Raw genomic sequence first — 119,341 nt, 5'->3', positions numbered from 1 at the left:
TGGGAGTATTATGGAAAAGTGCAAACATACCTATACAAGTTCTTTTATTCACAGTTTTATTGTTTTGTAAAAACTTACTGCAGAATCATAGAAATAAAGTCCCTTAATGTTATAATTTGTACGATGAAACCCTCTATTATTTTCTGTCATTAAACAGCACTTTGAAATTAAGCTGCAGTTTTAATGAGTTGATTAATAGGGATTTTGTGCGTATGTTGGTGTGAGAGTGAGTCATACAATCCTCAGTGGTCAAAGGTGGAGAGCTGGCAAGGAGCCGATGTGACCAAGCGTGATGTGGGACAGAGGCCCCAGCTGGGGGTGTCCCTGTATGAGCGGGAGAGAAGGGGGGAGTTGGCAAAGAGGTGAGGAAACAGGTGATGAAGGAAAGGTGTGAAGTGGATGAGATGTGTGTGAACACATCCTGTAAGGTGACCTCGGGCTCTGGCAGGGCCAGGTGGACAGGAATGTGCTGTTGTGTGAGGATGGGATCCTCCCTTGAGCGCCCCAGCCTGCCCACCATCACCCCACACTAGTGGGCTATTTATATTGCACTGTGGGAAAATAACGGCCCCGGGCAGTGTCATCTGGGTTCTGCAAGGTTTGTACTCCTCACCCACACAGACATGCACACTCCACCATACTTCCCTACTCCCTCAGTCACAACCACTCCACAACAAATAGAGCATAAAGCTTGCTTTGAATATTAGCCTTGCATATGGGCATTATCACCCATAATGAGTGACTGAGATTTGACCACAGAGCTAATCGCTAATGCAGAAACTCGCTACAGTTTGTAATGCCCTCAAGTTACTCTAGAGACTGACTAGGACAGTGATTTTGAATATGTTGACGGGATTTTAAATACGCAGAATAAACATGCACAACCACACACATTACAGAAGCATTCAAGCATGCACAAGTTTCATTTGCAGAGTGCAAACATTCCTCATTCCTCTAAAACTGTGCCTTAGGGATGGATAAAGTTTAACTGTCTGTTACAGGAGGTAAAAATGAAGCTCTGAAGAGACTCACAAACAATCTTGACACACTACAACTCTTCTTGTCTTGGAAAAATGATTTTTAAAAATATATTTTCTTAAAAGGAGAAGATGATTGAGGAAATGATGAATAGTATGGTAAATGGAATATAGTATACTGACCAAAGTATGGTCTCTTCACTGTGACCATAATTAGACTGTATGATTCATATGCAACGTAAACCAAGAACTGTTTCAAAAAACACTCATCTCCTGAAGTAAGAGATAGACCAATGACTATTTGTTTTTGCATTAGGGGAACATACTGCACACTGCACACTTCTGGTTATTATTATCTGCTTCAAAGGTAAATGTATGTTTAGACAATGGGAGTCTGTGGGACTGCTTTAATTAAAGAAGTTTTAGTAGAGGACCATAACACTTCAACTCTCTGCTTACTCACACAAGAATTAAACTCAATTTTCAATACATGACGGGATTTTAAGTGCAAGCAACAGCGGTAAAACACTAACATGCTCATTTTGCTCCCTCTGTCATCAGGCCCTGGTCCCTGAGGCCCATGGGTGCATTAGGTCAAACTAATCTGCCACAGTCCATGGTATTTAGTCAAAGGATAGCATGACAAGACCAATACAGATGTGACATGATATTTGAAGACAAACAGGATTAAAAAGCATTATATGAACTCAAATGTTATGCTTAATTGGTTTGTTGTTTTCTATCACAGAGAGAACTTGAACAACAGTGGGTCTTGCCGAGTAATTTGATTTGAGAAGAGTCAGTCTGTAAACACTGATAATGCAGTGCCTGTAAAATGTATTCACCCACTTGGAGGTTTTACCCTTTTATTGATTTTATAAACCAATCATGATCAAAACTGCTCAAGCTCTGTCTTGTCTCATGGGGATTGGCCATGGACAGCCCATTTCAAATCCAGCCACAAATTCTCAATTGGATTGAAGTCTGGGCTTTGACTCAGCCACTCCAGAACATTCACCTTGTTGTCTTTTCCCATTTCTGTGTAGCTTTCGCTGTATGCTTCAGATCATTGTCTTGCTGGAAAGGAAAACTTTCCCCTGAATAAGACTGTCCTCCAGGATTGTTGTATGTTTTGCTGCATTCATTTTACTCTCTACCTTTACAAGTCTTCCAGTGCCAGCTGTTGAGAGGCATCCCCACAGCATGATGCTGCCACCAGCGTGCTTAACAATAGGGATGGTGTTTTTGTGGTGATGTGTAGTGTTTGGTGTCTGCCACACATAGTGTCTTGTCTTATGGCCCAAAAGCAACATTTTGGTCTCGTCAGACCAAAGAACTTTCCTCAACATGACCACAGAGTCTCTGACATGCCTTGTGGCAAGCTGGTTGAGGTTTAATATGAATATTCTTCAATAGTAGCTTTCTCTTTGCCAATCCCCCACAAAGCTTTGGGTGGTGAAGAACCTGGGCCGCAGCTGTTGTATACAGAGTCTCTCTCATCTCAGCTGTGAAGGTTGTAACTCCTTCAGAGTAGTCACAGGCATCTTGGTGTCCTCTCTCTCTTTCTTGCATGGTCACTAAGTTTGAGTGGATGTCCTAATCTAGGCAGATTCATATATGTGCCATTCAGCACAGTTATAGTTTAGTCTGGATTATCTTGGTTTCATAATCATAGGAAGCTAAAATTGTAACAGAAAATTGATATTTGATTAAATGCACTGCATTAGTTCAAACAGCCTCATTTTCTATTAAAAAGGCTTGGTTATGGTTGTAAAATGTAAGAAATGTGGGTCACAGGAGGTGGTAGTGGGTCAGGGAGGTGGTGGTGGGTCCTGTCCTGGACCAGTTGAGAACCACTGCTCTAGATTGTTAATTTACTAGCAAACGCTGAATCCGCTGGCTTTTCTTGCATGATGAGTGGCAACCAGTTTTTCTAGATTTGCCAGCAGGAAGCAAAAAAGGACTTCAAACCAAGGGTTGTTTTAGTGAATTCCACAGAATGATTTGGGTGTCAAGAAATTAAAGTAAAGTGGTTTATTCATTACACTTGTTTTGCATGTATCATACAGTTAACTGTTCAGATGAAAGTTTTCCCCTCTCTTACAGGATTCAGGGCTTTGGTTCCAAGTAGGGATGTACAGATGTGCCAGTTTGACATCAGTATCGACTGATATCAGCCTTGTTTACTATCATGTGGAATGAACAGATGGTAGTTTCCAGTGTAAATCTGTTGTGTCCAGTCAATTTTATACTGTCATATCTAGCTGCTGAATCAAATAAGACATTCTGGTTAAACTCTGATCTGATTTGGTCAAATTTTTTTTTTTTTCCATTATAGAAGAGTCACCATAAGATACGAATGAAAAAAACAACAACAAACATTGGTATTGGCCCTTATTTTCACAGTCAGTGGATCTCTGGTTTCTAGCCACTTGGTTTTCAACTCTAAGGGTTTAACTTGATGTTATTGTTGCTGTTATTGATTATATGTGTCGGTTCATCTTTCTAGTTTTTATTTACTTTTAATCTTAATGGTGTTGGAAATGGGGGACTAGATGTCCTTCTGAGATTAAATAAAAGTTTGGAATGAAACATTAACTTAAAGCTAAATTACCATCAGATGGCAGCTGATAAATTCTGGGATTGCTAGTGGACAATACTAATTAAACAGCAGACAGAAAACAGAATTCTCTGCAGAAGTCAGTTTATTAGTTGCACACATGGTTAAAGCCAGTGATGTATTAAGTATGTGCTGGGCCCCCATGCAAACAACTTACGGGCCCCTCTGTTTGCACATCTGTCAAACACCCTGTGATGGACAGATGTGTATGCTCAAAGCAGCTTCTGATCAGCACCACAGTCAGCAGCTGGGGTGGCACATTATCCACGCTGATCTAATGATATGCCTCAAACCTTCTCAGCCTGCCTTAAATAAACTAGCTGAAATTTCTTTGATAGGCAGCTTAAAATGTGTCTTACAAGAATCACAGCTGACAGTGCACATCAGACAAAAACCAAGACATGAGGACACAGGAACTGCCTGCAGAAGTCAGACAGGATTTTTGCAAGGCACAGACTTGGGGAAGGCTGTCAAAAGATTCTGCTCCCAAAGAGCCCATGGAGCCTCTGTAATTCTCAAATGGAAGAAGTTTGGCACAACCAGGACTCTTCACAGAGCTGGTCACCATTGCCAAACTGAGCAATCGGGGAAGAGGGGCCTTAGCAATAGAGGTGACCAAGAACCTGATGGTCACCCTGAGCTTCAGAGATCCTACGGAGATGGGACAAAGTTTCACCCTGAATGGAGTTCACGAAAAAGCACCTGATTGACTCTCAGATTGTGAGAAACAAGATGCTCTGGCCTAAAGCATGGTGGTGGCAGAATTGTGCTGTGGGGGTGTTTTTCAGCAGACTGGTCAGCGTTGAGGGACAGGCCACACTTTAACATGTAGTTTTTTGAAAACTCTAAGCAGGCTTTCATGTGGTGGCCTTCCACTGAGAGGTAGGTGCCTTTCCAAATTATATCCAATCAGGTTATTTTACCAAAGGTGGACTCCAATCAACGTGTACATCATTAACATCAACATCAACATCTCAGCAAAGATCAAGAGAAATTGGAGACATCTGAGCTACATTTTAAGTGTTTATGCTGCTTGGTGAACTTTTCTATAAAATCAATATTGTACAAGAAGTACAACAGCACTCCCTGTTGCTTGATGTTGCTGAATCAAAGTCCTTTAAATATTACGAGTCCTCATTAAAGATTGCATTTCTAATAGGAATTAGATATATTCACTCATGTTTACCTTCATGAAAAGTTTTTTGTCTGCTGTTTAGCAAATGTTTTGTTGTCAAACATCCTGTTTTACTGGATTTGGATAACAAAACTACCTGGTTTAGCCAGTTTCACTAATATTTTGCATTCTCTTCACACTCAGTTCACAACTTGTGTACAGAGTTTTTTTAGTTTTTGCATATTTGTGTGTTTAGCTGACATGCTGACAGTTATGCAGAGAGTGAGTGTGCTCAGCATATCTTCCAGGGTTAATTGTATCATAAATTCACAAGCTGCTAAAAGACAGGCATGGCTGGAATTCACACTTGAGCCTTCACTTTCTCACAGGCACAACTCTGCATTGTGTGCATGTCAGATAAGTCACTATTAATACACCATGAGGGTTATCTGTCTGGAGAAATGAAGAGATATAAAGAGTGGGGAAGTGAGAGGAAAATATTTAGGCTGTACTTGAAACTGACTGGGTATTAATCAGCAACACTGATGTTGCTTTTTAATCCTAAAAGCACTATATGGCATGATTGTATATACATAGTGATGGGAAAAAGGAGTTTATTACATCAGTTTTATTACAGAGTCAAAGGTCAGCTCTTTTTTAAATACACTCATGCAGTATTATGACAGAAAGGTGTAAAGGGTTCGTCATTGGTCTGTGATGGGACGATAAAGAGTACACAGAGTGAAGGGCATGTCCAGGCCCGTGGAAAACACTCCACACGTTTACCCCCGTGAGAAGTTCTCCGTTCCCAGGACCCGGTGTGTACGTTTGGGGGGCAATAACTCACTAGGTCCCTTGACTTCCTCTTTCGGCCTTCTGCGTTTTATGACCCTCTCGTCTGCCGTACAGCTGCTGTCTCCTCCGCAGCTTCCCTATGCTCTGATTGGACCAAACAGGAAGAAGATGAAGGAGATGGGACAGGGAAGCAGCTGGGATGAGGTGGGAAACTTATTTGATATGGGATGGAGGGTTTTCTTTTTTTTATCGTGGCTATTACAGATGACTAGATGAGCATGTTTCCTAATCTCACTGTGCCTTCCCACCAACAGAAAACAGGTTGAGTGGGAAACAAGAAGTCTGCTAATCTAATTTTGTTTACATATGCAGTGCATTCAGAAAGTGTTCAGACCCCCTTCACTGTTTTTCACGTTTGTTGTGTTGCAGCCTGATTATACAATAACTGTATTTAAATTCATTTTTTCTCCCATTAATCTACACTCAGTACCCCAGCATGACAAAGTGAGAACAGGATTCAAAGTTTAGTTGAAGCACCTTTGGTAGTAATTACAGCCTTGAGTCTTTTTGAATGTTAGACAACAAGCTGTTCACATCTGGATTGGGGGATTTTCTGCCATTCTTCTTTGCAAATCCTCTCAAGCTCAGTAAGGGTGGATGGGGACCGTCAGTGAATGGGAAATTTTCAGGTCCCTCAAGAGACGTTTGTTTCCAGGGCTGTCCATGTGTTGTCATTGTTGTGTGCTTAGGGTCACTGTCATGTTGAAAGGTGAACCTTCGGGACAGTCTGAGGTCCTGAGCACTGCTGAACAGGCTTTTTTTTTTTTAAATCAAGGATATCTCTGTACTTCGCTCTATTCAGCTTTCCCTCAACCCTGACCATTCTCCTGCTGAAAAACACCCCCACAGCATGATGCTGCCACCACCCTGCTTCACTGTTGGGATGGTATTGGGCAGGTGATCAGCAGTGCCTGGTTTCCTCCAGACATAACATTTAGAGTTGAGGTAAACCAGTTCAGTTTTGGTTTCATCAGACCAGATCACAGTCTGAGAGTCCTTCAGGTGCTTTTTGCAAACCCCATGCAGGGTTTTATGTGTTTTATACTGAGGAGAGGCTTCTATCTCACTGCTCTGCCATACAGCCCAGATCGATTGAGGGCCGCAGTGATGGTTGTCATCACCCTTCATGAACTTTGTCCCCTCTCCACTCCGGATATCTGGAGCTCAGTCAGAGGGACCTTCAGGTTCTTGGTCACCTCTCTTACTGAGGCCCTTCCCCCCCGATTGCTCAGTTTGGTCGAGTGACCAGCTTTTAGGGGAGTCCTATGTGTGATGTGTGTGTGAAGATGTGACAAACTTCTTCCATTTGAGAACTATGAAGGCCACTATGCTCTTGGGGGCCTGCAGTGCAACATAATCTTTTTGTAGCCTTTCCCAGATCTGTGGCTTTCGACAATCCTGTATCTGAGTTTCTTTGATGGCATGGCATGGGATTTGCTCTGATATGCACTGTCAGCTGTGGTGCCTTCTATAGAGGGATGTGTGCCTTTCCAAATCATGTTCAATCAATTAAATGTACCACAGGTGGACTCCAATCAAGGCGTAGAAGTATCTCAGCAAAGATCAAGAGGAATGGGAGGCAGCTGAGCTACATTTCAAGTGTTTTGCAAAGGGTCTGAAAACTCATGTCAATGTGATATTTCAGGGTTTTTATCAATGAATTTGCACAAAAAATCTAAAACTCTGTCTCCACTTTTCATTATGATTACAGATGAGTCTTTAAAGAGGAGAAATCTTTAGACAATGTCTTTTGATCATTTGATCTGCTATACCGCTAATTCCTGGGTAAAACTGCAGTGAACCAACATGGCACAGCTTTAATCTCAGTGATTTTTTTTGTGTGTTGCTTCCATTCATGTCTGAGTTTCTTACTATTTGTCACATCCTGTCTGAGACCAAGGTACAGAGTCAACAGAGTAGAGAGGGACAGACCCTTTTTAACATGACCTCCCTTTAATCAGATTATATCAGCACACAGGGTGAACATCAATGAAACTACATGTGAGCATGCTGTTACCTCCACGATGACGTAACTTTTCCACCATCATGGCGGTAACTCTCTGTCCCTGAATTTGCAAGCTTGACTGTTTCAGTGACTTTGAGTCTGAGTGTCTTGAGGTGAAGGTCAAGATCACGTCTTTTTTGTCATGTTTCTTTAAGATTGCTCAGTAGACATGTGGGTGGATGATCCTGTGGTTGTCTGTCTTTGACAGGAAATGTGATCAAGATATGGTAACATGAGTTGGCAACGGCGCACACAGCAGGTTTTGTTCTCAAAAACTGATAAATGCCTACAAGCCACTGAAACCTTTCTTTCACCCAGTCATGGTTTTGGACTGAATTTGTCTGTGTTAAAATCAGGCTATGTGTGTTTAGTACATGCGCCGTATTCCTGACCCCTGATCACACAAAGTATTTTAATCCAATCAGCTTCGTTTTCACATGACTGTCACACACTCACTGCTGCTATGGTAACCTGCAGAGGAAGGAGAGAGAGAGGTCTGGAGTGAGAGAGAGGAGGGGGTATGCTGTCCTATCTTTAATCACTATGACATTTACACACACATTATCACACACAGGGATTCTGTTCTTTACTGTTACTCAAGTTTCTCTTCTTCTTTCTGACAAAATGTTAATTTTTACTGTAACTAACTTAACTTGGATGGAAATGTCATGATTTCAGGTTCAGACAGATGGCCAAAGACATGCTAATTTCCCCATATAGTGACTAATTTATTTGAGAAGTTGGGACTTTTCTGTCTCCTACACCTGAAACGTACAGGAAATACATACAAAAGATAAGGCTGACACAACACACGCAATTCTAGCATAATCAAAAGAGTAAAAGGCATCTTAAAAAGTTGGCAAAGGCATCATCTACTCGATAATGACAATATAAGTGGCACAAGAGATAACTTTCATCACAACTGAGGCCTAACTCAAAAATACCCACTTCCCCTGAGAGGTGAAAAGGTTAGCCAGTGCCCTGTGGTTTTGTTTTTTGGCACGCTACCCTCTGCTGCTTCTCATTTTTTGCTGACATTTCCTGTTCTACTTCAAGTTACAGAATCACACTGCTGCACTGTTCATTTGAAGAGGTTAGAAGTTGCTGCATCAAAAGGGCCTGTTTTCTTTCTTTAAAATTTCTCCCATCCTGCCAAATGCAGTCTATATTTTCCTATCTTAAAGACAAACCTATGATTTGGAGTTCAGCTAAAAGGAGCACACACTCAGCTGTAGAAATTGCAAGTCAGGGGGATTTTGCAGCCATGTTTAACAGTGCTTCATCCGTGCAATAGTGGATTAAACACTCCACCTGTTGGACAAGAGAGGTACAACTACACCTCAGTGCCAGAGTTATGCAGTTGTCTGCACTTTTTATACTATTGTTACATTTCTTATGACTGGTAACTTATGTTTACACTATGATTTACCTATTATGTCACATAGTAATAATACAAGCATGTATGATTCTAATGTAAATCTAATCTAAAAGAAGAAAAAGGTGAAACAAGTATTTCTCAGGTTTGTATATACAAGTATTTCTGAACAATTGGTGCCCTAACACCCAAAAAAAAAACCTTAATTTCAAAATGAAACAGATGTATACAGAGTTATGTCAATTAAATAAAAATGTATGATGTAAAATGAATGACTGCATAAATATTCACCCCCTTTAAAGTGACTGACATACTTCTAGCCGATTGGATCTACTAGTATCACAGTTAGTAAGATAGGAATCACCTGATTGTAGTGAATGTGCCTCAAGTGATTGTAGTAAAAAGACACCTGCATCTGGAAGGTCCAGTCTATGGTTAATCGGTATCCCTGGCTACCATTACACAATGAAGACAAAAGAATACTCCAAGCAACTCAGAGTAAAGGTTATTGAAAAGCCACTGTTCACAAAGACTCATATTAAATCTTGACTACGATTCACCAAAAGGCATGTGGGAGGCTCCATGGTCGAGTGGAAGAAAGGTTTTTGGTCTGATGAGACCAAAATGGTGCTTTTTGGCAATCAGACGTTATGTTTGGTGGTCCATTTCTAACTATGGTAAAATCATGCAATCAAACAGGCATTTAAAGGGTTAAAATTCTGATTCTATGCTTAAATATTTGGAAGTTTTGATTGGGACTGAAATTTAAGACTTTAGACCCCCACAAAGTTAATAAAGAATAAGGAAAGTAAGATTTTTTTTTTTTTTTGAAATGTTCTAAAATATGACAATTGAATGTTCAAATGATGTGTAGAGCATGACATCTCTGCATCAAAAAGAAGTAATTAAACTGATATTTTGACACATTTCAGGTTAAAGAAATACAGCCCCTCCTGGGATTTGCAAATTAATCTAAATTTCAATTAACTGCTTAGCCTTAATACATATGTAATATTTTTAGCAATGCTTTTGTAAGTTGACATTTTATTTTTAATGGTCTTTACATTAGAAGTTCAACTGATACCAGAGTGTTAATAAAGAGCTTCCAATACCACAAAATAGGATGAGATCATGATCTCATTTTATGACAATTGTGGGGCATTATAAAATGACAAGTGAAAAGTAGCCTGTTTGAATATGCTTTTTTAAAAAATGTATGTTCACTCGGCCCTGACATGTAAAAAAAAAAAAAAAAAATTACACTATCAATAAAACTAAACAAAACTAAAATAAAATTAAGCGTTTTTGCAAAATAAAAACTAAACTAACAAACCAGCAGCAAAAAGTAATAAAACTAAACTGAAATTGAACACAGAAAGTGAAAACAAAATAAAATAAAAAACTAATGAAAAATCCCAAACTATTATAACCTTGAATGCAACCCTGCAACCCCTTTCAGTACATTTATCTAATTAGAATAACATTAATTTCTTTCATGTTGTACAAAGAAAAAAAGCCACATTCATACATTATGAGAAAACTGTAAAATAGATTGACATAGACTGCCATTGTTATGCAATGCACTCTAGAAAGCGATATCAAATGGTTGTATTGTTCCTCTTCCTGCATTACTCTTGATTACACTCACCACAACATACATCACACTAACTTTTTCCTTGTTGTCCTTTTCAAAAATATTATGCTCAGGTTAAAATCAAAAGTCACTCCACTGACATAACACATTGCACAATGGCAGCATGTATATTTATTTTTTTTTCCCTCAAAATGTAGAAATATAGTGGGTATTGGAACAGCATCTAAGTCATCTCAGTACATATGTGCAGATTAATCAGAATTGTATGCCTGAATTATACGTCACATCTTGATTATCTAGAAGTTAAAGATCCTTGGTTGCACAGTTAAGATCAGTTCGATTCAAAAATATTCCCAGAGAAAACAGACTGTGAGTTGTGAGAGAAGAAGAGAGTCCTATTTCCTTTTGCACTGTATCAAATATGATGACCTAAGAGATGTATTGCTTTATGAAATGACTTCTCAAAACCCTGAAATTCTACAAAAACTGGAATGGCTGTTAAATTTTTTGTTTAAACTTGCTCATTTTGTCCCAAAAGCCTGGAAAAAAGACCAAATATTTTATTGAACTAACTCATTAATCTTTAATTTGTCTCCATTCCCCTTTTCTGATCTTTGACAATGAAAGTACTACGCACTCTGATCCTGGTTTGTTTGAATTCTTGGTGTCATATAAGCCCATGTGGGCTGGACAAACGATTGTATATATGACACAATAATAAAATCTTCAAACTTCTAAAAGAACCTTGTGCTGATCTAATAAAGCAAACATGAGTAAATGCTGAGTTTCTGTAGTGTTTTATTGCTGATAATACTAAAAGCACCTGTCTGATCTTATTCAAATGTTTAATCTTTTTTTTCCCAAAACAGCCACACTATTGAACAACTGTATTCAAAGCTTTTATCAAAATGGCCGCTTAAATCCAGCCAGATTAATTCTGAATAACAGGACCCAGATCTAATCAGATTAACTAAGGACCTCCAAGGGAAAAGAGGTGTGCTTTGTGCAAATGATTTTATTCATAGATGGCAGACAGAACAGAAATCCTTTTGAAGACATTGGCTGCTTGTAATATACATGTTACTCTCAGCCTGAATGAAAGTTTAAAGTGGGTCTACACATGTTAACTTTGTACAAAATTAAAGGATCAAACCAGACATTTTTATCTTTGCAATGATGGTAACAGGAAGGTGCTGATTCACTGAGATACAATGAAAAAGAGCAAAATAGGGAGGATACACTAGGACTGCTTGAGGATTATTGGACCTGATAGAGGAGGCGAAGCTTCAAAAAAAGCAAGGCTGTCCCATTTATCACCTTTATCTTATTTGTCTTTTCCATTAGAAAATAAACCCCTTAAAATTTCGAATTGCAAAAGTCAAAAGTGTGGTACTTTTTTTAACCAGTAGAGGGTGCTATTGGCTCTTGGCCTCTTCTGTCTGAAGTCAATAATGTCCCTTTGAAAAGGAAAAAAATGTTTTTATCAGAAATCTTTAAAAAAATGACAAGTATTGCCCACATTCATAAAGAAAAACAAGGAAAAGAGATATTAAGCATTTTTACTGTCAGCGAGCTAAATAAATCATATTATTATTATCAATAAACTGACTAAAGTATTTGTAAAATTTTGAAAACAATTAAAAAGTGATAAAATTGAATTGTGAAACCAATATTGTGAAATGTTTTATACTGAAGTCGAGTGTGCATCCCTAATAAACATAAAAATAATTGCCTCTCAATTTGAAGCATCAATTTACAAGCTCTTGAAACATGACAGGGAAACAAAACAGTGCCAGGACTTCTGCCCTCTGCAGAACAACTTTACTTTTCACTGTGCAAGCTGAAGTTGAGTTTTGTGATCACCCTTTAAAAAAAATCTTACTTAGGCATGGGCTTAAATCTACATTTTGAGTGAACTAAATGAGGATCGCCCTCCCAAGGTATCCCAAAGAAGTTTCAGAAAAAAAAAAATCCCACCCCCTTCCTCCTTCCCCACCACAGTTGAAATATCATTTTAAGGCTAACATATAACATAAAAAGATCTCTTTAACATGCCCTATTTGGTTGCCGAGTCTGTTAACCTGTACTTCTCACTCTTGTATGTACAGTTGATTTAATCCAGGCCCTCAAAGCCCTCCCTGCTGTGATGATGATGTTCATATTTGATACCTGCAGATGTGCTACGAAAAAATTAAGTTATGTTTTTGTCTCTTTCATGTATTATAAGACAAAGATGAACTCAGTCCGGTTACAGTACAGTGCAGCTTTTGAAATTCACAAAAACTGAAATTTTTCTCTTCATTTTGCCTCCAAACTTCAAAACCAAACTTCAGCGATCAACCTCACAAAGAAAAAGAAAGAAAAAAGAAAGCAATCCTCACACACACACACGCAATCTCACAAACATTTTTTCTTTATCTAACCTTTGTCCAACTATTACCGCATTTCTGTTTCATTGTTAAAAATAAAACTATGTATTATGACAAAATTTATATATAGATCACACATCCATGGACAGGCAAGGACAAAATGGGCGGTCTGCACAGTCTTGTTAAGAGCAGGGATCCTGTTTTTTTTTTTACTTGAAGGTGGCAGCTTTTTTAGTGTCTGCAGACTCCTTTTTCACTTCGATACCTCCCTCTTCCTTTTTCTTTTCTTCTTAACTTTCAGAGCCACCAGAAACGGACGTAGACAATGAGCATGATGAAAAAGACACCGCCGGCTGCCAGCTTGGCATAGGTAGAACGGGTGTTGAGATACTTGGCATCACTGCGGTACTTCTTCGACAGGCTGGACAAGTTGCTGGCCTTGGAGTCGAGCGCTGCAGTGAAGAGAAACCCAATGAAAAGGGAGAGGAGGCCAAAAAGGAAAAAAAGAGGGGTAAAAAGGGGACAGAGGTAAATAAAAGGACAAAATCAGTGAGGCTGAGGGGCATCAGTTCTCACCTTAATAATCAGGAAAACAAGATGCTCTGGAGAATGACTACAGAGCTACTAAGTGGGCCTGCATTCAAAAATCTTATTCACTTTTTTTTCCTGTGATAGCAAAATATTTTAAGGTCTTGATTTTTTTGTTGTTGCTGTCTCAGGGTTAAAGCGTGGCACTAATGCCCAAATTAAGCCTGTTTCTATGATTGTCTTGTGCTTTTGAAATTCGGAGTTGAGATAAAAAGGTCAAAATCACAATCAAACAACAGACATCACAGGCAAACAGAGTAAATATAATGTATGGATGGAAAAATGTTCACTTAGAGCTTCCGTAGATGACTTACCAGAGAGAGCCTCTCCTCTCTGCAGCACCTCCTCTATGTTTGCCACCATGATCCTCTGGACGTCCTGAAGCTCTGTGTTGATGCTACCTAGATTCCTCCTAGCTCGGCTATCGATGTATGATTTCTTGGTTTTTTGGATGTATGTGTCTGATGAAAAGAAGGACATATATAAATGTTATTAATGACCAAGCTAATAATTGGCTGACCCTGAGTAAAACATACACATGCTGAGTGAAAAACTTTTTTTTAATTATTAATTTTCTTAATACCAGGCCTTCTCTCAGATTTGGCCTGGCCCCTCACAAACCCAGAGAATGGGCCCTCCCCAGTTGTAATTGATTGATATGTCAATGTATGCGAGTTGGATCTGTAGCTTTGGTGCTAGCATCCTGGCTAAAGGTTAGCCTCACTTTGGAGCTGAAAAGTGCGTCAAGCTATTATTGGTTTCTGATGTTGAAATACTTTATTTGTGTCACTTTCTTTTACCTCTTTTTACCCATGTTTTTTTTTACCCATTTTTGCCACAATTTAACCCCTTCATCCCTTTTTTCCTGCCCATTTTTGCTACTTTTCACTAATTTTTTTTCACTAATTTTAGGATCCCATTTCACTACCTTTGCTGTCTATTATTGCCACTTTAGGTCATTCTGACACTCTCAAACCCTTTCTCACCACTATGTCTGCATGTTGCCACTTTTACCCATTTTTGCCATTTCAGCCTATTGTTGCCTTGATAAACCCAGTTTTGTCATTGTTAACCCCTTTTTCACCACTTTGTATGCCAATTTTTGCTTCTATTTTGCTACTTTACTCCTATTAACCACTTTTTGTGATTGTTTTTGCCACTTTTATCAATTTTTACCACATTTTAACCCCTTTTCATCACATTTTTCTTGTTTGCCACTTTAAACCAATTTTTCCTCCTTTTAAGCTCCCATTTCACAACTTTTCCCACCCAATTTTGTCTTTTTTAAAACAATGTTTTCACCTTTGCTGCCTATAGTTGCCACTTTCAAAACTCTTTCAACCACTTTGTCTACATGTTTCTGCCACTTTTAACCCTTGGTAAACCCATTTTTGCCACTGTTTACCCCTTTTCCCCACTTCTTCTGCTCCTGTTTCCTCAGTTTAAACCACATTTCACCGATTTTACATCCATTGTTGCCACTTTAAACACAGCCAATTTTCAATCTTATTAATTTTAATCTTATTTCACCACCTTTGCTGCCCACTGATGCGTCTTCTTAAACCGTTTCGACTATACTTCCCTTGCCAACTTTTTTCCTAAAATCTAACCCCATTTCACTACACCTGTTACGCCCATTGTTCCCGTTTTTGCCACTTTTGACGCATTATAATTCTGTTTTTAGAAAAAAAGTTTACATTTTGAAGAGGGCTATATTCTATGTTAAAGTAAATTTTAAAAAAGGTTGCTTTGACAAGTGTGGTTATTATTCAGGTAAAAAAAAATGGCGATCACAGTTTAACCTTATAATGTACCATGATTCTGCTGACCTCCTTAGGCCCCAGAAAGCTCTCCCTTCGTACCCGTTTATGTGTGGCCTTGCTTATGACTATAACAATAAAATGTATCCTATAAATTACATAAGGGATAATGCCCAACAAGGTGTCTGATTATTGCAGATTAATGGATGACGGAGGCCTGAACAGTCCAATGCGCAGCTAATTTATTATTTCATGCTTTTTGCAATCAAAATACAAAGTTTGAAAAAGCAAAAACTTAATTTCCCTGCCCTCGAGCCAATCAGAATCGAGTATTCACCAAGACCACGGTTTAAAAATAAATATTGCAACATTACAGCTGCAAGTTTCCATGAGACATCCATTGTTGACATTGTTGACCACTGTTGACCAGCAGTGCGACATACCTAAACTAGAATTTGTGCAATTATTCTTTTTCTCCTGTCTTTCTGGTTTTCTCACCAAACTCAATGAAGGAGTAAGGTCTGGACACCGTGGGGACCTTCTTTCCATGCTGCTCATGAAACTCCGCCTGCAGGTCTTCTAGGTAAGCAAAGGCAAGCTTCTTAGGAAAGCTGGCTTCACACAGCACGAGGTAGCACACTCCATTCTCTATAAAATAGCTACAAGAAGAACACAAACATTTGAGGAATTAAATACAAAAGATGGCAATGGCGAAATAAGTGTGTATGTTCAATATAGAAGCAGGTTTCTCATGACTTTTAGCTGCTTTTCTGTTGACACCAGTACAAAATTAATGGTATTGTTCTTTAGGTTATCTTTATGCAGTTTTTTTTTCTAACTCAGCTCATGCTGTTTCATACTCACTGAAATGCCATGGATCCAGCCTCTAAAGTGCAGCGTGTTGGACTCTGATCGTTAAGTTTCCTGAAGAGCTGCTTTGCTTGACTCTGATACTGCTGAAGGTCCCGACCCAACTGAAAAGGCAAAAAAGAAAAGAAAAAAAAAAAAGAAAAACTCATCAGACAAGTTTTTTTCACATCTGTCTAAAACAATGGAACTCAGGGCAAGTGACTGACGTTTGTGTGCTACATTCACAGGGAGTTCATGAGTAAATCTCACCGATAAACCACCAGGGGAGACAAAAATGACAAAAAGATGTACGGCTGTGTGTTTATGAGTTTGACAAGACAGACAAAAACAGAAACCGCCTACAGCTCAGATTTGTTAGTAATCACTTCTTGAACTGCAATGTGCTGAAAATAAATAGTCTGCATAAACACACACACACCCACCCACCCACACACACACACACTCTCAGACTACATCAGAGACTGCAGGCGGTGCTTTTCCTTTTTTCTTTTCTTTTTTGTTAAGAAAGAACAAACAAAAACTTAATTGTTTATGACAGCACTGGGCAGACGAATGGGATTTGTCTCTTGTCAGATGTTGTTGACTCTACTGAATGATTCTTCACAGCAACACCGTGGCATCACAGACATATGTGAAATGTTTGAGGCACACAACAAACACAAACCTTTTCACTTCCCTTTTTGTAAGCAAACGAGAGAGTGAAGGAAAGATGTTAGAGTCAGAGCAACGTCACATGTTAAAATGCCATCCATCTGAACATTTTTCACATGTTGAGCTTATGTTTCTGCTGTATCAATCACTTTCCTTATGTCTGAAAGTGTTTTTTTTAAAGTCAGCATTTGAGAGGACTAAGTAACATTTTTTAAGCGTTAGTTAATTCATATAAGGCCACTATTATTTCTTGCTATTCACAGTTGAGTTGTCTCAACTAAACAAATCTCATATTGAACAGCTAACAGAAACTTAACAATAAATCAGTAGTCCTGATATAGTCGAAACTAAGATTATCAAAATGTTTTACATTGCTTATACTTTTTGATATAATGAGTTTTAGAGCAATAGTCTATGTTCTCTTAATGATTGATGGTACTGAAAACTATGGAAGTTTTTAAAATGGTCTATTACGTGTCTATTTCATAAGACACGTAAGCACGAGATGAAAGAATTCATCATCAATGGCAAGCTGACATTATAATGTAGTATATATAATGTTCTCTTCAATTGCTGAGATGTTTGCACCCATGTTCTTAAATTCATGAATGCCATGCACTCGTAAGCTGGAAGCTCATGCATGTTTTACTAATTAGCAAAGAGAAACGCCCCTTTTATGCCCATACAAGGGCATGAGACGGCAGGTCTATTTGCAAACAGGAGTGGGGAGAGAAAAAACAAAAGTACTGTCAATTAGTTGTAGACCATTTATCATTCTGGCTGATCATTGATGCTGCTATTTGGCTGATTGTTGGGATATGCACTTTATTTTACCAATAATCGACCAAGATACTTCATCATGAACTTTTCTGCCTCCACTGCAAGGTGTCTTCCCTTCTGGTTTAATTTCCATTCTCCAAAGTCTCACCAAATGTCCTGTACACAACACAATCTGATTGGCTAGATGCCACATAATGAGACCTGCCAATGAACTCTTCAGACTGGGTGCCACTGACACAGTGAGCGTGAGGAATCACTTCCTATTTCCCTGCTGCTACTGTGTTGCTCTGCATCATTTCTCATGCTGGTAGAGTGGTGTTAAATTATTCCTTTTCCTTCATGTTTTCATCATGCAATTTTACTTTTTCCACATTAAGTATATTTTCTTAATCATTATGAACACATATCAGTTACAACTATTGGTTATCGGTCTAATGAATTTGTTCTTATTATTACTTTTATTATTATTGTTGTTATAATAATTATTATGACTAGTTATGCTTTTATCACTCTTAAATTTTACTCATTTTTCTGTTTTCTTTAATTCTTATAATGTTGTCTTCTGCATGTACACTGTAAAGCACTTTGGATCACCTGTCTTGTGTTTATAGTGCTATATAAGTTAAATAAATAAAGTTGATGAATCTTAAATAATCGGTCTCAGCTCTTATCCATGGACCCCTAATATCAATTAAATAATAGAAACCTTAATCATTTTAAAGCTGACTACCCATGTGTAATGGTAGCTTTTTTGTTTTAAAATTGCAATTAATAAGTGTTTGATTTAAAAAAAATCTTATTAACTTGCTAACTTTATATTTATGATCTGATGTTTTGCAGTTAAAATCAAATATTGCATGGTTGACTAAAAGTTAATCATATTTATATCATATATTTGTGCATATTTCTTAATGATGTAAAAGTTCTAAATTAATAGGAATGTAGAAAAAGATAAAGTAAAGGAAATATTCAGTTCATCTGGTGAAAGGTTGGTTGAATGAGTGAAAAAAGGGCTTATATATATATATATATATATATATATATATATATATATATATACATATAAAACTGAAAAACTTTAACTGCCCTTCAAAAAGCAATCCAAGGCATGATGTAGTTTTAAAAGCCGATACCGTGACCTACTCAGGTCTTCATCAGAGCCTTTGTCAGCGGTAGCTTGGCTTTTTTGTGTGTAAAGAGTGCTCGGGATTATTCTTAGATGCTGTTTTGAGCAGGGAATAATCACATATGAAAAAGCTGTGGTGAATGTCAGAATCTTCTTAAGAACTGAGTGAGTAGGTTTTAAGAACATTTTTTCTTAAGAATGGCTGGTGAATGAGCCCCATTGTCTATATTTATGCTATTTAGATAGCTTGGAATTTTTGGTTGTTAAATGCAAGAAAATACACGATATCAGGTGTCCAAGACTCCTACATATGTTGTCGAGGTCTTGAAACAGTTTTCAATATTTTTTTCTTTTCACTAGGATCACATCTAAGTTTAAAATTCCTTAACCGTTACAACCTTTGCCCAGACTGTATGCAATGTGAGGCCGATAAAGTGAGACTTTTTACTTTAATGGCAATCATTGGCACTCTACAGCACCTGAAATGAGTTGGCAGTTTTTTGAACAGCATGCACTCAGACACTTTGCCAGCAGGCTACATTTAAGAGTTGATAAAAAAACATAAATAAACTATCAGCAGCTAATAGTTTTTTTATTACAAATAAAAACAAATAATTAACCAACATTTCTTATAATTAGGGGTCAACCGATATTGGTGTTCATGATACCTTTAGCAGATATTTGGAACCTATATGCATTTATTTTGATGTACATTTTTCCTTATGTGGCAAAAGTCAAATTGCAAGATTGAAGTTAGTTAAACAATGCCCTTGTGCTATCAGCATGAGAAACAGGACAGGGCAACACAGTTGCAGGAAAACAGGAGGTGATGTTATATGCTCACACTGTCAGTGGCACCCTGGCTTAAGAGTTAATTTGCTAGTACTCATATCTAGCCATGTTGTATGCAGGACAATCAGTGAGACCGTGGAGAGTGAAAATTAAGACACACCTCGTAGTTGGGCAAAAAGTTGCACACTTTTTGGTTGATTGATTTGATTGTCGGTAACAGAAAATACCAATACAGATAATCAGCCAAATGCCAAATATCAGTCTCAGTAATCAACCAGGCTGATAATTGAGTAACTTCCACATGTAATATTTCCTCAATATTTGATCATTTAAACTAGGGGTTGACAGATTACTGGCCTGACTGATTTTTAAACCAATATTTTCCCAATTACTGACATTGGCATTTCATCTTACGGATACTCAATAAAATCAATTAATCAAAAAGTGGGCTACTTTGGTTCCACAGCAAAGTGTGTCATCCTCTCTGGCTTTTATTCTCACTCTCTACAGTCTCATCAAATGTCCTGTATACAACATAATCTGATTGGCTGAACAAAGGAAACAATAGAGAAACTGCTTCTAATTGAACTAAACAACACCCTTTAAATTCTTGTAGGGAACTTTCAGTTTGGGTTGATTTTGGCAGCTCCTGAGGACAAATCAGTATGTCCAATCTCTTTCCTGATTTTTCCCTGCACTATAAGCAATAAATCACTCATAAAAAATCATCATGGAAATACAGAGGAGAGTTTGGAAGAGTGCAGCTGAAAAACTTACTAACAACAAACACTGGTAGCTGTTGTTTTATAACAGTCAACATTTCAGTATTGAAATCTTGATTTTTTTCCTGTTCATTTAGGAGAGTCTGTATGAGGTCCCTGCAATTTTAATGGATTAATTCTTCTCCTAAGCACATGTCTTATAAAATAGATGCATTTAAAATAGGTTAAACATTATAGATCATTAAAACAACTGAGAATATATATGACCCACATGGTATCAAGAACATTTCTAAGTATTAAAAGTTTTGAAAACCTTAAAAACCTTACTGTGAATGTGTGGATGAGACTTAAACTCTGGAATCCAAATTGATAGAGGAAATGGTTATGATCAAGCTTTCTTAGACATGTCTAAATGTTAATAGACCTACATCAAGAGGCTTGAGAGGATACCAATTAAACAAAATGTACAGGTGAAGTGGAAATGCTCAATTTAACTGGAAGAGCCTCTGAACATGATAAAACTGGAAGTCTGTTCTGTCTCTCTGAACAATGAGTCAGTAAAGTAAATAAAAGCCGCCTCTGTGTTCATGTAGACAGGCCTTTAACAGCTAGTCATCTCTAGCTAACGTGTCAGTCTAGCATTTGTATAACTCGGAGACAGAGCTTGCAGAAGCCTACAGTGATAACAGCAAACAGAGAGCTAGCAACCACAAAGGTAAAAGAGTCTAAATGTGAACCTGCTCGTCCTCCTGCATTGAAGCAGCTAACGGCAGGCCGTCAGCCAGCCGAGCGATCATCGTCAGCAGCACCATCTCTACGCAGTGTCCGGGTGTTTCTCCGCCGCCCTCTGAACCTCACAGACAGGTACCTGGGACCAAAGTTTGACAGGCTGTAAAGTGACAACACAACAGGGATGATGCGCTGAGCTGGCCGGAAACGCTAGAGCTTTGGGTGTTACAGCTAAACAATTCCGTCCTCCCCAAGTGGTGAAAAAAGTGTTCCGCATCACCTTAAACTGCTTGTGTTCTCTGCGTTTCTATTTATTCTTAAATTAAGCCCCGATATTGGATTATTTTTTAATTTCGGATGTCCCAAAGAATTGTTACTTACCTATTACCAACCGGACATCCAAAACATAATAAAACGAAAACATTTCAGTAGCTTTCAATCCCATGTTGTCCCCCATCTCCAGCTAACTGTTAAAGAAGCCTGATAGGTGGAGAGAGAGGGAGGCTTACAGGTCTTTAGCCCCGAATGTTTTATCAGAAGACCCAAATCTTTTAATATGGTAAAAAGTAGTTCTTAGCTGAATACTACGGAAGAGTATTAGGGCCACTGAAAAAAAAAATTTGAGACAATTTTTTTTTTTCAATTGTGAGAAAAAAGTCAGAATTCTGAGATTAAAGTCAGAATTCTGAGATTAAAGTCAGAATTCTGACTTTAATCTCAGAATTCTGAAAAAAAAAAAAACATTTGAGACTTTTTTTTCATTTGAAGAATAAAGTCAGAATTCTGACTTTTTTTCTCAGAATTCTGACTTTTTTTCTCAGAATTCTGACTTTAATCTCAGAATTCTGACTTTTTTCTCAGAATTATGACCTTAATCTCAGAATTCTGACTTTAAACTCAGAATTCCGACTTTAATCTCACAATTGAAAATAAAAAAATTGTCTCAAAAATTTTTTTTCGGTGGCCCTAATACTCTTCCGTAGGAATGCTATAAAGGATAATTGAAAAAAAGAATTGGATGATAAATTAACCTTGCTTGTTACAGCATAATAATTGTATTCTTGTAGCTAAATTGACCCTTTTTTAATGAAACTCATAACACCGTATATCCACAGTGTGGGCAGAGTACTACTTAAAATGGCATCTCAGTGTTTTCACATATTTACAGCAACCAGATTCCAAAATGTCTATCATTAAGACACAAATTTTGGATTTCACTTTACAAGGTCTTCATCCTTCTTACTCATACTGCCCCCTGATGTTGATCACCAGAACTACCTCATATATAAATTCCACTGTGTTCATTGTTTTACATTAAATGACAGTACTGAAGGGTCTACATGGCTTTTCTGCTGTGCTGTAGCACACATCATGGCTTGTCAACATACAGTGGTTGCTACACCCCCATGGTTACCACACACCGCATATGCACCAGGGTGCAAGAGCCCTTCATCGCTGCTTGTGGCTTTAATTTTTTTGATCTGTCATCAATGTTCATAAATCAAATTTATGTACAAAAAATGGCCCACTCAAAATTCATATGCTACTCATTTCAAACTCAAGCTCATACATAAGTCATTTCCTTCCCCTACAATATTGGGTCAGCTTTCTGTTAGGCAGGCAACACACTCCAATGTGATGTCACACAAATGTAGTTATATTTTTTTTACTTTTATACCCCTTTTAAATTGGTTATCACTTACTGCCTTTTCTTATTGACCCCTTATTAACCACTTAACGTTTCTTGACCACTTATTTACTGCTTGGTAACAACTGGGTTACCACTAAAATAATACCACTGTAACTGATCGTTTAAATTAAGTGTGAACAACATCACAGCACATCTGACTGCTTAGTAACTTTTTTTAGACTACTCTCATGCAAGGTTGGGTATATATATTTTTTATTTTCTCATCAGTTAATGTCTTCAATTTGTGTACAAGCAAGAATGGATCCAGGATACCCAGCTTTAGCTGAGTCATTTAAAAAGTTACCTGTCTACTTCCTCTCTGCTTACAGACTATCATTCTTGCTCAAGTACTGTTTAAAGATAATCCCTGAACTATGATAACTATGATGACTCTTTACCTAATCATTAGTCACTCATTTTGTTTACTCAATTGTAAAGTGGAGCATACTGAAACTATTCAGTATGATACTTCTCTTTACTATAAGTTACACAAAAACAGTAACTAATGTTGGGGTTATAGTAAATAAATGTTCATTACTAAGTAACTACCCATTATGTTATATTATTATTATATATTATTTCTCCTATTAAGAAATAATAAGCTTCTTTAAAGAATCTGATGAGATACTACACATGATTTACCTGTAAAGTGATGGTTATTTATAGTAGTTAGTGTAGTTATTTTTTCAGCCCATTTTGTCACTTACAATTTTATACACTTTTAACCCAATGTACCTCTGTTATTGTTACCCATTTTGCACACTTGTTAACTGTGTTTCACCACTTTTTCTGCTATTTTGCCACTTTTGACCTAGTTTTGCTCCTGTTAACCGATGTATTCCACTTCCTACAATTTTTATTTGCCTCTGTCAACCCCTTTTTCTATTTATTTTTTTTTTAAATCAACTCTTTGTCCCTTTAAATCCAATTTCATCATCTGTTCTGACCATTTTGTTAATTTTGAACCATTTTGCAACTTTTTGGAACTTTTCCACCACTCTTCTGCCCATTTTGCCTTTATTAACCCATTTTTGTCACTATTAACCCATTTTCACCACTTCTATGCCAATTCTTGGTTATTTTACTGCACTTCACGCTTTGTTTTGCTGTTTTTTTGTCACTAGTGACCCCTTTTCACCACTTTTTCTGCCTGTTTTTACGATTTTTAATTTCACAAGCGTTTTCACAACTTTCCTCTTATTTTTTGTATGGTTATCATAGGCTAACTTTACAATGGTTAATGATTTTTCTAACCTCCATGGGCCCCCCATTTTTCAGTGCCCAAGAAAGCTCTCCCCTTTATCCCCCCTTATGGGCAGTCTTGCCCAATAATATGCAAAATATGTGTACCTCAATGTAGTGTTACCAGAACTTCATTTGACTCAGTAGTGTATGCATAAAACTAGTTACATTTAACACAAAGTCTGCACAAAAATATTCTTGAATATGCACGGCTGTGTGCAACAATACTTTTACCATCTCAAGGGATGGTGGGGGTCCCCAGTCTCAGGCACTGTTGTTTTGAGGGTTGAAAGGTTTTGGATCCCCCACTCTAAGGTACCCTTCCAGTGGACAAAACATGATGAAGTGTCCCGTTCAGGGTGCTCTCTCACCTCTAACAAAATGTGACCTGGACCCACCAAGCTCCTTTAAATTACTGTAAATGCCACATCACAACTGAAGCTGATCAAGACCCAGCAGATTCCTTTGAATGTTGCTATCCATTGACAGGGACATCCCAGTTGACCCAAACAAGCTCTTGATATCTTCAAGCACATGGTCAAAGGAAGAAAAATTCTGATTTCAGCACCCTAACTACCTCTACCTGACTAAGAATTGTGGTATAGAGTCCATTGTTGAGCTGTTTTCTTCTTTGGCCAGTTAACTTCAAATTGCATCTCCCTCAAAATGTCATGAGTGACAGTAATTTGGTAATTGTATCACAAGCTAGGACTTCAAAAATTTGCTGCATCAAGAGACTAAATAACAAAATAATTTGGACACCTGACCATTGCACCAACAGGAACTGTAATCATTTTATAGTCAAATACATGCACTTGAGCCTCCACTCTTCTTGGAAGGCTTTCAACAGGATTTTGGAGGAAATTTGTGCCCATTCATTCAGTAGTGCATTTAAGTGCCAACATCATTGCTTGAGGTCAGGCACTGATGTTGGATGAAAAGGCCTGACTCCCTCTTTAGTTATCATTCACACCTCCTTTTAGCATGTTCTCATGATGCCCGGGAGGACACAGGGCTACTCTATACCATCGCTCCCCTCTGCTTCCCCCCTGGGCTCTTTCTATTATCATAGCACTGCTTCTGCTCCCATGCCGTGCCATGATCTGTGACTATGAAGGTGCTGTGAATTAATGGAGGATAACTGGGTGATTTTTTTTTTTCGAACATCTACAATGGTGCATTTGTTCAGCTCTAACAGGAAGAGACAGCCTCAAATATAACAGGCCTCAAATATTGCAGGGTCAAATTTGGCTCAACTTCTTGTGGACTAAATAACAGTAAACTTCACTGTTGGTGCCCTCACTTGAACTCATTAGCTCACTCAGTGTAGCACAACCCAGATATGTTAACATGCACAGTCTTCCCAAAGGCATGCTGCTGGAGGCAAAGGCTGCATCATAACGCACTGCAACTGATTTGAATTTAGATGTTTTATTGGGAAAAATATGTACGAGCTTATGACAAAACATGGCTCTGAATTTGGGAATAAATGTCATTTATAACTGTGATTTAAAAACACTCAAGGAAAAAGACACCAACATGAACATAAAGTATTAAGAAAAATGGATGAGTAGAAGACAGAAGAAATTCAGTCATAAAACATAAAATCACAGATTTTCAAACAACAGTTCAGAGATGATCTGAATACAAACATTTCCCTTCATGTGGGACATTTAAGAAGCATACATTTAACAAAGATAATGTATTATGAGGTCTAAATCTTGCTAAACAGTGATTTATGCTGCCTTTGTAACAATATAGGTTTAATAATAATGCCCTTTTTGAGAGTCAGTAATGTTAGTCATATCAATGCCCTTCCTTACTGTGTCTCTATAACAGAGTCAGATTAAGGTCAGGATTTCCACTACTGAGATCTTCATACAAAAACATAAGCAAGTGAAAGATATTACTGTTTTTTCAGGTAGTTCACTGTGATTGTTATTCATTTCTATGGATGTCATTCCATATGACCAAGGCTTTGAGAGCTAAAATTAAGAAGATTATATTCAGTATTGTTCTTCAGACAAAACCAGTTTTTAAGATAATACTGCTTTTATGTGGAAGTGCACTATTACCCTTTGCATAGAAGCTGTAACAGTCCAACATATCCCATAACAGAAGTTTCTTTAAAATGATTTGGATATTGAAATCTGTTTTTTACATCAAAAAAAGGGAGAGGCCACCAGGGCAATCTTCAGGCACATTCGCTCGTTCATTTAAACCTGTGAAATGAACCTCACCTGTGTCAGCGTCTTGTTCACGCCCTGATGAAGATCCTGTGCGGTCGAAACGGGTCGGTTTACCTTGTAATTTTATTATTTTTATTAGATATGCCCTGAAACATTAAAGGTTTCTTACCCAAATCCTTGACTCGAGCGAGTGTGCCTGAAGATTGCCCTGGTGGCTTCTCCCTTTTCTGACTATACACGTCATTCTTCAAGAGCACCTGGCTTTAATCTGGAGTTTACCACACAACGAGAGCACACAGTACATCTCTCCCTTTTTGCTATGTTTTTTTCCATATTTGGTCCGAAAGTACACTGTGAGGTACTGATGCCTAAAAAATTATGTAGCTTTTGAATTTCCATAAAAACCTATTAGAGAAAACAAAGCAGTTCAAGGAATCATTGTGTTAAAATTATGTTTTAAAAACCCTAAACAGTTCAAGGATTCTTTAGGGGTGATTTTCACTTCATGTTCAGCTCAGATTGAACTTGTGAATGTTCAGGGAAAAGGCTGTGAAATTTCTGTGCCATGGCCAGAGAGTTTGCAGGAGGACACGGACTCAGAGGGAGACGAGGAGGTCCCAGAGACAAGCCTGACAGCTCGATCATCAGCTGCTTGTTCACCCCCACGTCAAAACCTGCCAATGACAGTTCAATGTATTCACATGGCAGCCATTTTCCTCAGACATCATACTCAGAGTAGTGGGTATAAACTTTGTTACAATTTCATACTCCTGTTTTCAAGGTTGTAAGTCCTACAAAAATAGAATCAACGTTTATTTTCTCTTTCATGGTCAAAAAGGATGAGCAAAAATTGAGAAACAGTTTCAGTTGGAGGTGAAAGTTACGCTTCGCATCAATGAAGACCAGAAGTAGAGCGCCTAGCCCAAGCTCAAAAGTCATTCAAAAGTTTCAAAAAAGGCAGCACATCTCAAAATTCAGTAAAATACAGTAAAATTTTACTAGTTTATTTGGCTCACATCACAAACAAACACTTCAGTGTTTCTGCACAAGGCCTTCATCAGAGAGTTTGACTGAATCTACAGATTCCCTTTCTTTGAGCAGAGTCACTACACAGCTGAAGGCTGTGTCTAATTTGTCTCTCGTCCTGGGCTGATAGTCTAAACTCACTAGCTTGAGTTAGATATGACAGTTTTTGTTCCTACAGTCAAGGTTGTTTCTTGACAGCTTGTGTGTCTTTGAACCTTTCATAGAGAAAGTCTGACTCAAGAGAGTCTTAACACTTGACATCAATCAGTGGAGTCTGGGTAATCACACTTTGACTAATTATTAGGGTTATGTTGATCTACATACGATGCCTATGAAAATTATTCACGCCCTTTCAATTGAAGATTTTTTTAGTCAAAAAAGCCAAACTATATTGACCATGTTTGATTTATGAAATCAATACAAGGGGGGGAATACTTTTTCATAGGCACTGTAAGTCGCAGAAATTATTATATCACAAGTGTACTCACCAAGTGTCTTGGCATATTTGAGAAGATCCATCAGCTTGAACTGTTCATGGAAATCAGACAAAGTTTTCAGTCAACAAAACTGTCAGAAAATGTCTTGGTTGGATAAATGATATATTAAAAAAAGACCTGTATTGTCCTGGCTTCCACAAGGTCTCCTCTCTCAAATGCTGCCATAAGCTTGTTGATGTGACATCCCAGGTAGTTATATGTGCTGAAATTTAAAAAATGTCAAATGTAATCATTCGTTTAGAAGGCGAAATGGAGAGAGACAAAAGATGGCACACTGACCTGCCGACTGCTCCCTGAGCTCCTATAGTGAGGGCTGGAAGTAGTTGCTGTGATAAAAAGTGAGAAAGCTCTTGAATTTGTGGTGGAGTTTCAAAACATCATTTCACAAGTAAGCACAAACACAGTGGTCCAAAGTAGATAGATAGTAGAAAATGCTGACCTCGTCCACACCGTAGAGGACTGTCCAGTTTGGCTGACTATGGCTGACACACAGACCGAAGTCCATCAGGTCAGTCCCAGTGTACTTCACTCCTCTGAAGGATGGAATGATATTCTGAATATCGTTCAGCACATCCCTCACAGGAACTAACAAAAAACAAATAAAAAACACCATCTCTAACAGGGTCAAATGATATGTTATTCATCAAAGTCCCTCTGTTTCTTCATCAGTCTGTCTTAAATGAAACCTACCGTCTACACCAGTCATACTTGGTGTGTGATAGTAATAGAAAGGCAGAGTTGGGGCAGCTGAAGCCACTTCCTGGAGGAACTTCTTCAACAAATCTTGAGGTAGGGTGAGAGGGAGAGAAGTATGTGTTGTTTTAGAATATTTATATGCTTTCACTTAACAACCAAGCAGTACAAGAACTGTATGAAATGTGTAAGTGTTGCTTTTATATGTGAATGAATTTAAATATGGTGATTATTTCACTGCATATACATCCCACATCCCACTTTAATCATCACATGCCTGCATTGGGCTTGAAGAAGAAAGGTGCCATCGCAGCAATCGAATCAGCTTCAATCTCTGCTGCATGACGAGCCTGTAGCGGAAAAGAAAATGGGGCATGTATGGTGAAAACTAAGTGTCTCTTAAGCCCATTACTTAGTGATCTATTACATTTGTTTAATCCATACTAAAGCACAAATTTGAATATTCATAATTTTAAGGGAATTTTTTAAAGACTTGAATTTGTGCATTTCCATGACAACAACAGTTGATCTCCAACACTTCCTTATTGTGGTTTGAAAGGGACCTCTTTCCACTGTGCTGAAGACCTTTTAAGACTGCATGGTGGTGCAATGGTAAGCACTGTTGCCTCACAGCAAGAAGGCTTCTGGTTTGAATCCCAGTCACAGAGGGCCTTTATGTTTGGAGTTTACTTGTTCTCCCCGTGCATGCCTGGGTTCTCCCTGGGTACTCCAGCTTCCTCCCACAGACCAAAGACATGCTTGTTAGGTTAAGTAATGACTCTAAATTGCTTGTAGGTGTGAGTGTGGCAGGTTATTTGTCTCTGCATATCAGCTTTGTGGTTGACTGGCAGCCAGTCCAGGATGTACCCTGCTGGGATTAGCTCCAGACACGGCCACCCATGACCCTCTAGGGGATAAGCAACATATGATGAATGACAGGGATAAACGATTTTGGATTTTTGCCAATATCTTATATGCTGGCATCTACAAATTCATTTTAGCCAACACTGATATCAGCACTGATACAAATTATAGTTTTTTGGAATATTTATCACACTTAAATGTTTCAGTTCATCAACCAATTTTAATATCTCACGAAGACAACCCAAGTAAATACAAAATCCAGTTTCTAAATGAATGAAAATCCAAACCTATATAGCCCGATGGGAAAAAGTAATTGCCCTCTCCTTGTTAAATCATGAGTTATCTGTGATTAACCACAGTTCTTGGAAAGTTAAGTTCAATTTCACTGGCCACATCCAGACCTGATTATCACCAGATTTGATGAATCAAGAAATCACTTAAATAGAACCTGTCAGACAAAGTGAAGTAGGATACAAGATCTCAAAAAAAAAAAAAGAAATGCATCATGCCACGATCCAGAAAATTCAAGAACAAACGAGAAACAAAGTGATTGAAATCTATTGGTCTGAAAAAGGTTACAGAGTCATTTCCAAGTTTTTGGGACTCTAGCGAACCACGGTCAGAGGGATTATCCACAAATGGAGAAAACTGGGAACAGCGGTGAACCTTCCCAGGAGTGGTCAACATTAAGAAAGACACTGGGCAAAAATGGCATCCATGGGACAGTTCCAAGGCCAAAATCACTGCTGACAAAAAAGAACACAAAAGCTCGTCTCACATTTGCCAAGAAGCATCTTAATGGTCCCCAAGACATCTGGAGAAATATTCTGTGGACTGATGAGACAAAAGTTGAACTTTTTGGAAGGTATGTGGCCTGTTACATCTGGTGTAAAAATAACACAGCATTTGATAATCATCATGCCAACAGTCAAACATGGTGGTGGCAGTGTGATGGTCTGGGCCTGCTTTACTACTTCAGGACCTGGATGACTTGTGATTGACGGAACAATGAATTCTGCTGTCTACCAGAAAACCTTGAAGAAGAACGTCGGGCCATCAGTTTGTGCCCACAAGCTCAAGCACTATTGGGTTATGCAGCAGGACAACGACCTGAAACATACCAGCAAGTCCACCTCTGAATGGCTCAAAAACAACAACAACAAAATGAAGGTTTTGGAGTGGCCAAGTAAAAGTCCGGACTTAAATCCAATTGAGATGCTGTGGTGTGACCTTAAACAGGCAGGTCATGCTTGAAAACCCTCCAATATGGTTGAGTTAAAACAATTCTGTGAAGAAGAGTGGGCCAAAATTCCTCCACAGCCATGTGAAAGACTCATCACCAGTTATTGCAAATGCTTGATTTCAGTTATTGCTGCCAAGGGTGGCACAACCAGTTATTGGGTTCAGGGGGCAATTACTTTTTCATATAGGGCCAGATAGGGTTGGATTTCCCTTTAATTAATAAAATCATCATTGAGAAACTGCATTTTGTATTTACTTGGTTTGACTTTATGAGTAATTAAAATTGGTTTGATGATCTGAAACATTTAAGTGCAACAAATATGCAAAAAAAACCCAAAACAAAACAAAACAAACAAACAAACAAAAAAAAACAGGAATAAGAAAGGGGGCAAATACTTTTTTATGGCACTAAACATATATATATATACACACACACACACACACACACACACACACACACACATACTGTACCATACTGTACGCATACACACATGCATACTAACATATATATATATATATATATATATATATATAAACCACATTAGATGATTGTGTGAGATCAGATTTCACAGAGGGCCTGTGCCACCCTTCCTGACACGCCCCCTTGGTGCCACATCATTGAAATTAGCCTATGAGTAAATCGCTCTGAAAATGAGCTATGCCTCAGGAAGTACTGTGCCACAGATTTCTGTGGTAAATATTCACTGTGAATAAGACAAAAGCAGTGACTCACCAGTTCTTGGGAATCCTTGAGACTCAAGCAGCCAACATGCACAACTACATGATCTATTCTGTGGTGACAAGCACACAAATACATTTCAGAACAATTCAGCAGTTTCCCCAAAATTACACTTAAGATCTTAACAAATCTTCTGAGAAAACATAGTGCCATGACTCACTTGCCCCTTGCTTTCTGACACCATTCCTCTGCCAGCATTTTTCTCTCTGCAACACTGAGGGACATGCTCTCTCCGGTGGTGCCATTGACTGAAAGCAAATAAAGCCTGCTTTGACTTTCAGAGGATTTTACACATCATTAAAATGACACCTTCAAAAGGAAAGGGAACAAACTAAAATGTTTCACAAAAGGTCCATCATTATAAGGGGCTGTATGTGCCAATTTCTACGGGTTACTGAGGTAATGCAAACAATGAAGGGGAGATTATAACAGGAAAGAACATAAAAAAAAACAATGAAGCCTGTCTATTAGCAGAGATATCTTCATCTTGTGTAAGAACTCACTGATTATTAAGAGAGACTAGAAATGTGTCTATCTCAGCACTGATTCTGATGATTCACTGGGTTTGAGAGAAGTGTAAAAGAAGTGGTCATCACTTTTTAAAGCTCAGGAAACACCTGGTCAGTGGATTGCAACATTGACATATTTATTCCACCTTCTCCACATTTTAAAGATGAGTTGTTTAAATGCCACAAACAGTGACAGGTACAATCCCTAATCGAAATTTTTCAAAAATGAGTCTGAGTTGAGGTGGTACTACCTTAAGTTGAAAACACCTAAAGTGATTAGCAGCATGCTGAAACAAAGTTGTCTCTTTACTTTTTTTTTTTTTTTGCGTTGACAAGATTCTCAACAAGTTATTACCATTTAGACAGCAGAATATAGATATCTTTAGTCACAAAGCATAACTCGCCAAAGTAAGAGGCATGGATTTGTAATTACATCAAAAGACAAAATAATGAAAAATTAAAAAAAAAACATTTAAACTCACCAAATATTTTATTTACACCTTGTTTCTGTACCAAGTAGTCAATATAAGGTCCAATCTGTGATAAGTCGACTTCACTGTTAAGAAAAAAAGTAACAAGACACAAACCACCAATTACACACACACACACACACACACACACACACACACACACACACACACACACACACACACATACATACATACATACATACATACATACATACATATATATATATATATATATATATATATATATATATATATATATATATATATATAGTGATGAATATAATGCCAGCATGGAAACCAGGTCAACTGGTTTGTTCTGTGTGTACCACTGTTTTTAAACAGGCTTTACTAAAGTTCATTCTTCATGTTTAGCTTTATACAAAAGGTAAATAATGTGTACACTCCCACTGCACATACATCAATCAGTGTAGGCGAGAGGAAGAAGAGGAATGGGGAACAAAACGCTTACCCTTGAGAAGTGAGAGGAGTAAATGTAGCTGCAACAAGTCCCGTGAGCTTTTTCTCTGCAACAACGGCCATGTTTGACTAAAATATACAAAAAGACATACCTGGCAAGTTAGATGGAAAATCGTTGAAGGGAAGACAGAATAAAATGTCAGAATGAAACACACATGATAACATTTTGATAACCAAATTGATATCATTTAAATTTTGAATGATGCACCCAGGGTATTCCGGTAGAGACACGTAAGCAACACAATTGCAAACATACCATTAAAAATAGTTTTGTAATTTAAGAAAAAAAATCAGCTCCGGCTTGCCTCTTTCGGCGCTGCTACGATTGTGCTTTGTAGAGAGCTATTGTCTGTTATGAGAACTTGTTTTCTTGGACACTGGATAGTGATTTGTTGTAGCCGTCATGTGAAGCCACCTAAAGCGTCAAGTGATGCCGCAAAGCTTAACGGGAGATGTAGTTTATGACTGGAAAAAACAGGAATTCGCGAGCGGAAAAAGCAGGAAATCTGGAATGAGTCATTTGAATATCAATGTGTGAATAACGACATTCCTAGCTCACACGAAAATACGTCGACTGGTTTCTGAAAACGAACTGAGCATTATTAAATATTGAACCATATGTTCAAAACTTGCCGTACGACTGTACAAGAACTGCATTAAGTAATGCAGATACCCGTGTCAACAAATAGGCTGCGCTTTTTTAATTTAACCTATATTTTAACATGCCAGTCCCACTGAGATCTGAGGTCTCTTTCTGGAAACAACGGGATACGGTACGTAAAAAGTTTCATTACTGCTTTAATGAATTCGAGTACCCTTTACCGTGCTACTTTCTCAGCTTGCAGGAAGAATTCCCAGTTCAATGTACTTGGGCTTTGTGGTAACTTTCTTCCCAAACTTGACTTTCAGGTGTCTGCTTCAGATGCTGCGCAGCTCATAAAAAGAAATTAAACGTCCGCTGATGCGTATGCATAAATTGTTTAATCATGTAAGAATGTTACTGTGATGTATGAATAGGTTGCAAGTGTCAACTTAGCTGAAATTATTTTCACTTTTAGTTCGTGGAAATCATCCTGCCTGAGACAATAACTCAGGGCAAAATAACACAATTTTCCAGGAAGCGGATGTGTTGTCGTTTTTGTTGCATTGGCATCCGGTTGTGAAGGCAGGCTAGCCCGGCGTAGCTATAGCTTACGGCGAAATTACATATTTTTTACCCTGTATGACAAAAAAGAAAGATTGATAAGGTTCACTGCTCAACAATGCAGGCGATTTTGTTTATTTGTCATGTATTTTTGGTGTGTCCATCGTCGCCAGCCGGGTTAGTTAGCAAAACAGGCTAACTGGCTAATTAAAGCCTGTCAAGTGGTCGGCTGCTTTTCGGACTAGCTGACGACACAGAGCTGTCAAGATGAGGAAATAATTAACTTATTAACGGTTTACAGGTAGCAGGGTGACAACAGGAGCTGGTGTAACCTGAGCTTTTTTCTTCGGATTTATAAACTTGAACATTTGATAGTGTGGGCTAAGTAAACGATTTGAGGAGTGGGATTATAAACAGAACCGAGGCAAGGATTGTTCAGTTGCGCTGCTTGTTTGCTTTACAGAAAGTGTCAAATATGACGACGTGGCTGGATATCTTTAAAGCTAAAAGTTTCCTTGATCGTTGTTGCTCTTTACCTTTATCTCGAACAATGTTCTTCTTTCATGTACACATTTAGATGGTATGATCCAAGGCAGACTAATATGTAATGTTAGGCTTTTGGACATCAGAGTGTCATGCGTGTGTTTAGGTCCGGGTGACAGCTTGGAAAAGTAAACAGGTGTGACAAACCAACCTTTCTGACAGGGCTTGGATTATCTTTGCACTACAGATACTGCCTGGTACACCTCTGTAAGTTCCACATTTATATCTCATTACTTGAAAAAGCTACATTCCTACAAACTATTATATTGCCTCTTGGCTACTTGACCTTTAAAGCGCACATTGAACACTATTACTCTTTAACTTACAGTTTGGCGTTAGCTGATACAAATAGATTAAAGGTAAATTACACGGACTGTAACTCAGCAGCAATCTACCTGTGATTCTTACCAGTAACAGCTGTTGATGAGGCTGTACATCTTTTGGGAAGCAGACTGTGCTTCAGTATGATCTCTGATGTACAGCCTTGATGGAAGTGTTCAGGATTGCATTCTTGGATGGTTTTTCAAATTTGAGCTGTTTGGTGAAGGTAGTAGTGATGACTTCGAGAGCCAAACTGTAGTTGTATGAATATTGTTGAGATCTCGCCCAGCTATTACAATGCCAGCTGTACTGTTAGTATTGGTGCTTCTTGGAGCATTATGCAGTCCGGGACGGGCGATGTCTCAGGATGAAAAGAGCAAATTGAGGTAAGTTTGTATAAACAAAATCTTAAGAGCTTTATGTGAGATAAGCATATTCCCTCCAGTAAGCTGACTCATGTCTTTTTTCACCCCTCAATGAAGGAACCAAGTGGTTGAGATGTTTGACCATGCATATCAGAATTATATGGTAAGTTATTCACTGAGTACTTCAGAGGACTTTAAGAGGTGTTTTGCTGCAGACTATGTATTTTGATTGGATTCATGACAATTAAGAAGCTTACCAGGAGAAAGTCTGGACTGTCATTTAAACTTTGTAACTTTTTATGATTATCTACCTCATTCTAAACTCTGTTTTTATGTTGAGTTTTATTTTTAAAAAACTTGAGGAAAAAATGTAAACAGCCAAGGTGTAATTGCACTCCTAATATCACTTTGTTAAAGTGTGTATATGCATATTTTTCAGGACCATGCTTACCCAGCAGATGAGCTGATGCCATTAACATGCAGAGGGAGAGTACGTGGGCTTGAACCCAGTCGAGGTGATGTAGACGACGCTCTGGGAAAGTGAGTCGCATGCCAATTTTATTCATTGAGATTTGACGTAATAAAGGACCATTGACAACGTTGGTTGCAGACATTCCTGTTTGAGAACTTGGCAGAGATGTATGCTGTACAAGTGAAGCACCGTAATAGTGTTGAATAACGTGTAACTTATTATTGTCATTGGCGGTCAACACCTTTAGTAAACAGTTTTTCTCTGTCTGTGGCAGGTTCTCTCTAACCCTCATCGACACGCTGGATACTCTGGTGGTGAGGACATTTTTTCAGTGTGTTTTTCTATTGTGAACATTTATTTTGTTTATTCATTTTTTATGGCATTTATTTAGCAAGGTTAATCCTACTGAGATCAGAGATCTCATTTTCAAGGGAGACTTGAATGAGAATGGCAGCAGTACACAGTTTCAACAACAAAAATGTGCGAAGTCATACAGCACACATTAAATGATAACAACAATAATAAATCATCGATAAAAACAGATGAATACAGAAAGTTTTAATTTCACTAAGGATTTGAAAACAGTTCAAGTTTTGCAGTTTAAAAACCTGAACACTGTCTTTCCCAGCTCAGACTCTGGGAACAACAAAGTGTGCAACAACAAACAAATGAAGACTGTGCATTCTGTTGGCATACTTTCTACAAGGTTAAAATATAGGAAAGATCATCCAAAATGGTTTTATAAATGAAGACATACCAGTTTGCAAGATGATGTGTATTTAAAGCAGAATATCAAGAAGAATATCAAGTAAATGATGGGTATGACAAATCTAAATTCACCATGATTCATACTGTCCAGCATATGCAGACTCTGCATTCATGCATAGAACATCACTGTAATCAATAACACATAAGAAAGTGGACTTAACAAGCCTTTAAAAGAAAAAGAAAAACAGCAAAATTTTCTCAACTGCCTTTAGTAAATATTTTCTCAGGCACATTCTTTTTTTGTGGTTTTCAAAGATGCTAAGAACGTCTAGTTTTATCTGCAGTGAGAACAAGTTAGAGCTGACAAAGCTGGTCTTGGACTGAATCAAATGCATGCTGAAGATTTGCAAACCTTGTGCAGACGTACGTGCACAGCTTTAAATAAGTGTATCATTAGCATACAGATAAAAAGAAGAGTTTGGTATATTCTGCTTAGGCAATTGATATGGATAGTAAACAAGAGTGGTCCCAAAACTGAATCTTGAGCTACTCCCTTGTGAATTTGTAATACCTCTGATGTAACAGCCTCTAACTGTGTGCAGAATATTGGATTGGTGTTTTTTATACACTGCACAAGACAAAGACCTCATCAAATTCTTGTTTGAGCCCTGAACAGATTTTTGGCAGAAATGCTTTTATCACAAATTGAAAAAAATATCACAGCTTTATAAAAAATAACATTCTTAAAAGTCTAACTTCTGATGATTTATCCTGGGCACTTAAGTTTTTTTTTAAGTAAATATTTTAACTAACTTCATGAAAAACTACCATAAGTTTAAATGAACATTTTCCTTTGGCTCGTTACTTTTTATGTCTGTCTGCTTGTTTGTTGGTTAATTTCTCCTTTATTACATAATCAAGTGAGAATTTAATCAAATCAAATAACATAAAAATGAAAAAGTTTACTTATGGTTGTGTTTCTTCTTCTTGACAGCTTTTGAACAAGACAACAGAGTTTGAGGCTGCAGTGAGGAGAGTGCTGAAGGATGTGAGACTGGACAATGACATTGTGGTGTCAGTCTTTGAAACCAATATTCGAGTCCTTGGGTGAGATTGGACTACACTATCAATATGCAACATTAAATACACTGTGTTTGTCTTAGGGCTGGCACCGTCCAGTTAGTTGGTTGATTAGTTGGTGGATGCGCTTTTGTCTGACCAAAGTGTAATTGGTCGGACAATTGAAGAGAGAGAGGGAAAGAGAGAGTGCGCAGCAGCTGATGATCAAATTAGTGACAGATACTTGGAAACACACCAACACAGACATGAAGAAGGTGTGCAGTTGTTTAAGATGTTGCAGTCACGCTGTGTCCCTATGCTCTGCCTTCCCCACAGCATATATCCCCTAGCTATCTACTTTTTCACCTTCCACTTAATGTGTTTAAGTTTCTTTGTCATCTTATTTATTTTGGAAATTTCATAGTTGATTGAAATAAGTAGGTCCGGTTAACTGTTATTGTTAAAAGTAAGACAAAAAATATCTTATTTTTTAAATAATACTGACAATATTTTGCTATTATCGTAAATAATATGAATAGAGGGAGGTGCATGCTTGGCTCTGAGTCAGTTGTTAGTTCAGAACAAAATAATATGTTTGACTAATTTGTAATGGTGCAGATATCTTATTATTTTTCCTTGAAAGTCATTTTGACTACCTGTGAGGGTGCTCTGACTTCACTGTCAATTATTGGGTTAATCTAGCCATAACATAGTTTTATTGTAACTTTTATTTTTCCCTGCAATGACCAATCAATTGATTGGTGAGTCGGTGTAGTTTTCATTGACCAAGTTTTGGTTGACCGCAAAAATATACCATATCTATTATAGCACTAAATGTTCTATCTGGCAACAAACCGTACAGATGTCCAGAAGGCTTTGCTGATACTAAAATGGTTTATTTCTGCCAAATTTAAACCCTAGTGTGATCTCTTGGGGTGTGCTTGTGTGTCCAGAGGTCTTTTGGGAGGCCACTCCATGGCTGTGATGCTGAAGGATGGAGGACAAAGCATGCAGTGGTACCAGGATGAACTCTTGCACATGGCCAAAGATATTGGTCTCCGACTGCTGCCAGCCTTCAACACCAGCAGTGGCCTGCCTTATCCCAGGGTGAGACACATGCACAGGGACAAAGCATCTCCCCTAGCTTAACATCAAAAACAAACCTAGATACACTATAGACCTAAAGGATGAGAATATTAAAATCTGTTTTAGAATCGCCGCTTTTGTATTTCAACTGACACTTAAATATTTTCCAGTTTTTAGATTTAAAGAAAAAATCTTTGTTTTAAATCATGAAAGGCAGACATCATTACACAGAATATAGTTTGAAAGGTAACCAAGTTTCCTCTTAGCCTTTTCTTTTCTATTTTTTGAGTATAAAAAAGTGTGCACACAAGGTCAGCCAAACAATTCACAGATAGACTCGAGTGGAGGAAAAGTACATCAAAATTACAAAAATAATGTTCTGCTTCACAGCTTGCAGCTGTCACATCTTCAAACATAAATATTTTCATGTCTGACTAGTTTTCATGCACCATCTTCTTACGAGCTGTATGTGTCACATGCAGACAGATTGTGTGTTTTTAATTATTTATTTTATGCTTGACAGGTGAACTTGAAATATGGTGTCAGGGGTCCTGAAACGAGAACAGGCACGGAAACAGAAACCTGTACCGCCTGTGCAGGAACCATCATCCTGGAGTTCGCTGCCTTAAGTCGCTTCACTGGTGATCCTGTCTTTGAGGTATCGCATTACTGCAGATAACAAGATCTTTCTATGCCTGCTACTTTACATAGGCTGTTTTCTATAATTTAATGCACTCCTATATTAGCAGATAAAAAACAAACTTGAAGTCTTAATTACTTTCACCACATCCTTTTGTAAGTGATACTTATAACGAAGCCACATGTTTAAGTTAACCAGCAAAAGAATAATTAAGTAATGTGCATGTGTCTCTTCTTTGTTTGTTTAAGAAATCCAGGTTAGTATTTTCTTTACATTTCTGTCTTCCTGTTTTTTTAAGATAAGAGAGCAGATACTGTTGTTTCACAAGGAAGCACCAGAGTTATTCTCCCTCATTTATCTTTTTAACTCTTGAGCTGTTCTCACATATGCATCCCTGATTTTTTATTTTTTTTTAAGATTTATTTTTGGGCTTTTTATGCCTTTATTGTCAGAGGAGTACAGTGGACAGAAAAAGGGACAAGAGAGCTGGAGAGAGACATGCGGGAAAGTGCCACAGGCCGGATTTGAACCTGGGTCAACTGTGTAAATGGGGCACACCTCAAAGCAGTAGGCCCTAAAAATTTTTAGAAAAAAAAAAAAACCCTGCACAATGGGGGGGGGGGGGGGGGGTTGCACATCAGCTCATCTTGACTTCATGCTGAAAATAAATAAGTGGACTGGCAGGAAAAAGTCTAGGTTAAAATTTAGCTGTTTGCTTTGATTCATGCAGCCCACCCGGAAATATTCAGGAAATTTTCAGTTTTGTTCATATGTGAAAGGGTATTAAATCTGCTCATATCATCACATTTGGATGAAAATTTAGGTTCAGGTGAATTACATCACAGGACAGCACAGTTTAAATAGGGATACTTAGGCTCAAACATAAAACCCTCTTTAATGTCAACATGAAAACAGATTTCTACAAAGTAATATCAACTGGAAAAAACATGTAATGTAAAATAAGTGAGTGCATAAATATTCACCCCCTTCAAGTCAGTAATTCTTAGATGCACCTTTGGCTGGGATCGCAGCACTGAGTCTGTGTTGCAGAGTTGCCAGGTTTGTGGCTTTGCACAGAGATCAGGCGTTAACAGCCCTTTTCACGTCCAGCCACAGATTCTTTATTGGATTTTAGTCTGGGCTTTGACTCGGCCACTCCAGAACATTCACCTTGCCTAGCTTTCGCTGTATGCTTCAGGTCATTTTCTTGCTGGAAAATAAATCTTCTCCCAAGCCCTAGTTCTCTTGCAGACTGATTAAGATTGTCCTCCTGGATTTTCTTTTACTTTGCCACAGTCATTTTCATTCATTTTATGGGGTATGTGGTAATGTGCAGTGTATGGTTTCCACCAAACAAAGAATCAAAGAGTGTGTTTTTACCTCAAACAAACTTTTTATTGAGTCCTAGAAGCACCCCTTCCTATGGTTTCTTAAAGAATCTTGCCTGATGGCCAAAAAGCACCATTTTGGTCCCATCAGACCAAAATGCTTTCTTCCACTTGAACATGGAGTCTCAGCAAAATTCAGCCTAGATTTAATGAGTTTCCTTAAACAGTGGCTTTCTCTTTGCCTCTCTCACATAAAGCTTTGACTGGTGAAGAACCCAGGCAACAGTTGTTGTAAGCAGTCTCTCCCATTTCAGCTGCTTAAGCCTGTAATTCCTACAGAGTAGTCATACGTGCCTTGGTGGCCTCTCACTAGTCTTCTTCTTGCCTGATCTAGGCAGATTTTACACATGTGCCATATTCATTCTGTTTCTTGATGATGGATTTAACTGAACTCTGGGGGATGTTCAGTGCCATGGAATTTTTCTGTATCCATCCCCTGACACACTTTTCAATAACCTTTTTTCTGAGTTGCTCCGAGTGTTCTTTTGTCTTCATGGTGTAATGATAGCTAGGAATACTGATAACCAGTGGCCGGACCTTCCAGAAAAAGGTGTCTTCATACTATAAACATTTGAGACACATACACTGCACTCTGGTGATTCCCATTTTACTTATTGTGAGACTATTAGCACCAATTGGCTGGACCTCTTTTGAATTGTTAGTCGAAATCTGTTTTCACTTTGACATTAACCCTCACGGGTCCGTGATCACGCCCGCGTGATCAGATCATGTGACATTTTCGAAGCCCCGTAACTAAAAAACTAAAGCACCTAGAGCGCTGCTGTCAACTTCATTTGGAATTGCAGATCTGAAACTTTCTCCCAGTTTTTGTTTGACGTTGATAGGCCATGTAGAACCGGAGATATCGCCGTTTTAATTTGATAGTACCAAGATATCTATCCGGAGGTAAAGGCGGAGAGGGGGTGGGGGGGTACGCGCTGGACAGGCCTTGCTCTTCCTTCCATATCTTCGTCATTTTTTGTCCTTTTACAAAACGGAAAAAGGCTGTCGATATATATATAGTTTGAAATATTTATATATAGTTGGATCTCATCTAAATTTGACCTGTTATGTTACATTTGCACTATTTGGAACTCTGGGAATAGCTATTGGGGACTGTGGGAATACAAAACACTGGTGTGGTTCTTTGTGTAATTTTGCAAATATTTGTTTTGAAGGGTTACAGCTAAAAAAGATAAAAAAACGCCTGTAAATATACATGTTTTAATGGGAAATATTTGGATATAGGTTTACTGTATTTCAGTTTTACCTTTATATGTTCATATTTGCAACCTGTTTTTACTTTTTCAAGTTTCAAAACAGTTCATTGAGCATGTCTGTGTTTTTATTGTAATAAATAGTATATTTTTTAAATTCGGATTTGATGACTTTTGTGTATTTTTAGGCCCAAAATGGTAATTAAGTAGGTTAAAGTGAAAAAATAATTATCAAATCATATAGAGAAAGTTGTGCTGAAAAAAAAGATACCAAACATGGGTATGTTAAAACATTTTTTGTGGGGTATATTAAGGCAAAATCAAAAGTTCTCAAAAACGGCCAAAATAGGCTCCGACCCTTAAGGTTTAAAGAGGGTTTTTTGTATTTTTTTGTCTAAAAAGCTGAACTACAGTATATTGACCATGATTGATTTATGGTATAAGTAAAAGGGTAAAACATCCAAGGGGGTTAATACTCTTATGGGCACTGTAAATTTTTGTGCATTTTCACTAGAAATGACTGTTTTTACATATATTGCTTTGCTTCTTTAATTTAGTGTCTAAGTAAGCCATTGTTGACAGTATGACAGAATGCACAATACATTAACCCTGAAATGAGGCTATTAAATCTGAAGCCAGGCATCTTGAATTGTATTAGTTATATATTTACAGTATTAGTGGATTAGTTGTGACTATGCAAGGTTAAGATAAGTAAACATTTCCAATTAATGAAATGGAAGGCATTATTCTCTTGAATATTATTGAAAGTCTGCAAGTCTTGCATTAAAAATGGTTAAGAAACTTTGTATACTGTGTATTCTTAAAGCAAACATAGTGAGAGGTAGGAACCCTGTACCCACAGTGTTATCATGAAATATTCAGTATTTGGTAAAATTTGTGGTATTTATTCTCTTGCTACAGTATGAGAGCTTGGCACTGGTTTTCTCCTTGGCAGTAGAATTCTGCTGATCGAGCACGCAGTCATTTATTTTAATCTGTCTCACAGCTGACGGCTGCATATGGATTTTTCTTTTTCTTAATCGATAATGCCACTGTTCTCTTCCTCACAGGCTCATGCCCGGAGAGCCCTGGACTTTCTGTGGGAGAAGAGACAAAGAAACAGCAACCTGGTTGGAACCACCATCAACATCCACTCTGGAGAGTGGGTCCGCAGGGGTAAGGGAAGAAGGAGGAGGAGAGGAACAAGATATGTTGAGGGAAGTGAAATATGAAGAGGGTGGATGAAGTGAGTCCAGTGGGATTTGTGGAAGACTGGTGCAGAAGACGAGGAAATGGGGAAGACAGATTTGATTACAATCTTTCTGTTTGTGTGAGAGAGGATTTGATGGAACAAAATATAGGTAGAAGGCAGAACTCTCTGTTTGATGAAGTGATGCTTGGTTGTCTTTTTTTGCAGATAGCGGAGTTGGAGCGGGGATTGACTCATACTATGAATACCTGCTGAAGGCCTATGTCCTCTTGGGGGATGATCAGTTTCTGCAGCGGTTCAATATTGTGAGGACACACACAAAAACACACTTATGTGATGAGAGTAATTTGATGCCTCACTGTCTGTGAGAGCATTCAGTCACAATGGCATCCTAAATTTAGAGCAGTGCTATACTCATAATTTATTGATGTATTATTAAGCTATTTGTATATTATTTTAAATTTACAGGGAAAAGCATAAAGAAAAACAAACAGATGCCCCACACTACAGCATGTAAAACTTAAGCATGTTTTAATACCTGTTGTTATATGGGCCTTTAAAATATGTAAAAATCAACAACCAATACAAAAGAGAAAGTAAAAAAACAAACCCAACTATAAAAAGAACAGCACAGGAAACTAATACCACATAACTAAACAGGATGCAGTAGTTCAAACATCACTACTGTGTTTTCATGATTCTCAGTATACAAGTTATCATTTAATTGTTTGCACAAGTACTTGTTTTTTTACATCCTGTATTTAAGAGCCTCTTAACCCCCAAGGCCTCTTTTTTTGCCAGTATTTATGTATTTTAGTGGTACTGTTTATCTGATAGGAATTTAGATCTTTACATTTAAGCCCAAAGTGTATGTGTGCATGGTGACTGGCCTCTTCAGGTTGAAACTTAGCTACTGCAACATCATTTTTTCTATTGGCTAATCTGGTGGCAGGTGTTGTGTCAGTATTGTCACCACAGAGCTCAACAGTGACTACCCTCTTTTTCCACGACTGTGACCTTCTGTCGTAGCAGTCAATATTTGCAGGTAACAGCAGGCTCCATAATCAGAGATGTTCCTATGACCCCCAGTAATTCATAATAATCTCTATTTAGACTTAAAAATCATTAAGGGCAAGCCCTCATTTCCAATAACGTTGAGCAGATAAAGAGTGAAATGCATGATAAACAATAAAAGACATATATATCAGAAACATATTCTAAAATATGAATGTACAGTAATAAGTAAAAAAGACAGAAAATCAGTCAGAAAGGTAAAACACGTGAAATCAGTAATAAGATATTACAAATTAATGATCTAAAATGACCCAAGGAAACAAGTTCTTTGATTCTTAAAGTTGGTTCTTTGATTTTTTTTTTTTTAAGTTGAAGATGTAGTTTTTTTTCTCTGAGATGATGAATTAACCACTTTTATGTTAAAATGAGGTTGATAACAGAAGACCTTGTCTTCTAACAGGTGCGTGTGCAGTTGTTTCACCCTGAGAGAGTTTGTAGTATGTCTACAATGGATGTTTATTATATTATGGCAAATAATGATATCAGTGTAAGTAGCATAGGCTGTGTGATGTTGTGGCTGATGAGGATAGTAGGGGGGGTGAGAGGAATTGTCTTATCTCTCCCTCCTCCCAGCCTTGTCCATGACATAATAAAGCCCGTTTCAGACTGGGAGCGTGACATGCCTGTCTCAACCGCAACACGCCTGGATTTTCAGTTTGATTGCATGTTAACAAGTCAGGGCTTTCAGACTGCCTGCATGTGTTGTTGTTGTAGCACATATGCACATAGAATATGTTTACGGTATGTTTCTTGATAACCCTGAGGAAGGCCACAAGCGTAAATGCGCCTGTTTGATAAAGTTGTTCTCTAAAGATCTACTATTAGTGGGACTTTCTGTCTCCACACTGGTTGAATATGTCACAGGAAAGTCAAACACAGTAAGTGCTTTTCTGGTTTGTGCTTTTCAAATTAAAAGCCCGGTTTAGCGTTTCTGTATTGAAAGTCCTTTCACTTGTACAGAATGCTTTTGTTTTGAATAGTTCCCGTCATACTTCCTCTATACACTGAATCAAGTATCTTGTTGGGGGGTTTGTTCAGGTAAAACTTGTGAAGGACAGGGCTTTGAGAGCAGGGAGATGCCACTGACACGCAGCAAACTCGCGCCCTGTGTGAAAGCCGCACTGGCAGGAGCTGGAGCAGACATATGTGGCACACGCAAGCAGCAAAACACACTCCCAGCTCCTGCCAGTGCGGCTTTCACACAGGGCGCGAGTTTGCTGTGTGTGAAAGCCGCACTGGCAGGAGCTGGAGTAGACATGCGTGGCACACGCAAGCAGCAAAACACACTCCCAGTCTGAAATGAGCTTTAAGGCATATTTTACATGTAGGATAGATGCATCTCAGCCAAACTTCTGCAACCTGTTGCACCATCCATATGTAAGTTATGTCTTAAGTAGTCCACATTAAACCATACGTTAAAATTTGTTAAGTTGTAACTGAAGTTGTGACACCGGGTTAGTTCGAATAGTCCTTTTTGCTTAGGAAGGTTCCTAACTGTGAAGAAACCCAGAGGTATTTTAGTGTCGGCCATAATCTGGGCTGTTCAAGTTCTCTAAACAATAAGGAAAGGAGCCTTGTTTCCTTTATTATCTCCTTTTGCATTGGAAAAACTGGACCATCCTTAACCAAAGAAGAGAAGTAAAGAAGACCCAACAATCAGTATGATTGTAATTTTTTATCCAAACATCCAATCAGATCAGTCAATAAGTCGAACTGCAGTTCCTTTACTCTTTTGAAATAGATAAAAGTAGTGTTGTAAAAGTTAATAAATCACAACCATTGAAAGGTAGGATCTTTGATCTTCTAACAATTTTAAAATTGACATATTGCCACATAATAATCACTGTGTTTGTCATAATTACAAAAGTAAGACAAAGAAAATCTGTAGTCTCTCTCACACTCACTTTTTCTTGGCCTGTGACATTTTTCATTGGGGTTAAGGAAAAGTGGATAGGAAAGGACTTATGGAATAATTTGTTGGTCTTTTTGCATGGACCCATTATAATAGAGCCAGCTATAAAGCCAGTATAAAATTTACAGCACTGACATCGAGTGGTGAAATCATCAGTAACACAAGATCATTTAACGGCAGTGAGCAGAAAGGATCTCTGCTCATTGAAATCTGTAGTATAATTGATCGCAGAGATGATACTGCTGAAACAACACAGCCAATAAAATCACCAGCCCCTCACCATCATCCAAGTCATCCCACCTTTGCAAACTACCAACAAGACAACCCTATCTCATGGAGGACTTTAGTTATAACGTAAGCCTATGTTGAACCTAACTTAGTAAAACACCGTAAATGTTAGCAGAGCATAAACTACATCTCAGTTAGGAAGTAATGTTTAAAAATTAGGCAACATTTGAACTTGCATGTAGTAGGTGCAACTCATAGCTGGGGTTTAGTTCCTCTTTAAGTCCTAAAATTGCTTAGTTCTCCTGTTCTGTTTATTTCACAAGCACCATAAGACTATTTTCATGCGTCCAATCATTCTGTTTTGTTTGTCACATTCAGCACTATGCATCTATAATGAAGTACATCAGTCAGCCTCCGCTGCTGCTGGATGTCCACATCCACAAACCTCTCCTCCCCGCTCGAACCTGGATGGATTCTCTACTCGCCTTTTTCCCTGGACTGCAGGTCAGTTTGAGTTGTAGATTGCAAATACAGTTTTTTCCTATGTAGTCTGCTGCAATTTTTAAAACGTTTAAAAAATTTTCACACTTTTATTATCTTAGGTGTTGAAAGGAGACATTCGTCCTGCCATCGAGACTCATGAGATGCTGTATCAAGTTACAAAGAAACACAACTTCCTCCCAGAGGTACTCCTTCTGTCTGCCTGTCTCCAAAGTCTTTACTGTTATCTAGTAATACCCACAGAATGACTATATATACAGTAAACATAAAACGGTTTCATTCACAGTTCAGCTACAGGCTGTTGCTAATAATGTAACATATTGAAATGTTCAAGAAATAAGAGAATGAATTAACAGAAAAATACTGCACAAAACTACCAAATTTCAAACTCAAACTTTCAAACAATATTTGAAACATATGCAAAGAGTAGAGAGCAAGGAAAAATTGGCCAGAGGTTTCCTGATTTTGATGGCAATCTTGTACAAAGATTGTAAAAGTGCTTCAGACAACTAGAAAAGTTCTATACATGCTCAAGTCCATTTACCATTTATCAAATACAAAAAATAAAGCTGGGCCACCTCCAAAGGTTAAGTCCTTTTAAGTGGGAAATACTTGTTCTCATAACTTTGACTGTTCCACAAAACAGTGGCCTTGTGTTGTTTGACCTTGGAGCTCAATTACCCTATTTTCTTATGTTACAACTAGAATTGTTTTTCCGCAGTGAACGCACTTAAGTTTCATGTGATACAGCTGTGTTTTTATCCTTGTCTGACTGTTGTAATAATAAAGCTGGGGATGGTGTGCCGCCCTTTTTGTCCTTCTCCATTTCTCCCCAGGCTTTCACTACTGATTTCAGGGTACACTGGGCCCAACATCCCCTGAGGCCAGAGTTTGCAGAGAGCACCTATTTCCTTTACAAGGTAATTTTTCAAGAGGGCTTGACACTGAACAGATGTTTTCTTTTACTCACACAAAGTAATGTGTATTTTGTCATACACCAGGATGTGATAATGTAAGGTTAGGAGCTTGAAATTGAATATTTTACATTTTGCCACAACCTAAAGGTACACCAAGACTCTTCTACAGTATTTTAGAAGCACTGTCTCCAAATCTGCAGTAATGAAGCAGCCTTCGGCATACTGAGCTCTAATTACAGCGCATAATAATCATATTATAATAACTGCCTTTGGCATTCTGGTGTCTTCTTGAACATAATATGATAAAACACTGTGATCACTTGCCTTTGAATTTCCTTTCTATCTTTGTGTCTGACTGTATTTCACTAAAGCCTCCTCCATGTACTGTTCTCTGTAATGATTATACTGTCCTGTCCTCTCAGGCCACGGGAGACCCGTATTACCTGGAAGCAGGTCGCACCATCCTGGACAACCTCAACCGCTTTGCTCGTGTGCCCTGCGGCTTCGCAGCAATGAAGGATGTACGCACGGGGAGTCATGAAGACAGGTGAGGATGAAAAGACTCAGAATCTGTGCTTTAATAGAGTTCTGAAGAGTAACATATTCTGACACATTTTGCATATTTCCATCAAATTGATATTCTATGTTATGTTATCTAAAGCTTGGTATGAGTGCAGGAAGGTAACATGAATCCAAGGTTAAATAAAGGGATAGATGAAATTAAAGTTAATAATCCTTGGACGTAAATTGCAGCTAAGGCCCCTCCTTGGTATATTTGCAATAGCTGATAATGTGACAAAATATCACCCTGCTAATAAGTCTGGTTAATAAAAAAAAAACACTAGTTAACATGATTTATTTGTTAACCTTTCTTCACTCCTGTCAGAATGGACTCGTTCTTCCTTGCTGAGATGTTTAAATACCTCTTCCTGCTGTTTGCTGATGCCGAAGACTTGCCATTTGATGTGGAGGACTATGTATTCACAACCGAGGCACACCTGCTGCCCCTGTCCCTCTCTACAGCCCCTCACTCTTCATCTATTCCCTTGAACAAAACGGTGATGGTTTAACAATACTTCAATGAGAAAAGTGACAAATACACACAATAATGTACACACTTACACTTCCTTAATAAATCTGATATGTGTTAATTTGATCATCTGTGTTTAATTCTTCAGTCAGAAGAAGAGCTCGATGACACTAACTTTGATTGGACATGCCCGAACACTCGCCTCCTGTTTCCTGACCCCGCCTTCCCTCGTAACCTGAGAGAGCCGATTCGCAGCGTTGTGGACAAGAGCTGTCCCCGTCCCGCTCCCAACCGGTGAAAAAGCATTCAGATATGATCTTCTCCCCCATAATTATTGTACTACTTCTATACTTATAAACTTCTTTTTTTCTCCCCTTGTCAGGGAGCCCGGTATGGGCCGTCCTCCTCTGAGGGCTCAGGACTTCATGGCTAACAACCCTGAACATCTGGAGCTGTTACGAAGGATGGGAGTCAGCCTAATCCACCTGAAAGATGGCAGGGTGCAGCTGGTCCAGCATGCTACACAGGTAAACAGCTAAAAAACACACAGTTTGAGGCTTTAATAAGTTAACTTCTGTATACAGTGCTACTGAACTATTAACTGTTCATGCAAAAAATGTTTGCAACTGTACTATTGTTTATACATATAAGAAGAGCACTGTGATTCTGCTGCCATTTTATCTAGATACATCTTTTAAATTATTGTCCATACTATGTTTCTTAACTTGACCCCATGATATTTTGTGTTCCTGTTGTCTATTTGAACCCCTCTGTCTCCTTTTCCCTCCCTCTGGCACACCCTTGCCCAGGCTATAAGTGCAGTTGCAGCAGAGGACGGTGTACGTTTCATGCAAGAAATGATGGAGCTGTCCAGCCAGCAGCAGAAAGAGCAGCTGCCTCCACGGGCTATTCAGATCGTCTCACATCCATTCTTTGGCAGAGTTGTGCTGACTGCTGGCCCGGCACAGTTTGGCACAGACCTGTCCAAAAGTTCCACAGGGGTGAGTGGTTTTAATGATCCCAGGTTTCAAATCAGCTCTCAACTGTCCTTTTTGATCTCCCAAGAGAGCCACTCACTTCTTTGTGGTATTTTAGAATGATTTCCTATGTGACTGAAGCATTGTATATGCCATACTTTATTGAGTTATGAATTAAGGTGGTTATTCTGGATTTAACCAGATTTTCTGACATGAAGAATGAGCCACATAAATCAAAGATTGAGGTTGTTTTCAGTCATGTGATCCAAATGATGCAGGAATGGCAGATGGAGGGCAGGAAGTGAAGGTTGGCTGGAAGGACTTAATAGAAATTGAGGAATATATGAAAGCTTTAAACTACCATGTATGATGCAGTTATCATCAGAAAATTTCTACATATGTGGTGGGACCACTTTCATAAGCCTCACCTTTTGGTAAAGATGTGCCAGTGATTGGATATGCTTAAATGGCTAGTTAATGGCTGATAGCCATTAGGCAAATAGCCAATTACTTCAAGGACTTTAGGAAGGCCAGTCTGTGTTCAGGGGAGCCCTGGTTCACCCTGGTACCACTGGCTCTCAGTCAGGATGAGAATGATACCCCATGCACCTAAGAGGGGAGACTGCCTGTCAATATTTTTATCCTTTACAGTGTTGTTTCAGTTTAGCCATGGAAAAATATCAATAAATTCTTCTTGTCAAAATGTTTGTTTACAGAATTAACACAGTATTACCTCCTCGTGCCGAAACTAAGAAGTACACTACAGTCAAGTACAAGCTTCATGTTCTAATGTGGGCCATAAGTCAGGAAATTTACAGAATTTGCTGCAGCCAACTAAAAGATACCAAGGACCACATTTGGCCCCTGGGCCACAGTTGAGACACCCCTGTTTTAGTGGGAATGCTGACAAACTATTAACTAAATGAACCATGTGGTTTAAGAGGCCAAAAAAATGGTCAGTTAATGAGCAAGATGGGTCTACTAGCCTGCTTTTTAATGTGAACCAAAGTAGCTAGCTCACATTTGAGTGTCAGCTTTCTTTTGTTTTTATTAACAGCACATTTAAAAAGCCAAACTGGTACCAAATAACGGGCTGTTTGCAAGCCAAAAGAACGGCTCTTAGAACTGAGCTGAGGCAAATGATCCAGATCTGTTAAAAGAGACGGATTTCCCTTCACACTGAGAAAAATTGAATAGCATCAGCTATGGAAACACTGGCAGAACCATGGCAAAGTGTACTGAACTGAAACGGACCATACATGAGCAGTGTGAAACTCTGCTCCTTTAGACTTTAAACAGAGGGTTTTAATACGTACCTGCTGATGTTTTTCTATGAATATTTTAAACTTTTTTAATGCCTGAATGCATCCCTACTGTGGGACTCAAAAGAAGATCAATATATTTTTTGCTATTTGAACAGTTGTCACAGTCATAAACTGAACAGAACTTTGGCATTTTGACAACACTTCTCTATGTGGAAATCACTTCCTGCCCCCCATCCAATGGGACGTGACATCATCTGCAGAGAACCTGCACTGTACATTGTAAACTGAATACTTTTTCAAAGAAGAGGATAATAGTGTAATGAAGAGAATTTTGAGATGATGATGGGGTTCATTTTTTAAGTATAAATGCTAGTGTTTGTGTTGAGCTTGGCCTCAACTTGTTTAAAGCTGACAGCAGTGATCTATGGGTGCTGGCTGTCTTTATGGACTGTCACTAACTACAAAGTACTATATGCCATTAGCCACCATCTAATAAAGTATGATCAGCTTTTATTCAGTGCATCTGTGTAACACTGGTAACCAGCTTTGATATCATACAGATCTGCAACTCAGACAGACTGGTGCTCTCTTACAGTATTGAGGCTTTCTCTCTCTCTATTTCTCTTGTCCATTCACTTGTGAGTGAGTTACTATGGTTACATGGATACTCTGTGTCTGTCTTTCAAATGGCAATCCCTCCCCCCAGCACAAGTATATCAAAATCGAGATTTTGTTGTAACCACCAAAATACCTCTTCATTGCGTGGACTGAACTGCCTGACAGAAGCCTGCATGTGACAGAAAATAATCACATTTCAGTTTTAGATGTAAAGAAACTGGCAATTCAAATTACGTCATGCAAAACCACACATGAACAGAACATATGTTACTTGCATATAGCCCACAAGGCTATAGAAGTTCTGCAGTGCTGAGATATTTCCAGGTGCCATAGTCAGGTTTAAAGTGGTTCAAAGCCAAGATTACAATTTCACTCAGGCTTAGTGTCACTACAGTATCTTTGTGTGTATGCAATTTTCCTGCTCTTTGATGCTGATCACGTCTCTGAATTTCTCTCAGGTACGAGGCTTTGTGACCGTGGCTGAACCCTACAGCGGCTGTTCTGAGATCACAAATGCTGAGTACGTTCGGGGCCACATCGCTCTGCTTCAGAGAGGTCAGTGTATGTTTGCAGAGAAGGCCAGAAACATCCAGAAGGCTGGCGCCATCGGAGGCATAGTCATCGGTGAGTGAATGAAACAAGACGGAAGATGACTACTCAATGAGTAAATAAATGAATTAACTTGAAGACAGCCAGTCAAATCAGCATCTGCTCATGAAATAATGACTGAATCATGAAGCAGCACTCGATAAACTCAATATAAATAATAACATGCATCTATATATGACCCTTCCTAACAGATGTGAAGAACTGTATTGTACAAATACAGTGCAATGCAAGCTTTAAAACATGAATGACATTAGAAAAACAAACAGATTTTTATCAAATTCAGGAAATTCAGTCAATTAAGGATCTGTAAGCTGTAATTCTTTGATATTGTAATTTCTTGCAAGTCTCTATGATTGCTAAAGCACTTCCTCTTTTAGTGACCTCCTTCTTCTCCCTCCTTCCAGACGACAACGAGGGCAGCAGCAGTGACACCGCTCCGCTGTTTCAGATGGCAGGAGATGGCCGCAACACAGAAGACATCACCTTACCTATTCTCTTCCTCTTCCACAAGGAGGGCAACATCCTGTTGGAGGCACTGAAGGAGTACAGGGAGGTGGAGGTGCTGTTGAGCGACAAAGCCAGGGACAGAGGTGTGGTATTTGTTAAAACTCTTGTCTTTGCTCTAATCATTTCTTTTTTTAATGATCTTATCTGTCTCTGCTGTTGGAGCCTCATTATGAGCTCTGCTTCATGAAAAAAACAGAAGAGCAGGGATTGAGGCAGTTTTGTTGATAGTGAGTCATTCCACAGCCACCCACCAGCTGTTTTTATGATGGTACATGTTGGAGGTTTACACCCATATCAATATTTCATCCTCATTCTTTTTCCTCTTTATTCACATTCGCCAAATCCTTCTAATCCCTGTGGTGAATGTAACTGTGGCTTTCCTCTCCTCTTTCTTGGTTTCTTTTTTTTTTCATCTCCCTCTCTACTTTGGATGAGTAGCAGCCATATTCAAAGGTAAACCTCTTCCAGGCAGCCTGATTGAGGGCAGTAAGTATTCTTTTTCTTCTTTCTTTGCATGCCATCCACATTTTTCATCCTTTCGCTTGCACTTATCTGTGTTATTCTTCCTTACAATTGAACTTTAATCTCTGCACCTCCTTACTTTTGCACTGCTGTCTGACCACAGGATTGCTAGCGCAGTCACAGGCTGTCATTTTTCATCTTTTTCATTAGAGCTTTAGACATGACAGCTTTGTATGTATTTTTTGTCTCCAGAGCAAACCAGTAGTTACACATTGCAAGATCTGACAGTTTGACAGATCGTCCTGCCTTTAAGATTTCCACTGAAGCCATGAAACAAAGCTTTGACTGCATTACATTGGCTTTAATAACTAATGCTAAGGAGCGTTAAGGGAAGCTATTTCAATCCAGAAAGCACAGCTGTTGGCCCAAGAATAGATGTGTTTCTGTATAGAAGATGTGTGTAGTCCCAGTGAAGTCATACATTGGCCTCTGAAGAAGCATAATGAAGCCGAACCATGGCAGTGGCCATATTGGAAATGCTGTTTAAGATCAATCTAGGGGCCTTTCCAAAACTGTCAGTACTGGTGCAGACTTGCAGACTCTCACTCTGAACTCAGAGGTTTTGAATGGCACTCAATGTGGTGGACCCTTTGCAAGAATGTGAAAATGGAGTGGAAGTGTGTATGGAGGGTAGAGGGAGCAGTCATGACAAGGCTCTACAAAAGGGCAATGAGTTGGAGGTGGGGCTAGCACAGTGGTTCTCAGTTGGTCTGGCTTTGGTACCAACAACAGGTTCCATATTAGCAAATCATGACCCAAATTTCTGACATATTTGTCTATCAGTTGGAATTATTTGATAAAAGATGTTGCTGTTTAGACCCCAGATGAAAGTGGGACATACAAGGAGGCTGAAGAAAAAATAAATTTAATATAAAGAATAAAATGTCTTGGAAAGTTTAAAAAAAAGATTTCTGAAAGTTTTTGAAAAAAAAAAATCACAAATAAAATCCAAAAATCTTTCCTGGAAAATTACCCCAAATTCCCTAACATTTCCACTGATAATTCCTGAAATATGAATGGAAAAGAATGCTGAAAATTACTAGTTAAAGTCCTGAAAGTCTTTTATTTGTTGTGACGTTTTCTTAGATTTAGAGGACAACTCCCAGAGAAAATTACCAAAAGTTTATGCCGAGCAATTTTTATTTCCTCACTGCCATTTAAAAGTAAACGTCAGTACAAAAGTGCTTAAAAGATTCCTAGACACATTCATGGGCCACATTTGGGTCCCGACCCAGCAGTTGAGAACCATGCCCTAGCAAACAACGACAACACTCTCACCTGTAAGTCAACTCAGCCATGACTCCAATTTGCCAGTTTATGTTCACTCTTAGCTGAATTACAATTAAAACAAAATAATCATTTATGCAATTTATCCTAATGAAGAAATTAGCTGCAAAAATGTAATTTTCAATGTGTTTCAGTCTACTCCTGAAAGTTTTAGGACCAGCTCTTTATGAATGACTCAACTTGATAATTAGTCGCAACAAATGTTGGTGAAGACGTCAGTGAGTGTGTTTACATGGACTTTAGTATCCTGGTAATGAGCCTTATCCTTTTTCGATCATATATGAGATACTGTGTTTACATGCAGTTCTCCAGGTAGCAAAACTAGGTTACTCAAAATGGGAACACTGGCATATCCTGGTTTCTGAAAACGTATACATGCACAGAGACTGAGATACTCACATCCATGTAAAAAAAAGTCACTGATGATGACAATAAGAGATGTCATGTTTTATAAAATTAGGGGAAAACAAAACCAAAGTCTGCTTCTATTCTACAGTACGTGCATGCCTCTAGCATTGCATGGCAGCACTTGTGTGTCCAGTCAGACTTGAAGTGCTTTGTGGCACTTACTGGTACTTTTTCTGTCTGTCCGTTGTGCATCACTTTGGAAAAAGTATCTGCTAAATGAGATTGTAACAATGTAATCTTGGATCTTAGGGGGATTCCTTGGTTTTTGGAGTCAGCCTCAAGTGGCCACTTAAAGAACTGTAGTTTTTGCACTTCAACAATGACTTCATTTTACGATAGCCAGGGTTGCCACTAGTGCCTAACAAATTTGAGAATTCAAGTCTACTGTACACTTAAACATATGAGAAATTGTACTCTCCTATACTTAAATTGTATAACTGTAATGGTAAATTTATGGACCGTTGGTTGTTTTTAAGGCCGAGCACACTGTATTTCCATGCAGATATTTTTCTTAACACCTTCACACTCTGCAGTTTAAAGAAGTGGCTTCATTTTAAGAAATGACACATCTTTTTTAATCACATCCTTGCAAAATTCACACTAACTTTTTTTGCCAGACTTCTTTTCTCAGTCGACTCTCAGATTGGTTGTGCAGCTATGTGAGAAAGTCTTTATCCTGTGGGAAACATGACTCATCATCAGCATCATGCTGTTGTAGTCGACAGCCTCTGAAAACAGGTCTATTTTTTGACTGAGAATGGCTTCTGGAGGGCATGCTGTATAGATTACTGACGGAGGAGGAGGAAAAGAAGTGTGTCTGTTATGTGTGTGTTTTTGTGTGCACACACATTGACATCTATTTGTATTAAACTGTTTCGTCACTCGCCCCTGCTTTCTTTTCAGGTGTGGTTGTGCCGGAAGCAAAGGAGGACCGTGTAACTGAGGCAACTACTCCCACATCTTTCGAACCTATCAGCCAATCCCAAATGAGCACACTGGAGCTGGACGAACTGGCTGTGGAGGAGGTTACTCCATCGCAGGAGGAAGTCAGCGCTGTAGAAGAAGAAACTAGTCCTGCAGAAGAAGTTACATCACCAGAGGAAGAAGTCAGTCCAACGGAGGAAGAGGCTGATGTGGTTCAGCCCATTGAGGAGAGAGACTCTGAGGAAGGAGAGGAGTCCAAGGGCGACACAGACTCAAACAGCCAGTCGGTGGAACAACTTCTTGCTGATTGGCGGGAAGACCTAGAGGCATTCAAGCAGATGGAGAAAGATGAGCTCTGACAGCTGTTTGGTACGATGTGACCTGTGACTACAGGTTCGATCCTGCTCTCAGGCGAGCATGGTGGGAACACGTCTTCTCAACAGCCTCAGTGTGATGAAAGAGGCTCTGTAGGTGTCTTTCACGTGCCAAGAAAGCCCACTTACTGTATCTCTGGACCATAAGGGAGTCCTTTTCAGCCTGGTAGATTACGACTGAGAGACCAGGGTTCTTACCTCACTTTCTCATACAGTTTCTGTTTATCTGTCATGATAAAATGAATGAAATGGACCAGACTGGTTGCAACAGCCTCTCAGTTTCCACACTCATCTCATTTTGTTCTTTCAGTGCATTTCTGTCTCCTTTTACTCAACTCAATGCTGGTCCAAAAACTATGTTCTAACTAATTAATCCATCGACCAATTAATTTTATTTAAATGTGATTATTATTTGTGATGAGACATGTACTGTCATCATGGTCTTCGGCTTGATCATATCATATGTACACAATGATTTGTGCTGAGGAGTGGTTCATATGGGGAATACACTGCAGGATCTTTTAATGGCTTTATGGAGGACACACTCAACACCAAACTCTCTATGTGGAGGTTATATGAAGTCAGTGTAAATATGTATTTGTCAAGATATATTGACTGAACCTATGAAGTGCTGCTTTGCTCAGGATCTGGTCCAAACCCATAGACTACAACCTCTGGACCACAACGGGTGGAGCAGACACACCCTCAGCAGTCCTATGAGATGGAGCACACATCTGCAGGCGGCCACAGGAGGGCGCTGTGTGATCTGTCTGTCATGATAAGCTGCTGACTGATAGGAAGGTGGAGGAATAAGCCAACAAGTTAACATAATGAATTAAAATAAACGTCGATAGGGGAAATGGGAAGACTTGTGTGATCATTTAACTTTATTTTACGCTATTTGAACACTGAATTTTGGCTTTGGATATTAGAAAATATGCTATAGAGGTTAGGGTTGCAGTAATAATTTGGCCTGTTGTGTTTTTCTTTGAAGAAACGATTAAAAAACACTTAATAATTAATGGTATGCCAGGAGCTTTAAACCATAATGGAAAGTAAAATATTTGAGTTAAAGTTGTTTTAAATACTGTTTTTTCAATAGACACTTGGAAAAGCCGTGGGTGGACACCCCCATAAAATCAGCTGAGTCAAAATGCCTTACTGGAAAACTCTCAGCCCTCATCAAGTACAGAATAATTACTGTAAGTAAGTTTTAAGCATGCATGGAAGAAACTTACTCATATCTATGAATTATGAATTAAGCAGCACTGAGTCACAGCAGCATGATTGACATGCTGGCTGCTTTTAGAGAGCATTACTATCAAATATTGGACTGTTATTAACAGTATTGTCATTTAGTCAAGCCTTTTCATAATTGTGTAATATTACGCACTAGTATAAATGTCTAAATAAAGTATAAAAATTTGTCTCTAAATATAGTACATATTATGGCATGAAAATTAAAATATTTTAGAAAAGACGGAGCTAAAATTATTCACAAGTGCAAAACTTTATTCATTGCACTGCATTACTCTTCATTTAAAGTTATAACAGAAATACATATTTATATGTCATGAATTAAACAACACGTGTTTTCTCCTCAAGGAAACATGCTCTTTGCTAAATAAGCTCATTGTATCACTTTCATGCCTGCTATTATTAAAGACAGCAGCTCAGGTCCAACAGAGATTGCTGAGTTGGTGGGGCACTCCTCAGCAAGATGGCTGCATTGCTGCGCGCAATAGTGGCATCCTGGTGAAATGACGCAAGCCACAGTTTACGTTCAGTCCTCGAGGCTCTGAGCTGCTCTCTCCAGTCTCCATAGCGCAGATCCCGCCCGACACAGCCGGAAGAGCGACCGGCTATCCTTCAGTGGACCGAGCGGCACCGGTTCCTCTGAGTAAGTACCAGCGTGAAATACTTGATAATCGTCTCCCAGGGGTGTCCTTTATCCTTCAACGTAAACTGTACTCCTGGCTGTGCTTTCTTTTTCTCTTTACTCCAATCTTTTGTTGTTGTTTCCTGAGAGTACCGTGATTACCCGGCGCTTTCCTTCCTGCACACGGGGGCTTCGCATCTGTCGATGTTTTGTTTTAATTTCTGCTTGTGTTGCTCGCTTCAAAGCTTTCACAGCTTTGATTTAAGCATATTGCGTTGGCTTCAAATGAGACGTGTACATTTTCCTCGCTCGGAGTGTGTCAGTATGCTCGCTCTGCTTGGACAGCGTTGGCTCAGCGCATTTCAAATTTTCCACACATCCTGGTTGGCTCTTGCCACTCTGTCCCGCTGCTCCCTCCCTGCCTGACGCCGCCGGGGAGGCCGTTTGCTGTGGAGGGAGACACTCAGAAGAGGGGAGGACTGGATCTGAGCTTTACGGAGGATACAGGCCGTTAACCTTTGTGGAAATGAAACGGGGACTGTTTGCAGTCCCTCTACCTACGAGTCAGCCTGTAGGGAACAAAGCGCCCAGTGTCTCCAGGCTGGTAGCGCAGCTGGACACAGCTGTTGAGCCGAGCCAGCTCGAAACCCCGGGACTGGACGGAGCTCTGTGGCCAGACCGGGGGGTTCTCCCACAGCAGAGTGTGGTAGGAGAAAACCATTGCCTTCTGTTGACCCTGAGGCTTTTTGGCTCTCATCGAGAAACTACTGAGGACTGGCTGTTCATTATACAGCTGTCTGCCTCTGAGGGAAGACAGGGGCTGCTGGGTAATACCAGGAAAGTCACAGGAGCCAGAGTTACATTTGATATACGGACTCATTTACGGGCAGCTCAACTTACCTTCAGTCCATTTCTAATGTAACCCTCCTTACTTAGAAACTATACATTAGCAAAACGACTCCATAACCGCTTGCTGTACTTGGCTGGCTGCTGCACTTAAATGTGCCATATGGCTATTAGCCACTGTAGATCCCCTCATGTGATCCACAACACCAGACCATTACATCCATTTGGTGGCTGAGCAGCACCCTGGTGTGAAAGTGGGTTGTGTGACAGAGTGTCACCAGCAGCTTACATCAGGGTTATATAGGTTAGCATCAAGCACTGGCAATCCTGTGAGTGGATGCCGCTGCAAGTCCCCCTCCCTGCTTGATTTATGTGTCCGTCTGTCTTCATCTATCTGCCTCCCCTCTCCCACCCTCCCTCACTTGTTTATTAGTATGTGTGCGGTGTGAACCAAAGACTCAGCATCCCTCCTCTTATGGAGCTGATTGACTGTCATCTCAGCTGGTCATTTGGCACCTCTTTGGGTCATCTACCTATGATGTCACCGCTTAAGGAGGTGGAGAGTTTCCATGGTTACCAGGGTGTCTCCTCTGTCTCTATGTGGGTGTAAGAGGGAGTTCCTATGACCATCTCTAACATCCCCTTTGTGTTTGTTCTGCGTGACAATGCTTAGTGCTGTCAGGTGTGATAAGGCAATCTATATATTGCAGTGCAGAAAGCACTAGACAAGCACAACACGATCCCTCTGGCTTGTGAGTGTATGTGTGTCGGATTGACCGAGGAGGTTGTTGGACGATGATTTTGTCAACCTGACTCACAAAACTGTTTGCTGCACAACCCTTAAAAAATCTCTGTCTTGTGTGCCTATATTTGTCTTCCTACATTGCAGTTGACGTGCAGATCAGCACTCATGGGCTGTTTCTTACATTGGTGGTCTTCTGACTGACATATTTTTGAGTCAGCAGGGGTTGACTGTACAGCCTGCATGCCTGCCTTGCACATTTGTGTCTGTCCCATGATAAAGCAGTGTGCCTGTGTCCCTGACTGTGTTTACAGTGCAGTTTGTGTTCATAGTTCAGTTGGGATGGGACATGGAGACAGGGTCCAGCTCTGAGTTAGTCTGCCAGGTTTTTTTTCATGTTCTTTTCTAATCTAGTTTCTCACTTGTGCGCTCACTCTGAAGTGCTTTGTGAATCCCTGCTCTGTGTTTTCCCATCAGACAGAATGCCTCTGTTTCCTTTCGCCACCTTAGATCAAAAAGTCTCTGATAGGATCTCTTCAAGCCTGATCCTTGATAGTGACAATACTACTGTTTGAATGAATGTAGTGATAAACCTTGAGTTATAGTGCCTATAGAAAATATTCACTCCTCTGGATGTTTTGACCTTTTATTGATTTTATAAATCAATCACTGTTAATATAATGTTGCTTTTTTGACAAAGAAACTAACAGATTTCCTCAAAGTAATGTCAATTAGATAGAAATATGCAAGGTAAGATATGGTCAGCAATTACATAAATATTCACCCCCTTTAAAGAGACTGACCTAATTCAACAGAGGTCTAGCCAGTTGGTGCTAGTAGTGAATGGGGATTACCTGAGTGCAGTGAATTGTCTCGTTATTGTACTATAAACACACCTGTGTCCAGAAGGTCCAGTTACTGGTTATCAGTATTCCTGGCTACCATTACACGATGAAGACAAAAGAACACTCGGAGCAACTTAGAGAAAAAGTTATTAAAAAGTATCCCCAAAGTTCAGTTAAATCCATCATCAAGAAATGGAGTGAATGTGGCACATGTGTAAATCAGGCTGTCCTCACAAACTGAGTTACAGCGTAAAGAAGGAGACTAGTGAAAGAAGACACCTATGACTACTCTGAATGAGTTACAACCTCCAGCAGCAGAGATGGGAGGAAATCTTCACACATCAATTTTTGCCCTGGTTCTTTACCAGAGTTTTAATGGAGAGTAACAAAGACAAAGCAACTGTTAATGAAAGTCATTAGATCTGGTCTAGAGTTCACCAAAAGGCATTTTAGAGACTCCATGGTCACGAGGAAGAAAGCTCTTTGGTCTGATGAGACCAAAATGGTGCTTTCTGGCCATCAGCCAGACTATGTTTGGTGGACACCAAACACTGCACAAACACACCATCCCCACTGTGGAGCATGGTGGTGTACATCATAAACTTTTTTGACCTCCCTTTTATTCCAGGCACATCTTCACTACCCACTGGAAATAGTTCCACAACACACTTTTGGGTCCCGGCCCTCCAGTTGAGAACCACTGGTCTAAAACATGTCCCAGAAAAGCCGCAAAAGTTCTTATCCCTGACCTGAAAATAACAAGTTCCCATAACTTGCTTTTTCTGATTATCTAATACCCAAAGTCTCTCAGTATCCTGTAATGTAATGCAGATAAAGACAACATCCTAACCTTTTAGTTCTTTTAGGAATGAGAAAAGCAGTTAGTTTTCACTTTTGGTCTATCAAGTAATTGTTTCTGCTATAATTTACATCTCTTGTTTCATTCAACTTTAGTTCCAAAACTCAAAGATTCAAATTCCTATCCAGGAAAAACAAAAAAAGACCAAATTTCAAAAAGGGCATATCTTAGCAGAATATTTCAGGCATTCTATTTTTGTGGAAAGTAACTGGATAATTTTCCATATAGTATGATTCATCCCTTATTGTTTATGCTTTAGAGTGCTCTTGTCTTGTGGCAAATGAACTAATTAAGGACAATGTATACTTACCAATCCCAGCAGAAACCTCTGTTGTTGAAAAATGAATACTCTGCCAAAATGCAAAGGATCAAAAGTACTTGAAATGTCTGCCTGAAGCATCCCTGTACTACCCTAGAATTGGATGAAATAACTGATTCATTTTTGTACTGTTAAGAGTTATGGGAACATTTGCAGAGTACGGCCAAATGGACTGAATGATGGGTGCATTATAGCTGTATGTTAGGAGGCCTAAGGGCTGCCTCTTACTAGATAAATCAAAAATCAGGTGGTGATAGCTCTTTGAATATGGCAACTGGTAGCACTGTACTATTTCAGCAATAGCGTCCTTCAAAAGACCCAACTTTTGCTGTGACTAACGTTACACAACTTGATCTAACATTTTAAAGATTATTTTAGGTTTCAAGGCCCTTTCTGTTTTTAATATTAGAAATGCTACTGATTACTTAAATTTAAAAATGTGCTATTGAGCTTCCTAATAGTGTATCCTCTTGTGTGAATTGTGTTGGACCACTTTGTTGGTTGGTGGATTGGTCGATATGCTCTCATCTGACTAAGATCCTGCTGGTCGGCCGGTTGAGTGTGTGTGAGAACGAAGCAGTAGGAGTGCGCAGCTGACTGAGTCGATTAGCAGGAAACAGAGTGGAGCAATGCCGCACTGCAGGCAGAGCGGGACGCTAAGTGACCCAGAACATGTAATATCGCTGCTGTAAATAACTTTGAAACAACATGTCTGAAATTGAACACGCAGATAGAGGATGTTAAAATTGAAATGGTGCGGCTGAGTTTCTCTACTCTGCGCTCCACGTATGACCTGTTTAATTCACCAGTTGGCAAAAATGTGGTATTAAGTCACTTTATAATTGTTCCTGTCTGTTACAGAGAACAGAAGAGAGAAAAGATGGTGTCTCCTGTTCATTGAGTCCTGACCAGCAAACTTTTTTCTCTTCCCCTCAGAAATAAATGTTGCATGCTGTCTGAAATATGCTTTTAAATTGCAGGCTACAACAAGCGATCCTGTTAGTAGGTATCTTGATAGATTAATGCAAACAATGATCTGAGGATATTTTGTAGGCTGTATAATTCTGCCACAGATTTTGAGATAAAGAGGGGTTTTTTTGTCTTAACCTGAGCAACCAGTTGATTGGTCGGTGTGTGGGTGTAGTTTTTGTCCACCAAGGGACCAAGTTTTTTGGTTGCTTGGGGATGCATTTGTCAGCCTCATTTAAAGTAAACTTGGAAACAGGACGGTCTTGTATGCTGTAATCTGTCTTTAAATCATAGACTGTAGAAAGAATTGGATAAACCCTTTATGACGTCAGCCATCTGCCTATAATAGGTGGACTCAGCTCTTGAAGCCAATCCACAGCGGCTTCCAAATTGAGTCTCAACTGAACTTTAGATCAACCTAACAGCCAGCCCACTGAGCTCAACTTCCTGTCAGCTAGCTAGCATTCTGGTTGACAGAAATGTAGCTTCTGCCTGTCAAGCTGTTAGTCAATCAAATGAGACGCACCAATCAGTCCGCAGTGAGGTTTTTCCTAAATATAATATAAACCATTGTGGACCCCCGTACAGTGAGAGCACATGAAGACATTAGCTAATGAGACACGTTTGTGTTTTTGAACCATGCTGTAAACCAGTTTATTTCTAGGGTAAAAATGGGCTTTTTAACAGGTGTTCAGACGGATGTTCCTGCAGCCAGCCTCAAGTGGACACTCGCCGTATTGCAATGTTTTGCACTTCTGCATTGGCTTCATTTTTCAGGACCGGAGGTTGCCGCTTGCTTCAAATACACCCTTTGAAGAGTCAGCCCCTGCATTCAGACACAGCTAACGTTTCTTCAGAAGCCAACCACTGAGACTACAGCCATGTTTAATACTTTTTGAAAATAAATTCACAGCTTGTATTTTAAATGTAGGGTTAATTTAGATACCAGGATTTAGTATTATGATGTTTAATTATCAATTGCGTAGATTTGTAATCTCATGGTACATTTGAGTCCTCAAATGAAGATTTAAGCCAAGTTTTTCAGCCAAACTGCTGTTGTTTTGGCAGCCTGAGAAGAACAAAAATCTCATCTGTTAAGTATCATTAGTCTTTTGGACAGCTGATTAAAACCTGTTGAAGAGACTATTGAATTAAACGTTTCCTCGCTGTGGCCTGTGCGTCACCGTGGCGGATGATGGACACAGGAAAAAAACGCTGGTTAGCATCTGAAAGAGCAGCATTGTGGGTGTTGTATCGCACCAGCCACGTTGAGTCATTAAATGCAGACTCACCTGCAGCTCCTCAGTGAGGGAGCTGGAACATTTCAGTGTGTGGCTGATATCTGAACCAGCTCTGCCAATTATCCTTCTGCATGCTCGCCAATTACACACAGATTGATATGTATTTTTCTCATCTGCGTGTGTGCAATTTTTAATGAATATTAATGCTGTTATTCTTCTATTTTGCTGCTAGTGGGCTGGTGTGTTTGCAGTTCAGATGGATTTGGATGAGAAGACATAAACATGCTCAACCTTGTGGATGAGGAGGACTGCTCAATCAGCCATGTGTCTGATAGTGAATGTGATGAACAAGCATTTACTCATACATACTAACATGAGCAATGGTAGTAAAAACATAAAAGCAGAGCACCTTTATAGGTTGACTGGGAGCAATTAGAAGCATTTTTTTTAACTTAAGAGGAAATACAACCAGCTCAGACTGCTTTCAGAACACAGCAACTGTCAGGTCTATAAATACACCTCATAAGTACATCTGACGCATAACGATCTGAAATCAAAGGTTAGGCACACAACTTTGCAATCTAAGTATGAAGAAGAGTCCCTAGCTGGCTTAATGGCCCACCTGATGCTTCTCCTATCCTGTGTTTTACTTTGTTTTGTGACTCCTGCAAATTGCAATTGTGCCAGAGCACTTCCTTTTCCTCCGTTTTCATCCAGCTCTTCACCCACCAATCACCCCCGTCTCTGACCTGCTTTTACCTCACTCACAAACTGCAAGCAGCAGAGCACAGCGGTAGTTTTCAGAGCGAATATAACCCGGCATGACGACTTGCTTTCCTCCAGTTCTACAAAAAGCAAGCCGGTAATGGGCCTCAGAGGAGACATTTTATCCTGTAGCCTAGACTGTATTCGGTGGAACAATCTGATTTTCATAGTTTGGTTCTAAATTCACCGTGTTGTGGCCCAATAACCACATTTTTCAATTAGACTACAGACTGAGCTTCTCATCCATCACTTTCTACAGATCACTCTCAGCTCCACCTTTTATAGTGTAACAGGCCTCTCTCCAAAGTACATGTATGTAACAACTTGTCCAAAAGCTGCTCTTATTCCTGCAGAGGCGCATGCCTCAGCTATGTGCAATATATTCTTCGCTGTCAGTTGCAAAGCCAGGCAACGTTTCTCCCCCGATAGAACAGAGGAGTGCCTGTCCTGTATCTACCTCTGACCCCCCCCAACCACCACCCATCCCTCCCTCTGTAACCACTTGTCACCCTCTGTGCAACAGTAAGAAAAACCAAAGAGAGACACACACAGCTAAAGAGAGTGAGGTAAGCTTTAAGAAACAGCACACGCACTCAGAGGAGAAACCTTAACCGTCCACTGTCGTGCGTGCTGGCGTGGCGTCCCAGGCTTGTCAGGCTGATGGAGTGCTTAAACTGGGACAAGAGGAGAGGTGCAGCATTTGCTGCCTGGCTAGAGTAAATATTATGGCGCGGTGTTGGCCCAGGAGTTGTACTAAAGCTCGGCTCTGTCACAGAGAGAGGCAGAGACACTCTGGACACACTGCAGCGCACAGCAGTGATTCTACGCCAGACTTCAGGTACGACATTTAGACTTTAGCTTTTACTGCCAGAGCAAACATCATCGTATTTGTTTGGTTGGTCGCAGGGGAAGTACATGTGTATATATGCTGTTGCATGAAGGTTGGGGGTTTTTATACAGTCAGATTACACAAATGTGTGTGTTGTTGTAGGCTTTCTGACACTGTTTATACTACAAGAGCTATCACTTGCATATCTCAGAGACTCTTGCAGAACTTTTTAGAATCTTAACTAAGACTGCAGAGAAACTTCTATTTCTTGATCATATGATTTGCTTTCATTGCATCAGTATTGATTTTAGTGTGTTTCACTTTAATTTTCATAAACTCTCTCTAATCAGGATTTTGACAATTTCTTCTCCCGTGCATGAGTAATACCGATAACACACAATACAACCAAGTATAAAGATACAAACATGGACGATGTAAATTGATTTGACAACCATATATATTGCAGTGCTCCTGTTAACCAGCAGAGGGACCTATCTGTATTTACCTTGTGTTGTTTGATGTCAGTAGCCACATAAGAAGAACTTACCAAAAAAAATATTCAGTGTTCATTAGTAACCAGTAGGGGTGTGACGAGATCAAAACGTCACAAGATGTTTCGTCGAGGTGAAAATCATCTCGGAAGATCAATATTGCTCAAACATCAGGAGCAGCAGCTCTCCTGACAGAAAACAATACCCAACTGGAAGTTATAAAAGATCACAAAGATGCCCTGGACACTTTAAAATTGTTGGTTTGACAGCTAATGAAGAAACGGAGCTGATCCATGGACCATGACCCATTCAGATCACGCTCCATCCCCCGCCCCTCCTCTGCGTGTGCTACTTGGGCCGTATGTGATCCGCAAATGCATAATAAGTTCGAAAGTGATTAAATGCTGTTGCTGCTGCTGGAAACCTGTGCAGTCTCTGCGAGTTTGTGTATGTACGCAGACTCTCTTATAGTGCCTCTATATGTGACTTTGTAACTTTTATTCAGTCCCTGCCGCGTCATGTCTCCTTCTCACCATCTGTCAGCCACACATCCATCAGCTGTTCGCTGTGCGTATCATCAATCAGAAGCTTAACATGTGTAGTGCAACAGGCTGTTGTATACTGCAGGAGTAAACTTAGCAAAACAAATTGTTTGAGCACCATAGAGTCCACTGTTAACTCCAAAAAGCAAAGTTCTAGCTCCAGTTAAATGATCCCTGTTTGTTGCCTGACAGCAGACAGAGCAGAGACACACACTTGCTCACCAACGCACACACATTAACACACACGCTCCTCTGTGTGTCGTGTCCAACACTGTCAAAGTTCTCATCAGAAAGAAAGACCACAATATGATAATCAAAGCTATTTCTCTAAATTACTGTAAAAACAAACAAATGTGTTATTGACAGAAATATTTTTGAGTGTAAATACAGATGTCCTTCAAGAGGATGAGAAATAGTTTGATTTTACTGATGCATCTCTTTTTATTTAGGTCTGTTGTAAATAGTTTTTGAAGTACTTTCAAAATAATCTAAATGCTTTAAGTATTATTATTATTATTGAAGCAATGGGTGCATAGTGTAGTAAAATAAAGATTTGGTAGAATATTAAAATTGAAGGTCTGATTTGAAGAGCATTAAAATGTACGGTTTGAGTCAGAGTTAGACAAGATAAACTGTGTAAGCATTGATAGCCTATTCAGTACAAGAGGAGTTAGTTTAATAGACCTGTATGCTTTGCAATTATGACTTTCAGCCGTACAGAGGACATATTTTCCACTCATAAATTTATTTTCAAAATTTGAAAAAGTGTAAAGCCTCTTCTCGTCTTGTCTCGTCTCATCTCGTGAGATAAGCTTCTCGTCACACCCCTAGTAACCAGAGATGTACTAATTACAAAATCAGTTCTGATGCTGATTAGGGCTGAATGGTTTGAGAAAATAATCTAATTGCGATCCCCCCCCCCCCCCCCCCCCAATATTGTGATTGCGATTTAATATGCGATGACTTTAAGGCCCCTCGTCTTATGTAATATTCACAAGCAATAAATTATTCTATATTATAACCCATGCAATACTAGATAAATTAAACTAGGGATGAAAGATTGGACAAAATAAAATCTAATCATGATTTTGGCTCGTGTAACAAATTTGATAGAGATTGCTATACTAAAGGAATGCTAATGTTTTATTGTTATTCTCATTTTAATGAAGAAAATTATATACACGAACAGGAAAAGTAGGATTTTACTAAATTTTTTTGAAAAAAAAGACACCTGTATATTTGCACAATCTGTAGAGCATGAAGTTTCTGCTGCAAAAAAATTGTATCAAAATGGTATTTTGCCACATTTCAGGTTAAAAAAATATTGCACTGTCTGCGATGTGAAAATTGCAGCAGACCATATTGCAATTTAATCTAATTTGTGATTAATTGCCCAGCCCTAATGCTGATACAGATGTTTAAACAACAGTTGAGCCAAAGTTGATACTGACGCTGTTGTTTTTTAAAATACTTCTTTAGGTATAAAACTCCAAAAATGCCAACATTGATCTCATCTTTGATCATTAAAACATGAATGGAGAGGCTTTACACTTTTAGCACCTTCTGTTTTTTTCCTTATGAAATTCACACATCTACTAGTTATAATAAGGTAGTGTAGCTCACAGCCTTACAGGGACTGTTGTTACATAGACTCACACAGCCCATGTCTCTCTGATGCTCTGTCCTCCTCCTTTGGCCTCCTTGTGCAGTGTGTGATATTGGCAGCTGCATGTACTTACAGTAATGACAGTGTAGGTCTCAGCGTTTTAGACTGGTCTGGTATTTTATTGTTTCATCAGTATACAGGATGCAGCAAACTTTTTTGATGAGAAATATATATTAAAAGTGCAGCTTATATACCAGATTTTATGGTGTATATAAAGTATATAAAGTAATTGCAAGTGTTAAAGATTAAGGATTTGTCACATTCCATTTGTCAGTTCTTTATCTTTAAAACTGTCTTCTAAAACTCCTCTTCATTGATTTGCATGCTGAATTTTGCAACAGTGATTGCTTAAAACCAAACGAATATCTTTCTCTTTTATCAATTTTATGGCATCGTATATGATTATAGTCACCAACCCTTTTTGATGGTTTCTGCTGAGTTTCATACAAGCAGCAGGATATGCCAACCTCTGTAGCATCATAAAACGTTTTAATGAAATAAATCATTAACCTCAGAGGCACTTTTTCATATTTTATCTTCTCTTTTAATGATTGAGACTTGAGTTTAGGTGCTGAACTAGCTTAACTTTGCTGCTGCAACAAAGGCACAGGAGCTTCTATGCACTTGAGTCTGCCCAGTGTTATCTCGGACCATGCCGTCTTGCTCAGCACTCAGTTGTGAGGTGTGATAAAGCAGAAGATGACTCTCTGCTCTGTCACAGGTGGGTGTGCTCAGCGTCTCCCTGTGGCTTTGACCGACGCTGATGTCATCACTTCCCCTCCCAGTGATTTTAAATCTCTTTCCTCACCAGAAAGCCGAATCACAGTCAGCGTCTCCTCCTGTGACAGGAACTGACGAACAAATCCACCGGCTACCTGTTGAACACACCCCCCTGAAACTCGGCCTGGCCAGTTTTTCAAGCTCGGTGGTAGCCTGCACGCTCATTTCTCTGCCTCTGGCACAAACCTGTGTTTGAGAAACCTTTTGCACTGAGTGACTGCACACTGCTCTAGTTGTGTGCGTACTCTGTGTGTTTATGCAAGCATGTACACTCGCATCCCCCTGCACAGCCTTGCTGAGTTCCACCTTTGACAAACTGACTTGTAAATAAAGGCTTATTCACTCCACTGAGAGTAGGTCACTTCCCACCTCCAGGTATGCAGGCATGGGCAAGCCAGTGTGTTTGCCAAATCATTTGCAGGTCTTGGTTTACTGCCATGTGTCGAGGATTTCTTCTTAGCCTCTGTGTGCATTCTGGAGATATGTGTTGCCGAGGTTTATACTTTAGATTTGGTGTATTCAAGGTTGCATGTGGAAAAAACATTAAAAGTCTCTGCCAAATCGGCTGTAAGTTTAGCTGGAAATGACGGCAGACCTGCAGGGTGACATCACTCTTATTTATATCTAATTTGCTTTGGTGAGCATGCCCATGATGAATGTTAAGTATTTGGAAAGAGCTGTGTGGATCCTGAAGTAGTCATGTGTGCCAGTCAGTATTAAGAACTCTTATCCCCTTCAGACGATGCAATGTTTATCTGATCTTGTCGGCTCATCTTGTCTTTGCGTACATGTTTATGTGCGTGTGTGACAGCAGGAGTCAGGGATAGTTGGTCGATTTGAGGGTCTTAGCTGACTTCCCCGACTAAGCCTGTCCTATTGACACACTTCCACATCTCCAGGAGCAGAGAGTCACACAGCAGCTGTCCCGTGGGTTAAATCAACACTGTGCAACGCCCCATTGTGGGCTAACATGTGGCACCACTGAGCTGCTCACAGTGCAGAGCTCAGTGCTACTAACCCATGCCAATATAGCATAGGGAAATGTATGCAAAGGAGTGAGAGGATGCAAATGACTCTCAAGCAATAAGCTGAAGTCTCCTTTTTTTTGCTGTGGTTCATGAGATTTTAATTGCAAAACAGCGTCTGCATGGGTCATGAAAAGTTCAGTCAAAAGTAGTTTCCCCCTTTGTTCATTTGGCAAATTGAAAAGTAAAAGGAAGAAGTGTTTTATGAAAAAACAAGCTGAAATCTAATGAGTAATCAAGAAAAAACACAATAATATGCAAATAAGTACATGTCCCACCACCTTCAATGGGTTTTATAGCTTTTTTACATTCAGTCCTAAAAAAAACTTCTGCAAACTTTTAGTTTGGCTATGCAGCTAATTAGATATAATGAAGCAAGTTTAATTATTTGCAAAGTTCACACGTTTTGGATGCATGAACTTCATGCCATCACTTCCTCCCTCCTGCTCATGGTAAATTTTCCTAAATATACCTCCTGCTGCATTGACAAATTGGCTCACCTTCACTCGATGTGAGAAATTTACAAGGAAGCTGGCAGGTGAAAATGTGGGTATAGTTAGGGGCAAATATGTTCATGCAGCTCATGCAAAAAAAGTTCCAGGAAGTTTTCAGACATTTTTGCTCATTTATGATTGTATGAGTGTTATTGCAGGACAGGAGTCACCTCCATATAGAGACATTTAAGAAAAAAATCTCAAGGGCATAAAAATTTGGGAAAATAATCTTATTGTGATTGTTTTCCCCTTATTTTGCAATTGCAATCTAATATGCAATTGTTATCTGTTTTCAACAAACACAAGCAATTAAGGCCACGCGTAAGGGGGGATAAAGGGGAGAGCTTTCTGTGGCCCATGGAGTACTGGAAAATCAGGGTCCATTGTATAGTTAATCTTTGATAACCATATTTTACATTAACCTGAATAACCACTCTGATGATCTTATTTATTAATGATGTAGAACAATGCAGCCATTTTCAAATTGTAAACCTGTTATCTTAAAATGGAATAACCTTTTTTTTACTGTTGTTAACAATGCGGATGGGCATAATTGGCTAAACTATTAGGAAAGTAATGCCAGACTTCATAGCTAAGCCATGATGTGCAGTAACATTAAGATGCCAGAGAATTAAGTAGAAAGATTTCAAGTGACTGTAAGGGGAAAATAATATTTGCAAAATAAGATAGGTATGGGTTAAAAATGGCAAAATCAGCAGAAATAAGAGGTCAAAAGAAGTTAGAGTGGCAAAAATCATTTAAAAGTGGCAAAAAAAAGAAAGGGATAAAGCAGCAAATAGTGTTTAAGAAAGGAAAAAAGAGGCAAAAGTGGGCTGTAATAATTGTGTTGATAAGTATCAGTAAGGGGTTATACATAGTGTAGGATAAAATTGTTTTGTTTTGTTTTGTTTTGTTTTGTTTTGTTTTTGAGACTGGTGCTTAAATAATACTTTTTATACAGCGCCAGTGCCTTGACGGTGCCTGAATCAATACCTTACAGAGAAAAAGGGTGCTCAAAGACAGTGGGAAAAAAAGCCGTCTGTAAATGATTTACAGAAATGTCTTACAAAGATGCCAGTAGAACGTAAGATAAAGAAATCGGTCTAACTTCTGTAAGAGACTCAAGCAAAATTCAAGTCCTGGCAATGCATACAAGAGGAACAATAAAGTAAATGTATCAGTGGGATTATGTCCTCAGTAAGAAAATGCAAGCAGAGCAGAGACATGACCCTAAACAGAAAAACAAAGTGCGCAAAAATCTCTCTAATCACATGGGTGGGGTATTGAAATGAAGTAATGATGTCTTTGTTGTAATTTAGTCCGATAGGTATTGGATATGTTGGTACCAGAATCATGTCGATAGCAGATTTCAACACCCAGTCCTTGTTTCAAGTGGCAGCAATTGGTTAAATTGGCAAAAAGGGGCAAACATGGGCGTTTGAAATGGTGAAAAGGGGTTAAAATGTAGCTAATAGCAGTAAAAAAATGGGTTTAATGTGGAAAAAAATGTGGCAAAATATGTGGAAACAGTGATGAAGAGGGGTTTTTAGAAGTGGCCTGAATAAATAATATGGACATCAGAATCCAATAAAAGATTTACACACTTTTCAGCTCTAAAATGAAGTTACTGCTAGCAAAGGAGGCTAGCACCAATGCTACTGAGCCCACATGCATTGACATTGTTAATAAATCACAACAGAGAAGGTCCCATTTATGGGGTTTCTCAATTCTGTCAGCATGCCACCAAGCAAAGATCATTTTATATTAAAACCAACATGCTAATAGATAGATTAAACATTAACTGTTCTTTCCTTTGGGTCAGGCCTATATGTTATCAATAATGCATGATCTATCAGTATCAATATCAATGCCTTTTTTTAATCTACTTAAATTACAGTAGTGAATTGACTGATTGGTTTAATTTGCATGAGAGAGATCAGCTGAGCACTGATATGATACTAATAATATCTCACATTTTGATAAGTATGCTGGTTTAGAGGTCAGTCAGTCTACTTAACTTTGAAGTGTTCTGAGAACTTCTACAGGTTTAAATAGTAACCTGATAAAATTAGCACGAAAGTCTTCCTTGTTCAGTCAACAGCATGCTCTGTTCAACAGAGTTGAAAAACATATCTTGTTGATCATGTATTTTTAAACTGAAATCTAAAATTTGTGTCTAAACAAACTAGACAAGTATAAGTAAGGTTGGTGTAAACATGTGAAAACAGTGAGATCTATGTGTGACTGAGTTTTTATTTAGACTGTTAGAATGTTTTTAACCACACTTTAGCTTGGTTCAATTTTGGCGTGACTAATATAGCACCCCATGACATCATGGGGCTCTGTGGGAATCACTCCATCCCCTTAGTGCTACAATAAAAAAAAATGTCAGAGCAGTTCATCTAAATACAGGCTGGTGTTAACTGACGTCACTGTGTTCATTGAACATAAACAGCCAGTTTAATACTGTGTTTTTCTTCATTGTGGGATAAATTTGCCAAATCTACTAGCCATGGTAGATTCATTAAAAGTATCGTAACGGATAGATTTAAGCCAGAAAACTGATTTATTTCTGCTCTGGCAGCTGTACTCTGGCTATAGTTCACTGAAAAGTCAGGGGACAGGCTAATTGCTCGAGGACTTGTCTATTTTTCACTCAAACCGGACACAGCAGGAAGAAACATCTTACCTGCTGCAGGTGTTTCATCCATGTTTCACTTGTCTTTAGTCCTGGATGATTAAAAGAAGCAGACTGTGGCTTTGTCTCTCTCGAAGCAGCAACACTTCAATCCCTTTTGTGTGTTAGCGCCATGATGCTTATGTTTCGTAAAGTGTCTGATGATGGACATGTTCTATTCCTGCCAAGTCTTTCACAATAAAAGCATCCAATGCTAATCATCATTGAAGACTTTTTATTTTGAAGAGCAACATCAGGAAATTGAGTGTTTTGAGCCCGTCATACAACAAACCTTATATACCGATTTCTGATCACTTTATAGGAGCTTAAATAAACATGGGTCTGTCATGATCAGCTGCAAACATTTATAGTTGACTGTGAAAGGTAGCAGATTATATTTTTGTCAGTAAACACCTCCCACACCTCTACAGGAAAGATCAACAAAGACTTAAGAGTTACAACTTTGTACACAGAGAGTCCTAAAATCTACACAACTGAAGTTCTTTGCAGGAGCTTCAAAGAATTTTTAATTTTTGAATGAAGAAAGATCCTAAAATCTCTCTAAATCTCTGATGGAATCCTGCATGCCCAAATACTTGACTTTAAAGAAATGTAAGTCAACAGAAGCTGTCAGATTATGAACAGCATTGTGCTAAACACAACATTTTTGACTCACTGACCTGATTCTGTAAATTTCACCAGATGCTAAATGTTGTCTTATTGGAGCTTTGATGTCTGCCCAAATAAAGCACCCCCCCCCCAGTCATTTATTTATAGTTGTATCTAGCTTTGACCTACTAGCTATAGCTTATATCCATAAGCCAAATAATAGCAGCTTTGCTTACAGATCCACACAGCCTAGCATTATCCTTGAACACAACAATAGCTCAGGGACTGCTCGGCCTATTTTTAGCTCGATCCTACTCACAATTTGATGTTTCAATTCACACAAATCAAAGCTCTTCAAACAGATGATGCCCACACACTGGAGACCCCTTTGAAACTCTTGATCTAACAAGACTACTCATATTGCTTGATAGGCTTCTCTTAGTGGTTTCAGAGGGGATTCGCAGCACTTTCCTGATCTAATATTCACTTTAGTTGTTCGCTGAGATCCTATAGTAGAAAGATACTACTGTCTGCTCTATCTTGGTGCTTTCCTCACCTTTTTTAAACTGTAAAGCGCTCTTAGTCTCTTTCTTCCCTGCTTCACTGTGCTGTGATTCTCTGACAGGTAACATGTGGCCCTGCAGCAGTGTTTGCAGGTACAAACCTTGCTCCCCAACCTCAGAGTCCTCACTAAAGCAACTCTTTAGTGAGATTATTCTGTATGAGCTTATTTTTTTAAAACTTCGCCGCTAGTCTCAGTAAGTCGACGTGCCTGAGACTGCATTAAGGCCTTCCAGCTGTGGGTGTGTGGGAGCCATAATTGAGTTGCTTCAGAGCGGCAGTTGTAATAAGAGGTGTCCCAGGCTGCCTGGAATGAGCTGATAAGCTGCTCACTAGACCGGGACACACGCTGCAGGCCACAGGTGACACCACACACAGTTACACACAGTCAAAGCTTGTGTGCTTGAGTGTATCCCTGCCTTGATTCTGTCTCCCCTGGTACAGCCTCCTCTCACCTGCAGCTCTGAGAGAAATTCATAAACCCAGCTCAGGCTCCAGAGATTACTGTCATTTTACCTGGAGAGCTGAAAAAGAGATTGAGATTCCCTCATCCTCTACAGAGGACAAACACCTAACACAGGTGGACTGACTCATTCTTCATCCATATAGTCACAGCATGCTGATTGGTTTTAACACAGTGATACCAATTTTTAAAGTGTCCTGTTTAAAGAACTTTAAAACATAATTTCCAAACTATACTGTAAAACTCAGGAGATTTCCTTGTATTATAACTGGTTTATTCAGTGCAACTGGAGTAACGAGCTAGTGACGTCAGATGAATTGTTGTTTTAACTGAATGTTTTTTAAAGGGAAGCAAACAGCCAGACATTTTTACTGTAACATTTCTTATCTTCCCTGTCACATTCATTTAATGATACTGTCAACTAAAACTATGACTATAAATGTTACTCGACGACCTTTTCTAACGAGGAAGAGGAGACTAACCTCCAATTTTCACATACAGTGGCTGCACTCCGATGCGCTGGTGAAACGCGCTGCAGAGCAAATCGTTTCTTCTCTAGTTAATCGGAGCAGTTCCACTGCGCCACTGTACTTCGCTTCATTGGAGATACGCGGCAGGTCTATTTTCACCCCCTGCCTCTGCCAAACAGATCAACCCACATAGCCAGAGAAACATGCAAAGTATCTGTCAACTTCAAAATACAGCACAGTGCACGGACCGGATCGCCAATCATCCCTATATCAACATAATGTCTCATCCTGAGGCACTAGCTAAAGGTCATCAGGAGGTCAGCAGGTCACAGAGCTTCACTGACATTTGAGTTGGAAAACCACAGAATTTAACATGAAACCACACATCCTTTGCAGAAATTATTAACTTTTTAACTTCATAATGTACTCATCCATGGCAGAAGAAATAAAGTCATGGAATTATGTCCAAATGATCAACCCCATAAAAGCAAGATAATCTACTATTGACATACACCAACTGCATGAACTTGCAGTTTTCCTGAGATCTCTGCCCTCTTGTCTCAAGCTGCTCAGCTCTGCGCTGCACTCTGCAGATATGCTTCCAGTGTTTGAGGTCACTCCCCTTTGGTTCGTGCAAAAGTGTGGCACAGCTGGGGAAAACATATCTATGGTGTATCTAGTTTAAAATAGATTTTTGGTGGCAAGAACACTGACGAAAAGAAGAATAATAATTTTAGTTATTGCCATGGAGATTAAAACTAAAATGTCAGTGCTTCACTTTTAGATGTTAAAATCCATGGTAATTTTCTAGTGAGCATATATAGTTTAGGGCTGTACAATTAATCTCAAGTTAGATTAACTCACAAGGGCTTGAAATAGACTGAGAGGGCCTTTTGCAGATGTTTTCTGCTGACCCTACATTATTAGTTAAGCTCCACCAAGCAGTCTGGTCTAGTTTGGTGCAGTGTGGTTACTGTAAACCCTCATCTTGTTTGCACTTCCACAGCCAACCATGCCCTCATTTCATAAGCAGACTTGTGAGCTGGATGGTGATAGCCACGCCAGCTGCATAATAGCATGAAAACATAGCAGAGTGACACAGTGTAGCCTCCCAATAAATTCAGTGAAGAAGAACACAACATACTGAATGGCAACAATGGAGGACATCCAAGTTGTTTTTTTCCACTCTCTTATAATCCAAGGAATATTTACACATGGTTCATTTTGTGTTTGTGCAATATTACTGCTGTCACACGGGAAGTTGTGATTCTTTTGACCAATCAGTGGACTGCAGTGTGTCTAACCTCACTCTCAGAGCTGTATAGGTATGCTTGGTACCCCAATAGAAGGGGACCAAAAAGCAGGACTGTACAGGTTGGTTACTTTGGTACCTTTCCCAACTTTTGACAGTGGGAATTCAAATAATTGTGTGCCACTCTAACCTGCTTAGGTTAACTTATCTTACAACACTAAAACTACTATAACATAAGGCATTGTCAAAAACATCCAAACAGTTAACTCATACAGCACAGTCTACTCTGTAGCCCCTCCCGTAGTCCAGTACACCTGCTGCTTTGTGTCCTTTCCACAGAAATGGAGGTGGGTCTGCTGCAGCCTAAACACAGAGGTAAACACTGGCCTCATGTCAACTTCAAACACTGTGAGAATCACTGAAGGAGGGAGGAGGAGCAGGCGGTGCTCTTTTGAAGCTCTGCACTTGTCTCTCTATCTGGCCTCTCTCCATCCCACCTATTTTCCATCCTTTCTTGACCCCTGTCCTCTTCCTCCTTCGTCCCTTTCTTTTTATTTCTATCTCTAAAAAAAAAGGCCCCTTTAGCCTCCTCCTTTGGTCTCTTCATCTTAGTCTCCTCCTCTGAGCACGGCACTTTTCATTTTGTTGATGGATAATCATTGGCTGCCTTTTGTGTGTTTGTGCCCATTTTTGTAACTGGCAGCAGTCGGATGGGCTCTGTCAGTGACAGCATATGGCATGTGTGAGTGACATGGAGACTATCTATAGTGTACTGTGCCAGACGGTGCTTGTGATTGACTGACAGCGACATTTAAAGTGTCAAGTCTGATGTTCTTGTGGGTGGGAGGGCTTTGCCTTCCTCTCCCCTGAATAATAATGAAGCTGTATGTTAATTTTATTTCCACTCACATGATGAAAAATGTAGCCCTGTGACTTAATTAAATTGGCTGTAAAGTTATTGCGGAGTCTTAAAATGTTGCAGAATCATCTGGTCATCAGGATATAAAACAATTTCAGCTATTTTATTTCAGTCAGGACCACTTTGTCAAGAAACATGCGTGGTTTGTAGTTTTAAATATTTTGTCTTTATCAGTTGCCGTTTTGCACTTACTGACGTTATTTATATTTGGCAGTGTGACTGTTCTGGGATCCCTCTTCTCTTCCAGAAGCCTATGTGGAAAGTATTGAGCAGGAACAGCCCATGTTCCCGCAATTCCTGTGCATACAAGGAAAGCCCAAGGCAGAGGGAGAGGCAGCAATGAACTCAGAGAAGAGCAGGCATCAGTGACAACAGAATGACATTGACTTGGTCAGATGCACAATAAGGGAGGAGCTGGGGTGGAGGGGTGTAGCAAAAAGTGGCTAACAGAGGAAGAGGCAAAGAGAAGCAGGCTAGAGCAGCTTTAAAAAGGCAGCTTGAGTGTGATTGGCTTATTGTGTGCTTCAGAGTGAGTCAACTGGCTGTCTGCTAATAAGGGCTTGTATTCAATAAGGTGATCTCATTTATGTGGCAGCGCCTGAACTACTGCTATATGCACGGTTTTTACAACCAATAAAAAATGTGTTTTATTCATCTGATCTTTACAGATCTTCCAGCTCTGAAAAGGCATTTTTTGTGTCTTTGAAGGGTCTTTTTAGCCTTGCATAGGCTAACAGATTCACAAATCTATCATACTCAGATAAAACATATGACATTTGTGTAAGTTTTAGGCATATAAGGTTCATTGGAACTTTTGGGGGAAATTGGCTTGAAATGTTCTGTTATTACCCACACTGATGAAATCGGCAGGGGGTTATGTAAAGGGATCCATATCTTTGTTTGTTCGTTTGTATGTGTACAAGTTAACTCAAGGACGGAAAGTCGTATCTTCACCAAACTTTCAGGGAATATTGAGATAGTGACAGGGGAGAATCGATTAGATTTTGATGGTGATCTGTGCACCCGTTCGGTTTTTCTCGGACTTCGAAATTTTGAACACCATAGTAAACAATGGGAGTGTGAGTTCCTCCGAGGCGCTGCTTAGGCGTGGGTCTGCCGCCTCAGATGGCCATTCTAGTTTTCATATGAATTAAGGAAATTTGTGGGATGCTTGAGGGAATTTAGACAATTTTAGGAAAACTTAGGAAATTTGCTTTGAAATGTTAAGTATTTACATGGAAATTTATATGTACATTTTGAGGAATTTAATGGGGAATTTAGCATGAGAATGTCCCTTAAATTATCAAGAATTTTTATTGAAATTTCTGGGAATAGGTTTGGATGATTGGTGGAATTTTCCATCATTTCTGGAATCTTGGGGAATGTATATGAAATCTGGGGGAATTTGATAAGAAATTTTAGGGGGAGTTTGCATGATAATTCCCAGGAATACAGGGAATTTTTGAGGACATTTATATTTGAATGTTTAGGCTCTATGATAGTTTCACTGGAACCTTTTGGGAATATTCAAATACATTTTGGGGTACTTTTAACGTAAAAAAATATACTTAGGAATTTTCAAAGAAATTTTAGGGAGTTGTGTGGATTTTGGAATGGAAAATTTACAGACATCATTTTGGTCAAAACTAATCCCTGTTCAAAGCCAAGGTTGAGCTTTTAAATTTACCAGGCCCGGCTGATCCCAAATACGTAAGTGGGAGAAACTAAATATGCATCCCAACAAAAGCTCGGGTCTCAGGAGGTTAGGACGCTTTACAAAGAGAGCAGCACTGGACATATTATTTACAGAGACCAAATATGAATCCATCATGAGCACTGCACTAAACAACATTTAACAAAGTTCCAGCAGAAAGGAAAAACTTTGGCGACTCATGTTGATCAGCCGTCTGCTGAAGCTCTGCTGGGTGTAAAAAGCACCAGAGGTGGGTGAAACTGAGCACCACGTCTCTTCTTGACATCGACATGTCTAGTGGGGCCACGGTGTCAGGGCAGTTGAGGGATTGTGGCATAAAACATAAATGTGATAAAGATACAGGAAGGGATTTTCCAATAGCAGTTCATGCTTCTTTCAAAAGCAGTCTTTGATGTAACATTCAGCTTTTTCAAGGCAACGATAAACAAGTTGTGTCTGTGTTGGTGGCTCTGTCATGGCAGCTCTAAATCAAGACACATCCTGTTGCAACTATGAGAGATAAAAACTCCTCTGGCTTTGAAAACGGTTGGAAATATTTGAGGTTATGTAAGTTCTTAACTAATAAACTGTATATTTTGGGGTAGTGAGTTTTTAGTGGAGTGGTCAAATTTTAATTTATGCAGACACTTCTTGTAATATCAGATGAACGGTTATGATTGGCCAACAGGCCAGCTTTGCTCGAAATCTGCCCCAGTTGCACTGGGACCAGACTCATCTGCTAGATTAAATTAAACATGAGCTCCTAGATTTGTCTGGATTCCAGGGAAGCATCTTTGTGCTCGCTGAATTTCTGGACAGCAACTTCACAAACACATTTATAGACACAGCAAACAGTCTGAGATTTGACAAACCCACTGAACAATATAAACTGTACACCCTCTGTATGTACACCACCAAACAGCCAACAGGAGGTTTAAGACTCTAAACTTATGGCCATAGTTTCATGTAACTGTTCTGTTTTGGTTCTAAAAAACCAAAACCTTCTTCCCTTTGTTGGTGGAGATAAATGAGAGCTAGAATAAATAAAAAAGATCAATTTTTCTTTATGTAATAAGAAAACAAAGTAGGATGTTAAATTTGAGGATTTTTAGTTTATCTATGACCTGTATTGTAAAAATGAAACTGCTATCATTTGTTTTTCAGACTTAATGGAAAACAGTTCTGCTTGTTTTGACAGCTTACAAATTAATCCTTGTGTTTTGACACTACAGAACAAATAAGATAATGAAATTAGCAGTGAGAAAAATAATAAAGGGATGGAAAGCGAAATATTTTGAACCATCTCTTGCGTGGGTAAACGAAAAAGTTTACTAACTTGCAAGTTTTTTGAGAGCCAAGTTGTGTTGTTTATTTACAAAGCTACTGACTCCCCACATACGGTATATTATGTGTGTTTGTTCGTAGCCCTTGAAGAAACACCTGCACTGTTAAAGTAATAATCTCTAACATTTCAATATAAATGCCCACATTACTTTCCACTGATGTAGAATGACTCACTCTACCTACATTAAAGTCTCAGAGCAGCAGGTGGGAGAAAGAAACTACTGTGAGGAAATTATGTTTAAGATTTTCTGACTGTTAAAATCAGGATGTCAAAAAAAAAATATCAATGGTTTTTTTTTTTAGCACTAAATCTAGCTTTAGACAACCAACTCTGAAACAGTGCAGCACATCTGCCTGTTGGATTAGCTTTTTATAGGTTTTAGGTTTGACTTTTCTTTTAAGAGCTTTTTGCATAACGTTACTTAGTTTGATTTAATGAGTAGAAAGGGCTTCGGGACAGCTTTAAAGCTCCTGTAAGGACTTTTCTTACATGTCAAATTTGGCATTCATTGTGAACAAGTGTTGCCCTTTTCTTCACTGTCCTCTACTTGTTTCATTTGTTTTGTTTGTTTTTTGAAGACTGTTTCTGTGGTGTACTTTGACTCACTGCTTCTGACACCTACCCTGCGGCAGCGATTACATGTGTTGAAAATTACTGAAAAGAAATTACATAACTTGTTCCTTATGGTCTTATTTGCTTTCTGAAAATCACAAAAGGCGTCAGTATTAATTTTAGTCTCATTCATACACTCTTAAAAACTCCTTATGAGAGCTTTGATATAGTGATGTACTGATCCAGTTTCTGGGCTTTGGTTATCTGCTGAGGCTGATACCGATGCAGTTCTGATACCAGTGAAGAAGTAACAGCCTATATTCTAGGGATGTTTCTTGACAAATAATTAAATGCATAGTACAGTTGTGTTAAGCTGACTAGTCTCAAGTCAAGTAAATGCATTCTGTAAACCAACATCACACTGTTGGGATATACTGTGTGTGTAATGATGGTAAATGTTAGCAATGTTTTTGCTGCTGCAGGTTAAAATCCACCTTCCTTTACTGATTATTGTCCCTCAATGTTTTGGCTATTTGCGAGTATACCTTACAAAGCTTGTGGACTGTTTTATCACCATTTTCTCGGTCAAAATAGAGCAAAACTGTGCTGTTCCCATGAGATGCTATTGGTGCTGCAGAGAATGTGTCACAGATATTGGGCCTGTAGTGATAAAAAGTGTTAATAGGCTAACCAAATGGTAATTCTTGTGCTGACTACAAAGGGATCAGACTTTCACTGTTTAGCCTGTTAATCACACATGTCCTTATTGTGACAATGAGGGATTCATTTATATGTTAAGGTCTTATCAGCTTTTTCCAATTTCCTAAAAAGCCTTGAGATTGTTATCACAATCAGCCGCACAGTCTGTATACCACCTTATTTTATCACTCGACCTCTGCTGTTACGGTAAATCCTCATTGAGCTGTACAAGACAATCAGACTGCACACCACTCTCACAGATCATTCATCTGAGATGCCGTCCATCTCAGAACTTACATTTTGTCAAACTTTAAAAAACAAATTGAATTAAACTTCTGTTTAGGGTTAGGGTAAGGGTTAAGGCAGGGGTGTCCAAACTATGGCCTGGGGCCAAATGTGGCCCACGGTCCATTTTTGATTGGCCTGTGGCAGATGCTAAAATAAAATTAAATATGGCCCGCATTAGAAAATAAAGCTTGTACCTGACTGTATTGCACATATTAATTCCAGCCAGGGCTGGGGGATGATGACCACTGTAATCAAAGGAACATTTTTTTTAATCTATGCCCTTGTATAAAGTTTTCAAAATCAAGAAATTAGGGGGCAAAGGGTGGCATAAATGGGTTAAAAGGTGGAAAAAGAATTGAAAACACAGACAAAGAAGGGCAAAAAATTTACAAATACATTTGCTAAAGCTGACCTTGCTTAAACACATTTGCTACATTGGCTTATGTGGTAACTTTAACTATGTAGCTAGTGTAGCTATGTTAGCTTTAGCTAAAACTAACAAAGCTCAAGCGAGCCTTCGTTTGTGCAACTACTTCTAGACCAGGTCTATACATAATTTAATCCCGGGTTTAGACCTCTGATCCTTTCTCTCTATTTTATTCATGAAATGTTTCTTAGTCTGTAATGTTACCGGTGTGTTTATTTCAAGAATATATCTGCCAGACATTGTTTATGAATAAAGTTGAATTTAAACAAAAAATCTAAAACTAGGAACATGTTGTACTGGCAAGTTATGGCACTTCCTTTCTGAGATATACGGCGTCTCAGAACAGTCTGTGAGGGTGGCCTTCAGAAATGTACGGTTTGCAGCCAGACCCCTCTCACTGAAGCTGTGCACACTTTTGTGGTCCAGCAGGTTTTTTATGTTGCTAGCATTAACTCACAAAAAGTCATACGCCTCTATAAAATGAGAAGTATTTTCTTGACTGCAGTTGAAATTAGGTTGATGGTCTGTGAGCCATGGATGTCTTTCTGTCTGTAAAAATGCACTCTGCTGTGATATAAAAGCTTCACACAGCTGCTGTGAGCATTAAAGCTTGACATCCATTTACTGTAGAGATGCACTGATAGAGAAAATATGGGCCTGTACAGTATACCAATGTTTAAAATAACAGTTTAGTTGATTGCCAATACAGATGTTTTTCATCATTTCTGTTGGTGTAGCTCCCACTATGCCTGCATTTTCTCTCGTGTTTGAAGAAAAAAACAGAACAGTGTCCAACAGGTGACCTCTCATATTTGAATCAGGAGTTATTTGTTCCAGATTCCAGCATTAGATTGATTTGACACATCAGATAAACTTTGGCCACTGATATCTGTTCATGCCATTTTATTTGTCAGTGGATGATGTTTGTCGACAGGGCTTGTGTTGACCAATACGGATGTTAAACTGATGCATCAGTGCATCCCTAATCAGTGAATTCCTACATACCTACAAGCAGAGTGCCTGTAGAAGTCATTTATAAACTGAGAATCTGTAGTATGGTACTGTGAAGTTTCTCATGTCTTTGCAACACAGCCACCAAAGGTATACTGGACAACATTGTCTGGTATAATCACAACTGCAAATTAACACCAAACCGTGCAGCACTACTCCACACTGCTTTGCTCTGTTGTTAACTTGCTTCCCTGGCCTACCTGAGAAATGGAGACACTGACGCAGCACATGTGCTTGCTTTCTGTACACAGGATAGTCTAGAACTGAGCTGTATGGATAGTTGATAGTGTGATCAGATCGCTGCATCCCTCCTTTACAATGCATCTTATAAACAGAACAATGTTGTCAGTTTTTATGTTTCTGTTGTTCAGGTGAGAGTGCGATGAGGAGAGCTTTCAGAGTGTGAGGCCATGGGCTGCACCTCGGCCAAACAGGTGTCGGCTGTGCCCAATGATGAGGAGGGACGCGGCAAGGCCTACAGCAACGGAGACCTCTTCAGCGGTCAGTGTGCACACACTCATTACTCACTCACTCACATGTCAATAAAAGCTTCACAGCTCCATTTCACAGAGTTAATTGCTCAGTGCAGACTCATTGCCCCGTCTGCCCTCACAATATATCCACTTCATTATGCTTCATAGTCCTCTAGCAGAGCGTTAAGTTCTCTATTTCACACAATAACTGTCAACACGGCTGTTTTATGGGAGTCATACGTGTTGACAGTTCATTGAAAGAGAGAGGAAGTTACCAGGTAGTGAAAGTGCAGCGTTTTCTCTTAACTGTTGTGAATCCCGATGTTTCCTCCCAAGTGCAAAAGAGAGAACTTGAGAGGAGTAAAAGTCAGGTGAAAGTTTAGAGAGAAAGTTAAAAAGGACGTTTAAAAAATCCAAGATGATGAGAGCAATCAAGCAGGTGTTGTTAATGGGGCTCTCTCCACTGATTTTATGCAGCTTACTCATTAAAGGTCTATCCAGCTTAGAAATAAAGATCTTAAACATTTTCTGTGGCTTTGGAAAAGTTTTACAAAGTTTGAAAAGATGATTTCTCCTCTCAGAATGAGCAAAAGATTTAAAACTTTAATGAAAATCTGTGTAAAGGGCCAAAACTATGTGCTTTGAAAGATATGTGGAATCAGAATCAGAAATACTTTGTGAATCCCTGGGGAGTTATTCGAGTACAGCTGCCCATATAAAAATAACTATGCAGGAAAAAGATTAATGAAGGTCAGAAATGTGGAATATTTCAGTTATATGCACCATACAAATATGCAACATACAAAGAAATAGAAGTAGAATAAGAAATATACACAGTAAGTGATACTCTTAATCTGGTATGCTTGGTTGGATTGTCCAGTTTTAATGTGCAGTTTTAAATAATAAGTGATCAAAGGGCTTGTAACGCTTCCGTATGTTGAGGGTTTGTTGAAATACGCTATTGTGTTGCATTATAATTTTTTTTTTTTTTTTTTTTTTTGGGAGTTGAATCATACCCTGTCAGAATATCTTGCAGCTGTGATTTGTCACTGGTTTTTCTCTTACTCCATGGAACTTAAGAGGGAGAATCACTAACCTTGCAAAGCAGATGGATACGCCCATTTTCCCTGTTTCTTACTGGTGAATCCATCTTGTAAAACTCCTGTCTGAACCGTTTGGGCCCGGTTAGAAAGTGACAGGACCAATCAGCGACGAGGGGCAGTACTTTCAGGCGCTGCGGAGTCGTGATGCCAGGAAGCAGCACCAAGAGGCCGGTGTAATTATGGCGTGGATGCTGCTAAAGCGCCAGTTTTATCAGAACTTCATGACATTTCTTTTTAAAAGAAGAACAAAGAACAGCAGTGAGTTGTTTTCTTTTCAAAAATGACAAAAGTCGTGTACTGGCATGTCTATAGTCGGCATGGTTCGCGTTATGCAGTTCTATATGGAGTTTACTCCTTTTGTAGGGGTGCAGCTCGGTAGAGGCTACGTCACATGTTTCATTGCTCTGATTTGCCTGTAAAGATGTGACGGACAAAACATTCATCCAATCGCCCTCCGAGTTTTTTTTCAAAGCCTCTTCCCTTTCCCAACCACTGTCTATGAGTGGTTTTCCAGATGGATGTGTTAAACACATCCATCTGGCGTGCCAGGTTAGGGAATCTCTTGATTGTCTACCATGTTGATGGGAAGTCTTAGGCCGCTCAGACTACACAAAATCAGCCAGATTTAGGCCTTACTGTAGCCCAAGCTCATTCTCAAACCTTGGGCCTGAATTTGTGCATCCAGAAGGACAATGGTCTTGCAGTGTGACATAATTAACATCCCATCCAAGATGCGCCGCAACCACGATTCAACAAGAATAGCATGTCCGAAATTTCTATTGCATCATAGTAGTTTGACAACCTGACCTGACATCAATGACGTGAATCTTGATGCCCACCAACAGGAGATCATTTGCTCCTTATCTCTGTATCATCATTTACTAGAGTGACATTAAACAAGCCCCACTTTTTTGCTTTTCTGGCGATTTATGTAAACACACAGCGATTGCCTTCACATATGATCACATTTATAGTTCATAATCTATTTGAAGGAGAGCCTGTGCATTTTGTCCCCTTCATGGACTAGTCCATGTTTGTTTTTATGTCATTTGTTGTTTTCTTCCTTTCAGAGCAAAGGACCACTAGAATCACACAGGGCACTTCTGTTGTAGCTGTGATTCACTCTCTTTGACCCGCCTTCCAGATGACCTGTGAACTTGCACACAGTCGGGGAGACAGTAGTGACGTCAGTATACGATGAGCAGTCAGGATCACTCTTGTAATGTGGCCAGACTATTGGCCAAGGCGGGACAGGAGTCTCTGTGTGTTGTATGGCATGGTGCTGTCATGTACAAACAAAAAATCATGTAGTCTGAGCCCACCTTTACCTAAAAAAAAAAAACGAAAAAGGTATATCTGAAAAATTTTCTTCACTATATTTCTTCTTGTGTAGGCCTCAAAAGACTATTCTGAATGCTGCTTGGCTAGTGGAGAAAGTGGGGATGACATGCAACAAATATCTGAATGTCAAAGCTGAGCCAGCGTCCAGTACAGAGGGGACTTTGCCTCTTTAGTTGACTTGATCTCCAGCCTGGGCTTAACCAGTCCCCTATGCTTATCATGGCTGCGCAAAAATGTCAGTATAGAGGGGGCAGTGATCTTTGTTTTCACAATAATATATTCTGTTTTTCTCACATCGATGTATTAAATGGACTGTTCCTTTTTCTTTCCTTAATTTTCCAGTATCACCATGTCTGCACCTAAAAATGATTCGCAGCAAGTGACGTTAGAATGAAATAGTGAATGGGTGTAAAGAAGGCAGTGAAGAAATTAGACAATGCAGGCGTAAAAACAAGGCTTTATTATTTATTGGATAAGAAGGAGACAATTATCAAACATTTTCATAATTGTAAAATAATTCTTCAGGCAGCAGTCACTGATTACTCCTCCTTAACTTCAAGATTTGTCTGACATTCTTTGTTTCACATTTTTTTAAAACCAGAAAACCTGGAAAACTTTGGACTCCTGATCTTATAAAAAGTTAATTTTAAGATTTTCCCGAAGATGATTTCCCTAGTTGAAGATTTCTGTAGTTTTGGCCATTTTAAGCATCCTTGCAGCAGCTCTGCTGGTAATGTAGGCCGTCTGTTAATTGTAGGGCAGGGTTGATGGTTCAATCCCTGTCCTCCTGCTCATAAAGGCAACTATGAGCTGTTTACTGAATCCCTGTGGACATGATGTCATTTTACAGAATCGATTAACTGAAAACTAATCATGATTAATAATCAAACATTATGGGTTGCCGTCTGTTGTGCAGAGAGGGAAAGTGAAAGCCAGAGGAAGAGAGGGAGAGATGATGGATGGCGAGGGGATTAACAGCGATTAAGAATTAGGAGCAACACTCTGGTATGACTACACCCGGGCGGAGGGACGGATGTGGCAGATGACAATCCACAGGAGGTCTCTCTCTCCCCCATCATCCCTCTCTCCCTCTTACTTGTCTCCTTCACTTATCTTCGACCTCTCTCTGACTCAGTGCTCTTTCTCATATCCTCTCACTTTCTCTTTGACACATTCACCTCATCCAACCTCCCTGGGACACCTCGGTCTGCTCTCCCTTTTCCTCAACTCTTTACGAGCGACAGAACGAGGCAGGAGACGGAGGAGTGAGCCAATTTCCTTGAGAGAGGACAGGAAAGTAACATGTTTTGACACTGCCGCCTCTCTCTTTCTCTTTTTATTTCTCTTTCTGCTCTCCCTTCCCTTGCTCAAGGCCTCGTTCTCCCCTTCCTCTCTCTCCCTGTCCCTCTATTTTGGATCTCAGTACCACCCTCCCTTCCCCCCTCTTTCCTCCTCCCTCTCTTCCTGCCTACATCAATGTTTCTCCTCCCCGGCTCTCTTTTCCTCTCCTCTTTGGCATAACATTAGGTCACAACCTTTCGTCCTTTTATCGCCCCTCCTTCTTCTCTCTCTTTTCCTCCCTTTTACTTGCATCCTCTCCCTAACTATTGAAGGGGAATCCAGAGCAGCAAATGCTGGACTAGACGATTCTGCGAATGCGTGTGAGTGGAGGTGGCAGACCAAACTGACCTGGATAGTGTGGATTAGGGATAATAACATCCTTTCCTGACGCCCTCTTTTCTTCATCTTATCTTTATCCTTCTCTTATCTCTCTTTCCTCATCACTTCCAGCTTTCTATCCGCTTTATTTTTACGGTATTTCAATCATTGTCACAAACTGTGTTGTCATTCTTCCCTGCTAAACTCGCCGCCTTTTCCAAGTCAGGTCAAACTGCCTCACTGCATCCGGTGTACTTCTCATGATGGAGGCGGAAAAGATTAGTTGGCTTGCCTACACTCATAAATAACCCCCCAGCGGACTGAGCGTGTATTTGTGTTCATATATACTGCGGAGTGTAGACACTGAGCCCATTTTGAACATATTTTCTGCCAGTCAGTCTGTCCGTTTGAGTGTTTGTGTCCCAGTTACTGCCAGCTCCATCAGACCATGCCCCCCTCACCTCCTCCAACAACCCCTCTCTAGCACAATAACCGGAAAAGTCTGAGCTCCATTACACAAACACTGAAGGACGTCGAAGGAAAATAGCAACACTTTCCACAACATCATGCTATTGATGTCTCCAATCATCACAGTCAGAGCCGATTGGAGTAAAGATAGCGAATGTGTGTGGTTCTGTATGTGGTTGCATATTTACATTATACTCTGTACAGTGGCGTGCAGATTTCACTGTTTGTTTAAGGATTTGTGCTGATTTTGCACTTGAGCAGCTGAGTGATTTGTAGCCTGTCTGACTTCTCTGAAAAGAGAGAGCAGGTATTTTTCATTGATAAAGCCAAGGCACCTGAAAAAAGATCAATGTTATTTTTTACTCCCAGATGAATAATATCAGGATTGCTCGACAATGATTTATAAGCTTCAGATAAAACACCTGGCACTTGAATGAACTGACCTCTCTGTATCAGTCTGAAAAGTCCTTGGAAATACTATCACACACACACACGCTGATGAAAGAAAGCAGCTCCACATCCTTTCATTAACATTCTTTGCATGAGATTTCAAAGTGTCTTTTAAAAAGACACTTCAGTGATGAAGCAAACTCCAAAATGTGCAACATGTGGAGAGAAAAATAGTTCTTTAAACACAGTTGGCCTGAAGGATGCCAATTAGATCCCAGCAGAGGTGTCAAGTAACGAAGTACAAATACTTTGTTACCTTACTTAAGTAAAAATTTTGGTTATCTATACTTTACTGGAGTAATTATTTTTCAGCTGACTTTTTACTTCTACTCCTTACATTTTCATGCAATTATCTGTACTTTCTACTCCTTACATTTTAAAAATAGCCTCGTTACTCCTACTTCATTTCAGCTTGTTTTCATTCCGCTTGTCATCGTTCAAAAAAAACCCACAAAAATCCCCGAAAAACCTATCCAGATAAATTGCACCATCCAGATAGAGTGAATTTGTTTGTGGTTGAATGAGAAGTATAAACATAATACCATTCTGATACCTTATTGGTCTGTACGCGATCCATCGCACCTGCGCACATGACACAAATCACGTCACACTCCAGCAAGGAAACAGCAGACGTATGTAGCCTAGTACGAAGATATCCATGGCAGACTCAAGAGAACTCGAGCGAAATGTCCCAACCAAGCACCAGCGAGGAGGTTGGTAGCCAGAAAGACCAATACATATAGGCAACTAGTCATCATATCCTCTGCTTCATGAAACACATGTTAATGCTCAGTAGTACACATATGGTTCTTGAATGTATTTGCATCGTACTAAAATGCACTCATTTTTCAATGGGCATAAATACAGCTGAAACAGGTGCATCCCAAATTTTTCAACATTAACATTTTAATATAACATTATAGTCATTATGGCCTTTAGAAAAATGTGTTTTGGGGAGGTGGGGTAGGGCTGTATAGGCCCCTGTGGCACGGCCTAAGCTTTTGTCCTTAATGGCATTTCTTCCCCCTTACATTACTTTTACTTTTATACTTTAAGTAGTTTTGAAACCAGTACTTTTACACTTTTACTTGAGTAAAAAGCTTGAGTTGATACTTCAACTCCTACAGAAGTCTTTTTAAACCCTAGTATCTATACTTCTACCTGAGTAATGAATGCGAATACTTTTGACACCTCTGGATCCCAGGGCTGTCAGGGGAAATATTAGAGCAAACTGTGACCAAGCAACTCACAGCTGATGTCTCATCAAGGCTAATCAGATGCTCAAGTGGTTGACTTTAATGTGGTTGCGCAGTTATGATCAGGCAACAGGGAGTTCCTGGGAATGAACATTCATGTTAAACTTAAGTTTGAGGTTTGATAGATCAGGGGCAAATGTTGGAGACTGTGGTGGGGGGACCCTGAACTGTCTAGTGGAATCTGGGGGAATGCTTCTTTAGTTGAAAAATATTGACATTTTGAGGTTAAATGCACCAGTCCTGTGCATTTAAAGGTTACATATTTTACCCTTTTGAAACAAGTTTGTATTGGTCTCAGAGGTCACCAAAACATGCCTGTGAAGTTTTTTGCTAAAAAACACACTCCAGTATAGGATTTTTGTATCTCTAAAAACCCCTCTGTTTTATCCCTGCTCAGAATGAGCTGTTCATGTGTCTGTCTTCTGATCCTCCTCTCAGGCGGACCTTTCTTCCAAGCGGGGAGGGCCAACCAACCTGGGGGCGGTGCTAACTCCCTACATGACATCATGAGGGGAAAATCTGAGAACGGCTTGTTATAACAAACATTTTCTGAAAGGTTGAGAAAGAGAGGAGGGAGGGAATGGATTTTTCTCCAGTTATAACATAACAGCAGTTACAGAATTAAACAAACCACAGACAGACTCTTATTCTGAATGACATAAACTCCTACATCATTCATTCAACTTGCTGCAAAAATTCCTGTAACTTTTGAACATTTCCAAATGAAGTGAGACAACATGTCCTCATTTTCTCAACATCTATAACATGTCTGGAAAATATAAATTATAATTATTTAGTATGATATATACGCTCATTGATGTTATACTTAAGAAGTTTAAATCGTGTATCAGCTGTTGAAATGTGTGATTTTATTTTACACTTAGAAGGATGGCCTAGAACAGGGCCTCAGAGCCCCCAAGAAGAAATTATTCATTTGATGGACCCCCACCCACATAAAGATAAAGACTGAAAAAAACTCAAACAACCACAATTTTAAACATTTATGTCTGATCTTTAAACATTTTTAATATTAATATATTTTTGATATTTTGGTCTGCAAATGTCCTTAAACATCTGCCTGTCCATCTTATTTAGTGTGAACAATACTTTTTCACAGTTGATGCAGGATTGCATAATAGCAGACCTTGCCTTTGATCAGTGCAGGTGCACTGATCAGTGACTGAAACTCCTGTTAAAATTTCCCCTGGTTTTGGTCACTTGAATTTTTGCTCAGTCTTAAGATGACCCCAAGGTTTACACAGCCTTATGCTGTCATTAGCTTGTACATCTTTGCAAATTAAACACTGTGAGTTGAGCATCATTGGGACCAATGCAGGAAAATCCTAACTTGAATAGTTGACTCTATAGCATAGTTCCTATAGTAACTATAAGTCTATCAATTTTTCTCCGTGCACAGCAGAAGTTAGCAAACCAAATCACCTTTTTTCTGGTTTATGATTCTGTGCCTCCCCTGAAGTTCTGTGGCGCCCCCCAGGGGAGGCCCGCCTCACACTTTGAAAACTACTGGCCTAGAAAATCAAGACAGTTTTAAATCTGTATGCTTGGTAGGATCTAAAAAGACGAAAGATATTATTGTAACAAAAATTATTCTAAGTTGCCTTTAATTTTTGGTCCATCTATGTAGCCCTTGGCCCTAAGCCCTAGCCCTCGATTAAAAAAAAGAATTGGGATACCCTTTCACCTGACGTGAACATGCATAGCCAAGGGGAAGGGCTAAGATAAGGACTAAGGGGTAGCAATGGGATTGGCCCTTAGGCTCTGCAGTAAACCAGAATTCAAAAGGGTTGTTGTGTGATTTTGTTTATAATCAGAATAAGAATAACAAATGTTATTCATGAGTGCCTATCAGCACACTAAAAGTCATCTTATAACTACAACAAAAATAGAAAAAATATGGGGCACAGGATATAGGGGATATAGCCTTGTGGTCTAAGGCACTACCCATGTACACCAGCGTCCTGGGCTCGAATCCGTCACTCCCCACTCTCTCCCTGTTTCCGACTCTATCCACTGTCTTCTACCATGGAATAGAGGCATGAAAAGCCCAAAAATAAATCTTTAAAAAAGATAGAAAAAATACCAGGAAACAACATACAATAAAAGGCAACATTATACAGTGCAATAAAAGGCTGAAGTGATTTTCACTTAAAAACAGAGAAGTATCACAGGCACAGTAAATAAATGTATCCCTAAAAGAGGGATTTTTAGGTTAGTTTTAAAGTTAGAAGATGTTTCAAAGCTGAAGTGAACAAACCATGTTTTTTTTTTTTTACTTGGCCAGTAAACGTTTTTCTATTTGATGGAGGCCTGAGTATGTGGACATGCTTTGACAACATTTTGATGCGGTCAGCTGAAGTTCAAGCTGGTTATCAGCTACCCTTAGAGTAAAAAGTGCCAATTTAGTGGTGAAAAGCTTTTTTGCAGTCATGTATTTGCTTATCACAGTAATCAACTATGTAATCACAATTAATGTACTGGTCTCATATTTTCCGAGCTTATTTCCAAGACAGAAGAAGAATTTGTCTGTGGGAAGAAAAACACACTGCTGCATTAAAGGTCATAAGTTTGATCCTTGGGTTGTCAGGCTAAACATGACCGAGGGTTAATGAGCAGTAAGTAGTTCATTGTGGTGACCTGGGCAGCTTCCATGTGTAGTTTTGCAGCAGGGCATTCCTCAGAGGTACCATTATTGTTAAGCAAAGTATCCAAAAAAAAAAAAAAAAGTATGACATTGGATATTAGATCTACTACCCAGCATGCACAAGGATTTGTCAAAACAGACACCACAATTATGAGTTCTTATAAGTTTAGGCAAACAAGCATCCCTTAGTGTCAATAGAATGACATAAGCGTACTAGTACGTTTGTACAATACAGTGCAGAACAGTACAATAAATATGCACACTTAATGGTTGTACACACAAAACTCCCCCTCATGTCAAGAAATGGAGCGTGCTATTTAAACTCCTTTGAAGGACATTTATTTCTGTGTACTTTCCGTTTGAGAAAAAAATATCCATTCATCATAATGAATGGATAAACATGCTGACAACTCTCAGCATATTTTCAGTAGTTTGGTTGATGTCTGATGTTTGATGACCTAGAAGAAACTTCTGCACCTCCATCTGATAACCTGTTAAACTTATTCACACATACTATCTAAGCCTGAATAGCAGCTGCATGCTCTATTCAAAAACATTTCAATTCAGTCATTATACTTAACATTATTTGCAACGTGGGCTTCTGTTATTGTAATTTTAAATTTAATTTTTTGTGAATTATTGTCCCTCCCCTTGCTACCAGTGTTTACATAGATCTGCATCTATTATATAAATACTTTAATAGCTACTCTGTAAATGCAGCGCTCAAGTCTGAGACAAGTACCTAAAGGGGACAGTAAATCATTTTGTACTGTGTTGTATTGTATCTAATCATATTGTATCATATAATAACCTATTATATTGTATTATATATTGTATTGTACTGTCACATTGTGTCGTATAATGTGTCAAATAGCATCATATTATGACCTATCGTATCGTACTATATCCTGTGGTATCTAATCTCATCATATCATTAGGGGTGCACCGATCGGAATCGGCGCTGATTTCCTTAATTTGGGGGATCTGTGATCGGCCAATACTTAGATAAGATCGGTGGATGAGACCGGTTTCATATGTACCTCTACCTACTAAAATGTGAAAAATGAAAGACTAAAGGAACTGATTTAATTTAGTAGTTTGGAAAGCAATGCTCTAAACTTTTCATTTATATTTGAGAGAACTACCTCATGTGAGTTAAAAAAACAAGTTTGTATTGTTTCATGGGTAATGTTCAGTGTTTTTCAATAAAGTAAGATTGGAACATTGAAGGTGTATGCTGTCAGTTATAAAAAAAATTAATATCGTTATTGCCCGAATCGGCAGGTCAGGTTTATTAAAGATCGGTGATCGGCCAGAAAATTGCAATCGGTGCACCCCTACATATCATCATATTAAGTCATACTGTATCGTATCATATTGTATCATATTGTATCACTAAAATATAGTATTTTATGATTGTTTTGTCAAAAGTATCATAGATTAGTCTGATATCACAATTTGTTTCATGTTCTATCTAAAAATATAAATGTATCATATATTTGCATCACATTATATTACAAATCAGGGCACCACGTCATAACAAATGTTATCTCAGTTTACTTTACAAAAGAGCAGGTCTCAACTGCACTCTTTCTTTTAACAATCCAACATTAGTTCACCGTGAGCTCAGAGCTAAGCAATATTTAGCAAAATTCCAGTGGCAAGGGGAAATTTTCCCATTTTTAAAGACAGAAACTTCAAGCAGAGCCAGAGTCATATTGATCAGCCATCTGCTGAAGCTGCGCTTAGGTTGTTGGGGAACAGACGGAGACACAGAAAGAGAGAGATGGAGGGAGAAAAACAAACAAAGCAACAAAAACAACAACGAATATGATAAATTTATAGCAGTTATAAAAGTATGTATGGCATTAGCAGGAGCAATAATAGACTGATTATTATGATACCGACATAAGCATCAATGAAATAATTAGATCATTAAAGCAGTAGTGAAGATTTTTATTTGAAATATTGTTTTCAGGCTTTTTGAGTTTATTAGAGGGATAGGAAAGTTGATAGAGCAAGACACAGGGTTGAGAGCGGAGAAAGACATGCAGGGAAGGATTCGTAGGCTGGGCCTGAACCCAGCCCTGAGGCCCCTTTTGTATGGTGTCTTTGTAGGATAATTATATTGTATTATATCGTATGGTATCATTTTGTGTTGTTTGATATTGTATCGTATTGTACTGAACTGTATCGTGTCTTATCTCATCATATTGTACCATATCATATGATATCATAGTTCCCACATCGCATATCGCATATCATATCGCATAGTTTCTTATCCTACCGTGTCACTGAGCGCCAAGGAATTTCTCTGTAAATTTCTTTAGATATATGGACCAATATCATCCTGAAATAGCAGGGACAAAACTGTCTCATCATACAATCACAGTAATCTTTTTTACAGCAGCATTAAATGAATGCTGGTGCATGGCAGACAAAGGCTGAAGTTGATTTATGCTGTTTTATTGTGTAATATTTCTTATTCAGTTTGGGCCTAGGGAAGGAATGTGATGGATTACATATTTTTAGATCAGCCTGTTATTGTCTGAGGTCTTCAGTGTGTTATTTAGGGGCTCCCTGAGGTCACAAGGATTGTAGAGTCCTCTAATTTTTATTTCCTTTTAGCACTGGAGTAACACGGAATGTTTCAAAATGTCTCTTGTGGTTTCTGATTTGTCTTTTTCCCAACACCAAAAGCAATAACTAACAGTATATTATGCACAGTTTTATATAAATTTTCTTCTGGGCTGATTGCAGTTTATTTGTGTCACAGAGATGAGGCTAGCGTTCAGGTGTAAATGTCACGGCCGGGCTGGATTTGATGGCCTTGAGCCAGGCTGGCCAGGAGGGAGGACACTCGGCAGGGAGGACGGAGTGACATAGCTACAGGACAGACAGGCTGGCTGCAGCACACGCACAGATAAAAATACACAATCACACACACCCAAAGATGGCTATTGAAATAAGTCACACCCATACGAATGGCATACACTTGCAAAAAAACAAAAACACGCTGATTCATAGACTCAGCGTTATCCAAAATAGAAACATACTCCTGCACATGCATAGACTGTTGGTACCTTAAGGTTAGCGCAGAGCTCCGGTCTCTAATCAGAGATGAAAAAGATGTCCACATCACAAAATCACAGCTTCTTAAAATAGTTCCTGCCTCTAATCTTCTGCCCTCTCTCTCGTTCTCTCCCTAAAATCCCGGCCCAGTGATGGCATGACGAAACACCCTTGTCGTCTCTTTTGACAATGACTGCGACACTCATGCTACTCACACAGCATGACCAGTTTTTCCTCCTGTTTAAAGGGAGGAAAGCCTCTGATGTGATGAGTGTTGATTGGTATAAACTGGGTCACTTTGATCTATGTATACTTGTCACATTAAGCGTGCTTACTTTCCTTTAACATTCAGCTTTTTTTCTTCCTGAATCAGGATGACGCCCATCCATAGTATAAGAAAACATTTTTGCTGCTTGAACACGTCCATGTAGATTTCTTTACACAGCCCACAGCAGCAGCTAATTTTACACCCTAATCATCTGTATCCACCTAAGATGCAGGTTATATAGCTTTAAATTTATGTGGATTGGCCCTGTAATATGCGTGATGTTAATTCTGTTTCCTGCAGCAGTATCTGTATGTGCTTCATGTTTACAGAGCAGGTTTCGGTTCGGAGGGCCTGTGCAGTGTTATTAAACCATTTGTGTGTGCTGGCGTGTTCAGACAGGAGCTGCTTTGCTCCGACAGGTTTACATTCCTGACACAAACAAAACAGAAGAAAAAGTAGTCTGCATTTGTTTCTCATCTTTCCTTCAAATGAGCCAACTTTCCCTCCCTCTTTTTCACTTTGAAATGACTTCACATCAGCAGAGCAATGCAGGCCATGTTTGGTTTTACGCTGAGTTTTTGCACATGTGAGGCGCATACATGGGAAGGCGAACATGCAGAGAAACACACGAATGATCCAGGTGGATTGTGAGAAAGAGAGTAGAGGGAGGGGGAAGCTTTCAGTTGGGTACAAAGTGGCACAGACAGACTCATGGATAAACAAACAGACTGCTGATAGAGTGAGGGCAAAATACAAAGAGTGCAGCAGATAAGGCGGAGAGGTGGGAGTTTGTGTGTGTATCAGTGTCACGGCTATTTTATCAGGTAAATGTCCTACAGCAGGTAGTCAGCAGGAACCTGGTGTGCTGTTATTGTTCTGCTCAAGGTTAGGTGGGGTTTGTTCTTACATAAAGGTGCTGTATGCAGAGTTTTTAGACAGTGGATCAGTTACAGTAGTGTCGGATTAATTGTGATATTGTTGATTACTTTGAGGCAAAAAAACCTTTGGGGATTGTCCAATTCAGGTTTTTTGCTCTATTTCTGGCTTGACTGAAAGCAAATATGGGTCAAAAACAAGTCTAATGTCTATCTGCTGTTATTTATGCTTTACACAAGTAGTTTCTAAATGTTGTGCCTTGAGACAAGTCTAGGTGTGCCATGGTAATTTGTCTAGCTATACCTTATTATTACTACAACTATACAACAACTAAAAGATACTGTAACATCGTGTCTTAAAGAGCTCTTTCTGCATACTGTTAAAACAAATATGAGGGCACAACATAGAATGGTTAAGTAATAAGTTTCACATCTTATTTTTTTAAAGTTGAGGGGCAAAACTTAATACCTCCTGTGGCCTTTTAGTTTACGTGACATGATCATAACTAAAAATGTCAAGTTGGCAGGGAATTTTTCATCAATACTAAGCTAAATAGTAAAGCCAACTATTTAAGTAAAGCCCCAGAAAATGTTGGTGCAACTTAAATTTTGATGCTCACTTATTAGACTATATATCTTACACAGTTAAAGAAGCTCCATATAATGTGTTTTATCAACTAGTTTACTGATCTAAAGTGCACCAGCAAGTTCTTCATAATTTTTTCACTCAGCACTAATCAAATACATTTTTTTTATTGTGCATGGATATGAAAATGGTGTGCATTGAGATTTTGGCTTGGTCTTAGGAGGGAACGTCATCCAAAAAAACATTTGAAAACCACTGCTTTACACAATACCTGTTGTCCCAGTCCCTCCAGAATCTAAAATAACTCCATGAATAAAAAGTCACCACTAAACTAACACCAATTATACTGAGGGTAGCTGATAGTTAGACTGAGCTTTGTCTGAATTCATCAGAATTGTGTGAAATTTGGTGGAATTTTCATGGATATTTCAGGGAATTTATTTGGATGTTTCCATAATTTTCTTTGAATTTGGGAACATCTATTTGTATTCTTTTTTTAATTTACTTTGTATTTTGGGGGGAATTTGTTTTAATTTTTTTCAGGAATTAACATGGAATTTTTGGGGGACATTTTTTATTGGAATGTTTATACATTTTTTTTAATTTCAGGGAATTTGTTTGAATTTTTGGAAAGGAAACTTTCCAAGAACTTCCTGTTCAAAGTCAAGGCCGATGTTTTAACTTATCATGTCCTGTTTATCCCAAATAAGTGGGAGAAACTAAAAATGCTTTCCAAACAAGCTCAGGTCTCAGGAGGTTCGTTGGTCCATGATTGTAAAAATGGCATTTATTTTTTTATTTGACCAGGGGGAAGACCCATTGAGTTTGAGATCTCTTTCACAACCTTGCCAGATCAGCAGGACATGTCGTAACAAATAATACATATTCATGAGACAGATTACAAACTAGAAAAGCACTCAGAGAGCGCAGACCTCAGCCATTAGCCCTAACTCCCAATAGTGAAGAATCCTTTAAAAAATTCCCGGATCCGTCCCCATGTGCCCCCCACCACGGCATTTGCCGATTACTCCCTCCCCAGTGGGGTGGAAACACAGTGAAGCAAAGCGCTGGCTTTGCTATGGGTGACTGTCATGGCGAAAGCATTGCCTGCTGGTGCCAACAGATGCACTGACAGTCTCACCCATGGTCTCACTGGATGAGTGGAAGTCATGGCAGAGGGTGAATATTCCTCTATTCCTCCCAGCATTGTGAGTATTCTCGCTACAATTCGCTGTCTTTCTCTCTGTTACGCTTCGACTGGTCTCCTCGACTGGGCGTGCGTATTTCAAACTCTATAAACTCTGCAACAGCGAGTGTGTGCTGCTGTCTCCATAAACGAGAGAATTAAAAACAAGCACGGTTTAATTGAGCGGCATTTCATCGGCAAAAACAACAGGGGGATAAAACAAAGAATAAAGTGGATTAACTGGAGAGACTGGGAGGTTAGAGAGCTGATCACACTCTGTATAGGAGAGGAGAGAGCAGACACATCTCTGCTTACAGCAGCATCTGAAAAGTTCCATGGTGTGTTCAAGTGAGCTCGGTACTCTGAAGTTTCCGACCTCCGACGTAAATATGTGCACTGTGACACTGCTTAAAATTGGACCTCCAACTCAGAAACATGGTGGAAAAAAGTCTTTTGGATCTAATCGATCAAAATAAATGTTCATGTTATTTTCCCCGTATTTCATTTAGAAAATACAAAGTTTTGAACTGAGAAATCCAGAGTTTCGAGTTTCATTGAAAGCAGCAGCTCGGGCAGTGGCTGCCATCTGATTACGGGACGCTGGGTGTGTGTGTGTAAGCTCGGGCATGCACGGCTCTGTTACACCTTTGTGTGAATTGCTTGTTGTGGAACAGAGACGGGCATGCCTTTTTGCCTTTATTGCGAAATCTCTGTGTAAAAATCCCTTATAATAGAGACCTATTTTCACTCTAAGTTTTGAGACCAAATTGGCCATGAGTGCTTTGGACAAAAGCTCAAGACCAGTAAGAAAACGCAGATGTTAGAGACTAGCTCAGTGGGTCTACCTTGCGAATATAAGACTGAAGGGACGTTCCCTAGTTAATCACTTGAACTGGAGAATACCATGAGTTTGGTTTTGTCTGCATTTAAAACCGGTTTAAGTTTCTGCAGACAAGATTGAATAGCACTAAAAACAGGCTGTAAAAACTCAAAAGCCTGCCTTATCAAGGATGACTAACAAATAATGTTGTCATCTGCATAAAAATGTTGTGAGTAACTTTTCATACAGATTGTTAAACTAAATAGAAAATAAAATAGGATCTAAGACCAAACCTTGGGGCACATCTTCAGAGAACTGCAGAAAATAAGATGTACCTGACGTCTTATTGATAAAGTTACAGCTGTAATAATATTAACCCTTAGGGATTGTTGGCATATTAGTCACACTTAACCTGTTATGTGCAAAAAATGCCCTTTTCATATGGTAGCTATAAAAACTATTGTACAGTGATATTTTGTTGTACTTCCACTGAGCCGTGTTTTTCACTTTAATATTGATATCAAATATCCATCAATTTTTAAAGATTTTTTCAGTTACCAGCTTTTTGTCATGATGCCACCATGTTTTTCGATGAAAAAAAAAACAGAAAAATGTATTACTTTCAATATACTACATGCAGAGGTCAGTTTTTGTGTTATTACAGCCTGTAATATTTTAATGATTATCAGTGACACTGATTTTTATGCATTATTATTTTTTCCATGTTTAGCATGCTTTTTTCCATATGCCAAATATGGTCAAAATGACGGCCTCTGGTGGTAGTGTAAAATAGTACAGTACCATACTATTAATAGTAAAAATGATCAATTTGAAGGCATAGTCCAGATTGACACCCAGATTTAATAAAATGCATGTATAATGCTTTAATGGAAGTGAGATCAAAATTGTAATTTGAATGGGTTTCAGTGGAGCATTTTTTGCACTTAACAGCAAGAGTGTAACTTTTACTTACGTGATTTAAGGCTTACTGTAGGAGCTGAGCTGGAAATAGCAAGATCAAATAAAAATACACAATCTTGCCAAAATTTATGCCATATACAAGAACACAACCAAAATCATCTAAAAAATGATGAATGAAAAGCACGTAAAATCTGCACAATATCCCCTAAGAGTTAATGAACTGCCAATTGTTTAATGTTTTTGACTTTTCACTAAGTCACTGTAGCTCTGACACAGAGCTTTGAATCTCTGTGCTGAGAAAACAGGCAGTTTGAAGAGTTTACACATCTAATTCGCATTTAACATTTCGCCCCTTTACTTGCCTTTTATTAACTTAAGTGTCACTTTTTCACATGAAAACTTTCAGCAGGGTTCTCAAGTGAGTCCCTTGTCTTGGCAATTAAGACCTTGAACTTTTAGCCTTTATCAAACTTCACACTGATTTTACAGCTTTAGGTGTTAAAAATACAGTACCTTTTAATGCATCCATGGATTTTTCAGCCTTTCTTATGTTTAAATCCTTCAAAAGATCTTGGACTGTTGGCAAATTGTTGGTTATAACACTCACATTTTAAGTAACTTACTGTTTTTCTAAATAAGATACAAACAGTGAATTTTACAGGGCAGGATGTATAACCAACACTCAGTAAAAGATGCTGAATTCAACCCATCAGATCTTATTTACATGTGTAACAGATATTAAGCATGTACAGTGAAGGTGTGGCTTTTTTGCCATGCAGTTTAGCTGAAGTGCTACCTTTCCTTGCCTCTGAGTTTGTCTTAAACAGTCTTAACTGTCTAAGCTTTCCATGTAGCCTAGAAGCTGTTTAACTGATCTTTAATCCCCTCAAGCTTCCTCCTTCTTATCCGTGCTATTTTTTTCTCCCTCCTGTCTCTTTTCTGACTTCAAATGCTCGTGTATTCACTCTAACTGTCTCTCTGTTTAGGCTTTCTCTTTACTCACTCAGCCGTGTAAAATTCAGAGATAACTTGTGTCCTTCTGCTTGTATCTTGACTGTCATGTCCACTTTCTAAAACACTGCATCAGGTTGGAGTAATTACATTACCTTGGGCTTAATATGACTTAAATGAATACTTTAGTCATCGTGCCTGTTTGACAGTGAAGCTGATTTGATGTGGTACAGCCATTTATGACCTTTAGATCATGTTGAGGCGAATGAATGAAGAGCATCTGGTCAGTGTTTGTTCTGTGCGAGATGTCCGATAAATAGATGTTGTCATTTCTTTCTTTCCTGTCTCTCTCCCTCCTTTAATCATACCTATCTCTCTCCACAGATGAGTACAAGATGAAGGGAGTGGAGGAGGTGAAGTACATGAGAGGGGATGAAAACCGGGTGAATGCACGCAACCAGGAGAACCTGGTGAGAGACGCACACGCAAAAACGGACACACATACACACCAAATCGAGCTCCACTGACAGTCTGTCATCCACACAGAGCCTCAGACCTTTTCCTGACAGTTTATCAGCTGAAGCGAACAGGCTCGTGTTTGTGTCCACAGGCAGCTCCAACAGCCTCGGCAGCTCCCACATACGCACTTATTGTCTCTTCCACACGAGTAAAAACACACAGAAAGTTGCCTCACACGCAGGTGGAGACAACATGCTGGCGTGTTTGGAATGTGGGGGATGATCGCTTGGTTGGTTTGACGCCATCCTGCAAAACCTGTGGTTTTTAACAGAGGAAAATAAAGTCTGAGTACATGTGATTGTGCACCAAGCTGACCAAAAAACTTCTTGCAGTTTAAACCTCCATTTTATAAAGTTTTGGCATACTTACTCCTCTTTTTGCTTTTTCATTTAAATTAAACACATTACAAATACTTGTGTGGTAATCACTGGTCAGCTTTTTAGCATATAAAGACAAAACAAAGAGTAGAACATGTTTTTTTTTTTAAATATAAAAAAAAGAAGGAAAAAAGAGACATAATCACACAGATAACAAAGACGGATAACCGGTTGCTCAACATGACTGAAGTGTAAGAATTGTAAAACATAGGTGCTCTTGAAGAACAGGGGGAAATAATGTCCTCTATAAAAGAGGAAACCAGGCACTCCAGAGATGAAGAACGTAAGAAATGAGGAAGGAAATACTAAAAACGCCTTTATTATAATGGCCAAATCATTTAAGGGACTTCTTCAACATTTTGGCAAATTTGCCCATTCCCATAATCCCTATAGTCTTAGTAGTAGGTTTGTTACCTTTAGTTGTCCGTACAAGCTATTTTTAGATCGGCGCTGCTGAGTTTGGAACTTCTGTGCCAACTCAATGGAGTCTTACGGTAGTCTGGCTTTTCCTCATCAAACTCATCAAATACACAATCCAACAACTCCAAAACGCTCGTGAACAAGTTGTGACCTGTACATTCACCACGCTATGAAATAATAATGTATAATTATGTAACATTACGACACATGAAGCAAATACTCTGAACTACTTTCCAAGTAAACCACTGGGCGGAGTGACACAGTGCTCGCCTGTGGCAGTGCTGTAGTTACTTGGCAGTTCTGGCTTTGCATTTAGCTTTAAAACACCTCCATCCAGTAACGTTCCATGATTATTTCATAGCGTGGTGAATGTGCAGGTCACAACTTGTCCACGAGAGCATTTTAGAGTTGTTGGATTGTGTATTTGATGAGTTTGATGAGGGAAAGCCAAAATTACCATCTGTCTCTATAGCGTTAGCTGTGTAGCTGGTATATCAGTCCCCCCAGATCTAGAAACAGCTTGCACCGACAACTAAAGGAAATGAACCTATTACTAAGACTATAGGAATTATGGCAATGGGCGAATTTGACAAAATGTTGAAGTATCCCTTTAAAAGGCCAGCATGTTTTGGCCAAATGGGTCTTCATCGGGGCTAACAGACCTAACATGTTGGCTTTTTAAATGATTTGGCCATTAAGGTAAAGTTTTTTAAAAGTATTTTCTTCCACGTTTTTTTTGTTTGTTTGTTTGTTTGTTGTTGTTTTTCATCTTTGGGGTGCCTGGTTTCCTCCTTTTATAAACAAATAGGTGATGACATTTTACATCAAAAAGGTCTGAAGAAGGGCATTGTGGGAAATATATAATTTCCACTTCTCCTAGAATCACTTGAATTTGGTTTAAGCCTCAAGAGAAGATCATCTATTCAGACTTCATAGACTTTATCATAATATCCTATAGATGGGTTTGCTGGCTCATATCCTCCTTTTTAATCAATCAAACAGCTAAAAACACACAGATGTGTAAAGTGAGCCTGTATGCTTTTTCTGAATTACAATCACACTGGCTGGCATACGAGAAAGTGGTTAAACAATGACCAGTGTAACTATAAATCCTCACATGAAAATCTAATTGTGTCACATTGTCACCAATTTTTATTACCGCAGCTTAAAAACTGGCCTTATCACAACAAGCTAAAACATGAGTGCACAGGTGGAAAGTTCATTTTTTTTCTGTGATCTACTTCAAAAAGTTTAACTTCCATTAATCTGAGATTCATCTTATACAAAGTGAAACATTTCAAGACTTTTTTCGTTGTTATCTTGATGATTACAGTTTACAGCTAAAAAAGATGAAAATAAAAATTCCACTAGCTCAGAATATTACAATGTTACAAAAAGTCCAATTTGCAAAGGAGCCTTCAGTCTCTCACTCTCTCACTCAGTCTTTGCAACCATGAGGAAGACTGCTGACTTTACAAAAGTCCACAAGACAATCATTGTCACGCTTCACATGGAGGGACCACAAAATGCCACTGCTAAAAGGGCAGGCTGTTCTCAGGGGCCGTATCAAAGCATACTCATAGAAAGTTGACTGTAAGGGAAAAGTGTAGTAAGAAAAGGCGCACAAGCAACAGGGATGAGCTTACAGACGTGTCTTGGAAAAGGGCTACAAGTGTTGTGTTCCTAGTGTTGAGCCACTCCTGAACTACAGATGTCATAAGCATCTCGCCTGGGCTATGGAGAAAAAGAACTGGACTGTTACTCAGTGGTCCAAGGTCCTGTTGTCAGATGAAACTAAAATGTGAATTTCATCTTGAGATCAAGGTCCCATAATCCAGAGGAAGAGGCACAGAATCCAAAGTGCTTGAAGTCTGGCATTTTTAGTTTCCATAGTCAGTGATGGTTTGAGGTGCCATGTCATCTGCTGCTGCTGCTCTACTGCTGCTGCTGGTCCAATGTGTTTTAGCTTGACTGGCCAGCCAACTAGCCTGACCTGAACCCCATAGAGAATCTCTGGAGAAATGTCAAGAGGAAGATGAGAGACACCAGACTCAACAATACAGACGAGCTGAAGGCTCCTATCAGAGCAACATGGGCTTCATAACACCCCAGCAGTGCCACAGACTGATTGGCTCCATGCCACATAACATTGATGCAGTAAAAAATGGAGCCTCAACCAACTACTGAGTGCATAAATGAGCACAATTTTCCAGAAGGTCAACATTTCTGTATGATGAATCCTTTTTTGGATTGGTGTTTTGTGATGTTCTAATATTTGAGATAATGGAGTTTTGATCTTTGTGAGCAGTAAACCTTAATCATCAAGATTTAAACAAAAAAGGCTTCAAATTGTACACCTTGTAATGATGAATCCATAATATATAGAAGTTTCATTTCTTTAGTTAAATCAAGGGGGGAAAGCCTTTTCATGATATTCTTTTTTTAGATGCACCTTTAATTGTTTCAAGTATCAAAAACTGCAGGAAAACCCCTGCACACTCTGAAAATCAGCAAGAATATTGGCCTTTCATATTAAGGTACAACACAGACACAAAAAGCCTTTGAAACCTAGTATTGGGAATTTGTTTTTAATGGTTACCAACATCACAAGCAATTAGATTATACAATATTGGCAATATTACAGTACTGAATCGTACAACAGCAACACAGGGGGGACAACTGGTAATTTCTTGTTCTCGATTATTAAAATTGCAGGCAAACTTCTGTACACTTTCAAAACACACAAAAACACTGAGAACATTTCAGTACCAATGTTCTGCCAGCACTTGTGTAATTAAGACTTTGTACAGGAGAACAATTTTTAATGCATTAATTCATTTCCTAAGCACCTGTCTGATGAAATAGATATAATTTTTTTCTAGTTTTTCTGATTCCTGTACTTTTGATCATAGAGACATAAGAGATTATATCATATTACTTAGTTTGAAAAAATTGCAAGTACTGTAGTGTTTTCCTTATATATTAGTTGAATTCAGCAAACAAACAGGATGCCCTGGTATTTTGCAGAAGTCTTAACACCCGTTTCTGTCCCAGAAAAACATGTGACTAAAATATTCACATGGCTGTTGTTACAAAGTTTGAGGTTTGTCATGCTGCTTAGTCGAATGAGTTACTGGAAGACCCATCACACATTTTTACTCAGGCAGGAAAGAGGCCAGCAGAGCCACTACAAGTGGTCAGACCTGTATGTGTTTCCTAACACCTGTCATCATTACGGCTGTCGCTTCCTCCCAAAAAAGGTTTCAAAATCACCACCACACAAACACAGCGAGCAGCCAAAGATGCAGCTTGCAATCTGTGCAGTTAACTCCTGCTGTATTTCTGTATTATATCACTGACGCATGTACACAAAGCTTTAACAAACATGGAACATTATATAGCCAAACATCACTGACCTGATGGGACAGTTTTATTAGACCTTCATAAATAATATCTGTGTCTTATGTCTGGTGTGCTCACAGTGCCAGCTGGGCGAGAATATGATTTAATAATGTAGACATGACGTTTGCATTCAGAGCAGGGGCTGTTTGCTGATAGGACATGTTTGTTTTTTTCCTGTTTTATCAGCTAATAATGAAAACTAATGGTGTGTTTGTGTCTTCAGGAGAAGAGTAATGTGCAGTACAAAGGAAAACAGCAGAAAGAGGTCGCTGCTGCCAACATCAAGTCGAAGTAAGTGGCAGAAGAAAACTGCATGCTGTAAATGTCCTGTATATCTTCTCAAGCCAAAGTCAAATGGCCTAAGGCAAGGGAGAGGAAAGAGTGAGAGACAGTTAACAGGGATCTTGCAATGTTGTAAGAGGGGATCAAGGGAATGGCAGTAAACAAGCTAAAGATGATAGGAGATATGATATATGCATATGGTGTAGAAAGATTTGGAGTGCATGACAGAAGCAGGGTTGAGAGGGTGCAGCCAGCTAAATCTAGAAGACAGAAAGAGATAGATAAGTTAGTCAAGGAGAAGAGAAAGTTAAGGAGACAGTGGAGGAAGACTACAGAAGAGAAGAGAGAGGGAAATAATGTTTTACAGGAGGAGCTAAGAAATAGACTAGTAACACCTAGAAGGGCAGAACAACCAAGGAGGAAACGGAAGCAGCAGGAGCGGACTAGGACCGCATTTTATAGGGATCCTTTTAAGTTTACTAAAGTGTTGTTCATTCAGGAAAAGGGAGGGCAGGTTAGAGCATCAAAACAAGAGGTAGAGGAGTACTTAAAAGAACGCATTCAGCTCCAGGACAGAAAAGGGAGTTGGGCCTCCCACCCGACATCCCACCACTAGGGGAGATAGAGTTTAGTATGGATGTTAAACCACCAAGGTGGAAGGAAGTGCAGGATGTAGTAAGGTGTGCAAAGGCCTCTTCAGCCCCAGGGCCAAACAGAGTCCCCTACAGGGTTTATAAAAACAAGCCTGTTGTCCTTAGGTTTCTGTGGCAGTTATTAAGGTTAGTCTGGGAGAAACAGTCTATCCCAAAAGCCTGGTGTAGAGCAGTGGGGATCCTGATTCCTAAGGAGAAGGAATCCTCTGATCCAAGTGGGTGGTAGGAGGGGAGAGATGGCAGGATGGGATGTGCTTCCCACCAATCACGGCTTACATGGATGACATGACACTGGTGACCACAACAGTGCCATGCACGAGAAGGCTACTGGAGATGTTAAATAAGAATCTCAGTGGGCTAGCATGAAGATCAAGTCTACTACTTCCAGGAGCATCTCAGTATCCAGAGGGAAGATTGTTGACAGGAAGTTTTTTGTAGATGAGGAAGAAATACCATCGATCAGGGAGAAGCCAGTAAAGAGCTAAGGGAGATGGTGTAATGAAAACCTTAATGACAGTGAACAGGTGGAGCAGTTTAGAGAAGATGTAGTGGAGGGATTAGGGAGGATTGCTAAATCAGGGCTCCCAGGGAGGTTGAAGCTATGGTGTTTGCAGTTTGGGCTATTTCCTAGACTGATGTGGCCCATGTCAGTTAATGAGATACCAGTATCAAAGGTAGAGTAGCTGTAATGTTTGTACTATAATTGTTGCACTGTAATCATGAGTGGTGTTAAGGAAGGTAGCATCAGCATTGTCACTACCTGTAGCTTGCATGTAGCCTGGGTCTGTTGAAGGTGGCATGCTGTTGAGGCTGTGTGAGCCATGTAGTATGATAGGTAAGATGATGTGTCCGTGTTGGCATGGTGGGTGGTGACAGCCGGCATGGAGACCACTGTTCAGCCCTCTGAAGGTGTTATGGGACTAACTGGACAAAAAAATGATGAAGGAGGGTTCCCACTTGACAACCCTGGTGAAGTGCAGGTTTCTTACTACCCATCGGTCTGCACGGTTGACTTGTGAAGGCAAATAGTAATGGATTAGGGATTTATTCTCTGAGCGCTGATCCTCTTTATAGGGCACAAGTATCTTGTGTTTTATTCAGTATTCAGAATCTACCATTAATATATTTCTGCTCTTATATCTTCAGCTTTAAATGTTAAAAATTTATTGAACAGTCTCCCATCACACCAATGAAACCTCGCGTCCCTCTTATTGGAATGTACTTACTGCTGTGAAAAACAAAAACAGGGATATTGAGGGAAACGGTTTTCAAGACATGCTTTATTTGCTGCAGCCGTCACTTACTGCAGACCTTTTTTGTGCTCTCTGTAGTGGCACAGCTCTTTGTAAAAAAGAATTCCCAGACATCATAAACAAAGAATTTATTTATTTTTTAAATATATGGCATTAAATCAAATTTCTACTATGCTCAAATTACTGGACTCATATATACAATAGTGACAATTTTGGACTGAAATGTCTACATTGATTAAAAAAAAAAAAAAAAAGAAAACGACTGTTCTTTTTTTGTGAACAACTCTTTTATTGAACCACTGCGAATGAATCATCTAGTAACATCCATACAACTTTTATAAACATATAAAAAATGTGTTGACCAAAATGTTCCTCGATAGAAATGTCACTTAAAAAAACTAAAGAAAGGAGTGCATCATGGACTTAATAAAATCTTTTTTAAGGTGCTCTTTGGAAATGGAATACATGAAGTTGATAATTACACAACGAAAAAAACTCCAGGACACTCTCCTCAAACAACATGGTCATATATAGACCTTAAAAACACACTTGGATGCATTTCAGCAACAAGCCTTTATCAGGAAGTCAAACTAACAGAAACCAGAAAGCTTAAAGTTTTTTTGAGTGGTACTTGGACAATAGTAACATGCCACTTTGGCATACAAGTAATGGCCTTCAGAGCGTGTCTGCATGTACAACCTCCAGCAGATGGGCTTATACAGGTCACTGGAGCTACAAATACTCACCTACAGATACTTACATTTTTAAAATAAAACAAAGTATTTCATGGTAAAATGACATTTGACCATTTTACCTTGGTTATACTACCTGACATGGAAAGTGTACGCATCCATCTAAGCTAAACTTTAATTAATGCAATTTTTTAATATGTTATACCTGTTTTACCTAATTAGAAGTAAAGTGAATATTTTTAGAGCTTTGAATAACATTATTTATTTCTTATATTTACACTTTCTGCAGTTTCAACTCCTGAAATATTGGTTGTGCCACCTGACATTTTTACAGTTTGAGATGCCGAAATATGAAATTAATCATATCATTCAAATAAACTGAAAATGTATTCAAAGTAGGTTTCGTATCCCCCCTCTGTGTTATATGTCCTGAAATGTCTTGTTTTGTTTTCTCTGTTGTTTTTCCATACAGTGGTTTGGTTTTGTATGTTTAACTTCCATGTGTAATTATTGAAGGAAATTTGAAAAACTAAAAGAGCCCAGAATTTAAAATGAGAAGTAAGAAACAGAACTGGGTTGAGCTGAGCAGTCTTTACGTGTCATCTTCTTTTACTGATTTAATTGAGTGCTGCCTGGCAATGCAATTAACAAACTGTGTTAATTACCTTGATCAAAAACATTTAAGAGATAGTTCCTTAAAATTAAAAACATGCATGCACAGTTTTCATAGCAGGTGTTACTTCCAAGGTAGCTCCAAGCAAAAAAAAAAAAAGCACACTTTGTCATCATTTGATGTAGGTGATCCCCTGATAAAAGTCATGTCTAGAATGTAACTTAAAGGCGTGTGAAGTAACTCGTATATCATGCCTTGTAATGCTGCCTTACGCTGTTTGTGTGTGACTGAGTTTTGTGTGTTTTGTTTGCTGGTAGTGGAAGAGTAATTAGCCTTGCTATGAAAGTCTTGTTAATACTTTAGATAGTCCCTCCACAGACCTACAACTATGGATTTCTTTCACTGCAGAGATTATTTTGTGTGTGTTGATGTGCATGTACGCATGTGTGTGTGTACTGGTGTGCTGTGTAGGGGGTGTAATGGAAAATTTTCATGATGTATTTGTTGCCTCCCTTCTTCTTCTCATCTCCAACCTCCAACTTCCTCTCCCCCTCCTTCTCTCTCTCTCTCTCTCTCTCTCTCTCTCTCAGTATTCACACGTCAGAGAGCCAGCAGGAGTTTTTCAGGATGCTGGATGAGAAGATTGAGAAGGTGAGGGTTTATGTTATTGCACACTTACAAATGCTGGCTTACAGGGGAACATGAGGGTTCTCGGCGCATTTAATGAAACAGCTGGGTCTTAGCAATTAAAGAGACAGGCTGCATGAAAACATCCATCAGTTTAGATTGTCAGCTCCATATGTGTGAGTGGGAGGAAGAGGCCCTGGCTGCAGTGATGAGCTCTCACTCCTCTTACTCTGCCTCTTGTGCTACAACAGTTGTTTCTGACTATGGATGAAGTTGTACAGTGAAATGACTGAGTCATAGCTGGATTCAGCTATTTTGTAACTCTGCCTTTGAACAAGTGATTTTTAGCAGTGCTTGGATAGGTGTTAAGTTTTATTGCTTGAATACAGTTATTACACCGTGCAGAAATACACAGTCATAGCTAAAACAGCTTATCATGAGAAAGGCATTCTTAAACTGCTTATTATTTAAAGTATTTCATACTAATGAAACAGTAGAAAATTAACACTTAGTGGTTGGGGTCAGGGGGGAGGAATTGCTGTATTAAGACAAAATATCAGTAAGGCAATACATCATTGTCCTGACTTGTGATACAATTATCACATAACTGGTGCAACTTTTATAGCTTTTATATATTTGAAGTTTTAAACAGATAGGTCCTTGTCAATTTGACTCTCTAAATGACCACTTCATGACTCTTTGCAGTGGCCCTTGTGCCATGAATGAGAGTAACATGAGTAGAAGTTCATTGGCCAAAGAAGACAACAATGGGATAATGTTGGGCAGTGATGAAAAGAAGTTAAAGGACTTTGTGTGATAAGAGGTGAAACTGAGACCATATCTCATATAAGAGTGTCTATTAATATGTCAGTTATCACATAATAGCTGTAACACGATTCTACTGTATCATGGGCCTTTTATCATATCATGATTTAATGTAAATTCCTCTGCAATTCCTACCCCTACTCAGTACTTGGTTGCAATAACATTTGCGGTATGTTTCATCTTCTTTTGGCTCATTGTTTTGGTTTCACATCCCTCCACTTGTCTGCAGTGGATCATTCTTATTGTTAGAATCATCACTGTGTTTAGTAACAACAGGCAGCTTTTAAAAATGCTCTACCTGCTAAGCACCAAAAAGCAGACATTTAGCTGATTTAAACACTGAGAAGCAAGCACCAGCAGCTGAAATAACCTTCAGGAGTTAGTTGAGGCCAAAAATAAAAAGAAAAAAGAGTGAATTTTGGACTTACATCAGTACAAGTCAGAAATAAAGGCCAGCATTATTTTTGTATCCATCCTGGCACTTAAGCTTTTCAGTAACCTTTTCTCTGAGCTGCTTTGAGTGTTTTTTTTTTTTTTTTTTTTTTTTTTTTTTTTTTGTCTTCATGGTGTAATGGTAGCCAGGAATACTGATTAACCAGTGACTGGACCTTCCAGACACAGGTGTCTTTATACTACAATCACTTGAGACACATTCACTGCCCTCAGGTGATCCTTATTTTACTAATTGTGAGAATACTAGCATCAGTTAGCTGGACCTCTGTTGAATTAGATCTATCACTTTAAAGAAGATTAATATTTATGGAGTTACTTATTTCACCTTACATATTTTTGTTTAATTCACAGTACTTTGGGGAAATCTGTTTTCACTTTGACATTAAAGAGTTTTTTAATCAACGACAACAAATTATATTGACCATGATTGATATATAAAACCAATAAAAGGGGAAAACATCTAAAGGGATGAATAATTTTATAGGCACTGTATCTCTGGCCTAAAATGAGCATCTGGCAGTTAAGTCCCTGAGGTCGTCCTACGCTTTTGTATCTACTGTCAAACACTCTTGTTGTGTGTTCTGGTGCACCTTGTCTTAGAGAAGACTGATGAGTTATACAAGCTGTAAGGAGGCTCTGAAGAGGGAGGGAAAGGCAGTTAAGTTAACTCCTCATGATGATGGAAGAAACAAAACAACATAACTGCCCACCTGTCAGCACTTTGCTGCTTCATCCTGAGTTCTTTTTTTTTTCTAAAGCCAAACCTGCAAATCGATGAGGGTTTTGTGAGTGGTGTAACAGGTGTGAGGGGGCTGGCAGCATGCTGACAGTCAGCAGTCAATTCAGGCACGTTATTACTGAGTAGCAGGGGAAGAAACATAAATCTGCACCACTAAATTCTGCTTCTTTTTCTGCAGGGGCGAGACTACTGTTCAGAGGAGGAGGAAGATGGGACATAGCACAGAGGCCCCCGAGATTTTACCCCCACAGAGAGCCTCACAGTGTGTGTGACAGAGTGTGAGAGTGAATGAAGCGAGAATGAGCTATATCAGTGTTTAACCAATGGGGCGCTGATGTGACGGGACACTTTATCTGTTGGTATGAGCATGTGTGTGTTTATGAACGTTTGGCAAAGATAGTATTTTAATAGAAAGTGAAAGAGCGAGAGAAAGAATGGGATAAAGGACATTTTCTTCAGTCTCCAGCCCTCCTTTTTTAAGCGTCTCAGCCCTTCAGGCCCCCCGAGCGGACAGATGGAGGTGTTGGAGCAATGATGGGATAGACAGATGAGGGAGAGATGGAGGAGGATGTGGCACACATCGCCATGAATGTGGAAAAAAAGGACTAGCAACAGTCAAAAACTGAGTTATATCCTCGAGCAGGACAACGTCCCTCCATCTGTCCACTCGTGTCTGTTCTATTCAACCCTGAAATTTTTTCATTGGACAAAGGAAGGCCCAAATAAGGAGGCCCAAGAAGAACAAAAGTCTTTGTGTGATGTGTGGTGAAGGCAGAGGAGTTACCAACAGCACCAGGATCCACTCTGAACTTTTTGGCCTGCCTACCTACAGCCATGGAGGAAGAAAATGTGTGCGTGTGGAGAAGAAATTTGTGATATTTTAATAAGAGAGTAAAGAGAAAGCTGGCCATGTAGAAACTCTAAAACTCCTCCTGCCTTCTGAAGTCAAGGACTTTTTTTTAACTGTTCTACGTTCACACTCGTTCAGTTGTTTGCCTCCTTTTTTCTGGCGTTCTTTTCTTCAGTTTGTTTTTACTCTTGGCTTCCTTCTTAATATATCATCATCATTGATGTCGTTATCTTCCCATCACCGCAGCAGGCAGACTGAGGCTGCGTGCACTCAGAGCATCTGTGTTTCAGCCCCATGCATCCTCCTTCGATCCTCACTGACACACACATGTATTTTTATTGTACATATGGCAACACACTCTTTAAAACATTACTCTAACACACATTTTATCCTTTTCATTTCACCAGCAGACGGTCATGTGCATCAATCAGAAGTGTTCTGTACAGCTCTCTTTCTGCTTTGGCTCAGTGTTCACACACATGCAGAGAACAGGGCTGATCTGAAGAGGAGGATGTGTGGTTGCAGTGTCAACACAGACCTGATCACATTTTTTGTTTGTCGTCATCTTTACTGGATACTTCCTGTTGTATTATTTTGAATACTTTTTTTCTATTAAAAATTAAAACAAACAACCTCTTATTGTTTGTGTCAGGGTGTGTGTATTGAGTGTGTGTGTGTTGCAATAAGCTGAGTAATGAAGCGCCGTCATGCTGGCAGTGTAATAAGGAGTCGGTCTATTTTCCTGTGGTCATGCTGCTTAAAGCCATGCAGTCAGAGCAGATTGATTCAGAGCAGAGAGAGTTCATTATGCTACCTGCTGGCAAGATATCAGTACTGCAGTCTGGAGAACAATATATTGATAAAGATCCATTTCAGCCACAACTAAGAATCCAGAATCGACATAGTGTTCACTTATAAAGGCAGGATTAGGAGGATGGTGCATTTACTAGATAGTTCTAGTTTTACATAGAAAGAAAAGTGTCAGCTGTCAAAAACTGACTTTCGTTCTGCACCAAGGTTATCATAGTTAAATAAAATGAACAAAATAACTAAAACGCAATTTAAAAATCATTAAGTTAGCTGAAACTGAAATCAAAATGAGGCTCTGAAAATAACCAAGGTTATTATAGTTAATGAAAATTGACAAAATTACTAAAACGTAATGTAAAAATCATTTAGTAAGCTGGAACTGAAATCAAAATGAGGCTCTGAAAACTGTAGCTGTATAATGTGCTTACCAAACTTGGTATATTAAAATAAGATCAGAGGAAAAAATCTCCTTTGTTTTGGTATATGACCAGTGCTGGACTTGGAAGAAAATCTGGCCCTGTAATTTTTTTTTTTTTTTTTTTTTGTGCAAATCTTCCCTTTACCCCTGGTTGAACACAGCATACTTGTATACACTATTCCTTCACCCCCTCTATTAATTCTATAATCAAATTATTTACCCAGACTTAAAGCTAGGAATGCCACAGACAAATAGATTGATTTAAGTTACAAGTACATATAAAGTCATCATTAGTTTACAACAAACAAATGAAGCTGAAACTATAACAGTCCAAAGTGCATCATCCCACCAGGAAATTGCCCTATATACCAGATTACCTCTCCATTCCTGTATTTGACATGAGCATACTGACTGACTCTTTTATTATTTGTCTCTGGGTTGTTTATTTATATTTGGAATGGGCTTGTTCATTGCAGAAGTTAAACATGAATTCTTAAAAAGTCATCTTTTTATCTCATGATTTAATCTTTTTATCTCATAATGTCTACTTTTTATCTCATAATAATGATTAAGGACTTTTTTCAAGCGTTGCCTTTCTTTCACATTTTTCTTTTCTATTTGGTGGAAATGGGCTTCCATAAAGGGATCTATTTTAGCTATCATATTTTTTTATGTCTTCTATTTGCGGCGGGGCATGACAAATATGTAATGTCAGTTTTTCATTTACTCAAAAAAAAGATGGACTTGAGCATAAACTTGGTCCGCAAACATTTTGGTCAAAAATTTTATTAGCATATTAGCTGTTTACTTTTACCAGTTGTGTTTACACTTCAAAATTTGAAGTAGTGTGCATTTGTGATGGTTATCTTGATGAACAAACGCTGTAGTGTCATGAACTTTTCTACTTTTTTTTTAGCTTTTCTTCAGCAATAACCAAAACAAGTGGAAAAAGGCCATGTTGTGCCTTTTGTTGATGGGACCTGAGTGACGCTAACTTCCGGTTTGTTCTACTACCTGCGTCATCCCTGCACCTCTTTGTTACAAGGTAGGTATTGTACCCGCGTTTGAAAACAGGTACATTGTTGTTACTGTCACTATTTCTGATTTAGTTTTCCCGACTGTCTTCTTCACCTGTGCTTCTTCTATTTCATCTTACATATTTACTATTAGCACAGGGTCAGCCCTTGTAGCAACAGTGTATGCTAACTAAAACAACTATCTATTTGAACTACAGGGGATGGCTCAAACTACCTAAAAGTTATGTTAAAGACTGTTACTTCTGAGCTGACCATTGTACAGAAGTAAACCTAGAAAGTTAAGCCCACAACATGAAGATTTTTCTTTATCTCACTGTTTTTGTTTTATTTGGCCAGCACTTAATTTGTCTGTGTCAATAACTAGGCCTAGAGGTAAAAAAAAATGCTCAAAACTTGTGTGGGTTGTTGTTAGTAATAGTTCGTTGTATGGCTCTCCTTGTAAGAGTTCATTTACAGGAAAATCAATAACAGGCATCAACAAAAGTTAAAAATAGACCCAATTCCCGTCCTGAGTTCAATATTTAATTTCTAGCATGCAAACCATAGATACAAACTCACTGAAAGACATCACAATAAATAAAGACGTAATCATTTGTTTGGATAATGAGAAAAAGAAAAGAAAAACCAGCTGAGCAGTTTCATTGCCCAATGACTGCATGGTGATGTGTTTGTAGTCCATATAAAACCTCTACCGGCCCAATCGATTTCTGCTGCAGGCTCATCGTAATGTGCGCCCTGTGGGACTGGATGCCATGGATGTTCTCAGTGAGTGTCAATGGTTAAGCTGATTACCTCATTATGAAAGGTACACTCAGGAGCCTGGCTGTTTCTCTATGCTGTTTTGCTTTTACACATAACACAAACTCACTTTTTTTTTTTTTACCTCGCATGACTCACTAGCAGGGGCACATCAGGTTACAATCTGCAGCCGCTGTGCAACGCAGCAGTATGAAAGGGTCCCCGTGGGCCAGTGCTCACAGCGAGGCTCTCCCACACAGAAAAATAAATGTGCGCTGAAGGCAGGCAGACAGAGAGAGGGGGAGGTAGGCGAGGTACAAGCAAGAAAATTAAGACGATGGAAGTGGGAGAGTGAGAATATGAGAGGGAGGGAGAAGGCTAGGAAGAGACGGATGTTGCCCGTTAACCTCAGACAGGAATATGGGCAAGAAAATGTTCTTTCCACCCTGACGCAAGAACCAATAAAGATCCCCCTCCTCCCTGCTTTCTGTGTGTGTATTTAAGCACTTCAGTGTGTATGAGAGAGAGAAATAGAGCCAAAAGTGTCAGAGTCTTTATTAGGGTACATCATGTTCTTGGCTGCTGGCATGATTTAAGTCCTTAAATAAATCTGAGCCACAATCACAGTCATAGTGAATACTTGTCCAACTGATGAAAAATCTTTTTGTTTTTCAAAAATATGAATTCAAGTGATGTTTTTGCAGACATCATTGGTTCATACAGGCCTTTAACTCAGCATTGGTTTGGGAGTTTTAACAGATTTTGGATTTCCTATATACAGGTGCACCTAAGAGGATTAGAATATTCTGGAAACGTTTTTTTCACTACTGGTAGACAGCTGTGCTAGACAAACACCTGCAGATAGCAGGGTGCCCTTGATCACTTTGGCACAGAGTCCACTTTTCAGATGTAAGTATATTTTACTTTTCATTTGTAAGTAAATGTCCCAGAATATGGAGGAAAGGTTGAGAGGTACAGAATCCAAGCTCCTTGAAGTCCAATGTCAGTTATGACTGGGATGATTTTGGGGTGCCAGGTCTTCTGCTGGTGTTGGTCCACTGTGTTTCATTGAATCTAGAGGCAATACAGTCATCTGCTAGGAGATCTTAAAGCACCCCAGGGTTTGGTCTGCCAACAAGCCTTATGTAGATACGGATCTTCTTTTCCAGCAGGATTTGGCACCTACCTGCAGAGCCAGAACTAATTGTTTCACTGACCATGGTATAACTGTGCTTGACTGAACAGCCAACTCATCAGGCCTGATAGATCATATACTAATATGGTGGTGATGTCAAGAGGAAGGTGAGAGACACTAGAGCCAACAATGCAGATGCTATCAAAGCAGCTTGGGCTTTTAAATCAACCCAGCAGTGCCTCAGCCTGACTGCCTCCATGCCACAACTCAGTGATGCAGTAATTTGTGCAAAATGAGCCCCATTTCCTCCGGCATCAGGACCCACCAGTCTGAGTTTCCAAACAATTTTAAACAATGCATGTTTCGTTAATAGAGTATGTTGCAGTTTGGAGCATGATTGGACCAAACCACCTAATATAAAAAAGAAAAGGGACAATCCAAACCTTTAAAATAAAAGGTATCAATGCATGTCCAATTAGAACTTCAGGACTTTTGCCATTTTTTTTCCAGACACCTAGTTGCAACCCACTGAAAACTGCTCCGTGACCCACTTTTGGGTCCCGACCCACCAATTGAGAACCACTGGTCTAGGGCAGTGGTTCCTAACTTTTATACCTTTAGGCCCAATCTAAAGAAAAAACAAAAAACTAAGCCCTCTCCAAGATCCACATGGAAATAATCAAATTCAGTTGTTCTCACTGATAAAATCCCAACAGGCCTGCACACACTTGCTCATGCCAATAGATCTGTGTATAAACAATCCATTATGTGTCCATTCCTGATTTTAAAAATATATCGCTGTACTATTGGTCAGCCTTTACGAAAGAAAGTCTTTTTTTTTTAAACATTTTAACCAATAAAAGGCATAAAAAATGCTTACATGACCATTAAATGTTAAATTAAGTACAAACTTGATTTCAGCATATCTGCCCAAAAACAGGAAATGGCTAAGATGTTACTCACTGGCTTATCTTATCCCACTCACTTCTACAACTCAACTACACATTATATTGAACGCATTGTTTACTGCAATCTGTGATGCCCCCCAGCTAACTTGAAGGCACTTTAGCCTCCAAACGGGGCTAAAGGGCATCTTCTTTAAGCTAGGTCAGCTGTAGGCACCACCCTGTGATTCCCCTACCAGCCAAATGTGGTTGGGTTAAATTTATCTTATTCATATAGTGCATTAAGATAACAGCACATCAAATGCATTGAATACATACATCAAAACAAGTTAAAGAAAAAGATCTATAACTTGTTTTTTGTTGGTGGTTGCAGAAAAAAAAGGAAAATCATTATGTAAAGCTGCTTTTTGTTAATTGGGAAACATTTGTTTCATAATTGTGATTTCCCACAATGGGGGTTTAATCTAATTACTTGCTATGCTGTTACCTCAAAAGGACAAGTCAATTTCTATATTATCTGAAGGAAGTGAGATAATCAGTCTGTTATTCCGAATTAGAAAAATGTATTTTTCTTTACTCCTTAATTGCATGCATGTATGACATTTTGACAACTGCAACAGATAAAAGAATATTTCAGAACAAACAGTACCCATTATTGAAGTTGTCAGACAGTACTTTAGTCACTGCTCTGCTAGTTCTCTCAGTTAGTCCTGACACTCATCGTGAAAGTTCCCATTTGAAGTAATCAAATGATCCAAATGGTCAATATAAAAGAATAATTTCAGGCACAGTCATTCTTAGCTTCTATATTTGTCTATGAATGTGCAGTGAGAAAGAAACTGCACAAACGTGGGAGCAATAAATGTTCCTGGCTGGTTGGTGGAACCACTGAATCAACACAATTGTGCTCATCTAATAATTAAATACTCACTTGTAATTAGCTGGCAGTTGCAGGAATCCAAAATGTTGCGTCTTTTATTTAGCCAGGTTTACATAACGAAGGGGAAAATCTGTCTGCCTGTGTGCGTACACTCGAACATTGCCCACATAGAGAGAATGAGTCAAATGAGAGAGGCAAAGGGATGGATCTGTGCCTGGATGCCCAGCAGGCCTCTGCTCGGTGTCTTAACTCTCTCCAGCAGCTTCTAGCTGCCTAATTCCCACTTAGGAGTAAACTACCTCTAGCAGCTCTGAGCACATTCATTTAGAAATGTGGCAGCGGCAGCCTCTTTACCATCCTGCCTACACTCAAGGCGGAGAATATAATTTCCCCATACATCCACAGCATGTATTCTTCAGTGCCTTAAATCAGCCCTGCAGCTTCTCCCTCTCTCTCCTCAGCATCCATTTGTATGTAAAGCCCCTCCACACAG

At 39.1% G+C, this 119,341-nt stretch overlaps 4 protein-coding genes across 7 annotated transcripts; 2 read left to right on the top strand and 2 right to left on the bottom strand.

The window, feature by feature from the left end:
* Nucleotides 1-11,540: 11,540 nt before the first annotated feature.
* On the bottom strand, nucleotides 11,541-21,157 carry sec22bb (SEC22 homolog B, vesicle trafficking protein b). The gene is made up of 5 exons (XM_041791971.1): nucleotides 20,936-21,157; nucleotides 16,122-16,231; nucleotides 15,756-15,916; nucleotides 13,812-13,958; nucleotides 11,541-13,361 (listed from the first exon to the last, which is right to left on the bottom strand). The coding sequence occupies exons 1-5, from the start codon at nucleotides 21,008-21,010 to the stop codon at nucleotides 13,207-13,209; spliced, it is 648 nt and encodes a 215-aa protein (XP_041647905.1). The 5' UTR covers nucleotides 21,011-21,157; the 3' UTR covers nucleotides 11,541-13,206.
* A 4,117-nt stretch (nucleotides 21,158-25,274) lies between these two features.
* Nucleotides 25,275-33,480, bottom strand: npl (N-acetylneuraminate pyruvate lyase (dihydrodipicolinate synthase)). Of its 3 annotated transcripts, none has more exons than XM_041790874.1 (12): nucleotides 33,388-33,480; nucleotides 32,558-32,634; nucleotides 32,101-32,174; nucleotides 31,270-31,357; nucleotides 31,104-31,161; nucleotides 28,542-28,614; nucleotides 28,262-28,354; nucleotides 28,011-28,156; nucleotides 27,851-27,897; nucleotides 27,689-27,773; nucleotides 27,563-27,602; nucleotides 25,275-26,722 (listed from the first exon to the last, which is right to left on the bottom strand). In XM_041790874.1, the coding sequence occupies exons 2-12, from the start codon at nucleotides 32,626-32,628 to the stop codon at nucleotides 26,547-26,549; spliced, it is 951 nt and encodes a 316-aa protein (XP_041646808.1). In that variant the 5' UTR covers nucleotides 32,629-32,634; nucleotides 33,388-33,480; the 3' UTR covers nucleotides 25,275-26,546. The 3 variants fall into 3 exon arrangements, with proteins under 3 accessions (XP_041646808.1, XP_041646807.1, XP_041646806.1); XM_041790873.1 differs by lacking the exon at nucleotides 33,388-33,480 and adding an exon at nucleotides 32,871-32,986; XM_041790872.1 differs by lacking the exon at nucleotides 33,388-33,480 and adding an exon at nucleotides 32,822-32,947.
* Nucleotides 33,481-34,818: 1,338 nt separating this feature from the next.
* On the top strand, nucleotides 34,819-56,731 carry edem3 (ER degradation enhancer, mannosidase alpha-like 3). Of its 2 annotated transcripts, XM_041790870.1 has the most exons (21): nucleotides 34,819-34,959; nucleotides 35,056-35,101; nucleotides 35,378-35,478; nucleotides 35,685-35,724; nucleotides 37,113-37,225; nucleotides 38,131-38,284; nucleotides 38,787-38,921; nucleotides 42,579-42,684; nucleotides 42,926-43,023; nucleotides 46,311-46,436; nucleotides 46,535-46,618; nucleotides 47,270-47,353; nucleotides 47,773-47,897; nucleotides 48,237-48,408; nucleotides 48,529-48,674; nucleotides 48,763-48,907; nucleotides 49,190-49,381; nucleotides 51,699-51,864; nucleotides 52,254-52,439; nucleotides 52,795-52,842; nucleotides 55,477-56,731. In XM_041790870.1, the coding sequence occupies exons 1-21, from the start codon at nucleotides 34,871-34,873 to the stop codon at nucleotides 55,854-55,856; spliced, it is 2,736 nt and encodes a 911-aa protein (XP_041646804.1). In that variant the 5' UTR covers nucleotides 34,819-34,870; the 3' UTR covers nucleotides 55,857-56,731. The 2 variants fall into 2 exon arrangements, with proteins under 2 accessions (XP_041646804.1, XP_041646805.1); XM_041790871.1 differs by lacking the exon at nucleotides 52,795-52,842.
* An 822-nt stretch (nucleotides 56,732-57,553) lies between these two features.
* Nucleotides 57,554-113,554, top strand: zgc:92140 (uncharacterized protein LOC447854 homolog). Its single transcript, XM_041790796.1, has 6 exons — nucleotides 57,554-57,771; nucleotides 83,501-83,630; nucleotides 101,605-101,690; nucleotides 106,162-106,229; nucleotides 110,022-110,082; nucleotides 112,254-113,554. The coding sequence occupies exons 2-6, from the start codon at nucleotides 83,540-83,542 to the stop codon at nucleotides 112,293-112,295; spliced, it is 348 nt and encodes a 115-aa protein (XP_041646730.1). The 5' UTR covers nucleotides 57,554-57,771; nucleotides 83,501-83,539; the 3' UTR covers nucleotides 112,296-113,554.
* Nucleotides 113,555-119,341: the final 5,787 nt, after the last annotated feature.

Source organism: Cheilinus undulatus, linkage group 7, assembly GCF_018320785.1.
Source record: "Cheilinus undulatus linkage group 7, ASM1832078v1, whole genome shotgun sequence".
Classification (NCBI taxonomy): Eukaryota; Metazoa; Chordata; class Actinopteri; order Labriformes; family Labridae; genus Cheilinus; species Cheilinus undulatus.
The sequence above is the reverse complement of the archived record's forward strand: the minus strand, read 5'-3'. Positions and strand labels throughout refer to the sequence as shown.

Excerpts from the sequence above, each read along its gene's own strand:
- sec22bb (XM_041791971.1), bottom strand. The coding sequence starts at position 21,010 with ATGGTGCTGCTGACGATGATCGCTCGGCTGGCTGACGGCCTGCCGTTA. Across the intron at positions 16,232-20,935 it reads CAATGCAGGAGGACGAGCAG|TTGGGTCGGGACCTTCAGCA; the intron begins GTTCACATTTAG and ends TTGCCTTTTCAG. Across the intron at positions 13,362-13,811 it reads GAGAGGAGAGGCTCTCTCTG|CGCTCGACTCCAAGGCCAGC; the intron begins GTAAGTCATCTA and ends TCTTCACTGCAG.
- npl (XM_041790872.1), bottom strand. Across the intron at positions 32,175-32,557 it reads ACTCCTCTCACTTCTCAAGG|TGAAGTCGACTTATCACAGA; the intron begins GTAAGCGTTTTG and ends TTTTCTTAACAG. Across the intron at positions 28,355-28,541 it reads CTTCTTCAAGCCCAATGCAG|ATTTGTTGAAGAAGTTCCTC; the intron begins GCATGTGATGAT and ends CCCTACCTCAAG.
- edem3 (XM_041790870.1), top strand. The coding sequence starts at position 34,871 with ATGCCAGCTGTACTGTTAGTATTGGTGCTTCTTGGAGCATTATGCAGT. Across the intron at positions 48,908-49,189 it reads TGGTCCAGCATGCTACACAG|GCTATAAGTGCAGTTGCAGC; the intron begins GTAAACAGCTAA and ends ACCCTTGCCCAG. Across the intron at positions 52,843-55,476 it reads AGGCAGCCTGATTGAGGGCA|GTGTGGTTGTGCCGGAAGCA; the intron begins GTAAGTATTCTT and ends CTTTCTTTTCAG.
- zgc:92140 (XM_041790796.1), top strand. The coding sequence starts at position 83,540 with ATGGGCTGCACCTCGGCCAAACAGGTGTCGGCTGTGCCCAATGATGAG. Across the intron at positions 101,691-106,161 it reads CACGCAACCAGGAGAACCTG|GAGAAGAGTAATGTGCAGTA; the intron begins GTGAGAGACGCA and ends TTGTGTCTTCAG. Across the intron at positions 110,083-112,253 it reads TGGATGAGAAGATTGAGAAG|GGGCGAGACTACTGTTCAGA; the intron begins GTGAGGGTTTAT and ends CTTTTTCTGCAG.